This window comes from Mesocricetus auratus, unplaced genomic scaffold (genome assembly GCF_017639785.1).
Source record: "Mesocricetus auratus isolate SY011 unplaced genomic scaffold, BCM_Maur_2.0 Super-Scaffold_100031, whole genome shotgun sequence".
In the NCBI taxonomy this organism is placed as follows: domain Eukaryota; kingdom Metazoa; phylum Chordata; class Mammalia; order Rodentia; family Cricetidae; genus Mesocricetus; species Mesocricetus auratus.
The window spans coordinates 15821666-15965844 of NW_024429212.1; the positions used below are offsets into that span (position 1 = coordinate 15821666).

The 144179-nt window shown below is 44.9% G+C and overlaps 1 protein-coding gene across 9 annotated transcripts; it reads right to left on the bottom strand.

The window, feature by feature from the left end:
• Positions 1-11149: 11149 nt before the first annotated feature.
• Positions 11150-71904, bottom strand: Znf644 (zinc finger protein 644). Of its 9 annotated transcripts, none has more exons than XM_040733631.1 (8): positions 71789-71904; positions 58783-58879; positions 50913-50973; positions 28142-30342; positions 27338-28042; positions 26577-27182; positions 14131-14233; positions 11150-12822 (listed from the first exon to the last, which is right to left on the bottom strand). In XM_040733631.1, exons 3-8 carry the CDS (start codon positions 50954-50956, stop codon positions 12630-12632), a joined length of 3852 nt encoding a protein of 1283 aa, XP_040589565.1. In that variant the 5' UTR covers positions 50957-50973; positions 58783-58879; positions 71789-71904; the 3' UTR covers positions 11150-12629. The 9 variants fall into 9 exon arrangements, with proteins under 9 accessions (XP_040589565.1, XP_040589562.1, XP_040589561.1 ...); XM_040733628.1 differs by adding an exon at positions 70356-70605 and having other exon boundaries at positions 27338-30342; XM_040733627.1 differs by lacking the exon at positions 71789-71904 and adding exons at positions 70356-70605; positions 70816-71201 and having other exon boundaries at positions 27338-30342.
• Between the last annotated feature and the right edge of the window lie 72275 nt (positions 71905-144179).

Genomic DNA, 144179 nt, shown 5'->3' on the forward strand with positions numbered 1-144179 from the left:
TTTTTCTGAAAAGCATAGTTTAGGGGAGACATCCAGTAAAGAAGAGTGAAATCTGCAGTTCTCACCCCTGGTAAAAGAGGCTGTTCTGTGCAGTAGGGGGAGACCATTACAGAAAGTCAGAAGTGACCACGGGGTGCCCCTCCCCCAGGGACACATCCACAACACAAACCCTACACTTAGGGCTCAGGGAACATTGTGGAGAAGGAGGTAGAAAGATGGTCAGGGAGTCTCCAGCAAGAGGGTGTGTCTTACATGTGACAGGAGAGCGGCACCCGTGAAACCTAACAACATGGCTGACCTAAAGGATGACACCACCAGTTGACATGCCAACGCGGATGGGAGAAATCTCACAAGGTGCTGCCTTTAAGGGAAGTGCTACAGGCAATTAGTGATCGCCCAGAGAGGGAGGAGAATCTGCTTTCTCAGGGACGAGTCCCCTACCTAGTTATCCAATACCAAGTGGTCATCCCTAAACAGACACACAGACGAGCAGTACCAGCAGACTCGGCGGGTCGTGTTTATAGTTACACGAGGGGGTCTGTGTAACAATTATCAAAATGAAGAGATCCTCCGTTTGGGAGGGGCTGGGGGAGGGCACAGGAGAAGTTGGAAGAGGAGGGGAAATGATAATTCTCAAAAACAAATTCTGTTGATGCCAAGTGTTTGTTTAGCAGTACTCTGCAGGAAGCAGTTGCTCGGAAACTGTGGACAGACGCCAATGAGAACTAGATGTAATTCAAAATCGTGCCAACCAAGAAAGCCAAAAATGAAGACTCAGCTCCTCTCTGAAGGCAGCTTCCTGAGAAGTTAGTCAGCTAAATGCTAGTCTTCGGCTGACGCTACATGCTTCCCCTTACTCCGCTCTAATGTGGTGTCTGTACTGACTATCCACGCTACAGATTTTCATTCCTGTGTAACTTACCTATGTGTTTTAAAGGGTAGATTTTAAAAGGTTCCACGGGAACTTAGTAGTTCAGTCACTAATAGTCTTCCCATCCTTGGTCCAAATCCTTGATAAAAACAGGACATCTAGTTCTTATTGTTTCAACTCGGTAGAGAACAGCTGGCCACCATCTTCTGCACAATGCCCTTCACATGAGTGGGGTTTGTACTCATGGCAGAAGCCTAGGGGCTAGTATTCAGCTGGCCAAGGATTTATTCAAAACTGCTATTACCCAGTCTGCTGCTCTTGAATTTCAAATGAATTGTGATTTTTGCTCCCTACACCGATGGCCGTGGTCCCCATGGCCAAGAAGTGACGTTGCATGAAGATATTCTTTTGCCATCTCCATTTACCTCATCGGTCTTGTTATCTTTGACCCCAGTTGTTTGGGTTAATTCTGTTCACACAGAAGATGAGGAAAGTTATCCACGCCTGTAGTGCCAAAGCTTATGGCTTATGGAGGCTTTCTTCAGGACACTGTCCTGTTACTTCATTGGCTATGAGCCCCATTGCTGCTGTTTCCTAATCAACAATTTATAGAAAGTAAATGGCAATAAAACTTTTTTGTTTTGTTTTGTCTTACTTCTTATAACTGAGTCTGCTGCAAAAATGTGATTTATATATTCCTTTGCTCCTATTAATTGCAGCTCAGCTCCCAAATAAGACCCTATCATAAAGGGTCAGTTTCATACAACCTCATACAATAAAATTAATTGGTTAATCTCTTCCCCCACAGTGTGCACATACTACTTCTGAGGCTCCTGTCTTGTCAGGAAGAGTTCCACAGACCTTCAAAAGACTTCTTTAGGACTAACTAGGGATCTGCAGACGAGGGGTGCTTCCTAAATAATAGATAGATAGTACGGTTTCCTTCCTTCCAGCAGTCAGTGAGTTATTTAGCAGTCTGACAAAGGGCAAGATCAGAGCTGAGGGAAGAGTACTTTCCGTGCAGCCGATGGCACCACTGCCTCTGAAGAGCAGTGCGTCAGGGTAACTGAAGGAAGCCCCTGCAGACTCCACCTCAGGGACCGAGAGACCGGGTACTACGGCTGTCACTGTTGAGGCGTTTGGCAACAGTCTTGGCACTGTTCTCAGGGAGTTGTCGCAGTGAACCAAAGACTGAAATAAACCTTTCTTCTATATTTTACCTCATAAAGGACAATTTTTAAAGCACATGTAAGACCAGTGAATGCTCACAGGTCTATCAGAAGTCTCTCTCTCTCTCTCTCTTTTTTTTTTTTTTTTTGCCAGCTGTCTTAATAGTTCCTGAAACAAAGTCTTCACAACACTGGGGTGATACTCACACTTTGTAGTGAGAGGAAGATGTGCTTATGTTTAAACGTATTTGCTGCATCCCACTGGGGGACGGGCCAGTCGGCGAGATGTGGGAACAGATGGTGGCCGTAGTAGTCTTTTGCTAGAATATATTTCCATACAGGATGATGTCACATTCAACTCGGTCCAGGCTGACGCTGACTGCAACTCAGTCACGGTATTTAAATCACATTAAGGCTCTCTTTTGTTTAGGGCTTGCCCTGTGATTATGTCTGGCTTTAAAAAAATTTTTTTTAGTATCTGCCAGCCTCCATGTGGAGATTATGACATGCTACCAGCGAGGCTTTTTATTTTTGCCAAAATGAACTCTGTACCTCTTTCAGAAGTACTGTCTCCAAAAAAATGTTATTACTTAAACCAATTATAATGAAACGTAATTACAAGTAGACTGACTTAATGAAAAGATGCCTTTTCGTTAGTCATTTTAAATACTTCTGATGCTGTCCCAATGGCTGACTCTGGAGGAGGAAGGACAAGAGGACGTGCTGTGCACTCTGCAGAGGGAGGGAAGCTAACAGCAGTGTGAACTTGGGGCTCTGTGTTGGGCTATCACAGCCCAAGCAGACACCTGCTTTCGCAGTTTCCCCTCCTGGAAGCTTTCTCCCAGCAACTCGCATCTACAGACTCCGGATACGCCACTGTCACCAGCAGAACCGTAGTCACTGCCATGCCATCTTTTTACCTCAGCAGACCACAGAGATGCTACAGCTCCCCACTGTGATGCCCCTGACTCCACACAGGAGACAGGACCAGCCTTGATGCCAAGTATCAACGAACTTATGCAAAGGGAGAGAGAGAGGGGGGGGAGAGAGAGAGAGAGAGAGAGAGAGAGAGAGAGAGAGAGAGAGAGAGAGAGAGAGAGAGAGAGAGAGAGAGAGAGACCAGGGTCCCAAAGCTGGCCTTGAACTTGTAATCATCCTTCAGCCTCTGGAATGCTGGGATCACATGTGTATAAGACCACACTCTGGTTAGGTACTTCAATTTTCAGGGTTAGAGGACAATTACTAAAACGTAGGATAGTCCAGTAAACTACAAAGAAAAAAATAAATAACCTATTTGAAGCAGCCTAGAACCGGAAAAAGGAAATTAGAAAATGTCCTCAGGGGCTAAAGAGAAAGTTTAGCAGTAAAGAGCATACCCTGCTCTGATGGAGGGCCTGGGTTCGATTCCCAGGACCCACAAAGTGGCTCACAAACTGCCTATAACTCCGGTTCTGGGAATCTCTCTTCCCACCATCCAAGGGCACCTACATGCTCTCACATACATACCACGGTATACGACATACACAGAAAACTTTAACATGCTAGAAAGGAAAAACACAAGCAGGAGGATATTTCAGAAGTTTAAAAACACAAACAGGAAAACATTTCAGAAGTTTAAAACCCTGCATACATGTGCACATGTATGCACGCACGTGACTGTGCACACGCACCCATAAGTCCACCCAACCACACACACAATTTCTAGAAGCTTTGTGTTATTTCTAATAGGATTTTATTTTGTTACAAAAATCCCTCTCCTGTTACGTGTGTCTGTGTGTGTGCATGTGACTTTATATGCACCGTGCATGTGTAGGGGCATTGGAGACAAGAGGACATCAGAGCCCTAGAAGTGGAGTTACAGGCTACTGTGGGCCACCACAGGGGTGCTGGGAATCTTGTCTGGGTCCTCTGCAAGAGCAGCAAGTGCTGCTACGTGCTGAGCCCCCTTTCCAGCCCCTGGCTTTAAAAGCAGAGGGTTCCTGTGAGTACGGAACCATCTCAAGTACCAGCCGAATCAAGAAGGGGCCGCCTCCGTAGATCCAGCTGCGGGGCATTTTCTTAAGTCATGGTTGAGAGGGGAGGACCCAGCCCACTCTGGGGTCACCCCTGCGCTGCTGGTGGTCCTGTGTTCTTAGAGAAAGCAGGCTGAGCAAACCATGAGGAGGAAGACAGTAAGGGGCTCCCCCCTCCACAGCCTCTGCATCTGCCTCCAGGTTCCTGCCCTGCTTGATTTTCCTGTCCTGACCCCCTTCAGGGATGGAGCACAGTGTGGAAGTGTAATAGCTGGATAAAGCCCTTTCCTCCACAACTTGCTTTTGGTCATGGTGTTTCATGAAAGCAGTAGAGACCCTGCCTAGGGCAGCCCTCGTGTAGAAACTGGTCAAAAGGGAAATCGGTGCTTGAGTGCCATGTAACAAGTAAACAAAAGACACCGCAAATACACCTACCTAAACCTGGGGTGTCGAATAAAGCACACAGGAATCAACCGCCCCCGAATTTACTAGGAATCAAAAGGCCGGGAAGGATGAGCTGATGGGTTAAGTACCCACAGCGGTTTTCCTTGGGAAATCAACAAAAGTAGATTTTAAAGGAAAAAGTCTAAGGACCCACGACTCTACAGTAAGAAGCTTCTTTCTGGTGTGCAGCAAATCCTGAGGGAGGCAGCATGCTTCATGCCAGCTGGGAAGACTTTCAAAGCGTGCATGGTGTTTTCCGAGGCTAGCCCAACTCAGCCTGACACAGAATCCACACAAGGGGAGCCGAAGTACAGACCAGAATGACCAGTAACATAAGTGACACGTTTCAGACAGACATAAACCAAGTCCACAGAACTAAAAATGTAGGGAGACGTTTAAAGACAGTGAATGGCCATTTTACAGACATCAGCAAGCTAAATAAAACCCAGATGGCCATCTAAAGAAGGTGGAGAAGCACTCGCCGAAGTTGGTGCAGCTTTCTTTGCCATAAAGAGCAAACGTCTTAGCGAGCGAGTAAGGACTGTGTGCTACCTCCAGTTACTCTCCACTTCTGGAGATGACGTGTGTCACTGGGTAACCTGAGGAACTCCCAGGAAACTCTGAACGTGCAGCTGCTGTTACTTCAGACATTTCTTCTAGTAAAATGTAATAATCATACTTATCTTAAACCAGAAAGCAAGCACCTTTAACGTCCAAAGTGCACATATTGTATTTCATCCATCACTCAAAACTGAACAAAACATAGCAAAAACTAGAGCTGTTAAATTAGCGGATGGCAAGGACAGAGTGAGGTGACCCATTCTCCAACCTGCAGAGATGAGGCGAGGCGGGCTTTCCGAGCAGCGGGATCTCCGTCTAAAGACTCGGCTGTGTGAACACACCCAGCTCTAGGATGTGCCCATTATAGTGCTAGAAACTTCCCCCAAGAAAGCAACCCTGGCTGCTCACAGCTTATTAAAAAAAGAAAAAGGGGGAAAAAATGAAGACATGGATTTGGTAAGGAAACGTGTTGGGGGATCTGGATCTGGGAGGAGTTTGGGGGGCAGTTGGAGGGATATGTTCAGCATACGTCATACAAATGCATGAAGCTCTCATTTATAAAGCTAAAACCTGAGACAATATAAAAGGCCAACGTATAACCGGCCAAGCATATAATGGAACACTGTAGCGATTAAAGTCTGCACACACGCCAGCACCATTGTGCGAAGTGACTGCCTCTGCTGGCAACCGAGACAACACTCCTTCCTTGTTGCTAATGTGGCCAGCTTCATGGTAGCAGTCAGCAAACGCATGCTTGCCAATCAGAACAGGAGGACAGGGCTTCCCCTAAGAGGTACATGCCTGTGTAAGAAGACTCAGAATAAGAACATAAATTCTAAAAAGAGGAGGAGGAGGAGCATCGGAGACTCACAAGAACACAGACACAAGCCCTGAGAAGTGCTGAGAAGGGCAGGGACTCAGCTGTGAAGCTGTGCAGGGGAGAGGGAGTTCAAGGCTCACACCAAGTCAGAGCCTCACTGAGCAGCCTGGTGGGGGGGGTGCACAGTCAGACCCATGGAGGGGAGAGGGAGTTCAAGACTCACACCAAGTCAGAGCCTCACTGCGCAGCCTGGGGGCCGGGGGGGGGGGGGGGGAGTGCACAGTCCTCACAAGCCTCCAAACCAGCTGCAGTCCTGGTTCTCTTACTTTGTATGACTCAAAGGGCAAGCAGGGCTTGCTGCCATCTTGAGAGAAAGGGCCTACCGGTTAAAACTGAACCACCCTGGTCGTCTTACAAGAGGAACAGCAGGAACATAGAAGTGTGAATTCAGTCGGCCACATGCTGTTAATCCCAGCACAGGCAGAGGCAGGTAGCTTCTCATTCGAGGCCGGCCTGGCCTACAGAACAAGTTCCAGAACAGCCAGGGCTACACGGAGAAACCCTGTCTCAAGAGAGTGAGTGCAGAGGTCTATCTGTGCAGAGCTCAGGCAAATCCAGGTGGAGTGAGGACCTGCCCCGCTCACAGGCTGTCAAGCGCACTGTGGCAGAGGGGAACCCCACAAAACTACAAGGCAAAGACAGATCTGGCAAATACTTGTCTCTTACTGGCTCCAATCAGCATCTAGGAAGGCCAATGGAAACCAGCAGGCTACAGTTTCCCAGGACCCAGACCAGTAAGTTACAGCAAAGAAAAAAGGGAAAGGCCACAAAGAATAAATAAATCTTAGTAAAATTCAAGGGACAGAAAAAAATCTATTCAATGAAACTACAGCAGGAAATACACACACACACACACACACACACACACACCCCTATATAGAGAAATAGACACTCTGATGCAGGAGGCAATCAGAATGTTAGGCACGGCAGACAAGAGCCCCCGCACTACGTACTAGTCGAGATGCTACCCTCAGGCAACACCACATGTAAACGCCAGGGAAACTTGGAATGGTGTATTCCCATTCCTAAAGGCAGTAACGACCTACCAAGACTGCCATACCCAGCAAAGCTATCTTTGAAAACTGACAGGGAAAAAAGTCACCACGAGACAAGTACAGCGAAAGGCAGGCGGTAGCCTCGGAGCCAGCATGGCAGGTGAGACACCTACTGGCCTACCGTGTACACTGAAGATAGCTGCAGACACAAAGAGCAAGTCCCAAGGGCGGAATGTCTGATCAAAGGAGAGCCAGAAGAAACCTACCATTTCCAGGACAGCAAACCGGAGAGGAAAAATAAAATAAAATCCAACCACCCAGAAAAAACAACCAGTAAAGTCATAAAAATCTGCAAGCATCTCTCAGCAATTCTTTAAAATGTAAAAATCCCAATTTATAGAGAGACACAGACAAGTTGAGTGGATTAAAAAGTGAGAATCGGTGGCCAACGAGATAGCTCCCTGGGTGGGGCCATTGGCAGCCAAGCGGGCTGAGCAGTTAGGGTCCCAGCTTATACAGGCTTTCCCCTCACTATATTTGCCCCGGTGCACATTGCCGTAACAATGAGGGAAATACATCCAGGAAAACACAACTGACTGACAGATACCCAGCCTGATAATCAAAGGGTGGAAGTCAGTGAGGGAAACCGAGGAAAGGTTAATACATATGAAGGGAGGTCAATAGATACGAATACAAACACACACACACACTCTGAATGCTGGGGCTTATGTTAATAGACACTGAAACAATAGTAGTGGGTATGGCGGTTTGAATGAAAATGCCCCCCCCCCCAGAAGGATTAAGAGTTGTGGTCTTGGAGGAGGTGTGACACTGGGAGTGGGTTTTGAGGTTTAAAAAGTCATGCAAAGCCTACCCCCCCCCCCCCCACTTCACCCAGTATGCACGGCTGGCTTACTGCAAGACTCTACTGGGCACCTTTGTGATGCCAAAGTCCATCTCCAGCTAAGGAGGCAAGAGGCATAAACTCAGGAAGGTGTGGCCCTGATTAGATGCTTTCTTTCAAGGTCGCCTTGGTCCTGGTGTTCTCTTCACAGCAGTATGGTGACTAGATAGGGTCCTTCTCTATGCTTCCATATGTGTTGCAGAATAGAGCCAGGTGGGAAATCCAAACAAAGATACAGAGAGAAACAAGGTGGAGTCAGGGAGATACCATGTGACCGCCAGAAAAGCAAGATGTGAGGTAACAAGCCACGAGAGACTTTGTGGCAAAAATATAAACTATTAAAAACTGAGAGAGAGAGAACTTGCCAGTAATAAGCCTGAGCCATTGGCCAAACAATTCTACTTAAATATTAGCCTCTGAGTGATTATTTCATAAGTGGCTATGGGAATCCACGAGCAAGAGAAACCGGCCCAGGGAAACCAGCAGGATAGAGAAAAACATTCAACTATAACAGTGTGTGACCGTGTTCATCATTAGGCAGATCATCCAAACTAAAAGTCAACAAAGAACCCTCAGGGTCAAAGCTCACAATGGATCAGATGGTCCTTACAGATCTACAGACAGGGAGCGTCTACAGGACCACATTATAGGTCACAGAACAGCAACTTAAGAAATATACAAGCCAGATACTTCTATTTTCCTAGCAGATCACAGTGGTATAGAGAAGAAATTAATAGCAAGTGAAACCACACAAATGCCTGAGAAATTCAGTATACTCCTTTTAAAAAGATTTGATTTACTAAATTATGTCTATATACGTATGTCTTTGTGCGTGGATATGCACACGACACCTGCAGGTGCCTCTGGAGGCCAGAGGCATGGGATCCCACCCTCTGTGGGTGCTGGGAACCCATCCAGATCCTTCTATGCCCAACCGATCGTTGGGTCAACGAAGCCATCAGGAAGGTTGTTTAAAAATCCCAAGAACGGAATGAAAATGAAAAAGCACACTCCACTAGAACTTTTCGGCCACAGCTAGGTAAGCTCTAGGAAAAAATTAGAACTTAGTGCATACATTAAAAAAAGGGACCTAAAGAGGAAGTTCAGTCAAGGTCCCAGAAAATTAGAACAAGCCAGACCCCAAAGAAGCAGGTGGTCAGAAACAAGAAAGATCAGGTCAGAAATTAATAGAGTAAACGAGAATACACAGTGTTAATCAAACAAAAGTTCATTTATTAAAAAGAAAAACAGATCTCTAACAAAACTAAGAAGAGAATAGACCTGAAATATTAAATTAAGAGATAAGAAAGGGCTTTTATAGCAAATACCAATGAGATCCACAGGGGAGATTATGAAAAGACTCTGAAAACCTAAAACTCCCCACCGAGGAAAGCCCCACACCAGACTGATGGTGCACGGCAACTCTAGAAGGAGAGTTAGCACTACTCCACCTCCTTCTCAGACTAGCCCACAAAAGGAAGGGGAAAACACACCGAAAATCACTTATGAAGCTAACAGCACCGACACCAAAGCCAGATAAAGACCCAACAAGAGAGAGAAATGGGAATCAATTCCCCCGACAAGCATGAGTGGAAATCAACTTCCCCGACGAGCGCAGGTAGACATTAGTTTCCTTCCTGTTCCTGTGATTATGTTGATACCATGACCAAAAGCAGCCTGGGGAGGAGGGGGCTCATTTCATCTTCCAACTCTTCAGGTCACAGCCGTATCACTAAGGGGAACCACGGAGGGAACACGGCTTCCTGGCTTGCTCCCCCGGACTTTCCTATACAGGATGATAACCCCCATAGTGGGCAGGCCCTTGGACATTAACCAGCAAAAAGATGTTTCCCAGTCAAACCCACAGGCCAATCGGATGGAGGCAGTTCCTCATCTGACCTTCCTGTTTCACCGGTGTGTCATGCTGACCACAAAGAATGCCACCACAATATGGACGTTCTCAATAAGTTGTGCAAACCATTATGTTACCAAAGAGCACATCAAGGACAACGAATACCCTTGCCAGTTTGATTTCATCCCTGATATGCATCAAAATTGGCACAACATATGCAGACCAACAAATGTTAAATACAACATAGACACTTCTGGGCAGAGACCACACAACTGGAGGAGCAGCCTTTGACAAAGTTCAAGACTCTTTTCTGACAAACAAATCAGGACAGATTCAAGACTCTTTTCTGACAAATCAGGACAAAAGGAACAGAACAAAGGATGTTTATACATAAACCCACACATAAATTATAAACAAACATTGAAAAGCTGAAAGTATTTCCTTTTGAGTCAGGAATGAGGCAAATGTGCCCATTCTCATCACTTTTGCTTAACACAATGTTCAAAATCGTAGCTAGAGCAATAAAACACGGTCACAGGAGGGGGGGGAGGGCAGGAATGAGACAGCACAGCAGGGGATGCTTGCCCTGGTACAAGGCAGGCCGCCTGAGTCTGAACCCTGAACCCACGGTACAAGGGAGAACTCTCACTCTCCACAAGTGTGTTGTGCTCTCCTCACAAAAACATAAGTGAATAATGTTTTTGGTAAATAATGAAAAATGAGTTAACTAAAGGGAAAGCACATCCCCGCAGCCTTATTTGCAAATGACATGATTCTAAGCTTATGAGGTGCCAAAGTTGCTCCTGGGAAGGTCTTTGGTTTAACTCTGAACTACGTGGTTACACTAATTCTACTACACTCCTACATTTTGATAGCTGCCATGATAAAAAATAATCAAAATTAAATCTAAGAACTCCCTAAAAACCACAAGTCTTCTCATTTTCCCTGTCATTTCCCCCTAGACTTGTGGATTCTACTTGCTTTGTTAGCATTATGGCTCAGTTCTAAAAGTTATACTGAGCCAGGCACAGTGCCACACTGGTGTAGTCCCAGTTAGGCCAGAGGCTGAGAAGGGAGGGTTCTGAGTTCAGAGCCAGCCCAGGGAAACCCGTGAGATTTTTCTCCATCAAGTAAGCAGACAACAGGACATATACACAGATTGAAATCTACTTTAGGATTTTCAATAAAACATCTGTAGTAAGAGGTTATCAATATCAACACAGGCTTGGTATATTTTCAGTCAAAAGAAATGTGATGTGATTCATCACATTAAACGACCCAAGTTAAAAGGTTAATAACCACAGCAGGCAAATTTATTTTTTCACACATAACATACTGACCAATGTAGTGTTTCTAGAAAACCAAAGTAACTTGATATTTATAAACAAGCCAAATAAATGAAACAATTTTATGGACTAGTTCCCATGATAAAAATAAGAAATGCTTCATGTTAGAGGCATCTTAATTCTTGAAATCTTTTTATTTAGTAATTTCTGGTAAGGAGATATACCATAGGAAAAGTAATTTCACTGGCAGTGAGGTATGTATATACGCTACCAAAATACTCCTTCGCTTTAACTGATTTTTAACTTTATTTACAGATGAAGAAAAGGATCAATGCACATGTCCTTGGTTCACCTCTATTAGCAACTACATGAAATGGCGTGGAATGAGTGCTTGCACACAAACTGTTGTTTGTAAAGGAGACTGGTCTGGGGTTAAAGGAACTAAGTTGCTTTTGGGAAGAGTTGAAGGGAGTCATCACAACTGATCATGATCAAGACGCCTGCACCATTACTTTCCATTCCTCACAGCACATTTATTTCGGTAATTCCATTATGTGGGTTCTTAGCATGAGCATAGTGTTACACAGTTTTCATACATTTAATCACATCCAAAACAAGGTCTAGCATTGAAATTGTAAACATTCTCATCATATGTAGAAATAGTTTGTGTATTAATAGTCTTGCTAACTGATCAAATTTGGAAGATAATATAAATGAGAAAGCCTATTCTAAATTGTGTAGTGAGCCTTGTTTATTAATTACATTTCTACAATGTTAAATAAAGAGACAACCCTGTCCTGTAAGCATGTCAAACTGTACGTAAAACATTACAAAGAAACAAATCTGTTAACAAAAGTATGTCTTGCAGTACAGAACATTAGATTTTTAAAATCTATTATGGTACAAAACTGGAAAGGGTAAATAGCATCTTTGTGGACAAAGTAGGAGGTAGCATGGTGCACCACTTCATTGTCTGAGAAATGCAACTGCAGTAAAGAATACTCCTTACCACAAATAGCTTCCAGGACTATGGACACATTTCTTTTAGAAATACTTGTTTAAACAAATCTCCCTCCAACTTTTTAGTATTAAAAAAAAACCATCATGTGATTAAAAAAAACACTTAACACATCTACATAGATAGTACTCTGCCCTATTTGGGTGAACAGTCTCAAACTATGAAGTACATGATATTTAATGCCCTAAAGTTGAGTAAATTTAGTTAGCAGTTCCTGGAATTATACAAAACACTAAATACATACCAACAAAATATAACGTCTTAGTTTTCTATGTAAGTGTGGGGAAGAAACAGAGCCTTGATTCTGGTAACACTGCAGAGAACACAATCTGATTTTCATCGAGTCTGTCTGTAAACCTGTGTGCAACACTTACAGATGGCTCTGTCAGATATAAGACCTTTGAGTAAACTCAGTCAACCAAATTCAGCAAACCTTGAAAACACGTCTCCACCCTATATAAAATATATAGACCACTTACTGTCCTAAGTGTACAGCTTGCTCTGATGCCACTTAATTCACGCTCCCCCATTTTCCTACTTTAGTATTTATAAATGGATGTGGCTTACAAAAAAAAAAAAAGACGAGAATTTTAAATTTACATCCAATTAAATTTGCTATTTAAAAGGGTTCCTGGTTCTATGAAGCTGCTTCTGCCATTAGTAAAGAAAATGAAGTTTCTGTAATAGAGGCAGGCTTTTTAAGTAGTGATGTGACTTCCACCATGCCAGCTCCAGTCCGTGGAAGATTAGCGTTTACAATGTGTCGCTGCAAGTGCTTAATCCAGTCTTCCTGAACAGACAATGGTCCCCGAAAGACTAGGCCACAAAACCTACAAGAAAAGAAGTAGATAATGGTAGTTCTCTTAAGGTAATTCTATTTCTCCATCTAAAGCCCATAATGTAAGAAGCAAATCTCACCATACACTACAGAGATAGAGTGCTTGTCTAACAAATCAGTGGTTCTCAACCTGTGGGCCACAACCCCTTGAAGCCGGACAACCCTTTCACAGGGGTCACCCAAGTCTACCCCGCACAGCAGATATTTTACATGGCAATTCTTTTTTTTTTTTTTTTTTTTAGATTTTATTTATTATGTATACAGCACTTCATGTATGTCTGCAGGCCAGAAGAGGGCACCAGATCTCATTACAGATGGTTGTGAGCCACCATGTGGTTGCTGGGAATTGAACTCAGGACCTCTGGAAGAGCAGCCAGTGCTCTTAACCACTGAGCCATCTCTCCAGCCCTTACATGACAATTCTTAACAGTAGCAAAGTTATGCATTGCTATGAAGTAGCAATGAAAATAACTGTATGGTTTTTTGGGGGGGGGGGGGTGTTTGAAAACCACTGTTTTAAATTAAGTTGAATCAATGTACTCCTTTATTAACAGATTTAGTAAATGCCCTTAATTTTTATAATGACATTTGGGTTAAAATTAACTAAGCAGGATTCTTTAGAAAAAAATCAATGTGCATGGACATTTTGCCTGCCTCTGTGTCCGTGCACCACCTGCATATGCCCATTGTCTTTGGAGCCGTAAAAGGGCACAGGACCCTGAGACTGCAAACTGCAAGCCATCACATGGGCAAAGGGAAAACCAAGGGTGGGTCCTCTGGAAGAGTAGGCAGTATTCTTAGCTTCTGAGCCATTTCCCCTGCCCCACTACATACTTTTATAACATCTAAATTCATTCACATGAATTATTCCAAAGGGTGTATCTCTCAAAAGAGCCTTCTCCAATTCAGAAGTACACTGTGCCTACGCATGTATCTGTTGAGGGTGCACCGAGGGAGGTGAGTTATGCAGGGAAAGAAAATGTGTTCTCAATAAGCAGGAACTTAAAGACAGCAGAAACAAACTAAATCCATCAAGTATATAAAGCACAACAATCAATTTACCACTTCTATAAATTACAGTGTAACACAGGCATATATTTGACTGATACACAAACCCAATCTTACTAGTTGTTGAAGCAAACTTAAGTATATGATGAATTAAGATTCTAAGCTGTCTCTGCAATATCATTTATAACTTTATTGTTGAGCATGCCACAAAATAAAAATGGCAACTAAAACAGCTCCCGTGTCTCAAAGGAAAACGAAGAAAGGGACGACGTTTGACAACAGAGGCATATACCTGCATCGGAGAATGTAAACCTCGTCAGCACCATGAGGTAATGTTAGCATTTTCTTCTTGCTTCCAGATCTTGACCTTGATTTCTTTTGCTTACAATCTAAGGCTAAAAAAGGAAGAGAAAGACTTAACATTCCTCATATACTTAAAGCACAGCTACACAAGAGAGGGCACGCCATCTGCATCTCAAAGGAGAAGGGTGTGTCCGGCTCCCACCCGGTTTACAGGGCATGCACCAACTTCCAGTGACTCACTCCTACAGCAGCTCTGACGCGCACATGCTCTGTGCTGCCTTTTTCAAATAATGGCCTCCTCCGCTCATGCAGATGAAGAAAACGTGGCTAAAGAACCAGGAGCTTGGCTGGTCAATAATTACAATAATGGGTATCTTTATTTATAATCACACGTAATTTCAACATTTTATTTCCAGGGAAATCACAACTTTTTAATGTTACTCAATTAAATTTGCATTTCATTACTACACTATTAAGTAAGTCTAGCAATCGAGCAATGGAATATCAACAATGAATGCAAGACAAAGCTCAACGAAAAGCCAACTTCCCCTGAAATTCAATAGCAAACAAAGCTCAGTTTTCATTTTTAAACTCAACCTATATTACAGGTACAATCATGCAGACATGTGAGTTTTACTAGGAAACAACTATAAATCTGGGTCATTTAAGTTCACAACTGGATCCAGTGTTTGATGCCAACGATTTTTTAGTTTTTCATTCTACATTTTCTCCAGTAGTTTATTTTAAAAATGTGATTTAAAAAGAAATACTTTTTAAAAGGGTAGACCAAATATTTTAGTATTGGTTTTGACACTTTTCCATTACTTAACCTTTCCCTTTAATAATTTACTCCTAATGCATGAATCAATGACAGAGAAGATTTCCACCAGTTGAACCGGGGGGAACACAAAGCTCTCCAGTCGGTGGACAGAGCTTCAGCACTCCTCTGCACAAAGCTCTCCAGTCGGTGGACAGAGCTTCAGCACTCCTCTGCACAAAGCTCTCCAGCCCGTGGACAGAGCTTCAGCACTCCTCTGCACAAAGCTCTCCAGCCCGTGGACAGAGCTTCAGCACTCCTCTGCACAAAGGGATAGCTGTAGGTGCTGGTGCTGCTGGCCAGACAACAGGAGGAGGAAGAGCTGCTCTCTAGGAACCTAGGCTGCAGGATCCAAACCTCACAGACAGAACTATTCATTCAAATGGCCTTCTCTCTTCTATCACCCACAAAATTCCAAGTAAGAGCACAGGGCAGGCTGCCCAATAGCCTGTGAAGTGGGCTGTTCCATGAGAACAGGCGTTGCTGTCACAGAACCAGAGACCGCAGCTCCTCATGGCAGTCTAGTGGAGAGGCCACAGAAATGCACACAGCAAACTAAAAACCGTGGGAACCTCAAAGCTCAGTCACTATTTCCAGCTTTTGTCACTTTTCTATTTGGCTCATAGCGCTTTCTTCTATTTATTATTAAATAAGAGGCCAATAAGCAAAGAACTGTTAGAGGCCAGGCGTTGAAGAATGGCTAATTCAAAGCTAAATAACCCAGCTCCAGAAAATACTTTTAGGGTCTCATTAGTTATTTCAGTCAAGAGCCTGGTACACAGCAGGGACTCAACAAATGCTTCTGCTGCAAAAATAAAGCAAAACCTAGTATTGAACCATTTGGCATTCAGATGATGTGTGAATGGAAATCTGTCCTACAACAAGGCAGTATGGGTGACACTCCTTTCTAACACCACTGCACCATTTGCTTACATTCTTTGGGATGTGTTACAGAGCAGTCTAACTTAAATGGAGAAACTAGATGCCTCATCACAATTAGTTTGAGTGAGCCAAACACCATATACTTCTTTTCCACAGCTGCTGCAGTGAGCAATCTAGAACTAAATGACTTTTAGGTGATCTGCTCTCTGGAAACTCCCTTCACCTATGAGACATGTCATGTCTACCTCTGTGATGCAGGACACAGCAAGAGCTTGCTAGTTGTCAAACTTGCCACACTATATTAAAAAAAACTTCTGTAGAATACAAATAGATTACCACAGGATTCAGACAGAATGCAACATAATGACCGGTAGAAGCCATCTTCAGAGTGCTACTGTTAGCAAATGGTCAGGAGGTCAAGGGATGTGTCATAAGCTACCAACTCAGCCACACAGACGTGCATGGTATTTTACTTGAGAGAAGAACAGCATTTTTTGAATTTTGATGCTGTACAGACTCTCGAAGTTGTTTTATGAATAGTAGTATCTAAAATTGTAAATGAAGCCATCAAAAGTTCAGCATTAACATTTGGAATTGGCATGACATCAGAGCCGTGTGGCCATCATTGTGCAGCTGGGGGTTTTTGGTAACTGGGTTTCCAAGCCAGGTTATACAAATTCTTCATTGAGAATCCTTACAAGTTTTTTCCTAAGATTAAGATATTTCCAAATCTCACACCTCTGGTAATAAAACCTGAAAGTCTAAATGTCTTACCATCTCCATTATTTTAAAATTCCTTGGTTCCCAGAACACTGTTTAATAATTCAAATGAATATAATGAGTAACAAGTTTTTTTTAATACTAGCATCCAACCTACCCATGTAATGCAGCCCACACATTTAGAAAAAAACTGTAAAAAAAAAACAAAACAAAACCCTAAGTAAGAGAGCCATGTACAAGGAAGACATTCATATGGCAACTGAATGTTCCATGGAATTTTGCAAAGGACAATGTACAAACATGTCTGTCTCAGAGGTATTCCAGATCAGCAATGTTCACTATTTTGGGCCTGGCACTGCATCTTAGTTCGTGCCCTTGTTTCCGTGTCTGCAACTGCATACAACGCTGGAGGAGGACAGAAGCGGCCGGGTGACTCAGGCCCTCACGTGCCCGCTGAGAACAGAAATGTGGGGGCGACCAGAATCACCCTATTTAGTAAGACAGCTGTGTTTTAGTAAATATGGAAAAACTCAAAAGACCCCACAGTGTTGTGCTATGAAACAGTCCAAAGCACTAATCAGGTGACAACAAGCAAGCCATTAGATGACATGCACATCCAAAGACAAGCCTGTTTTCTGAACAATTATTTCACTTTATACACAGCGATGTCATTATATAAAATCTCACTCTTGCCATCGCTCTGCTCAGTGTATAGTATACAATTATTGTTTCTAAGAATTTCTTCTTCATTACACAAATGACTTCAGAGGAATGAGGGTTTATTTGGTGTCAGCTGAAGCTTCTTCTGTGGCCAAGAAGAAGTACACCATGACTATATTAACATTCACCACTAACATTTTTAATTGCTCTCAATCACGCCTGCCCAGTTATTTAAGAGCTCTACTTCTTTAGCTGACTACTGGTTTACATCTATGTTTCTTAGTGTGTGGTCTGCTGCTATAACTGAATACCACAGACTGGGCAAATGGAAATAATGAAGTGCATCGCTTACAGTCCTGGAGTGCCCACGTGTGCTGAGGGCCTCCTTGCTCAGCACTAACATGGCAGGAGCTGGCTATGCATGGAAACCAAGAGGGCATTGGGCAAACCCATTATTATTTTTTTAATCACTGCTGTGCTAACTCATCCATTTCTAAAATAAAAGCATCAATCCATTCGTGAGGAGATAACCCTGTAGCTTCTAATCATCTCTTAAGACTCTAGTCTTTAACAATAAGATAGACATCTCATTTCAAAAGACAAGAACAAAAGAAACTTGTCCCATGTAAGTCAAAAAGCTAGTAAGAAAAATATTAAACCTTATAGCTCCAGAATGACCTTTCTCCATGTGCCTCCTGGACACAGTGAAGAGTCTGGGAGCCCCATCCCTAAGGTTTGTCTGACTCTGGGCAGACTTCCACTGGTAGGTGCGAGGCCAATGCCTGTAGCTGTCCCAGGCTCCTGTCACATGCTGGTGCTCCCACAGACTCAGGATCTTAGAGGATTCTGACTGTAACAGACGCACGCAGAGAACGCAGGTTCTCTGCAGCAGTTTGGTTCTGACTCCCATTTCGACTGGGCGCTGCTCTGGTTAACGCTCCCGCAGTTAACATGTTCTTGGGGGCTTGAAGATTCAATACCACTTGGAAACAGCAAAGGCTTCCCCACCTGTATCTTCCAGAGTGGGGGTCTACTAGATCACACATGACATTCCAGTGAAAGCTGCCACAGACCCACAAGCGCTGTCTTTACCTTCCTGCCAGGAGCAGCATGGGCCTCTTCACAGCTACAACTCTTTAGCTAAGGGTCTCCTGACACACTGAGGACTCACTCTCTCCCCAGCACATTCCCTCACCCTGTACATGCCCCAGGGTGATTCACTAGTGGCTACCCTGCCTCACTGTGATTACAAGAAGCTGCAGCATTAGACGGTGGCTGTTCTCTCACAGCTGCTGACAGCTAAGGTGGACACTCAGCTGTCTAACTCTGTTGTCAGGAAATGCCAGGCACCAGATAGTCTACTCCTTCCTTCCATGTTCCACACGATTCTGCCCGACTCTTCACAAGAACCTAACAAGGGCGACCCTTACACTTCGTTTCCAGTACTGTCTCAAGAGTTCAACGGCATGGCCTTTCTGTCCCCATTTCTGCCAATATTCCAATCACAGCACCTAAGGAATCCACAGCTGTCTTCTGACCCCGCACCTGGATCACTCAAGGCTCCGTACACAGCAATGCAAGCGGTTTTTTGTAGTATGCTCACCTAAAGCTTCCATCATGTAGTTCCAAAGGTGTCTGCACCCTCAGGTATTTGTAACAACAGTCCTACTTCTTAGCAACAACTTAACTCTCCAAATACACACACTCAGGATTCCGGAGGGTGGAGGCCACTGGCTGCACCAGACTGGACAAGCCGTTCTTCCTGGAGAACCCCAGACCTTCAGGAGTTAATAAAGGCCTGCATGAGGATACAGCCTTGATGGCCTCCACCTCTTAGTATGGTCATAACAGAAATTCAATTTCAGCCCAAACTTTAGAGGAGGGGAATCTTCAAACGACTCAGCCCTGGGTTGTGGTGAAGCATAATGGCATTTCACAGCCACTAAACAGAAGCGTGTTATAGCCCCACTAGAAGAAATACCTTTTCTACAAGGCTAGCACGCTCAACTTGAAAAGCAAAAGCAACTACAGGCTTATTTGTAAAAACAGCAGGGATTAAATGATCACAAGCAGGTAAGCCGCCATTCTGGATCATTAAATGATCACAAGCAGGTAAGCCGCCATTCTGGACCTTAAATGATCACAAGCAGGTAAGCCGCCATTCTAGATCATTAAATGATCACAAGCAGGTAAGCCGCCATTCTGGACCTTAAATGATCACAAGCAGGTAAGCCGCCATTCTAGATCATTAAATGATCACAAGCAGGTAAGCCGCCATTCTGGATCATTAAATGATCACAAGCAGGTAAGCCGCCATTCTGGATCATTAAATGATCACAAGCAGGTAAGCCGCCATTCTGGACCACTAAAAAGCAGGCGAGGAAGGTGGTAGTGGCAGCTGTGAGGTGGGAAAAGGATAAATGTCCCAAGGTGTATTCAAGTGTGAGTCTGACAAACTCAATTCTAACTGCCGCCAGTGTTTGTTAAGACTCAAGCATATAAAAGACTGTGCAAATAAGCATTTTATCTTTCTCAGTTTCAACCGAAAAAGAACTAGATTTGGGGGGTATTTTAAAGAAAGTATAAGCTGGCACAAGGCAGGAATTAAGGGAAGCAGGGGATCTTTTTTATTTTAAAGACTAACCTGTTTTTTTTACTTAAGCTTCCATCTGCATAGAGTTCAAAAGACAAGTTTCAGAGATGTGCAGCCATATAGAGCTCTACACTTAGGTTCACACTCTGCTACTACAGCCCTGAAATTGTTAAGTGTTTTCAAACAAAGGCTACGTACACCTATTCATTTTGCATGAGACCATACAAATGCATTCAGGGTCATGTCCTGAGTACCTAGTACCATAATAGCACAGTGACTGTGACCCCAAATGAAAATAAACAATCAGGGAGGGGCCAACGTCCACAGAAATATCTTAATATTTAACCTGGAAGGGGATGACATGCAAACAATTTGGAAGGCAACCTTTTGTTTACACTTGAAGTCTATATGGGAAAAGAAAGAAAAAGCACAATTTGTAGTTGCCCCCACTGTTTCAATACACAAATATATCCAGATACAGGAGGAATGATTAGATATAAATGGTAATGAGACAGCAAATGCTACTTCTTTATGTTGACAAGTTAAAACTCTTTCCCAGGTGAGTTGGGGCTCCATGCTGTTTTTATTTAACAAAGCAAGTGTTTGCCAGGAAGAGCAATCACTGCTCTTAGAGTAAGACACACATAATAAAACACAGAACAAACATTAAACTCCACAATCATGAATCTGTGCATCACCTTTAAAAATAATTTACTTATGTATTTTAATCAAACTCCTTCCCTCCTAATATATAGCAAGAAAGTCAAATTACCTTCCATATCTATTCACATTCAACTTCAATAAGACAGATAAATCTAAATGTCACACTTTATGGTCTCAATGAATTTGATTATAATCATTTTTTAAAGATTTTACATACTCCAACAAAGTTCAAACTGAAAAGCAGACATGGTGCTCATCAGGTTATTTTCTTTTGAGGGCATCTCCTAGCTAAGGCTGTGTGTGTGTGTGTGTGTGTGTGTGTGTGTGTGTGTGTGTGTGTGTGTGTGTTTCCTCAACCCCTATATAAAACAAGGAAATAGTAAATTCTACTTTTGCACCTCTGAATAAGTGAGGAATTAAATCCCCAACAAGCCATCTTCTTGGCCTAACCTCACAAGAGGTAGTTAGAGTACATTTGTATTATACCTGTCTTAGGGTGTCTGTGGTGATAAAACACCACAACCAAAAGCAACTTGGGGAGGAAAGGGTTTACTTAATCTTCCAATACTGAAGTAATCTAGGGCAGGAACTCAAGGCAGGAACCTACTTACAGGCTTGCTCCTCATAGCTTCTTCAGCCTGCTTTCTTATGCTATCCAGGATCATGGGCCCAAGCGCAGCATGGCTCACAAAGGGCTGAGCCCCTTCCCTACATTCATCAAAAAATAAAATAAAATAAGATAAAAATGCCCCATAGGCCAATGTAGTGAGGACATTTTCTCAACCAAGGATTTCCCTCTTCTCGAATGGTCAAAACTTGTCTCAGACTGACAAAAAAACTAACTAGGATAATATCCATAAAAGTCAACTACAGCAAAACACTTACATTTAGTTCTGGCTAACAACGTCTTTTGTAACCGTACCACAGTCCAGACCATAACAACACTCAAGAACCCAAATGAGAAGTCACAGCTGCCTGGTCTACACAATGTGTCTTAGGAGAGCGAGAACTACACAGAAGGGGTCTCTGCTTCATTGCAATGCTAGTACAGCATTAATTACCTTCCTATGTATTCTTCTTGGCTTACCACGGCAATCTAACTCCCAGTCTCCTGCCTCCTGGCATTTTTAACAAACATTTCACACTTCCCCACATCACTCCTTCATTTTCTAAGTTATGGTTCCTTTCCTCTCCAGACCCTGACTTTCCATTTCAACCAGTTATCTTTGAGGCTCAAATCAAAACACATGCTGGGATGGGTTATAGCTCCTCTTTGGTACAACTTGTTTTTATCATAAAAAACAACACTGGATTCACATTTCAGCATCTACTGACTGAGACAACAACAACGACAGTGAACCCAACCACACACACTCGGGAGAGCCACACTGGTCCTAGGCTTCAGGGTGCTCTCTTTCCTCTACACTCACCCAGTAGTTCACGCAGCTCATCCATGGCACTCATCCATCTGTCTTAATATTGTAGTTATGCTTATTTGTGTTTTTACTATAAGTAAAATCCAATCTGCCAATGCTGGAGTTGAAGAATGCTGGCCAAATCAGCCAACCCTCTTAGGGTTAGTGGGCCAAAAGCATACACACCTTTCCCTGCACAATAAAAATAGTTATCAGTCCCTTTATAGGTTATTCTAAATGGGTATAGGGTTACATTTACCCATCTGTTTCACAAGGCAAAAATAACATCCAAATGGTTAGGGGAAAAAAGTCAAGTCTGGCACTAAGAACTAATCTTAGAAAATGTATTTAACCAGAACAACTCCCTTTCTTTCCAAATTTGAATAAATGATGCATTACTCAACATAAGCACAGATACATGTCCTTATAACTTATAGCTGAAACAAGCTACAGCTAAGGAAATATGGACACTGTCTCATGGTCAGCTTTTAAAGTACAAGTTAGAAATCACCATGTTCTCCTTATTTTGTGTGAATGTTGAGTACTTACACATGTCCATTTGTGTTCAGGAATCTAACAATCAAACGAGCTGGAAGGGAAAACCAGTGCTCTCCACTCCTAGTCTGCTCTAAAGGTGCCTAAGCTAAGCGACCACCAGAGCGCTGGACCCCTGCAGCCCCCACGGTACCCAGCAGAGCACTAATCTAATTTTGAGGGTTACTTTTGCCAATAACCCTTCCTTAGACCCCTGATAGCAGGTATTTCTTCTTCATTTCAAAGCCAGTCCAGTCCAGACAATTATCAAGGTATCTGGCTTTGAATTAAAGTTGCTTTCAATAGTTGTAAGAGCAACATTCAGCTTACACCCTATGGGACTGAATATCACACTGTAGTAACAGAAGACACTGTGCGCACACAAATGCTTCACCTGACACACAGTGGAAGTTTGTATGATGTCAGAGCAGAAAGGACCCCTCTAGCATTTTTGCAGTGCAGGGGCGACATTCCTAATAGTTTACAAACCCACTGAGCACCTGGCTGAGTTCATTAGCACTTACAGGAGTACTATAGCATTAAAGCTGAAAACAGGTAAAATGCCCATTAATAAGATCCAACCTACAATTACTTTAAAAATTGATTTGAGAACTAAAACTTATTTTTTGAAAAACAGGCCTAATGTACTAGTGGTTCTGTGAAAAGACCAACATTTGAAACCTTACCTGAAATCCCAAAGGTCATTATCTAACTTCAAATAATAGCGGGCAGACAAAAACGAGTAGATTGAGAAAAATAATTCTGTTGCTGCCTCAGAAGTTTTAGGCTTTCTAAGACAGTTTACTGTCATTGGTTCTAGTCCGTACCACTGCCTAAACAGAAACAAAGACAGGGTATTCAAATGTGGGTAGCAGCTTTTCAATGGGGAGTCAGCCAACTTACCGAGTCATATAAAGCATTCACTTTTAATGACAAAGAATAAAACAACAACACTAGAGTGTGTCAGATGAATAAATGGACAGGGAGGGAGAGTGTGCAGGTATAAATATGAATTTACGTGGGAGTCGAAATGCTAACGTGAAAATCCTTCTCGTTACAAGTATTTGAACAGTCAGCACACTGACATTTTAGGAAGCAGAGTGTCAGTCAGAGGCTAGTTAGAAGGAACATTTCTATCTCTGCAATTCACTGGATTGACGCTTCTAAACAGGCAATGTCCATCTTACCACAGCTTATCACACTCAGTCTTGACAACGTGCAAGGTTGTGTGTTTGTGTTGTGTGTACGTGTGCAACTGCCTGTTCATGCACAGTGGAGGCCAGTGGCTGATATGGAGATGTTTTTCTTAAAGTGCTTCTTCATTTTATTTACTTGTTTATTTTGAGACAGTCTCACTGAATGTGAAGATCAAAGCCCACAGTGTCAACTGGACAGAATGGCCAGTGTTTCTCCACACCCTGCTGATTTGCATGGACGCCTAGAATCCAATCTCTGGTCCTTGCATATTTCAGAAAGCACTTTAACCACTGAGTCACCTTCACAACCCCCACTTAAGCTTTTTATTCAAAACTGGATCATACAAATAAACATCCACATGAACAAAAACTGAACAAAGAGCACACATTCTTGAGTTTTCTAGAAGCTTCACTCCTACTATTTTCTCTTTTTCATTGTTCCATTTGTATGAAGGTATGGTTTTAACGTATGTTTACAATGCATCCCCCCTATATATAAAATCTTTTACAAAGCTAAGCTTGTTAATGATGGGAACTAAGGAACCCCTTACAATAATCTAGAACCTGCTAGATCTGTGATACAAGCATTGGGAAAGGAATAGGCGTGTGGCACTTATAGATATTAACCAGATTCTCTGTCTGGGAAACAAAAACATTAATGAAGCCCAATAAAAACTTAGTTGGCATGAAAAAGCAGGAAAGGTATGTGTACATGTGTGTCTGTGCGCAGCTTTAGGGAGCAAAGAAAGTTTAGACTGAGACAAACTGGTTATTAGGTACGGAAAGCGCCACCTTGGATTTTCTTCACACTTGTGCTCTTCCTTCTTTAACCCTAGAAATGCCAAGTAAACACTTGATTGTCTAGCTCTTCTGACATGGGGTTTGTATTTAACTGCAATATTCTCTTTTCTCTTGATGGCCTAGACTATCCAATTCATTTTATATTCCTTTTCTCTCTAATAATAAAGGGTTCTGGGTTTGGTTTGCTTTTGTTGTTTTAATGAAAGGTAAAATCAATTACCAGTGCCTTAAACTATTGTGTTTTGAAAAGTTTTCAGATGAGATTAAGTATTTAATGGACCAACAGTCAAGTGGAGAAACACCTCACCCATTAAATATCAGAATAAGTTGCTAAGAACGCAATGAAACATCTTCATAAGCACTCCAAATAATCCAAAGTAGGCCTCACCAACATCTTGGGTCCTTGTTTCTAATTAGACTCAGTTATTTAGCTTTCACCAAAATGTACCCACTTTCATTTAAGGATTATCAAACAGAAATACACAAAAAGTCTTCTTCCACATAGTAGAGAATAGGTGACTAAGGGTAAAAAGCCAAGGTAAGACAGTCTTGGTCTGCACTCCTGCTTTGCTATGCAGTAACCCTCCAAGTGTAGACAAATGACAAAGTTCCGAGCACAACTTGCCTCTACAACAGAAGAGAAGCCTAGACCTACACGTCACAAGGCAATCCCTGAGCATCAGGCTCGTGAGTCGCATAGCACGGGGATAATGACAATGACCTGTCAGATCAGCAGTTTCTCACTTTTACTGCCTCCATCTTAAATGTCTACAATCGCATGCTGATCAAAGTACAGGCCTACGAAAATTAAAACCTCACAGTCAGAGCTTTTAATCAGGGAGCCAAACTGTTTCCGCCTCTTCAATACCAACAGTTGTCCTGTCATCTGTGTACAAAGCCAAGAAACCAAGTGGAGAAGCAGAAGAAAGACACCAGCACAAGTCAAGTGTTTCTTGAGGAGAAGGGCATAGTCGACGTACACTGTAGAACACGAGGAAGAAGAAAAAGGCAGGGCAGCCAACTACTCAAGAAAGCACAAGGCAACGACTTCAAAGGCGCAGGAGAAATAAAACAGACTTGAAAGAAGACTTAACAGAAAAAGATGTACTCAGAAAAAAAGGTGTATTTTAAGACTTGAGAGAGATGAAACTTGCTAAAGCAAGCAGTTTGAAAGAGTACAAAGTCAAGAGCAAAGCATTTTCCAAGTCATAAGAAGCGCATTATGAGTACGCTGACAGGCAAACAAGCAGTCTGAAGAGATTATCTGCAAAGCTGGACTAGCCAACCAAAAATAACAGAAAAATGTGCATACTAATACGTGTGTATCTAAGTTTACTAATCCTATACACAGGTGAGACACATTAAAAGAAAAATCTATATAATTATCAATGAGGTCCATTATTAAGACTTTTCCCGTTGAGGTTTTAATCTATAGACCAATGAGTTAGTCTATATATTTGAAATTTCACTCATTTCCTTTTCTAATAAAGCACCCTTTTCCAAAGTAGCACTACCATAATCTTTTTCATGTTTTTTAACCAAAAATTTAACCAAAATATTCCTTCAACGGAAAGAAACTTGGTCTACCAGCACTAAGGGAAGCACCCACTATGCTGCAGTACAACACAATTGTAAAATCCAAAGGCCAAGCAAACGTGTTCATATTCATTAGTCTTCTAACAGTCACACCATTCCATAATATGGGCTTCAGAGAGCAGAGGCTTGTCTGGGTTAATGACCTCACACAACAGGTATGTACTGCCCCTTTGGTCTAAAGGAGCTGTTCTGTACTGTCTTCCCTAGGCAACAGACCCCCAGAAACTGTTCTGTACACATCACTGCAGCGCTGGCAGGGGCTGCCACAGGTCTTCCCTCTCGATGGTGCTGTCAAACATCAGCCTCCCATACTATAGCAGCCGGTTTCCACAGGTCATTTAGCACACACGTGTGCGTGCATGCATGCGCCGCACCTGTGCATTTTGCTTTGGTTCTCAACTTACATTCAGACCAAAAAATGAGGCGACTCTGTGCTGCTGGGCACCCGCCGCAAATGCAGCAGCTCAAACAGAAAAAGGCTCACAAGGCCCCTGCACAGAACCCACCTCACAAAGTACGACTCAGCTGTGTTTAAGTAAGTCACAAGTGTCCTCTTACCTGAGTGCATAGTCAAGTCCATTTTTTGTGGTTGATAAATCAACGGACTGTCTTCGTTTAATGGAAGAACACATTTCTGAACAAATCTCTTTCTTGCTGTCTGGTTATGGATCTTCTGAGGAGAAAGAGCAGAATTCCTTTCTTCCCCCATCCTTTTGTTTTTAAGAAGTTCTATCAGTGTAAGAGACTGGCTCTTTTTTCCACTGGGCAGTTCAGGTTTTGTTTCGTCACATTCATTCAGGAAACTCAGGCCTTCTTCCTCTGATGCAGACACTGACAGGGCCTCTGTCTTTAGACCATTATGGTATTCATCAAGAGGTAAAACATTCTGAGACAGGAAGTCATCACCTGGTGCGAGTTTCTGAGCTACAAATGGTCTGGGAATAATGCGACGACTGTTGAGTGCCTTTAAAATCTTTTCATACTTCTCTTCGTTCTGCATCATCTCATTGAGAACACAGATCGGAGACTTGTGAGCATCCCACTTGGTTTTCCCAAGTCTTTTCAGATGGCCTCTGACATGATTTGATAACCCAATCTTTGTGTCAAACCAACCACCACAGAGCTGACAAGCATGCTCAGAAGTAGTCTCGGCCTTCTCCACAGCTAAAAAAAGATTGTTAAGAGTGGTGTCAGACTGTTTCACAAATCCCCATCAATGAGTTAACTCTGAAACATGAAGGACCAAATTCAAACACAATTTTCAACTCCTCTGAATCTGAGCAGACTTATTAGGCCCCAACTACCTCCACGAGACTTACCTTTTCTAACTCGTTTCACAGGCGTCCCTGTGCCAGCTCTTTTGAAATGCTGCATTTTGTCGCTTGTGGCTATTTGTTCTGGTGACACAACGTGACGGGCTTCATAGCTTAATCCTGCTCTATGAAGATGTCCTCGGACGTGATTTGACAGCCCAACACCTGTTTCAAACGTTGCTGGGCAGTAAGGACATGACTTCTTCTCAAGGGACAGGTCAGTCCAGTGAAAAACAGAGCTGTGCTTTGACAGAGGCGTTTCTGCATTTTCCAAATTCTGAGGATCATGTATCTCCTGTAAAAAACTGTTAGTGCCACCATCTTCGTAATACTCAAAGTAGAAGCCATCATTCTGATTGTAACTAAGGGCAGCACTGTCTCCAGGACCCTGGCTTTCCATCTTGCTTTTAAATAGGGGCAGTAAGTTTACATGGTCTTGACTAAGGCCACTGTAGGCTTCTTCGTCCATGGTCTGTGTAGTGTAGTCACCTAACTCATCGTTATCCCAGGAGTTGTCATCTTCTGTCTCATAACTATCTTTCTTTTCAGAAGAGTTAAGCTTCTGCAAAACAACAACAGTCATTTTATGCAGAAAATCAGGATAGCCATCCAAGTCTTCTCCACCAGAACTTTCCTTCTTGGAAGCCTTAACTACTCTTTTTACAGCTACACGCTTGTGATCTGGCCTTTTGGTGTCTGGATTATGAAGGTCTGAAATAAGATTATTATGAGAATTATTTGATGATGAAAACAGATGTAAAGAGTTTAATGAATTAACTTCTTTTTTGAAAGGAAGTGGGTGTGATTCACCTGATTTTTTGATCATCCTGTAGTTTTCATACTTGTGTCTATATAAATAACTGCTATTTGCCTTGGCATTAGATTTTTCTTTTGCTGCTTGATGGAAATACTTTGGCTTTTGGTCAGTGCTGCTTTTAACCGTAATGTTTTTTTGAGGAGAGCTGTTTTGATTGCACGCATTTACACCAGACTGGGCAATACTTTTCCGGGCTTTTTGTATTCTATGTGGCCTCTTATGAAACTTTGAAAAATGACTTGATTGTGAGCTTGGTACAAATGTTCGTTTAACATCCTGTTTTAAAGCAGAGTTCTTTGGAAATGTGGCTGACTGTTGTTTAACTGTATCTACAGATTCCTCCAGGATGTCACCTTTTCTTTTGTCAAGTCCAAGAGGGTTACCAAACGAATCAACACATGATGGGGAATGTAAATACTCCATGTGCTTTTTCAAAACACTTCTGGCTGAAGTAGTAAAGGGACACATTTTACATAAGTACGTAGCTGATTTTTTGGATGACCCTGTAACAGAGTCTTTCGTCAAAGTCTTTTTTTGTGTTTTCCTCTGAGCTGCATCTGAACTGACGACAGGACATTTCACGGCTGCTCCATGGGCAATGCCTCGGTGGCATTCCAACTCATTTTCTGTCACTGCCATGAAGTTACACTCTTCACAGCAATAGTACCTTTTGTCTTTCTCATGGGTTTTAGCGTGTTGGACAAATGTCTTAGGGCAGTTGGTACCAAAAACACACTGAGGGCACTGCAACCGCGCACTCCTTCCTTCATCCTGGAGCTCTTTCAACTCGCGGATCTCTTCCATCAGTTTCTGCCTTCTTTCCTGGTGGATGATCATGTGTTTCAGCAGTGAGTTGCGATCTCGAAACGTCCGTCCACACTCTCTGCAAGCATACGGTCTTGGGACGTTAAGGTGACGAAAGTGACTGTTCCCATCTAAATGATACATCATGTGTCTGTGGAGGTGTTTTTTCTCCCTAAAATTCACATTGCACTTCGTACAGGGGTAGAAGGATGGCTCTTCAGTACTGAAAGTAGCGGGTGACTCAGAATCACTCTCTTCACATTTCTTTTTTAAGGTATTTGAAATAAAAGTGCGCGTATGAACAGGTGAATTGTCGTCTCCACATTTATCTGCGTTACACACTAGATGCTGAGAAGTGTCCACAGACCCCACGTCTCCATCAGTAGACTCGGGTTTCAGCTCTGATAATGTGTACTTCTGTGTGTCTACTGTCTGCACCTCCTCGTTCTGCCCTAGAAAGTCAACTTCTAGCACTTTTGATTTATTGGGTACACGATTAGAATCACTAAAACAATCCTCTGTGTAACGCGTTATTTTGCTTACATCCATTTTTCGCTTTCTCTTTTTTTCTAGACCCACTACTTTAGAATGAACAGGTTTATCCACTGTTTCTTCGTTAGTCATAAGAAACTGAATGAACTCTTTTTGAGGATCCCAGTTTGTATCATTTTCTGACCTAAATTCATCGGTACCTGAGGAGACGCCTGCTAACGTACTGGCGGCACAGTTATCTTTCGCCAATACACCCTCACTACCCTCGCCCACCTCTACTTGGTTTAGTAAAGTGCTCTCTGACTTCACACTACTCCCTACTGAATTCGGAACATCACAACCAACTAAAGCAGAGGTAGGTAGTTTTTTAATGGAATGGGCTGTATTCTTAGTATGTGCTACATCTGATAACAAAAACAGAACTTGGTGTTGGCTTGCTTTTTGTGGTGCAGACAGCTGAACATCAGCTGCTGCCTTCAAAGTTGAACACGATTCTGTTGCTGGCTGAGCCACAGGCTGTCCAGTGGTTAATGAAACACTACCTTCATTCATATTCGAAGTCTTTGTTAAGGCGCGTGAAACTGGCCCATTAACAACAGCTCCTGCAGGCAACGTAAAGTTTTCACTAGGAACAGCAGGCGTGCCGGCAGGTACAAACAAAGCAGACTGGCCTCCACTTAAGGCTTTTTCTGATTTACCCTCTGACAATTCTTCAGACAGAGTCAATGAACTGTTTTTCTGAAATGGTGTCTGACAGTCTTTTGGTTCATGAACTCCATCGTCTTTTTCCAAGATAAAACTTCTGTCATCTTGGATCTCTTCTGTAGCACCAGAGGCATCGGTGTCTGTCTTCAAATCACCCATGTTGTTGGCAAGATCATCTAACACATTCCAGAGTCTAGAAAACGGAAAACAAAAACTTAGATTTGCATGAATGCATGCTACTGGGATGTATGGAGAGTTGGAAGTACTCATTTTCATTGACTTATCTTTATATTGAAGACACTAATAATTTTCTAGGAGTCAGAAAACATTTCAAACAAAACTGAACCACATTAAAAAATGAAAGCAAAACTGCTGTCTGAGTTTTCTGGAAACTCTGTATGCCACACACACACACACACACACACACACACACACACACACACACACACACACACACACACACACACACACACACACACACACACACACACTTCCTAGGGAAAGGCAGCACACAAACCATAAATGAATACATTGCACACTGAAAGTTTAAAACATCATGCATAAAGTTATAATAAAAAGAATTCTCTGGCTTGAACAGACTTACTTTATACAATACAACTGGAATTATCAACTATTATAAAGAACTGTTTGTCACCTGAAAGTTCATTCCTGGAGGAAAGTAACAAATATTACATAGGAAATAACTTTATTTGCATCAAATATATTATTTGCATTCAACATAAATGGCTTACCTATGTATAAAATAGTAATTTTTGCTTCTAAAATATTTAAAACTGAAGCCGGGCGTTGGTGGCGCACGCCTTTAATCCCAGCACTCGGGAGGCAGAGGCAGGCGGATCTCTGTGAGTTCGAGGCCAGCCTGGTCTACAGAGTGAGTTCCAGGACAGTCTCCAAAACAATACAGAGAAACCCTGTCTCGAAAAACCAAAAAAAAAAAAAATTAAAACTGTTTTGCTCTCAAGACAGTATTCTATCAAAATTCTACCAACTATAGAACTGCTTATTCATATGGTTCTAGTCATTCTTTACTCAACTTATCACTAATTCTAAGTTACTAATGTTAAAATTAATCAAGCTTTATGATGAAATTTTATACAGTGAGATCTCAAATTCTAGGCATTCCCTAAAAGCAATTATACCATTTATAATCTGACAGAAGTGCAAAGGCTTAAAACTTTTTTACAATGAGATATCATGTCATAAATACTTAGTTTATTTCATATGTAATGTAGGTTAACATGGCAAAGTGCTTTGATCATATATTGAATCATGTAAGAGGCAGAACAGACTTTTCAGAGAAAGGAGCGTGGCTGTGAGGCAGTTAACATGGCTGTGATTGCCCCCACCTCACAGGGCACTCTTCCACAGGGCTCTGAGAAGCAGACACACTGTGTCGGAACTGCTTGTCCTTAACTCTTAAAGGCAGGGACACAACCTGGTCACCATCATGTTTCATAGAACCACATGGCAAAGACGCTAGGCAGTGTTTGTTGAATAAAGGACTAAGTGTTGAATAAGTAAAAATTTTATTGCAAAATCAAAACCGAAAGAAAAATGGCTGTTTTTCTACGAAACCTAGACATACAATTCAAATACAAGTCCTACCATGGTTCTGGACTCGAGTGGGCAACTACAGAAGAGCCTGTTGTGACCGCAGCAGGCGGAAGGAAGCGAGCTCACTCAGGCCCCCACACGAGCTAAGCACTTGCCGCATGCCAGGCACAGCTGCACAGTCGCGACACAGCAAAGAGACAGACTTGGTTTCTGATTTGCAGACAGGAACAAATCCTTCCCATTACCTCTGCAATATTTTAAAACTCGACAGTGAACAATATAGCAGGGCTCTAAAATTCAACTCAGAAATTAGGATATTTTAAGTAACTTGCAGTTGGAGTATTTTATGCTTTATAAAACATTAACTCTAGCACAAGAATAAAAGATTTGTAATAACTGCCTCATTTCATAGCTTACAAAACACATTATTCTTTCAACGAAGTGCTTAATAAATGCATCAAAGATTACTAACAAATATAAAAGATCTTTCTTTGGCATTATTTATACCAACAGTCATTATTCCTTCTCTCACACATTTCAGAATTCTGCTTTGAAACTGGCAAACTTCCACCGTAATAAAAATAGACTTCCAATAAGATCGTATTCAATGACATCACCCCAAAACGGTGTTAATGCAGCACCCAGCAGGGGTCTACACCACACACACAGAAGTTAAGAGTGGGCAGCCATAAACATGTGTGCGGAGAGAGCACAAATGTCAGAAGAAAAGAGGGGCTGACTGGGTCCAGGAAAAAGTGAAATGCCCAGTATTAACAACAGCCTCATAAATCTGTGGTGAATAGCAGTTTAACTAGCCTGAAAGACACTTTCTGTTTCTATATATTATAATCACACAAGTAGACAAATATATGCTCAGTCGATTTGAAGCCTGTATTAGCTTTTCTCAACAGGAAGCCACGTCGCTAACGAAGTGGTAAATTCAGTGTTAATGAGTGGCTTCACTGTTACCACCTCAGAGGTAAAGCCTTCCATGTTCTGTGTTCCACCCATCTGTTCTGGTGTTAGAGGTTCAAGGATGGAACAGACGCTCCCCATTTAAAGCACCTTCACTGGTAACCCCTGAACAGCAGGTGACACACTATGAGAATATCGTGTCGTTTTGGAGGCTGCGTCCTTGTTACCAGGATTGCTTAAGAAGATCTTCTAACTTCACATTTGGAAGATACATATGAAGAATATATGTGCACAACATAACTGATCCACAACATATCTACTAAAACAAGAAAATCTGAATTATACTGCTAGAACATAAAATCAAGTTCTTGGTTCATGACATCTACATAATGAAATGTGGCTTAGCTAGCCACAAACAGTTGTATTTAAGATCAACTAACATTTTTCTGGGTTTAATCTTCATAATATATTCTGACTATAAAATGCTTTTATATTTTATACAATTTTATTTTATAAAAAAGTATTTTACACAATTTTCAGGACACCATGAAAAACAACACATCATTATATTCTATTGCACTGAAGCTTTGACATCTCTTTCCTTGGATTCAGAGAGGACTGTGTTCAGTCAGGTAACAAAGCATTTGACCTATAAACTAACTTTCCAAACAGTTGTTCACTGCCCTTTTATGGACAAATACATACAGTACCAGTTTGTTACTGTAACAAAGAAACATATTTGGAGATAAGCATTGTTTATTACATTTAAGGAAACGAATCAGTGATAGAGATGGCTCAGTGGATAAGAGCATGGACTGTTCTTCCAGAGGACCTGGGTTCAAGTCCCAGCATCCACATGGTAGCTCACTGGAGTCACTCCAGTTCCAGGGGATCTGACATCTTCACACAGAAAAACATGCAAGCAAAAATCAACACACATAAAATAAAAACAAATGAATCGTTAAAAATAGAAATAAAGGAAGCTAATGTTTAAAGCATATTATAATGGTATCATGTTTAAAAGATTTCATTATTTAAGAGAACTTGAATTTGATGAATTCAAAGTACTCCTTAGGATTCTTTAAGATAACGTTTTGATAGCACTACTAGAATCCTTCTGTAATCACAGGATCTTCCTCTTAACTGAATTTAAACAATTCATAAACTTTTTTAAAAGCTGCAAATGGGGTTTAAAATCTCCATGAAGCATAATGAGCTCTCCAGCTGTAACTGCCTGGAGTTATCCTGTGAGCGTTCCAAGTACAGGGGTCAGATCTGTCTTCACGATGACAGGTCATCACTGATGCGCCTCCAGCTAGTCTTACTGTCTCAGAAATCTCAAACATCACTATTTTTGCAAACTATCAGCACTTGCTATAACACCCTCAGTACACTACATCTTGAGGTTACTACAGAAGAAATGAGGTGATAATTGCATATTAACATAATTATTCTGTAACCCCTCCGAGCAAGCTTCCTAGGTCACTCAGTAATTCAGATTAGATACAACCTTCCTGTCATCAAATCTATGCTGTCCACTTTCTGTTCATGAATAATTCTTTTTTGATAAAAATTAGCTTAATTTCATTCTTTTATGTACATTATTAATTGTATTTATTGCAAGTAGGTTAACATTTTGTGGGTACTTATTACATAATGCCAACCTTTGTCATACAGTATTATTTCACATAAAATGTAGTGTAATTTTGTCCTCATTCTAAGTTACTTCATTAGTGATTACATTACATGGCTATAAATAAATTATAATGTTGCCCACTAGCTGAGTTCTAGCCAGGTTTTCAAAAACCCTATATTCATTTACATTAGCCTTAGAATACATGACAACTTCAACTAGTAATATATGAGCCTGGGTCAACAAGAGAAAACCATTCACAAACTGTCATCTCAACTGCAAAATAAATCCCAATTAACTACATTTACATCACTATAGTATTTAAGTCTGTAAGTGCTCTACAAAATGCAACAACATACAAACCCAATCAATTCTCACCCAGAGCCTACTAGAAGAAAAGTATAACACATATGTTACACACATATTTTACAAAGTATATTACACATCATCCAGGTAGTACATTAACATGGGTGGGTGCTACACTGAATGGAAATACTATCAAAAAATAAATGACACTTATACAAAAACAGAAGCTAACACAAACAACCATGTCAAGTATGTTCCACCGTAGTCTCTGGTTTATAATCTACAATCTACTGAAAGCTTGTCAGAGAGAGCAGAACACATAGCATGTTCAAACTATATGGATGGAAAAAGCCAGCAACAGGAACTTCTTGACACAGAAGATGGTTGTCTCACACAGAGGCCAACTAAGATGGCCCCACAGGGAACTACTTGTCAGGAACCCTGAAGAACAGAGCCTGAGGTTGAAGGTCAAGGAAGACAGCTTCCAAGGTCCTTTTTTACATGCATGATACATGTTAATTTAATTACATCACCAACCTACAACACTATTTGAAACTAGGATTGAAATTTAACTACTGGACTCTAAACACTCCCTAAGTTCACCATTACTGGGAATGATCTTTTAATAACTTGTTGACACAATGACCCTGGGCAATGAGTGACTAGCCCACAGAACTACACAGCTGCCCCTTACCAAATGACAGAGAGAGAGAGAGAGAGAGAGAGACAGACAGACACAGAGAGAGAGAGAGAGAGAGAGAGAGAGAGAGAGAGAGAGAGAGAGAGAGAGAGAGAGAGAGAGAGAGAGAGAGAGAGAGCGCACTGCAAATGGTGAGGTGTGTGGGCACAGGCCTGAAACAGAGCAAGCAATGCAGAGAGGTAACCGATCAGTGCGTGTCTGTCCATGCGCTGCACCTCGCACAGCACACATGTGCAGGTCTCCAGGTGACTCACAGGCCATTTCTCTCCCCTCCGTGTGGGCCTGGGGGATGGACCTCAGCTCTCTTAGCTGATAGCAAACGAGCCATCTCACCAGCTCTCCTCTCTACCTTTGACATCTTCTAACCCTACTATGTCCTGGTCTTAGAATTAAAACTCAGAAATGAGAAATTCATCAGCGCTACATGTTAATATTTGAGGAAATGCTTATCTGGGTAAGCAAATCTGACCAAGAACAAGTTAGGGTGCTCATAGGTCCCAGGAGTGAATCTACTTTTATTATTTTGCTAAACAGACATAGTATCGAACTGTCCTCTAAAACATATCTCTATAACCATGCATTGCAGCAGCTCTCTGAGTGGATGGCGTAACAGAGAAACTCAACTGTCTGTGAATACTTGGCCACAGACAGACCACCTGTGTCATCACCACCACCCCATCCTGCCAGGAGTCAGGGAGAGAGTGCCGCACTCATGACCTCTCAGCAGCTGCCTACAAAGGACCTGTCCACGATAAGCTAGTCAGCATCTAAGCTGACGGTGTTGACCGACGATGGCTTCTGTGAGGAGGAGGAGGAGGTCAGTTTCCTTTAAGCAGGTGGCCCCTGGTAGGCCCATCATTGTAAAGGAATGGCCTCACACTCTTGGAAATATGGGCAGCACAAACCTGACTCATGGAATACATTCCAGAGTCCAGAAATCACTCAATCGCCAGACTATCTGGCACTCAGAAGGTAGAGGCAGGTGGATCTCTGTGAGTCCAAGACCAACCTAATCTACATAGTGAGTTTCAGGCCAATGGGATATATGGTGAGATCCTGTCTCTAAAAACAAGAACAAACAAACAAACAAACAAAAAAAAAAACAAGGAAAAATAAGACCAATTTGTAAAGCTCCCAGAAGATGGTATTAAATGGGTTCTTAACTTTGTCATCAAAAACACTTGGTGGGGGCATGGGGAGAAACAACATGGACTTTATCAAAACAAAGACCTATGCAGGGCATGGTTGCACCCACCTTTAACCCCAGCACTTGGGAGGCAGAAGCAGGCAGATTCCTGAGAGTCTGAGGTCAGCCTGGTCTACAGAGCAAGTTCCAAAATAACCAGGGAGGCCTACAGAAAGGAAACCCTGTCTTGAAAAATGAAAGATTGGGCCGGGCGTTGGTGGCGCACGCCTTTAATCCCAGCACTTGGGAGGCAGAGGCAGGCGGATCTCTGTGAGTTCGAGGCCAGCCTGGTCTACAAGAGCTAGTTCCAGGACAGTCTCCAAAGCCACAGAGAAACCCTGTCTCGAAAAACCAAAAAAAAGAAAAAAGAAAAATGAAAGATTGGATGATTGGATGGATGGATGGATGGATGGATGGATGGATGGATGGATGGATGGATGGATGGATGGACAAATGAATGCCTGTGTATCAAGGGGCATTATTCAAATGTATTAGATAAATGCTAAATATTCAAGATATATGAATAGGTCACCAAGAAACACAACTAACAGACTTGGTTAAATTGTCCCTTTAAAAAGATCTACAAATAGCTACCAACGCAATGAAAAATGTTTCCCTTTATGGTTACTAAGGAAATAAAATCAAAGCCTCAAACAAACAAGATCCTTAGCTTTAACAGGTCAAAGGTGGCATCAGAGACTCTCGAACACTGATGATAAGAAAGCAACGTGCCCATCTGCAAGTCTGGCAACTCTGAAAGGCCTAAATGGAACCATATTCAACACCTAAATAATACACTCAGTAAAAATGAAAACTTATATTCAGAGGAGATATGGTGCCTGCACCTGGAGCATAACATATTAGGCAAATGCTACACCGCTGAACCGCACACTGCCCCAGTCTCTCGTCTTTACACAAAGTTACCCAGGGTGGCCCTCAGCTCAACTGGCAGTCCAGGCACGCCTTTAATCCCAGCACTGGGGAGGCAGAGGCAGGCAGATCTCTGTGAGTTCGAGACCAGTCTGGCCTACAGAGCAAGTTCCAGGACAGCCTCCAAAGCCACAGAGAAACCCTGCCTTGAAAAAAAAAACAAAAACAAAAACAAACAAACAAAAAAGACACAATCCTCCTGCTTTAGCTTCCAACAACAACAAAAGACACAATCCTCCTGCTTTAGCTTCCAACAACAACAAAAGACACAATCCTCCTGCTTTAGCTTCCAAAGTAGCCGAGTACTGCAGGCCTGTACCTGGCTCACAGAGAAACTGACATTGAAACATTTAAACAACCCAACTGGCCTGCAAGGGATGAGTCGATGATGTGCCACAGTCACACAACGGACGCTATTCGACCTCAGAGAGACAAACGCAAGCTGCAATGGATCAACATGCCAAAGTAACCAATCACAACAGGACAGTGACTCTGACTTTATAAAACATTCAGAATGGGTTAAGTTTACCCAGAGACAGAAGTAGACAAGTCAAGTAATGGCGGAAGGCAAGAGTAACAAATGTTCATATAATAGGTGTACGTTTTGCAGGGTGATCAAACAATTACACACAAGCTGATAATTTCCCAACAATGTGAGTAAACCGCACATCAAAGAACCATACACTAAAATGGTTAATTATACATTATGTAAATTTCATTTCATTTCATTTTTTTTTTTTTTTTTTTTTTTTTTTGGTTTTTCGAGACAGGGTTTCTCTGTGGCTTTGGAGGCTGGCCTGAAACTCACTTGGTAGTCCAGGCTGGTCTCGAACTCACAGAGATCCGTCTGCCTCTGCCTCCCGAGTGCTGGGATTAAAAGCGTGCGCCACCAATGCCCGGCTTTTCATTTCAATTTTTAAAGAAAGGAGCAGTCATAAAATGTGATGCATTCTGTCAATAGCCAATGCGGAAGAAACTTTTACTTCCTAGATCTCTCCAAAACCACCCAGCCAAACTGGGTTCTCTGTAATGTCAAATAATGTCTGCCTGTCTGTCTGACTCCTCCCAACCCCCTCTCTCAACAGAAACAGATGCCGGCCGGACAAAGGACTAATATCCTAGTTAAAATAAATGCCAGAACTGACTGAGGGTAGAGCTCAGTGGCCTGGTGTTCAGGAGACCCGGGGGTGCAATCGCCAGCACAGAGAAAAGATAAAGAAACGTGGAGTTGGGGTAAAGGAGAAAAGAAATATAGCCAGAAAAGAAAATGTAATTATTTCTCAGTTCTACACTAAAGGGTGTTCTTCAAAATAGGAAATGACTACACAGAGAATTGAAGATACAGGACAAAAATTTAGAAAGTAATTTGAAATTGCTAAATATAAGGGTGGCTTGAGTGTGTTTGCCCTCAGCGCAGGAGTCAGAAACTTGATCCCTCAGACAGCAGCAGTGGAAGGCAGGTGTGAAGAGGACGACTGGATGAGCGGCACCATCTCCAAGTTACCTTGGGGGCAGAGAAGTCTGAGGACGGTCAGGCTGGTGTGATACCGAATTACACTCTAAGAAAGGCCCAACAGAAGGAAGCAACCTGAGTTTTGGCATTCCTAATCTCTGTTGCAAAACAGATCACTATTCATTATAAATGAACCAACCTTCGATATTCTGTTACATCAGCACAAAACTGACTACAACAACGGGTTACTAAAGAGAAAAAGACACAAATAGTCATGTTTCATTGGTGACTAATATATTGAGTTAAAACAGGACTGTAACAGATAAACTGAGCAGAGGGAGAGGGGACACATGGGATTTAAACTACCTTAGATCTCTTGCATTCTCTAAGAAGATTCAAATAATTAAATTAAAACCTTACAGACAAGAATGCAGTTGTAACCCTCAAGCTAAGTTTCAAAAGTGTGCTCTAAGGAGCACTGGGGATCCCCGAGCTCTGCAGAGTCCTCGAAATTAAAGCAATTTTCATACTAACACCTTCCTTGCCTTTCCCACTCATTCTCTCCTAAGTGTACAGGGGAATTTTCCAAAGGCTGTATGACTCGTGATTCCCCCCCCCAAAAAAGAGGGGGGACAGGTATAAGGATATATAGGTCTTCAGTTAAAACTGCACCATTTATGCTAGCATGTTTTGAAATACTATCTTTAAAGAAAGAAGTATTTATATAGCTTCTGTTCACATCCAAATACAACAGCCATGATTTCAACTGCCTGGGGACATCCTGGCTGTCACACGTGATGAGCATGGTAGGGGCAGCTATGCCACTAAGTATTTTTCCAGGCACAGATTCCTTATGATACCTGGCCTAAAATGGCAACTGCACCAAGATGGAGAAACACTAATAAGCAAATCCAAGGTTGAAGGTTCTAAGAACAAGCCATCTGAGACTTATGACTTAATACTTATGAAGATACTGACTCTACCTCACAGCAATGAACACATTTCAAGTTCTATAAAACTGACAATGTAGCAAACATTTATGGAAGGACACAGAACAAAGAGGGTTACACTTCCTGTCTATAAAGACACAAGTGATGAGTCACAGGAATTACAGTGCTGTGGCACCAGGAAAAGAAGAAAGAGAAACAGGTCCACGTGTGTATGCATGATTACCTTATTTACGACAAAGTAACACATTATCAGTGGCAGTCTTTCCACACATATAAAATGTGTGTGTTTCAAATTTACATACATAGTGTGTAAAAATCAGTTCCAGCCAAATAACAAATCTGCTAGGACATTTCTCAACTGACTGTTGACAGCATCCTCGATGACTGCTCCATGTGCTGCAGGGGCTTGGCATTTCACCTCTTCTGGCTTCCCTGGGTATTTGTGCAGTGCACACACGCACGCACGCGCATCCACACACACTTATTTAAATGCACACAAAAAGAAGGTTTCATAAAGAGGCTAGCTAACTGGGCCAGTGACACACTCAGGCTCCCCAGGAGAACCAGAATGCACCGCGCTGTGAGGAAATGGGAACCACTATAGACAGCTGGTGCGAGCACGCACACACTTGGAAACAATTCTGGTGTCAGCTTCTAATTCCAGCCTATACACACCAACATGAACACTACGTGTGGAGCATGTTCACAACAGTATTACTTAGCCCCAAAGTCCTGCTGTAAAAGACAAACCATTCTAATAAGAACTACAAGTTAACCACGACTGCACCTGACACAATTCAGACCTCTCACACTTACTGTTGATTAAAGGAATCCAGAGGTAAAATACTACGCACAGGAAAGCTGTTAAGACAGGTCTAAAGAGGTACATTCTTTGAAGTCAGGGAGGCACTCTGAAGAGAAATGCGGGTGCTGCAGGCTGTGGAGTTCCCTTCCATCATACTTGGTCCCCTATGTATACATGCTGGTTGTGCAGCCTAGAAAACAGTACATTACAGACGCTTCACGGCAGCTGTTGGAAGTGCAAGCATCTCTGGAAACACAATCCATGTCTCACATTCCAACCACACCTTGTCTAAATACATACAAGATTTCAGAGACCATTGCTAGAGCCTTCAATATGCTGTAGGAAGACTTAAGAATAGTTAATTCTCTGTTTTCCAAATATGTTTACATTGATCACCTAAAAATAAGTGCTTCTTAGCTTTGTAAGAAAAAATAAAATGCTCACTTTGAAAAATGCTAATAAAAGACTTGAAAGCATTTTCTAATACAAAAATTACTTTTCCACATTTAGAGTAAGGAGAGGATTTAAGGCTGAATGACAAATAGTATCTACACTAATGGAGGTTTCTTACAAAAAAGAAAAAAATTGCATAACTTCCCTACCCACTAAACTAATTAAGTCTTGGGTCAGATTTTCTATTTTATGGAATTTTAGTAAAACCCTATTCTAGAATAATTATCTTGTTTATAAACAAGAACCAAAAACAGCATCAAGCTTCTTATCTTTAGTTTCTCCCCTGAATGTAATCATGGATAACAGTGTACAGTTAACATAACAATCTAATTCATTTTAAGCCATGTAGTGCCACCAAGTGGCAACAATTATTTTTTCCTAAAATACCTTAAGTAATTGAAAGTTAGACAACAAAATTTTATCAGAATGGGGGAAGAGAATCAACCTTACTGATTCTCAATCAATCAATCAATCAATCAATCACTCCATCAATCAATTCTAGGCAAATATACCTACCTAGTATATGTACCTTTAATGGAAAAGAAAGAAATCTGGACAGCCACTCAGATTTGAATGGAACCCGCTAGTCCTTTGCTTTGATTCTTTGAGAGACAAGATCTCATACAGAGTGCTGAGATGGCAGACGTGAACCACCAAGGCAGCTCTCTTCCAACTGTTCTCTCCTTTCTCATTTTTCATCCTCTCTCTAGGCATCATCTCAACTGAATTAGCTGTGTGGGTCCCTTTCATCGCTCAGTTAGGCTCCAACAGTGCTCCGTGATCCAAGTCACTGGTCCCCTCACATTCCCAACGTTTCTCCTGCACACAGTTTACTTGCTCTGGTGTCCTCTACTCTCTTTGGCTCTTACACAAATCTAGTTATCTTTAACTCATAATGTCCCTTAGATCAGCTCAAGGCTGGCTACCACAAACACCTTCTTAAATCTACTGTTGAGCTCCTCTGTAACATGCTCATGCACAGCAGTGTCTCTTACTGCTGTCCTTCAAAGGTCTAACTGATGATGGCTACCGAGTACTCTCTAACTTACCTATGAAATCTGAGAAAAATCTCTCCAAAGGACACACGCCAGTCTGCTGTGTTAAACAGCATAAATGAACATACAAAATAAAGTAAGCTAAGGACAAATAAACAGTAAGGGCCTATAATCTGTCAGGAATTAAAGTTGTTTATTAATGTCAGATATGTTGAATGTTTCTAAGAAGCCTCTAGCTAAGTGTGCCCAAGCTCAAGCTCAATTGTATGCATACATCCATACAATGTACAAAGTCAGGGCTTTACTCGTGTCATAATCGGCCTCTAGCTTACAAATATATGACTTACTAAATTCATATAAATATGTATAAAATGAACCTGATATGCACTATAAACTTTGAAGGCTGTGTAATGTAAATACAACAGTATAAAATAAAGACAAAAGATTGTGATGAGGGGGAAAAAGTAATTTACTTTAAGCTCCCAAATTAAAAATATATTAACTGTCTAATTTCTCTTTAGATAAGAATATTCTCTAATATATTTCCATTTGGGGGATGAGTCTCTCATTTTAATATAACTTATGAGAAACAAGTAAACTTTAGACAGTGGTTCTATTATTAACCATTACTATACTTCTTGAAAAATTATTTAAATCTTTATAGTAATCATATTCTATCAGTTGTCTTATAAAATAACCCATCAATAGCCTTATGACTGCCTCTAGTTCAAATTCTACTTCTGAAGAATAGTGTAAGTTTTATCTTTTCTGTGTGTCAGTATCATAAGAAAGAAACTCAGGATGCACCGTGGAGCTAAGTGTATGCTAGGTCAAGGCCATGCTTACCATACTCAAGGCCCTGAGTCCAATCCCCACAGTGAATCCTCCAAAGCATTATCATGGACAGTATAAAGTAAGGTTGTACTACAGCTCTGCCTCAAATGGATGATTCTTCTAAACTCTATAAGTATACCTCCCAGATACTGACAAGTAGGTACATGTTTTATTGAACATAGTAAACCAAAAGTTACAAATCTGGTCACTGCATTACGTTTGTCATTACATTCTAAAGGTATAGTTAAACACATATTCATACAAAAATAAATGCTTTTTTTAAATCAATCTTTGACTGATAAGCATTCCCAAACAGTTAGGTCAGCACCACAATCATTCAGTTATACAGCAGAGTATCCTGTACATACTCATTCTTACCTGTGCCCGCCCCAAATTTACATGTTGAAACAATGATCTCTAATACCTCAATGAGACAGTATCTAGGAAACGCTGTGAACAACTGAAGCTAAAATAAATTGAAGGGCGGGCTCTAACCCAGCCTGATACATCTTTTTAAGAGCAGACTATCACACATATAAGGATCAAACACAGGAAAAGTCCAAAGGCAGAGTTAGACAGTGACTATCTTCAGTTGAGGCAACAGAACTCAGGAGGAAGTATACATACAAATATCTTGATCTCAGATTGCCTGTCTCCAGAAATGTGAGAACACAGATTTCTATTGCTGAGGCCATCATGTCTTATAAACAAGCAAACTTAAATATATCTTCAATCAAAGTTTGTATGTATGTATGTTCAGCTGTAATGTAAATACACTAGTGATTTCTCTTCCTTCCTTCCTTCCTTCCCTTTCTTTTTTCCCCTGAGGCAGGGTTTCTCAGTGTAGCCCTGGCTGTCCCAGAGCCGGGCTGCCTTGAACTCATAGATCCCCTGACTCTACCTCCTCGGTGCTGGGATTAAAGACAAGGAACGCCATCATGTCAGGCCCAATATATTAGTGATTTCTACTCTGAAAACACCAGACTGAAGTCACCTCTACTATCTTCATGCATTCCTACAAACCCAAACAGCAATGAAATAGATCCATGTCAACTTCCTTATTTGTAAGACTAGCTTAACTTTTAAATATCTGATTTTAAAAAAAAGCACAAACATTATTCTCCACATTAAGGTCTCAGGTAGCCCACACTGGCCTCAAGCTCCCAAGTGCTGAGATTATAGGTATATACACCATGCCCAACTCTTTCTATTTTTATAAATACACAGCCAGGATCATCGAGGTCAGCATCTCAGGCAAGGATGTTTGTACTTGAAGACCTTTTTAAAAGGTCCTGATACTTAGTCCTTCTCTGAAAAAATTTCAATCTAAATCACTCTCAAAATGGTGTGCGTATGCACAAGTGTTTGTGTGTAACTCCTATGACATCTGAAATCTAGTATCGTGTAGCTGGGATACACGTGAAGCACAACCAGTAATGGTCTATATGTAAGTATTTATCAGAGAATGCTCTTTTTTTTTTGAAACAGGGTTTCTCTGTGTAGCCCTTGCTGTCCTGGAACTCTCTGTAGACCAGGCTGGCCTAGAACTCACAGAGATCCTCCTGCCTCTGTCTCAAGTGCTGTCAAATGTATTTCCCTTAACAGTAAAGACAGACAGCACACCTGGCCTGGCTTCATTCTAAGGCCGTCTGTGAGCCTTCACTTCCCTAGGAGACTAGACCTGAAACAAGTTACCAGCAAAGGGATTTAGCGGCAGATTAAAATTATTATGTATCTTGACCAACTGAAATTAACTGTTGAAATTCAAGAGTGGTTTAACACAACAATTAATGTAACGCATCACACCAACTTACAAAGAGTATATGGCAATATTCAACATTTTTTTTGTTTTGTTTTGTTTTTTGAGACAGGTTTTCTCCTTATTGTTTTGGAGGCTGTCCTGGAACTCGCTCTGTAGACCAGGCTGGCCTCAAACTCACAGAGATCTGCCTGCCTCTGCCTCTCCAGTGCTGGGATTAAAGGCATGAGCCACCACCGCCCGTTCGTGAGAAACACACTCAACCACCAGAAATGAAAGTAATTTATGAAAACATCATAGCTAACTTCATACTCAACAATGACTAAGATTTTCCACAAAGACCAGGAACAGAGCAAACATGCCATTTGCCGCTTGGATTTTAGCTAGAGAGCAAAGAGTAGACCAGGAGAGCAGATGGGACAGGGACACTGAAAGGAAAAGCCAAGTCTGAAGTAAACTTATGTTTATTCATGATATAATCTTCCATGCAGAAAACCCGAAAACATACATACCTACAACTTGTTAAAATAAAAGAATTTAGCAAAACTCTACTACACACACACACACAAATCAATACACAACAACAAGCTGTTTCTATTAGAAACTAACCATGAGCAAACCAAAAAGGAAATTAACAAAACAGTTCTACTTCCTGTAGTATCCCAGAGACAAAACACTCAGGGAATAAACTTAACTAGCTTGCAGACTAGAAACTGCAAAAGAGTACTAAAAGAAATTAAAGACAAATAAATGATAACAGAAGTTATAAGACATATTATTAAGAAGCTGTATTAGTCAGGGTTCTCTAGAGGAACAGAACTGATAAATTAATATGTATGTGAGATTTTATTACAATGGCTTACAGGCTGCATGTGGTCCAACTAATCTAATAATGGCTGTCTACCAATGGAAAGTCTAAGAGCCATTGTTCAATCCATGAGGTTGGAATCCCAAAGAAGTAGACTGCAATGTCAGTGAATAAATGGACTTGCCAGAGAGCAAGAGGTTCACACAGGCTGCCAGGAGAGGGTGTGGTCCACACTAAAGGTGGGTTTTCCCACTTCAAATTATCTGGTTAAGAAAAATCCCTCACAGATTTACCTACCTGCTTGGGATTTAGTTAATTCTAGACGTAGTCAAGGTGACAACAATAATAACCATCACAGAAGTCAACATTATAAAAAAAAATCTACAGAGTTAATGCAATTCCCCCATCAGAATCCCAATGACCTTTTTTTTTTTTTGGTCAGAAGAGAAAAAAAATCCATCCTAAGATATATATAAAAAAATCTCAGTGGACACCAAACAACTGAAACAACATTAAAATGAACACGGTCAAATATACAAAAAACTAAAAATGGGGCTGAGGACACAGATCAGGTGCTGGATCAAAGCCCTGGTTGAATTATGAATATTGCATAAACCAAGCAGGATAAAACCAGGCTTTGAGAAGCAGGGTTGACCACAAGTTAAGGTGAACTTCAAGCCTGGCTCAATGAAGACTGTGACTCCAAATGTGAAAATGGGAAGATCACCCACGGCATCTGAGTAGTGTGAGAGGCAACACCACATGGTGCAGCCGTTACAGAACAATATGGTGGGTCTTCAGAGTACTGAAACCAGATTAAACACATAGCCCAAAAATATCTAGAATGATATTCCCAAAGACTAGAAAGCTGGGTCTCAAGAGAAATTTTAAACCCACATTCACTGGAACATCACTCACAAGTTACAGGCTGAGGAAGACGTGCACATACACACAACAGCCTTCAAAAAGTTTGTTAAACATCACAATATGATAATCCTTAAGTACAAAGTGAAATAAATCAGTTATAAACAGGCAAATATTTAATGATTTTATTTAAACAGTGTGGAAAACAATAACGGATCTGTGCTTTCTAAGTAACCCGGGGCGTGCAGAAGCCTTTGAGAGGGATGAGGATGACTGCATTGGTGTGACGTTTCTGTGTTGTTTTGCTTTCTGTTGACACAGAGCACCATGTAGCCCTGGCTGTCCTGTAACTCACAGATCCATCTGCGTCTGTCTCTCCATTTTAAAAACTTTATTTCACATCTATTTTACTGCTATGAAAGTGGTATAACAATCTCCATCCATTAGCTACAAAACAAAGACTAAAACAATGCCTGGTACTGAAAAATAAATGTTAAATGACATAGGCCTGGGTATCAGGAGGGTTTGTGAGTTAAGAGCCTATCTATCTGATCTATGTACCCAGTTTCAAGCCATCCAGGGTTACTTAGTGAGATGGTCTCAAAAATATAAAATTTTAAAAAAATCTAAGGGCTGAAGATACAATACAGCAGTTAAAAAAAATCTAAGGGCTGAAGATACAACACAGCAGTTAAGAGTCCTGGATGTTCTTGCAGAGGACAAAGATTTGTTTTTTAGCACCCACATGGTGGCTCACAACCATCCAGAACTCTTGCTCCCCTTAAGGGATCCCATGCCCTCTTCTGTGGGCACCAGGGATACACATGGTGTGCAGACACACAAACACACACACACACACACGTATAGGAAAAATACCCATACACATAAAATAAAATCTTTTAAAAATTAGCAAATCTAAGCTTACCATAGTCTTAATTTTAAATCAGAGAATCCAAACTATAAAAACCTTTGAAGCTGCAGAGGATGGTCTATAGGGTGTCAATATTTTGCATCTTTTCTCTTGCCATGTGTCTTGGTCACTGTTCTACTGCTGTGAAGAGACACCACAACCATGGCAACTCTGATAAAAGAAAGCATTTAACTGGGGCTTACTTACCAAGGATGGACTAAAGACAATCTAGCTACAATAACAAATTCCTATAACATTAAATTAACCAACTGATAATTAAAAACATTTTACAGACCAATAGTCAAGTGGTAGGGAGGCCCACTGTACTCAAGACTAGCTAGAAGCCCTACTGGATGTCAAACATCCACTCTATCGGTCTTCTCAAAAATACCTTGGTTCTAGCTTTGCAATCCAATCATCCACCTGGCCATATTCTGAACCTCATGACATTATCTATAAAAATGAAATAATTACAGATCAGAATGAAGACTTTCACCACATTATTCTTTGGGGAGTTCAAAATAAGTTTAAGCAATTAAAAAAAAACAGGAAACAATTCAAATAATAAATTCCTATGCTTTAGTACAATATAAACACACTGAGGAATGTTGAGTAAGTCAGGCATGATGGTGCATGCCTGTAACTCCAGCACACAGTCAGACGAGGCAGGAAGACAACACCAAGTCTGAGGCCACCTAGGCCACACAGTGAGACCTTATCTCAAAACCAAAGAAATAAAATGCCAATAAATTTGGCAACGTGAATACCCAGTTAAACGAAACCTTTACAAAATAACTTGTAAAATTCAAATTTTGGTGCAAGCCTCCCTCTGCCCAACCTTTTCCACCTCCAACCAATGAAAACAGTTCTTTTCTTCAGGGCCACGCTCGAGGAAGAATCTGAAAATGAGGGGTACCTAAAGAACCCCAAGAGAAAATCCAAGTCTAAAATCCAAAGATGTGCAAATCAAGGAGTTAGAGGTGTGCAAATCAGTGTCAACAAGAAGACCACACGCTTTGCATCCATAAAGAAACACAAGTTAATAGAGGTTACATGTTCAACAGCAAAACCAAAAAACCTTTTAGAAGAACAAACACTGGGGTGGCGTGCGTGTGTGTGTGTGTGTGTGTGTGTGTGTGTGTGTGTGTGTGTGTGTGTGTGTGTGTCTTACTCTGCAGTCAGCCTTTATTGCAGAAGCTGCAATGAGAGAAGAAACAAATTGATCCCAGTGAGGAAAACCTCTTCTTTGCTTTGGACTTGCTAGAAGGCAATCTAGTTTCAGGCATAAAACCCCCAGGTGACCATAACAGCCAACCTCAACTAGCCAAATTTCAGACATTAAGGGAAAAAAAACTTAAAATGCTTTATATTTTAAATCATTGAGGGTATGTGTGTGTATGTATTTCAGACATTAAGAAAATTTAAAATGTTTTATATTTTATAAATAAGTCGTGCGCGTGCGTGTGTGTGTGATATAAATGTTTACAATGATAAAACAAAAGGGACGATGGCAAGCTGCCTAAGCTACAGCAGTCAGAAGCATCCAGCTCTAGATTACACAGCTTCTGTCTCTTTCTCCATTGACACCCTCATGATGACCATGGACCAACCCTCTGAAACTGTGTGCCCCAAATTAAATGCTTTCTTTTATAAGTTGCCTTAATCAAGATGTCACTTCACAGCAATAGAATCAATGACTCAGACAACAACCTACTACATAAGGCCAGGCCTGTCTCCAAGTTTATGAAACAACCCAAGACACGATGACTGTTTCAGAAGGCTGAAACTAGTGTAAACATCACTGGTAATGCATGTGGGCACGGTTAAGTAATTATGTATCCTAATACAGAAAGCTTATATGTTCTTCTGCTACTGGTAGGGAACAGAAAAGGGACAAGAGTAGAGGGGACGTACTGGCAACTGAGAACAAAAGTTTACGAACAGAACATACAAACAATATGGTACATTCATACAAGAAAATATGACTCAATAAAAAATGGTATTCTCACAATATAAATAAAAAACACCAACATAAGACTTAAAAAATGGTACAAACCATATAATTCTATGTACAGCAAGTTCAAAAATTAAAACCAGACTAATGAAATTTAGCAAAGCTTACCTTAGCAGAACTTTTCTAGATAACAAAATGTTCTGTATCTTTATCTAGATGAGTGGTTCAATGTAAATTGCAATATAGTCATCAATTCAGTGCTTTAAAGTTCATGTACCACTCAAAGTTAATTATTGTATGACAAAAAAGAAAAGTACATATCCAAGTCCCAAGGAATTTCAAATAAGCCAGACCTGTATTCAAATAGGCACTGCATATTTAACTAGCAACTGGAATACTCTCAGGACCTTAGAGTCCAGTGCAAGTTTCTTCTCTACTTCAAGACACCCACAACTGACCAAGGTGTTGGTCTTTTTCACTCTGTATTTTAAAGCCATGTTTACTTACTGATACTGTGTTTTTATCAATTTAAAAAGCTTACAATTTGAAAAGCATTCTTTCACATATCAGACACAAAATAAAATTAACCTGGTTAAAAATCACCAATCTCTAGAAGACCAGTCAGAATGAGACATCAGAAAAGTCATTTATGGGACTGAGGAGACGTAGCAGTGAATCAGAGTGCTTCTGTGCAAGCATGAGGAATGAGTCCCTTTGGCAAGCTGGCCAGCAGACAAGGCCCATGGAGAGTCTCTCCTCAGTAAATAAATGAGGGACACCTGATGTCAACCCCTGGCCTCCACACACATGCAAACGTGTGACTAAATACACAGGCTCTGAACATCACGGTAACACACAGAAGACTTGGCTTACACTCTTTGTTAAAGGAAATAACGTTAAATCCACAGAAGAGAGCTATATTCTCTTTACTACAGAGAAAATAAAGCAGCCAACTCATCTTGCACTAGCCAGTGAGAGATCAGTAACAGAGGCTAAGCCAACACCAATCAGACTTTTAAACATGTTACGGTAACACTAGGAGCCTGTAAGCTTCAGCCTCAATACTAAAGAAAGAAAACCAACATTGCTTCCTGTTGTGGGATATTAGTTTAAGATGTACTACAGTTGTTTATGCTGTGGAACGTTTGTTGAACTCTGTGAAGCTGTGTTACGCTGCCTGCCTAAAACACCTGGTCTAATAAAGAGCTGAAAGGCCAATCCCTAGGAAGGAGAAAGGACAGGCAGGACTGGGGGAGGGGATAAATAGGAGAAGAAATGGAGAGAGAGAAGAGGAGGATGACACGGGCCAGCCACCCATAGAGCAAGAAGGAAAGAAAGATATATAGAACCAAGAAAGGTAAGAGGCCCAGGGGCAAAAAGTAGTTAAAGAAAAACAGGATAATTTAAGTTGGAAAAACTGGCTTTAGAAACAAGCCAACCTAAGGCCAGGCATTCATAAGTTAGAATAAGTCTCCAAGTGTTTATTTGGGAGCTGGGTGGTGGGCCCCCAAAGAGTAAAAAATAAAAAATACCAACTACAGTTTCACCATTTTATGGTTGCTTATTTACTCCTACTAAATAAATCAACTGAAACAAGTCAGTCAAAAAGTTAATACAGCATATTGCAAAATTCTAAAACTCCTTAATTCTAGATTCATAGGCATGCTTTCAAAATATAAATTATTTATTATTCCTAGTTTGACATTTGACATTTAATAAAGTGGTCTACTTACCTAAATTTTGGCTTATTAACATCTCGATGCAAGAATAATCTCATCCAAAATTAAATCAAGCCTAAAAGAATACATGTAAAAACCATCATTTAGTTTTTTGTTTCAAGTATGAAAAACTGTATAATATACTGTTTTAAGTTAAAACTATAAACTTATTTTCTTCACAAAACATCTAAAACTTTTCAACAACTAATTTAGTGCTCAATAAAATACTCATTCAAGCGGAGCAATAATCTATCCCAGCAAGAAACTTAAAAATGCAGGTGCTGGAGGAACCAATGGCTCAGTGGTTCTAGGCACTTGCTGTTCTTGCAGAGGAGCAAGGTTTGGCTTCCAGAACCCACGGGGCACCATCTGCTTTTTGTAACTCCAGAACTTCTGATGCCCTCTTGTGATATCTGTGGACGCTGTACACACGGTACACACACACACACTCATACATCCTATACATATATGCATATATACACACACTCATACATCCTATATATATACATATATATACACACACACATATATATTTAAGGAAACAGAATTTGTAGTTCTTAAAACATTTTATGTAACTTATTTTCATTGATTTTAATAACAGAGCAATGATAATTCAGACTATGGGCAGTTAGTTCTGACACCCTTCAAGATATTAAAATCTTGCAGCCAGTCAGATCCCTTATATAAAATGACATAATCTTTGTGTGCAACCTATGTAACTTCTTCCATGTATCTAAATCACTGTTATAGTACATCTAAAAATGAATACCATGTAAATCCAATGGACACAGGTGTTACATTACTGAGAGTGACAGTAAGACAAAGACAAATTTGGACAAGCTTAAACAAACACAATTTCCCCCAAATACCTTTAATATAGGGTTTGTTAAATTCATCAGGCAGAACCCAGTTATTAGGAGGGTTGAGTATTTATTAATGAAACATACTTCTAGGACAAGTCAGTGTTTGTCTAATATTGTGTCCACACCAAAATAAAGGTTATGGTAATAGAATGACATAGAATACACCTATGATAAATGTGGTTAACAGCTAGCAGGAACTAAGTATAAAGAGTATGTTAAACACCACTAGAGACTCTTAGGAATCAACATTCTGCCTCAATGTAATATAACACTTTTACTACTAATTATCCACTAAAAATGGACTCACCAAAAATCCATTTCTACCAGTTCTTAAACTTAGTATTGTCTTTCCCAAAATCAATAATCTCCTCCCTACCAAAGGCAATTTATTACTTTTAATTTAACATTCTCAAGGTGGAGGCCACACTTTTTCCAATTCTCAACCTAGATTCCTCCAACTGTAAACTGCATTTTCAGACTTACTAGTGTCTGATTCTGTCCCTCCAAGAACGCAGTGGTCACGTTATAGTGGATATCCTAAACACACACATCACTTTCTTGACTGTTCCACACATACACCATTCTAAACCTCCTCAGTTCCCAGGGTACCCACCCATGCGCGCAGCTTTCCAGCTTTCCCATATGTTGACCTAAAACTGTCCCCTTCACTGACCTACCACATTTAACTTTGCAAAGGCCTTACATGGAGCTCATGCATATCCTGGCAGTCTGGTTTTTAGTCCCACCAGCTGTGTCAAATGGGTTCTATCAATTAGGTCACTCAATTGTGAACCCTAGATAATTCTAAAGCAGGGAATGCTTTGCTTGTATATTTTCTTACCTACAATGTGAACAAATTAGGGACCTAAACTTCCGTATTTCAGTTTAGTACTGCAACTGGCTGGCACAGTTTTTGGTTTTTCTTTTTTGTTTAGGTTTGTTTTTTGAGACAGGGTTTCTCTCTGCAGCCCTGGTTGTCCTGAAACTTGCTTCGTAGAACAGGCTGGCCTCGAACTAAGAGAGATATATATATGCCTGCTTCTGCCTCCCAAGTACTGGGATTAAAGGTGTGTGCCACCACTGCGTGGTTGGCACAGTTTTTTAAAATCAAGGCAATACAGACTGAGCAAGAGATTCAAATTCTGGAATCCCAACTGTTGTGGGATATTTGTACACTAGGTAAGAATGTATGGCTGTGATGAGTGTGATAAAAAGCTGCACGGCCAACAGCTAGGCAGGAGAGCTAGGTGGAACTTCATGGTCGAGAGAATGCCGTGAGGAAGGTGGAGTTGCCAGCCAAATGCAGAGGGAACACACAGAGGAGGAGCGGTAAGGCCAGCAGTCACATGGAACACCAAGATGAACAGAACTGGGTCAACTGAAGTTATAAGAGCCAGTGGGACAAGTCTAAGCTATAGGCTGAGTGTCCGTAATTTAATAAGTCTCTGGTTTTGTATTTTTTTATTTTTGGTGAGCTGGTGGCCCAAAGAAAAGCCTGACTACACCCAACATGTATTGAAATAAAATCAAGTAAAACTCAGAATCTAGTTCACATTTTCAAGAACTAAAAAAATAAACATTAACACTAGGAAATAAAGAAATCTACTCAACAACAGATAGCATCACCGGCTTCACTGAGTCAGTCAGTTCACCAGGACAGGGCTCTGATGTTGGGGGTTCTATCCCTACGGAGAGGCTGAGACCAGAAATCCTAAACTACTATTAGTATGAAGCAAGAAAGACTGGAGACCAACTGTGGTGACCTGAGTGCTGATCTGAAGCTGTGGGGCAGAAACAGTGACAAGTCCATAGTTCCAGATTTACAAAGTATGAAACAATTTCTGTACATTTTTATAACCACTCAACTTTGGAGGGGGCGGTTGGTGGACAGACTGTCCTGGGCTCTCTGAGGAGGTCCTGAGTGAAGCACACATATAGAAGAGTTACAGACAGACCATTGGTGGACAGACTGTCCTGGGCTCTCTGAGGAGGTCCTGAGTGACACACACATATAGAAGAGTTACAGACGGGCACCAGGGAAGGGACACAGGAAAGAGGAAACGAGCAGGAAGCACTGCTCACGCAGGTTAGGGAGAAGACTCAACTGTCAAATAATCTTCCTGAGGCCCCGCTACATCCTAACCCTGAGAAAACGCATCCCAACAGAGATGTCCTAATGCAGCCAACCAATACTCCTCAAAAATGTTAAAGCCATTAAAAACATGTCATGAGGTACCTACAGAAAATGGCAAGCACATGTCATTGAACTGAAAAGGAAAACCCCATAACTAATGAAGATTAGATGTTACTATGGTTTGAATCTAAAATGACTCCCCCATGCTTGAAGACTTGGTCCCCTGCTATGAAACCTTTATTATGTGGAGGGAGCCTACCTGGCAGGAGAAGCGGGCCACATGCAGTGGGCCTTTGAAAACATACAGGCCCCTAGTTCCTGCCACAAACCACTGTCGTGAACTTGGTGGGCTGGCAGACTGAAAACCTCTAAAGTCATAGACCAAAATATTCCCGCCAAACAGTTTGGTCCACAGAGACATGAATGACACAGATGTAGTAATTAAAAATGTCCAACCAAGGGGCTAGAGATGTGACCCAAAGCACTTGGTCCTGCAGAGGACCCAGGGACAACTCCCAGCACACACAGTGGCTCACAACCACCTGCCTCCAGTTCAGGGGGTCTGGCACCCTTTGGCCTTATGGTTCACAAACATACATGTGGCAAAATACCTAAATATATGAAAATTTTTGTAAGTCTTTAATTTTTTCCAACTAAGAAAAGTCCAAGACTAGACATCTCCTCTAGAGAATTCTACCAAACACTTAAGAGTCAAATTCTTCCAAAGAACTGAAGAATACCTCAAACTCATTCTATGAGGTCAAGATTATCTTGAAACCTTATCAAGACAAAGGCTAATCTAGTATCTCTAATAAAGGGTGTGAATAGCTCAAGTCAAGTATTAACAAAACAAATCCCATAGCATATTAAAGAACTGCATACTTCCACCAAGTGAGTCATATTCCTGAGAGCAATTAAGAAATCAACAGCAGGGGCAGTCGTCACAGCTTTATCTCAGTTGATGTACAAAAGCCACCCAATCAAACTCAGCATCACTTTATTATAAAACTAAATATGGAAACCACTTCAACCTAACTAGAACTATACAATTGAGGGGTATTCAACCTTTTGACGCTGTAGCGTGCTGCTGTCACCTACAAACATTTATGGCAACATTCACATTTATTCTGGACACTTGCTGCCCACAGACCACAGGCTTGAATGATTACACGGGTGAAAAGCCCACAGAAAACACACGAGTCAAAGACTGAAAGTGTTCTCTTTAAGACCAGGAACAAAACAGAACTCCCGAGTCTTACTCCCACCCAAAGCAGCCCCAGAAATCTGCGTGTAAAACAATTTGGCAAGTAATAAAATGCATCCAATTCAGAAAGAAAAGGGAAAATTGTATTTGCCTATGGATGATATGATGATTCCAAAAGAACACCACCCTACAGAGTCCAAAATAAAATCCTGTTGCTAATTAACAAATTGAGCAATATAACATGATACAAAGTCAACACATTAAAAACACTGGTTATGTATATACACAACTTCGATGATCCAAAAATATTAAAAACTGAGAAAACAACTTCACCGTAATAGCACTAAAAAATATTTAGGAATTAACCAAGAAAAGAAAAGTGTACTATGAAAATAAGAAAGGATTACTGACACTGAAGACACAAACACATGAAGTTAAAATGGCAAGATCACCTAACCCAATCTACAATGGAAGCAATCCCTGTCTAACCCATGACAGTTTTGTAGAAAAAGAAATAGCTACTTGAATGTAATCTGGGACCCCAAAGAGCCAAGACAATCTTCAACAACACGTGAAACTTCCTGGTTTTAGAACAGTTAAAATGACAAATCCATGAAAACCAATGGAGCAAAACAACCCAGAAAGAAATGCTAATATAAGGTCAAATGGTTTTTCATAAAGGTACCAAGAATACACAATGGGGAAAACATCTCTCCAAGAAATGATTTTGGCAAAGTCTAACATTCACATGCAAATCAAAGACAAACAGTTCACACCACACACAAAAATTAACTCAAAATGGATAAAAGTCAAACATACAATTTAAAAACACAAACTCCTAAACACAGACAGACAAGACGTCATCCCTCAAGACTCCTGCATCTCATTGGAAACAATGATTTAATAATAGGGAGTTACTATCAAACTACATAGAAGATATATAACAACAAATAACCAAGGACCTAATTTTTTTTAAGGATAAAGGACTTGAAAACCTAATTCTCAAAAGACAAATAGAACATGAACCAACAATAAGATGTTCAATATCATATATTACAGATAATTACAGATCAAAACCATTGATACAGGAAGTCCTTCTGTATGCTCCAAATATGCATTGCTTTTATTGGTTGATGAATAAAGCTGTTTCAGCCAATAGCCAGACAAAATATAACCAGGAAGGAAATTTAAACAGAGTTACGGAGAGAAAGAAGGCAGAGTCAGGAGACACCATGTAGTCACCAAAGGAGTAACATGCAGGAGCATTACCAGTAAGCCACAGCCTCATGTCAATACATAGATTAATAGAAATGGGTTAATTTATAAGAGAGAGCTAGCCAATAATATGCCTAAGCCATTGGCCAAACCATACTTAGTATTAGCCTCTGAGTGCTATTTCATAAGCAGCTACAGTACCTAGCAGGTGGGAGAGAAACCAGTCCGGTGGGACCCAACAAGACAGAGAAAAACTTCCAACTACAAACCATACTGAGATATAACCCCACACCCCCTCTCCATCCCCCAATCAATAGGATAACTATAAAAAGAAACAGAACGCAAAAGCAGCACTGGTGAGGACACAGAGAAACTGGGACTCTTGGTACACTGTCAGCCATAGAAAAAGGTGTGACCGTTCTGGTCAACCTTGAGAAGTTTAATAAAATTAGCATTTGATTAGCAAATGTATAGGTAAAAGAATTCAAAGCAGAGCTTCATGTACCTGCACACCCATATCTATAACATTATCCACAATACTCACACCATGGAAGCAACTCAACTGTCCATTAATGGACAAATGGATAAAGATTATACATAAGTATATGTAATAAAATACTGTTAGTCTCCAAAAAGTTAATTACATACATGTCATACAGAACACGGATGAAACTTGAGAGCATTATTCTAACTGACATAAGACAAGTACAACAGCTAATATGATATGACTCTCCTCCTATGAAACATCTGGTCAAACACCCCTCATTCAAAATTCTGAAATCTAGAGCTTCTAAACTCAAAACTTTTAAGGCACCTAATGCTCTATTAGTAAATTCCACTTAAATATTCAAAACAAACAAAAAAAAACCCTCTGAAATCTGCAAAAGTTCTGCTTCCAGGAGCTGGACAGAGGCTCAGCAGAAAACACTTCTTTTAGAAAACCCAAGTTCAGTGCCCAACACCTACATTGAGTGGCTCAAAAGTGTCTCTAATTCCAACTCTAAGAGTATGTAAGCCTCGGCTTCTGAAGGTATGGTCTCTCTCTCTCTCTCTCTGTCTGTCTCTGTCTCTCTCTCTCTCTCTGTCTGTCTCTCTCTCTCACACACACACACTCTCTCTCTGTCACGCTCTCGGTCTTTCTGTCTCTTGAAAGTAAGTCTTGAAATAACTGGAGCTCTAGTTTGCCCGATGACATACCAATTTAAACTGGTTACTCTTCAAACCCTTGCATCCTGGGTTCTCCCTCTACCCCCATTCCAGGAATTCTAAATTCAGCCATTTCTAATATGGGGGTCATTCCTCCTCTAGTTTATTCATCACTTCCTAAGCAGCACGTGCCTTTCAGTAACTTCCTAAAGTACACTGCATCTGAACTGAAGACTCTCAACAGTGTTGGGATTTTAAAGCTCCTCTCATGTGTGCTAAGTTAGCAACATGCAAATGAGTGACGTACAATAATAGCTTTCTTCAGAACTTTGAAAGCATCATCCCATTATCAATAATTTCCCAGTGCTGATTCATAACCCTTTCTATCACCACTATGACCTTCCCTTGTTTCTGTGTCTAAAACTTCAACATGGACATGTTTTCAAACACTATGCTCACCATTCTGTAAGGTGTGTGTGTTTTCCTGAGATTGAACCCAGAGGCTTGGGCATGCTAGGCATGTGCTCCATCATCGAGCTACAGCCCAGCCCAATCCCTCCATCCTCCAAGCCTCCCCCTTTTCTTTCAATTTTTGAGACATTGTGTTGCTACACCACCCAGGTTGAACTTGAGCTAGTTCCACAGCCCAGGCTAGCCAAATTCACAATCCTGCTTCGGCCACCCTATACCACAGTGTGTGCCTCCATCAGGATTCCCTTGCCATGTAAAACTCAGCTCCTGCTCAACCACCAACCAGTTTTCTGGTCTGTAATTGTTTTTTCCAGGCTCAACCTCCAAGTGTGTTCTGATTTTATTTCCTCCACTTTACATCCACTTTGATCCTTTATGGAAGATTTAACTTTATCATCCAACCTCCTATTAAGATTCTGAACTCCGTTAGCCGGGCGGTGGTGGCGCACGCCTTTAATCCCAGCACTCAGGAGGCAGAGGTAGGTGGATCTCTGTGAGTTCAAGACCAGCCTGGTCTACAGAGTGAGTTCCAGGACAGCATCCAAAGCAATACAGAGAAACCCTGTCTTGAAAAAACAAAACAAAACAAAAAGATCCTCACTACCAAACCTTCCACTAAATGTCCAGTGCCCCTTTCACCCTATAGTCTCCTACTCTCAACTTGTAAGAGCCTCCCTCCTTGCTTTCTAAGCACTGCCCGCCCTTTCACACGGCTGAAAGTACAGCTAACACTCGCGTCTGCTCGCACTGCTTCTCCCCCGCGATCATCGTTTCTGGCTTATTCTCAAGTATTTGGTGGTCCTCAGTCTAGGAGCAGGGCTCCAGTCACTTAGGAATTGTCTGAGCGGTTACCTGGGTCGTCTTCTGTTATCAGCTGAGGCGTTGCTTTTCCTCTCTCACACCAGTTTTCTGTAAAGGGATGGAGTCTCCAGTCTTGCTCCTGACAGGACTGAGAGGAGAAAACAGGCTGGTGTTGAGTTCTAATCCAACGCATAGTCATCCTCCCCGAGTTTAGGAGCACACCCTTAACCTGAGCTCTGCCTAGTTCTCATCATTCACACAGGCTTCCAGTTCAGTCTAAGAAAGGAACTGGGGGAGGAGGGGAGGAAGGAGGGGATGGGAGCATGAGGGATTAAGAAAACCAACTGGGGAAGGGACGGAGCAATAAAAGATACCTTGATAGAGGGAGCCATTATGGGGTTAGGGAGAAATCTGGTACTAGAGAAATCCTCGGGAATCCACAAGGATGACCCCAGCTAAGACTCCAAGCAACAGGGGAGAGGTAACTGAACGGGCCTTCCCCTGTAATCAGATCAGAGACTACCCTAATTGTCTTCATAGAACCTACATCCAGTAATTGATTTCCAAGCACCAGGCTGATCTCCTGGAGTTCAGCGAAGAAAGGGAGTAGGGATCATATGAACAAGGAGTCAAGAGCATGATAGGGGCCGGGCAGTGGTGGAGCACGCCTGTAATCCCAGCACTCGGGAGGCAGAAACAGGAGGATCTCAGGGAGTTCGAGGCCAGCCTGGTCTACAAAATGAGTTCCAGGACTGTTGGGGCTGTTACAGAGAAACCCTAACTCGAAAAACTAAAACTAACCCTCAGGGAGTATGGACTGACAGCTGGGGAACCTGCATGGGACTGAACTAGGCCCTCTGAATGTGGGTGACAGCTATGTGGCTTCATCTGTTGGGGCAGGGACCTGGCAGTGGCACCAGGGCCCATCCTGAGCACATAAACTAACTTCCTGGAGACCATTCCCTATGGCTGGATACCTTGTTCAACTTTGATTGGGGGAGGGGAGTCAGCGTGGTGTCCTGACTCTACTTACTATGCCAGACTTTGTTGACTCCCCAAGGGAGGTCTTACCCCCTCTGAGGAGAGGATGGAGAGTGGGAAGGGGGAGAGGTAGGACATGGGGGAAGAGGGGGAACTGGCACATGTAAAATGAAAAATAAAATTTTTTAAATGGGAAAAAAAAAGAAATTTGAAGACAAAGATTCCCCAAGTGTTGCTTGCTCTACAGGCTTTTAGAAAGTTCTTTCCATGGTACCTTCAGGCAACTCATGACCAGGCACAGGCCCCTACCACCGAGTGTTAGTCACTACTTGTTGCTAGGCTTTACTTCAGGGTCACTCTCTTAGTTTTCTATCACCATTCTCATGGGAGGCTGAGGCAGAGGCAGACAGGTCTCTGTGAGTTTGAGGCCAGCCTAGTCTACAGAGCGGAGTTCCAGGATAGCCTCCACAACAATACAGAAAAACCCTGTCTCAAAAAACAAAACCAAAAATACAACAAGCAACACAAGCCTTTAATTCCAGTTTAGGAGGCAAGTGGAGCTCTGATTTGCAGCCAGAGTGAGATCCTGTCTTAAACAAGCCAAAAAAACCCACCAAACCCAGCAAATTTTCAATGATGAGGAGCAGTACTCAATACCGGTTAGGTCTTCGGTAACTATGTGTGGAAGGAAAACTGGTAAGCCAGGCTTGGAAAGCAAGGCAACCAGAAGGCAGGCAGACAGGGGTGTGTCTACTAGAGTGCTGGCTGTACAGTTTCTACAGCACTGCTAACCTATGCGAGGACTCCTGTAGACGGGGAGTGTTTACAACATCTGTGTAAGTCCCGGTCTCCTTTCCGCTGCTGCCTGCTCCTGCACGGAGCCATTTTTCATTACAGTCCAATTTACAGATACCCATGGCCAGAGGACACACACCACAGTGGCCCTACTCCCGAAGCTCAGGAGCCAGAGGCATAAACTCTGGACCATCTGCTTTAGAGGAGTGAGTGGGGTTTCCAGAAAGCAGCCCTCACTTCCTGCACCCACACCATGACAGCTGTTTTCCGCTGTCTCCTCTCCTCATCCATCCTATCTACACAAACTCCCAATCTGAGAAATACAGATGAAAAGTCCAGTTCCCACTTGCCAGCAAGGGAAACATCTTTTGCTTTAAGGGATGATTGATACCAAGACAGTCAAATGTGGCTATTCTCCCAAGTTTCCACAAACTGTAAGCTAATATTAACTGTTAAAATGGCTAAAATGTCAATTTATTTCAAAACTAACACATTACTACCTTAAAACTGTAAAATTTCATTTACTCCAAATTTTCTGAACTGTTTAATTCTTTAATAATTCTTTTAAAAGCAGAAAGATATTTAAATTTTATTACTGTTGCAATGTTCATGTTTTTCCTAATTCCATTTCAAGAATGATCTTCTATACATTATAAACTTCTAGATGTTATAAAACATAACATATTCATTACGGAGCCCTTAAATTCTAGTAAAGATAAATCACATAAACTATAAAAACATGTACCAGCTAGGGCGCTAAATCTTCAAGCACTTCCCCCTAATGTTGAGCATAAGGTATAGCTCATAGACAGAGCACTTGCCTGCCAAGCATGAGGGCCTCTCCAAATGTTCCAAGTTTTTAAAACATGTACCTACTTAATAACAGAAACTGATAGTCCAGGTAATTAACCCTAATTATTGACTGTTTTTATATCTATTATCTCTTACACTATGACTAGTTATACAATCAAAATCCATCCATTACATTACAACATAACTTTCTTGGATTTTGAGAAAGGTCTCTCTGTGGCCCTGACTGTCCCAGAACGCACTATGTAGACCTGGCCTCCAATGTTCTTACAACAAACCTAACAAAAGCTCAAATCACTGAGTAGATATATGTATCGTAAGACCTGTAACTCATACATGAACTTTATCATCAAGTAAATTGCTGAACTGCAGAAAACAGTAACGATGTTCCACTGTGTGTGGTGTATGAGTGCTTGAGCTCAGTGTTTATTCACAGGTGTGCGTGCCCCTGGAGGCTGCAGATGTGCAGCTGGCTAGTGCAGCCAGACTTACGCTGGCCTGTGAAGGAGCTCCCAGGATCAACCTCCCACCCCACCCCCACTGCCACACATGGAGGAGCAAAGGTTATAAATATAAACTCAGCTTTCAACAAGCCCAAATCCTCACACCTGCATACCCACTACACCATTTCTTCAGCACCAAGTGGTTTCGTTTTTATTTAGCTCTTTACTACACAATTAGGAGCCTCAATATTTCATGTTACTTTTTTAAAAATCCATCTTCTGCACACCTTGGGAAGCAGAGACAGGCAGATCTCTGTGAAGGTGAGGTCAGCGAGGTCTACAGAGGGATGGGAGGGCAACACTTTGAAGACAAAAGTCATGGCCCACCCTTCCTCCTCAAGCCCCCACCAAGCAGATAGCTCTGCCAGGCCCTTTCACTCCCCAAGCAGTCTAGCTACATGCTTTCCTACTTTTTCTCATGGAATTCTGGCCAATCAACTATCAGTGAAACGTTTACTTCAAATTTCCAAGGCAAACTTCAGACTCCTCCAGTTCATACTGCAATCTTACCAAGCTTATTTTAAAATTCACTTGTCAAGGAAAATGTGTGCACCCTGTAATTCCCACCACTGTGATTTTAACATCCGTGTCTCCCTGATCAGTCTCGTTATCCACAGCACTCTTCAATACTTAGGTAGAACGTTATCTCTACAAAGCGGCTTCACTGATTAATCCACCACAACACTCAACTTACTTTACGTCAGCCGCGTGTACACTGAAGTGGCCTCCAAGTCATCTGACGAATCATCAGCTCTTTGGAGCATTCCTACTGATCCTGAGACGCTAAGTCAACTGTATAACTGTATAATGAGGACCAACTGTGGTACGGGTGCATCTTCTGGTTTTGTTAATTACTCCAGGTTTTTAACAATTAGTTCATAAGAGAAACTGTTGGATTTACTCTAGAGAAAATTAATTTTTTAGTCTGCATTTCCATCCTGCTTAAATTTTTTTAAATTCCACTTGATGTAAAAAAACATTTTGTATACATAACAGATATGTAAACTTATCGTATCACTCCAGGTTTAAAAACATGTGATTGGCAGATTTCATCTATGAACTATCACTTTTAATGATGTTATCATATTCAACTCTCGTGTTTACAGATATGCTCTGTATTTATTCTGCTTGGCTATTGTGGTTTTTCTGTTGGGTCTCCTGCCTGCTGGTCAAGGTAGGGGGCTCAGGCTCGCGTACAATTCAAAGTGTGACGTACTCAGCTTTAAAGCAGTGGCCACACTGGAAAATATAGCATACCACATACTGTAGTGAGAAACATGTTTGTGATTTTGTTTTAAATATAAAGTTTCAAGAGGCTTAAAAAAGATAAAAAAGACATGAAAAGCGGGGGCATGTACTCAAACAGAATGTTCCTGAAAACAAAAACAAATTCACAAATGGTCATCGCACACAGTGCCATAAAACATACCCAAGTTTACACACAAATCAATTCCTAAGACTTCAATAACATCCTACTGTTTTGTGAATTCCTAAATCCAGTTTTTTTTAATAAAATCTCAACATTTTGAGATCGTAATAGTTTTTTCAATGTCTAATCTACCCAATTGTATGTTAGTCCTACTAACCTAAGAAAATCCTGCAGATACAGTTGCCATATCTACAAGACAACAATGCAAATTCTCACATTAGACACACTTATTAAAAAAAACAAAATTCATCACATGGAATACAAATTTTTATTCATTAGCTCAAACACATTCATAATCTAAATGTTAATAATAAAATCTTTTCATGGCAATTTCTACAGACTATACAAAACACATCCAGTCTTCAAAACTAGGTATAATAAAATGTAAACTACTTATTTTTACTATATATCTTTACAACTCTAAGTCCTTCAGATTTCAGGGGAAAAGAAGTTTTTTCTCTCCAAACCACCAATTTAATCTTTTACAATAAGGATTCCACTGCTTAGCATTATGAGTAACAGTGATGTAACTACTGGTTCCAACAGAAGGGCGAAAATTCAAACACTAAGTCAAAATCACAATGAACAATTACACTTCTCTTTTTCTTCTTTCTGTGGAGGTGAGGGGTAGAGAGGCAGGTTGAGGCAGGCTGTCACATAGCCCAGGCTGGCCTCATTAACACTGTAGCCAGACCTTCAATGGCAATTGTTATGGTCCCACCTCCCAAGTGCTAGGAGCACAGGCCAGTGTCACTGCTGGCCAGCATCCCCATCTCACTTCTCAGCTGTAAAGCCTCCTCTGCAGGCTTTAGCCATGCAGACAGGTGTGCACAGCCTATAAGGTAACACTCTACTTATTTACAGGTTAACAAACCCTTTTACTTAAGAAGTGGGTATTTAACTGTAAAAACAAGCACAATTTATTACTACTTCCATAATTACAGTAAGAAATCCTCAAATACATTACTAAGCAGCCTGAAAAACCTCAAAGTTAATCTACAGGCTATTATTAAAGTTTCTAAAAGGCATCTATGTAAGGAGGCAATCCACACACTTTTGGCTATACTTACTATACTGAAAAGCAAGCAGACAGCTGTTATCTGTGAAGGCAATTCAAATCTCTATACTCTAAACAAACTTCTAGGTGCTAACCCTACCCACTACAGCGCTCCCTGTCAGGAAGTCTGAGGGACTACGCTCCAGTCAGGCACAAATCACACCAGAGGGAAATGAAAAGCATCACACCAACTACCGTCTTCCTCCTTCCAGCTCACAGGGCAGACAAGGACACAAGACTCACTCTTCCCATCCCTGCAAAGGAAAACACGTATGCCATCACCAAGGTCACAAACAGCGAACCTAGTGTGATACATCTGACAGGGACTCACAACGAAACACCTTTCTCAGTGCAGAAAATGTCCTTTCTCATTTTTTGAAATATGGGCTTTCGTTGTATAGCCCAGGCTAGCCTGGAACCCACAGAGATCTTCCTGGCCACAGAAAAGTGCTGAAATTGGGGATGGGGAGGACTTAAAAACTGTCTGTGTGTGTGAACCTCAGTGTATGTACAAGCACCATGTGCGTGCAGTACCCACAGTCCAGGAGGGCACATGATTCCCGGGCACCTGAGTTCCAGGCAGTTGTGAACCTCATAATGTGGTGCTGAAGGTCTCTAAGTCTGCTGCACTTCCTCATATGTAGAAGGAAACATATTCCCATTACAAAAACACATGCAGACAATTTAATTTCATGTTAATGCCATCACTGTATGATAATGCTAGGATCAGGGGTAGCTTTTCAAGTGAGGAATGATGCAAGTCTGTATTTCCAGCACTTGGGAGGTGGCAGCAAGATCAAGATCACCTCAACTAGACAAAGAACTGAGGGCCGCATGAACTATACAAGACCCTGTCCCAAAGAGAGATGGGGGACTTTCCCTAAATTTTTACATTGCTGAAAACAACTTTTAAACATAAATGAAGCAATATTTCATGTTTACACATCTCCTTGTGTTTGTGATAGGGAAAGACCAGAATATTAATGAGGGGGAAAATAACATTATATCAAACACATGCAGGGAAAAAGGAAACAAAGGAAATGATCTATTCCCAGATATTTAAAAAACCCAATGAAAAGATCACATTTCCTGCCTCTTGCTTGTTTTGTCTAGGGGGTGATGGTATTACACTGGGTATGCATGCACATGTACACGGAGGCCAGAGGCCAGCATGTCTCACTAAACCAGAACTCAAGACCCACGAGCTACAAGGATTATGTCTGGACCAGCCTAGGGGTTTCACTCACATGCCTCGGCTGGCTCTCACAAGCACACTGAGAATCCACCCTGGGGTCCCCATGCTTGCACAGCAGGCACCCATGAGCCATCTCTCTGGCTGCCTCCTTACTATTGCCTAGGACTGCATGCAAACGCACAGAACCAATTCCCCTTCTTCTCTCCTCTCCCGGTCACTGCCACGTGAGCAAAACTTTAAAGGACAGCAATGAAGTTCAGACTGCTGTAAACAAAGGCGTCAACACTAAAATGCACTTGCTCATCCTCTTCCAGCTGTGAGTGGAGCACACTGAACTGTAACCAGAGTAAGTACATACTCTTTTATGCCTGGTCTAACAGTCCTTTGAACATTCTCAGCTATAGCCTTAAAAAGGTGACATTTACAGAAGCAAACAATTCTAAAACGGCCTCAGGTGAAAAGTTTGAGTCTTTGTAGGAAGAGTAAACAATGACAATAGCTACCATTTACTATAAGGCAACATTTACTAGGAATTATGGGCCAGGAAGCTAACTTGATAGAATTCTAAGATGGTACTGCAGTCATATCCACTTCCGTGGTGCCCACACTGCTAAATTTGAACATTGCCACTTTCACCTGAAGGCTCCTATTTCTAAACTTTATCCTTTCCTGCCTCAACTATGGATATGTATGCACGCTTACACGCACACTTTGTATCTGTCAGCATTAGCAAATGAAATCAGGCCCAACTCCAGCATTTGCAAACAAATTGAGATCACCCTTCCTCTCCAATTAAAGGTGGTCTGAAAGTACCAATTATATCTAACACTTTTAGGAAATTGATAAAAATGCATGTATATGTGTGTTTGCAAATAAACACTTTGGAAGAAGATTAAAATAGTAACCTTTAAAAAATCACAAAGTGGCTGGGCATTGGTGGCGCACGCCTTTAATCCCAGAACTCGGGAGACAGAGGCAAGCGGATCTCTGTGAGTTTGAGGCCAGCCTGGTCTACAGAGCGAGTTCCAGGACAGCCTCCAAAACAATACAGAGAAACCCTGTCTCGAAAAACCAAAAAGAAAAATCACAAAGTAACTGAAACAGAAGTGGTTAGTTAAACACCTTTAATCCCAGCACTTGGAAGGAAGATGGATCCCTGTGATTCTGGGCCAGCCTGGTCTATATAGTGAGTTCCAAAACATCCAAAGCTATTTAGAGAAACAAGAAACACAAACAAAAAAGCCACAGAATTTTAAAAATTCAGTAAATGACACAATACAGGTAAGCATGTTTGGTCAACAGTACTTTACTCTCAAGACTCACCCACCTTGGTTTTCTAACACTGTACATAAATGAATGACATATGCTGAGAGGTGTAATACATAAATCTTATGTATCACTCTAATCAACTTCAATTCTCCCACAATCTAAACTATGAATTGAGTTTCCTGGAATAAATCGCTTATCTGCACTTTTACTCACAAAACAGCCCAAGAATCCTGACTGATTCCCTGCAGATAGAAAAGTCAAAGATTAGCACAGAGGCAATTCCTTAAGAAAAAGTAGCCCTACCCCAGCCTCCCTCCCCCCAACCTAAGAAAGTCATTCTTTTCCTCTTGGAACCCCAGCCTTTGCTCTCCTGGAGAGCTACAGTTACCTCACAGGACTTTTGGGGTTTTTTGTTTGTTTGTTGTTAATATCAATCAACTGGGAGAGGGTTTCTAGGAAGGTAGAGTGGCCAAAGGTCTCGCTGTATCTATACCCAGGTCAGCCTCAAATTCACAATCCTTCCTTAGCTACAGCAATGAGAGGGTTACAAGTGTGGCAAGTCTCTAATCTTGGAGATCTTCAATTTAAAAACACAGAAGCAGGCAACCCATCATCACCCAAGAGTCAGGTTAAGTTCAAACAAGAAGCAACCCTACAGGTCAGCCTTGAGAGCTGAGAAAAACTGAGGCCTCGAGACACAAGAAAACACCCTTTCACAAGGACTCCACTCCCCATTAGAAGATTCAACCCAAAGGTGATGTTCTGCCCTCTGGATCTCATGAGGCACTTGTTTGTGAGAGAGGGGGAGAGATACTTCAGCCAGCCAGCAGGGTAAGCCAGCTTAAAAACCCCCAATTCGATGGCCTAACTGGCACTATTAAAAGCAGCTAGCTGTCTCCTCCTACTTAGCTCCAATAACAAACAGCACCTCATAAACTGCTCAACGTCTACACAGATTTTCCAGGTACAAAATACATCTCTATACCAGATAAATGCAGAGAAACATTAAGACCTATGAATATCCAAATTATAACATCCACCATTCACTTCAATACTTGATTTTACAAAGCCACCAATTTAAATTTTTTCCTTTTAATTTTCTATAAAGACTGCTAAAATTTTTTTCTACAAATTCAGATGGGACAATCCAACAGGCCATGTCTACACTTACTACACGCCAAACCCTTTCCCATGTGTCTGCCCGGAAAGCAGCCCTGAGATAGTTCTCTAGGACAAGCAACACTTGAGTTCTCCCAGAGCCACACTGTAAGAGGAGTGCAAACTACTAACCCTGCAGAACTAACTGTAAGGAGTGCAAACTACTAACTACAGAACTAACTGTAAGAGGAGTGCAAACTACTAACCCTGCAGAACTAACTGTAAGGAGTGCAAACTACTAACTACAGAACTGTAACAGGAGTGCAAACTACTAACCCTGCAGAACTAACTGTAAGAGTGCAAACTACTGCCAGGCGGTGGTGGCGCACGCCTTTAATCCCAGAACTCCGGGAGGCAAAGGCAGGCGGATCTCTGTGAGTTCCAGGACAGCCTGGTCTACAAGAGCTAGTTCCAGGACAGCCTCCAAAACAATACAGAGAAACCCTGTCTCGAAAAACCAAAAAGAAAAAAAAAAAGTGCAAACTACTAATCCTACAGAACCGTGTCTTTGGCATGACAGGCACACCACCATTTTCTCTAGTTAGTTGTTCTTTAGTACTTCTGATACCCATCAGTCTCACTTTAACTCAAACTCACCTGGGACTTAAACTAAAACACCTGGGAAGCCCTGAAGGCGTGCAAGGGACAGTCACTTTACAATCACAAATACCCAGGAAGCAACCCTGGCCACCACAAGACTACACTAGGGGTTAGAAATCTGAACCAGCCTTTCAACCCTCTTGGGGCGGAGGGGGGAGAAAACGTCACTTAAAAGGCACGCCTTTAATCCCAGCACTCGGGAGGCAGAGGCAGGCGGATCACTGTGAGTTCGAGACCAGCCTGGTCTGCCGAGCGAATTCTAGGACAGCCTCCAAAGCCACAGAGAAACCCTGTCTTGAAAAACCAAAAAAAAAAAAAAAAAAAAAAAACGTACTTGAAACAACCCTTACAAGCCTAAACAACAATTCCAACTGTTTTTGTAAAGTTGGCAAACACACACACAAAAAAAAATCACCGTGAGCTCCCACCAGAGATGATTTTACCACTTGTTGCATTTCCAAAAACTTGTACTAGCAGTAGTCATTTAAAAGGTCATTTTAAATAGTAGTCTAAGAAGCATATTTATTTATCCAACCAAACAGTACAAACTGAAAGGTTTTCAGCACCTATTTCATTTCTTAGCAATTTCTAGCAATAATGGCAGTTATCTCAAACTTTCCAAGAATTGTCAAACACATGTTTTTTTGGGTTTTGTTTGTAATTTTTACATTTCTGAGTCAAAGTCTGCTTTGGGAAAAACCTCAACATTCATATACAAGCAACACTGCTCCAACATTACATTTATTGTCACAGGCAGTCTCACTAATGACACTACGTAATTAATGGGAACCCTCACTAATTCCTTTGTTTTTAAAAGCATTACCAGTTGCTAGCAAAACCAGGAATAGGATAGGAGTGGAAGGACCATCTTCCTTTACCCCGCTTACTCATCATGCTCGACCTATTGCTAAGAGAACGGTCAGAACAGTAGCTTAGAGCTCTGCCTCTGGTAAAACTGCGGGCCAGCAGTGCACCTGTTAGCTGTTACGTATGAGAAAGAATGCTAAGGGAAAACACACAACTGGAAAGAAACAGGGAAAACCAAAGTTTTAAGTAAGTTCAAATCCACGTTAATGATCTAAATGTGTTCAAATATCCCTTCAGCTAATGACATTAATGGCAGATACAAGGCGCCAGCTCTTTTGAAATACACGCTTCAATATCCAATACAATCAATGCATGACGTAAAACTTACAGTCACCGTTTTGTCTTGTTTTTTAACAACAATATACAAATCACTGCAGTGGTACCAGCCAGGCATCCATGGTCCGCAAACCTCCATATCAGCGCTGAGCCTTAACTTCGCTAAAGAACCTCAGTGTCTCACCAAGCCTAACCCTAAACACAGCAGGGCTGACATCACATTCCCCAGATGCTAACCTGGGGCACCGAAGCAGGTTTCCTTGCTTTGGGCGTACTTTAATAGTTTAGGCTCTGAAATGCTTCCCTTCGTGGGGCACAATTAAGGCAAATCTAACACACACACACACACACACACACACACACACACACACACACACCACCCCATCCCACCCCCACCCCCCACCGACCCCAGATTGAGTTAAATTTGGCATCAGGGCTGGCCAGAACAGACACATGATGGGTGTTTGGCTACTTCTGTGGAAAACTGAACTTGTAACAATACAGAACAAGACCATCGTTGGGGGGGGCGCTTCCCCAGCCCACCCCAACCCCCAGAGCTGTGAGCATCCCCCCTCCCCTCGTTGAGTTTATCACGTAGAAACTGAAAGCGACTATATATATATATATATGTATATATATATTTAAAAAAAGTTTTGCAACCACGACATTTCAAGTCAGCATTACTTAAAGGCGGTCGAAGGGAACTCTTCCACTAAGGTCGCTAAACCGCGGACGACGGATCCCGACACGAGAGAGTCGTCTGTGGAAGTCTCGGGACCAGAGACAGCACCTAAGTTTCCGACCTCGGGGAAGGGAGGGCCCGGGGCAACTCATCTTCTCCTTCACGGGAGAGGTGGACGGAGCAACACCTGCTTTTTTTTCCGCGGGCAGAGAGGTTAAGCTCCCAGGGACACAAAGGCCAAGGGATCAAGACCTGGAGAGGCAAAGAGCTTTAAGCTGGATACCCACCAGTCTCCTGGCGACCCACACACTTCCAGTGAATTCTCTCTCTCTCTCTGTCTCTCTCTCTCTGTCTGTCTGTCTGTCTGTCTCTCTCTCTCTCTCTCTCTCTCTCTCTCTCTCTCTCTCTCTCTCTCTCTCTCTCTCTCTCTTTCTTTTTCCTCTTGTTTTGTTCTGTTTTTACCTCTTGGAGTTACTTCCCAGGCACTGAGCGGCACGAGACGTTGCAGGCCAGTGGGGAGAAGGGTTGGGGCGGGGTGTGTGGGGGTGAGGGCTGCGTGATCTCGTCCCAAAGTCAGGGGCGGGCAGGGGTGTGGACACTTTCAACGCCGGAGCTCCGGGAGCCCCGCATCCAGCACTCCGCTCGCCCTCGGGCCGCCCCCGTTAACTCGGGGCGTTACAATGGCGACCGCCAGGCTCGCCCGGGGCCTCCGGGTCTCGGCGCCCACCCCTCCTCCTCCTTTTTCCCGCTACCGCTCACTGGCTGCTCCGCTGCATGTGACTAAACAAAACCCACACACACACACCCGCCCGCCCCGGGTCTACAGCCCGGCTCGGCCCCTTTGTGTCCGACACCGGATCCGCCGCCGCCGCCGCCGCCGGAGCGGAAAACCAACCTTTCCTTCCCCCCCCCCCGCCCGCTCGCCCAGCCCGTCCGCCGCCGAATCCCGCCCCGCGGCGGCCGGCGCCGCTCACCTAAGGTTCCGCCGCTCCCTGCGGCCCCCCTCGGCCGCCGCCGCCGCCGCCGCCACCGCCTCCGGGACAACACGGCCCGGGCTCCTTGTGCCGCTGGAGCAGCGACAGCGACAGCAGCAGCAGCGACAGCAGCAACTCCGCCTCCTCGGCCCCGGCCGCCGCCGCCATCTTAGCGTGTGCGGCGGAGCGAGCGCGTCCTTCCCGAGGGTCGGGAGCCAGGCTCGGGCGGAGCGGCCCCGGGCGCGCGCGAGCGCCCGGCGGGCCCGGGTGTGTGTGTGTGTGTGTGTGCGCGTGTGTCCCTCCACCCCGCAACTCCTCCCGCCAACCCCCTCCGCCCTCCTCCCCGCCACCGCCTCGGCCCGGGCCGCCCCGAGACCCAGCCTGGGGAGGGGGGGAGCGCGGGAGGTGGGAGGCGGCCTCGGCGGACCCCCGACCGAAAACCGAGACCCCCCGAAACTCACAGTTTGGTGCCGTGTGCGTCAAAACCGGGGCGACGCTGGGAGCGCGCGGCGGCGGCGGCGTCCCCGCGTCACACGCCGCCCGCTCGCCCGCCCGCCCTGCACGCCGCCCGGCTCCTACGGCCCCCTCCGCCCCGCTCCCCGCTTTCTCGCCTCCGGCCTCGGCTCCCACGGCGCAGGCGCGCGGCTTTCCCGCCTCTGCCTGCCTGCCGGCCGGCCGGCCTGCCTGGAGAGCGGCTGGGCGAGCCGATGGGCGAGCCGATGGGCGAGCGGGCGGGCGGGCGGGCGGCTCGCTGGGACCGGTGAGACCTGCCTGCACCGGGGCTGGGGAGGGGGAGGTTGGGGAGGGGGTGCGGCAGAGACAGGGCCCCCGCTGTTGTCGGGTGCCAAGAGCCATACAAGGTCACCTCCCACCCCCAAGCGGTGACCTAATCGCTCCCGAGGAGGTTCCCGCCCCAAAGTAGGCACGCTCCAAATATGGTGGCGGCCGAACTCTGCGAGACCCGAGCGCTAGGCATGCCTGGCTAGGCCCTTTAAGGTGGTACAGGCCCCCCACCCCTCCCTCTCCCTCCCTCCATCTCTCTCTGTCTCTCTCTGTGTCTCTCCTCTCTCTCTCTCTCCCTCTCTCCCTCTTCCCTCTCTCTCCTCTCTCTGTGTGTCTGTGTTTGTCTATCTGTGTCTGTGTGCCTGCCCTCTGTGTCTCTCCTCTCTCTCTCCCCCTCTTTCTTCCCTCTCTCTCCTCTCTCTGTCTCCCCTCTGTCTCTCTCCTCTCTGTGTGTTGTCTATCTCCCCTCTCTCCTCCGCCCGTCACTGGTTGGCCAGAAAACTCCATGTCCTCCTTCCTAACTGTCGAAGGCACCCGCTAAGAAAGAGCGCCCCCGCGGATGCCCAGTCCTCACCGGAGGGGAGAGGGGACGCCGGCAGCCGGGTTCAGGATGCTAAACGGGCCCGCAGCTGGGGGGAGGGGGTGCCTGGTGGTCACCCGGAGAGAGCCTCAGGTGTAGCCACCCCGTTGGGCCGGGTCAATGGTTTCTTAAAGGAGCCCCCCAGGATTTGGACTACTTTGGACCCTTCTGCCTTGTGGAACAGGCCTGGCTTGTCCAGATTGCAGTCGCACAAGAGAAACATCCTGTGAGACGCCGGCCGACTCTTCAGACGGTCGATAAGATACCCCACCCCCACCCCCCAGAGGGGTCTTCTAAATCTCCCTTTTAAGGAGCATCAGCATTCTGAGGGAGGCAGAGCACTAATTAGAGGTATTCCCTTCGCTTTTGCAACCCAGCCAACAAGTCCCTAACCTGTTGGAAGGTGAACTAAGCGTTCTAGGACAATCTGTTAGGCCCGCCTCACTGAATTCTTTTGGGTTCTCTGAAGTTTTGGCTTGGCTGGTTGTTTGTTTTTGGTTTTCTTTTTTTTTTTTTCAAGAAAAACTTTAAAAGTTTTCACTAGCTAAGCAATAGTCATGAACTGTGCACCTCCAAGCCTTCAAGATACCGACGTTCAGAAGAATATACCGTTTATTTGGCAAGTGTGAGAGAATCTTTGCAGAAAAAATGGCGCCTCTGCCTTTGCAGCAGCAGCAGCAGACGTATTCCAAATAGCAAGACGTTTTCACTGCCCACACTGGTTATTTCACTAGCTTGTAACTGCTGGCACCTGGGCGCGCGCTGTTGTAACCTGCTGAAGGTGACTACAACCTGAAGTGGCAAGGAGAGATGAGACTTGTTTTCCTCAAGGTCGCATGACCCTTTGGGCTGTTTCAAAAGGCAAGCCCCCCTTCCTGTGCACAAACGGATACACAAAACATAAATGTGCGCACATCTTCAGCCAACTGGTTGAGAGTGAAGCACTTTATAAAGAATTTGGGAAGTGGCTCTGTGTGAAGGTGTGGCTGTGTACCATCAGCTTCATGCCTGGTGCCAAGGAGGTCTGAGTGAGGGCCCAGGGACGCCACAGAACTGGGGCTGTAGGTGTTTATAGGTGGCCATGTGGGAGGTGGAGCCTGAGCCTGGGTCCCTCTACAGGAACACCAAGGGCTTTAACCTCTCTCTAGCCCCAAGTGATGCCCTATTCTGCAAAACTCAAAGGCCCTCAACTGGAACTCGGCCTTTTACACATGGGTCTTCAGAGCACACTTCTAATATATCATCTATTTATCCATATATTCATATCTATACATATCTACATATCTCTATATATCTATTTCTATAGGTATAGAAAGATATGTAGATATATGGAGAGCTCCTATAAACACATGTATATCTTAAAATCTATCTTAAGTCTATAAATAGTCTTGAGTAAATGAGTTTCTATAGTCCAACAAAGGAACTCTCAATTTAGTAGGTAGTGGGGGGGGGTGAAAAAAATAAAGGTTTTTAAAATTACAAACAAAACCTCATGAGAGCCAAGCATGATGGTGAACACCATTAATCCCAGCATCCAGGAGGCCGAGGCAGGTGGCTCTTAATTCGAGGCCAGCCTGGTCTATAAAGAAAGTCCCAGGACAGCCAGGACTACACAGAAGCCCTGTTGATGAAAAAACAAAAAGAATGAAAGAATGACTAGCCTCAAGAAGCTCAGTTTAAAACAAAAAATAGGTTCAGCATACAGATAGTAAAAACTATCTAAACCTTAACATACAGACAGTAAAAACTATCTAAACCTTAACATACAGACAGTAAAAACTGTATCTAAACCATAACATGTGTACGGGAGATGACCCAGGTGGCAAAGCACATGCTGTGTGACATGATCGCATGTAAAAGCAGGGTGGACACGGCATCGGGTCCATCCGTGACAGGCAGAGGCAGGGGCTCTCTAGAACAAGCTGGCTGCCAGGAACTGACGAATCTTCAGGCTCCAGGTGCAGCAAGAGACACTGCTGACTACAGGCGGTGGAAAGCAATGGAGGAGACAGCAGAAACGATGTCAGGACTCCACAGGCATGCATGTGTGCAGGTGCAACCTCACATACATGCAATCAGCACCATGGAAAAAAGACATGCGTCTACTGTTGCACTCTTACCATATCAAAAACCAGATAAGATAGGAGTCTGCTGAGAAAGGAAAGGGTGGCCTATGGGAACTTATGTGAAATATTTAAGGAATGAGTAAAGGTGCTCATGTTAGTTTTGCGTCACTCAAAATACCTTAGGGAAACAATTGAAAGTCACAATTTTAGTCTACGGTTATCTGACTCCACTGCTGGCTCAGAAAAAGGCAGAAACACGGTGGAATGTCACTGTGAGGGGAAACTACCTCCTCACCACCAGAAAGCAGACAGAAGGAGAAAACGGCATCAGGACCAAGATGCACTCTCCCAAGCCACACCTCAGAGGCCCACTTTGTCCTGCTGGACCCCACCACCTATCCATCAATAACACCTCCGAGCTGTGACTCCATCAATGGCTCGGTCCACCAGTGAGGTTAATCTTCATAATCCACTCGTGTCCTAAGGCCTACCTGCTGGAGAGCAAGCCTCTAATACATGAGCAGTCAGGGCAAAGTTCAAAGAATAGCAGAGCACAGGAAAACAAAGGTAGGACACGGGAATGAGACCGAGATGGGGCAAAAGAGCACCACCAAAGGAGGCAAGGAGTACCGGGCACCGCTTTCCGTTGTGACCAACAGCACGCCCAAACATCCGTGTAGAGCACCAGCAAGCTTCATTTCTTATTCATGTCATACTCCACTGCAGTCAGCTGGGAGGGGAGGGGAGGCCCTGGAGTAGTTACTCAGGGGACTGAAGTCTTCCCATCACACACTAGCAGAAAACACGCCTCAGCTTCCAGCAGTCAACACTCTAGGCAAGCAGCCCCACTTACTCCAGAGAGAGACTAGAGAGTGTAGTTTATTATATTCCGTGGAGATAAATGGAACTTCTGGAGGAAAGTAGAGTCCCTAAGTAAATGTAGCAGAGAGGTCACGAGAGACAGCAGTGTCCGTTGTGCGCGTAAGATCATTGGTGGCTCCGGTCGGTGCCTTGTGAGTGGCTCCTTCCAGTGAAGTGGTTTTGGTGATGAGTAGATGCTTGGTCACCAGGAAGCGGCACTAACTGAGAAGGAGTTAGGAGGTGCAGCCTTTTTGAAGCAGGTGTGGTTTGAAGTAGGTGTGGACTTATTAGAGGGAGTGTGTCCCCAGGGCTGGGCTTTAGGGTTTCAAACGCCAAAGCCAGCCCCAGTGTCTCTCTCCCTGCTGCCTGTGAATCTGGATATAGAACTCTCAGCTCCTTCTCCAGCACCATGCCTGCACGCTGCCACACCCCACCAAAAGGATAAAGGACTAAACCTCTGAAACTGTGAGCCAGCCCCAATTAAATGTTGTCCTTTAGAAGAGTTGCCATGACCGTGGTGTCCCTGCACAGCCATAGAACGCCGACTTAGACAGTTGATAAGATCAAGCATTTGACTCACAACTGAGAGACAAACACAAAGTCACAGGTAAATACCTCTACCCAGAGGTTCTCTGCAACTAACCAACCCCGCTGCAGTTCCATCAAATTTCCACACACATGAAACTCGACAATGCTCCTTTGTTGCTCATTTTTTTTCCAGTAAAAGTATCCAAGTATTCTGTAATATTTTCTTTAAATCCATCAGAGGAAAGAGATCAAAGAGATCCGCCTTCCTCTACTTCCCAAGTGCTGGGATTAAAGGCGTAGGCCACCAACACCCAGCCTTATCATCTTTACATTTACTTACTTACTTATGGACACAGGGTCCAGACTGGCCTCAAAATCCCCTTGTAGTCAAGGATGACCTCGAACTTCAGAACCTCCTGCCTCAACCTGCTAAGGGAGAGGGTCATATCATCTAACGCCACATCTTGTTCACACAGCACTGGGAACTGTACTCAGGGGTTTGTGCATACTAGACTAGAACTCAAGCAGCTGAGCTACATTTCCAGCCCCGTACCAAATACTGTTCTATAACCATGTTGAAAGAAAGGAAAGAACGGTAGCTGTAACATCTTATCCTAGTTGGGGTTACTACTGCTGTAGTAATGCACCTTGATTAAAAGCCAGGAGGGGAGGAAGGGGTTTATTCAGCTTACACTCCCAGTCCATCACTGAGGGGATCAGGACATCAACTCAAGCTGGCCAGGAACCTAGAGGCAGGAGCTGATGTAGAGGGACACTGTTTAGGGGCTTACTCACCCAAGCTTGCTCAGCCCGCTTTCTATAGAACAACAACAAAAAAAAAAAACCCACCAGCCCTGGTGTGGCACCACCCACAAAAGGCTGGGCCCTCCCCCAATCAATCACCAATTAAGAAAATGCTCCACAGGTTTGCTCACAACCTAAACTTACTGAGGCATTTTCTTAATTAAGGTTCCCTCCTCTCGGACGACTTTAGCTTGTGTCAAGTTGACATAAAACTAGCCAGCACAACCGACCCCTTGTCAACTTGAAACACAAACACATCACCATCAAGTCACAACCTTTTCTTTCTTGTTCATCCACAATATGAAACATTTTACAAACTTAAACAGTTTCATGGCCTTTAAAAATTCAAACACTTAAAAACTCAGTCTCTTTTTAAACCCAAAGTCTTTTAAAGTATAATGTCTCTCAGCTGTGGGTTCCTATAAAAGAAAAAATAAGTTAAATATTTTCTTACTTCAAGACAGAAGAACCAGGGCATAACCATAATCAAATCAAAGCAAACCCAAACTCACTCATGATTTTGGGGGGCTCTCCAAAGGGCTTGGGTCGCTTCTCTGGCTTTGCACTATGCAGTAGACAAAGCTTGTCTTCTAGGCTCAGGCAGACTCCACTCCACAGCTGCTGCTATCTTGGTGGGACCTACAAAATGCTAGAGTCCCTTGCTGCAACTGGGCTGCGATTTCACCAAAAGCGTCTTCCTGTGTTTCTTCAGGGACTCCAGCCCTGCTACACAACAGCAAGCCTCAGCCGCTCTCCATGACCCCTTCATGCCTTCAAAACCAGTACCTGGTGGTGCACACCTTTAGTCCCAGCACTCGGGAGGCAGAGGCAGGCGGATCTCTGTGAGTTTGAGGCCAGCCTGGTCTACAATGCAAGTTCCAGGACAGCCTCCAAAGCTACAGAGAAACCCTGTCTCAAAAAAACAAAGCAAAACAAAAAAAGACCACCTGGGCGACTATTACAGTACCAAACATCTAGAGCACAGCGTCTGTGTGTGAACTCAGAGGAAACACTTCCCAGGAGATTTCACCTTAGTAATGCTGGTGTCTTCATCACCATCAGTTTCTTGTCCCCAGCTTGACCAGCAGCAACTGCACCAGCAACTCAAACGTTTTACTTCAGTGGCTCTGGTCTCGTTAATCACAGTTGATTCTTCAGCCTGAGCTAACCGTAACCACACATTTTTAACTCAAAAATAGCAAAGGATCCTGATAGCTTAAAGTTTCCTGTGAAATTTCACAAGCCAGGCCTCCATCATCTGCAATTCTGTTGACATTCTGATCTTTCAAGGTCGTACAGAATAGCCAGAAAAGCCCCCAATACTCAATGGCTCTCCTAGCCCAAAGTTTCAAAGCCCTTCCACAACCCTCCCCAAAACATAGTCAGGTCTGTCAGTCAATACCCCACTTCTGGTACCAAAATCTGTATTAGTCAGGGTTCTCTAGAATAACAGAACTTATAGGATGAATCTCACTATATATTTTTAAACTGAATATATAATTTAATTTTATGTATTTATTCATCATATATTTGTTATTTATCATATATTATGTATTAATTATATATATGCTTATTAAAATGACTTACAAGCTGGGGTCCAGCTACTCCAACAATGGCTGCCTGTGAGTGGTAGGTCCAAGAATCCAATAGCTGTCAGGTCCTTAAGGTTGGACACCTCAGCTGGTCTTCAGTACATGTTGGAATCCCAAAGAAGTAACCGCCAAAGCCAATGAAGGAATAGACTTGTCACCAAGAGAAATAACGAGCAGGCAAACAGCAAAATCTCCCTGCTTCCATGGCCTTCACGGTAGGCTTCCAGCAGAAGGCGTGGCCAACGTTAGAGGCCGGGTATTAGTAACTCTGAAGATCTGGGTTAAAGGTTATGTCTTCCCACCTCAAAGATCCAAATTAGAAGTAGATCTTCCCATTTCAAATGATTTAATTAAGCAACAGTCCCTCATGTGTGCTCGACCATTTTGGGGGTTTAAGTTGACAACCAAAATAGCCATCAAAGCTTTGAAAAATAGATTCAGAAAATGTAGTCAGAAATAGAAAAGTAAGTCTAACGTGCTGTTGTAATATTAATTTTTTCACGTGCATTTCTCCTAATTGCCTAATTCATCTTCCATGGAATATTGTTTATGGCGTGGTCTCCATGCAGCTGATGAATGGGTTCTATTTCACCCCATTTTCTCTTCTAATATTCAGTGCCCATGAAGATGCACACATCTCTGCACGCCAACACCATAGGGAAGAATAGATCAAAAACCATAAAACACCATCTGCATCTTAGAAGTAGCAGGGTACTCTATATAACTAGTGTCTCACCCAACGCTACAGTCTGGATCTGGAATGTTTTCCCAAGTGTCACACGTTGGAGGCTTAGTCCAACTTAGCAATGTCAAGAGCTGGTCAGGGCAGCATGAACCACACCTAGGGAGACTTCCCAGTCACTAGGGTTGTGCCCTTGAAAGTGACAGAGGGGTAATAGACTCTCCTCTTCCTCTCTGGGTTTCCCAACCATAGAGTGAGATCTTCATCACATGATATACTCCACAGGCCCCACAGCAACAGAACCAACCCCTGTAACTATGAGCATAAAAAAATCAATCAAACGAACAAACAAATAAATTTCCCCCTTTTAAGTTGACTGACACATGTGTTACATTACAACATCAGCAAGCTAACACATCTGGTGAGGATGCCTACAAGCCAGTTCCCTCCAGGACCTGACTCTTTGCAGCTGAGAATCAGTTCAATCAGAATTTACCAAGTTTGGGTACATAAAATCCCTAAGAGAGTAATGCATAAATCACGTACTAAATAGTATGAATTTATGGAAGAATTTTTCTTTTGCTGCCAAGCTCAATGAAATATTCAGTCAGATTGATCAAAAATATTTCCTGCCTGTAGAGAAGGGTATTATACCAGGAATACCCCGGGTACTAGTCAGGGTTGTAGAGGGACAGAACAGACAGAATTAACATGCTGACATGATACAGTCTGGGTTTTCCAGGAGGCCATCTCCACAAGGCTGGCTGATCTGGTACTGCAGGCTGGGAGGAGCCCCTGGTCTTCAATGCTCGCTGGAAGCCTGAAGCTGACACTTCGGGGGAATGCAGCACTTGCCATGGAGAGTGACAGCAAGCAGACCAAAAGCAAAAAGCTTTCTCTGTCTACCTCCTTTATCTGGGCTGCCACCAGAAGGTACCGTTTAAAGTGGGTCTTATCACATCAAATAACGGGATGGAGAAAATCCCTCACAGGGATGTCTAGTTGATCCCAAATCCAGTTGAGCAGACATCCAAGATGAATCTGCATATCCAGTAACTTGCTTTATACACACAGAACTAGATGAATATGATTTTAGCAGCCGTTTCAAAAACTTTAAGAGAAATTTTAAAATGCCTTTACTTTATTTGTATGTGTATGAATGTGTTTGCCTGCCTGTATGAATGTGTACCACAGGTGTGCCCAGTGCCCGTGGAAGACGGAAGAGTGAAGTTGGAAGAGCGTGTCTGATCTGGAACTGGAGTTATGGGTGATTGTGAGCTATCACGTGGGTGCAGGGAACCAAACCTAGATCCGCTGAAAGAGCAGCCAGTGCTCTAAGCTGATGAGTCGTCTCTCCAGCCCCTCCCCCATTTTTGATATAGGCTCTCAGGAATTCCCCACTGTGTAGCAAGCAGAGGGTGGCCTTGAATTTATTCTCCTGCCTCCGTCTCTGGAGCTCTGAGGTTAGAGGCATGCACCATCACACGCCCGTACAGTGCCGAAGGTCCTGTCCAGGGTTTCATGCTTGCCAAGGCAGTATCCTTGTGATAGATATACCCTCAGTCCCAGGGCATGTTCTTCTTTGCCCTAAGAAATAAGTCTTCCACCTGACAAATTAATAAACCAAGAATAAGAACCTTTCCTAGAATCTCACGATGTAGGCTCAAGCTGGGGGATTCTGACATAACAGGTCATTTCTCCTAAGGCGGTTTTATCTTCAAGACTCCTCATAAATACCCGGAAAGACAACTTTATGGATACCCAGGCAGTGTGAGATAGAATCTCTCCTTTCCCACATCAAGATGAAGGCAAGACTGGAGGAATGAGAAATGATGGGGCCAAGTGTGATTGATCAGACTAGGAAGTTCAGGCAGGTGTGTCAGGTGACCTCGTCAGGGGACTCTTGAGGCTTGGGAGGATCAGAAACAGTGCCTGAGCACCACCCCAGAGAAGGGAGAAAGGAGATGCTATCCAAAGGGTTGGAGAGAGAAAGAGGCAAACCACTGTCCTTTACGACCTGCCTAGGAAGAGATCTAATCACGAACCAACATCCCAACAACACACAAAGGTGATGTGGGCAATGCTGTCTCTGGGGAAGAAGAGGCTAACAGGGCCCAACCCCCGCCTTGTCCATTTTCTAAACATTCCTCACCTTCCCTCGTGTACCTTTCCGATGCTGCCTGCTGGAAGCGTAACCAGACTGAATGATTATACCAGCTAACTCCTCCATCTCAGGTATGATTGGTAAAATGTGCTGAGGGCAACCTGTCTGCTTCTCAAACCATGGGCTTTGAACCATCTGGAATGCAAGAGAAAGCAGCGCGATTACCAGCTGATGTAATGCTGTAAGTACCCACAAGAGGTGGGTGCTGGGAGCACTCTGTATTCTTGGTGTGCTCCATGCTCTCTCTCTCTCTCTCTCTCTCTCTCTCTCTCTCTCTCTCCCTATCTAATATCTATCTGTCATCTATCTCTATCATCCATCTATCATCTTATCTATTGATCTATCATCTACCTATCTATCATCTATTTATCTACCTACCATCTATCTATTTATCTATCATCTGTCTTCATCTATTTATATATCATTTATCTATCAAAAATCTATCATCATTTATCTCTCTCTCCTCTTTCTCAGTTTCTCATGCAAGTGTTTCATCGTTGAGTTACACCCCACCCTTAATTTTCCTTTTGAATGACAAGTGAAAAACTTAAGAACTATACATAGTATTAGAGTGTCATGTGATGTTTCAATATATGAATTCATCATGTAATTCATCTCAGGGCTGGTGAGATGGCTTAGCAGTTGAGAGTTTCGATGCCAGCACCCTCGTGACAAGCTGGGCATCTAATGCATGCCTGTAGTCGTAGCTCCTATGACTCCAGAGAAATCTCTGGGACTTGCTAGCCTTGCTGAGAAAAATGTAAATGCTAGGTTTAGGGGGGGAAAAACCGACTCAAAGGACTAGTGTGGTGATATTTTGTTTATAGGATCTAATAGATAAAGCTTGCCTGAAGATCAGAGTGCAGAGATAACACACTAGTTGGCCATAGAGGCAGATGGATCTCTGTGAGTTCAGTAAAAAGGACAGTTTATCACACAGCTTTTGAAACACATAGCACATCACCATATATAACCATCTTGCACATCAGAGCTTCTTGCTCCTAAATTAGGGTCATCAACCTTCCCCCACGGCTTCCTGCTTCACTTCCCGGTCTCATAAGCACCTTGACCACCGTTCTGTGGCATCAACTCATTTATATTCCCCGTATCAGTAAGAATGTGCAATATGTGTCTTTCTGAACCCCGCCAGCGGAGCAAGGGAGAGCGGACGTCTCTTCAAGGTTTTCTTTCTTTCTTTCTTTCTTTCTTTTTTTTTTTTTTTTTTGGTTTTTCGAGACAAGGTTTCTCTGTATTGTTTTGGAGACTGTCCTGGAACTCACTCTGTGGGCTGGCCTCGAACTCACAGGGATCCGCCTGCCTCTGCCTCCCGAGTGCTGGGATTAAAGACGTGCACCACCACCGCCCAGCTTCAGTCCTTTTCTTTTCAAAGATGATTTCTGTAGGTATTTTGTCACAATGATACAAACCCAACACAATTTCCTTGGGCTATGTAATGAATATACATTGGATATTTTCTGTGTTTCCACATAAATGCTAGGACATTTCCCTAGTTCTTGTGAGGGATTGGTGTTTTAGTGGGGAAATCGCATAGTCAGTGTTGGAATTGCTGGGTCATCACCGACTTCTCCCAAGAGCATGGTCTACCATGCCTTTTGTTGTTGTTTTGTTTTAAGATAGGGTCTCACAATGTAACCCTGGCTGGCCTTGAAATCACTGATTCCTCTGTCTCTACCTCCTGAGTCCTAGCATTAAAGGTGTGTGTTGCATGCCCAGCTTCTATTGCTTCGTTATTTTTGTTTGTTTGTTTGTTTGTTTGTTTGTTTGGAGAGAGGGTTTCTCTGGGTAGCTCTGGCTGTCCTTGAACTCACTCTGTAGATCAGGCTGGCCTTGGAACTCAGAGATCCACCTGCCTCTGCCTCCCCAGTGCTGGAATTAAAAGCGTGCACTGTCATGCCTGCCTGCCTTCCTTATTCTCCTTCTTTTTTTTTTTTTTTTTTAACTTCAGGCACTTAAAACCCCTTTGAGTCCCTTGAAATGCAACAGGTCCTGTTAGTTACCTCATCCTCACCCCCAGTTTGGCAGGCTCTCTGCACCCGCCACTGTGAGCTGTCGGCTAGCTCTGCTACTCCCCTACAAGGCACCATCATACGCCAGGAACCTGCACAGGCCCTGCTCATGACCTAAAGTATACATGTTCACAAGCAGTGCTGAGACCCCTGTCTGAGCATTGATTTCCATACACTATATTCTATAAATATTTGCCTACAATGCATTAGGGCCCACCGATTCAACTAAATATCCCTCCACCAGGGAAACTGTCCCTCTGTCTCACACTCACACAGCAGTCTATGCTTCTGTTACCCTTACTTACCTCGTATGACATTAAACCCCACTCCCACCATACTTAAAAAAAAGGCGGGGGGGGGGCTCCACGGGGCGGCACAATAGCGCCAATCCCGTCGACAGAACTGTGGGTGACCCAGCCCCAAAGTTGTGAGCATGGGAGAGCCGTCCCCATGTGGCAGCATAGGGAGGGTATGTCAGCACCCCACCCCACCCCACCCCACCCATCAACAGGAGAGCAGGCCCTGCCCCCATCCGCGGCAGCACTCAGGAGAGTGGCCCCCAGGCCACGCCTGGACAGCCCAGGAGAGCCGGCCCTGAAGATACAGGTGTGGAAGATCCCACCCTGAGGACGGGAAAGCAGAACTGCGCCCCGACCCCTGCTCTCAGCCGCAAGGGGAGAACTCACCAAGGCCGACGCTGGAGGGCTCACCCTTGTGGTGAGGACAAGGGAGAGAGGTGGCGGGCTGATGAGCCCTGCAACTACCGGGGCCCAGAACCAGACTTATGGGTTGGCCCCGCCCCAACATCCACCCCATCTGAGATCTGCCGGAGCCCGTGAAGGGAGCCGTCCTGCTGGGTCTCCAAACCGCAGGGCCACTGCAGGATATCCAAGAAGAGTCCCAGTGAGGGCCCAGCATGGATAGTGTAGCGGAAGCCAGAGGCCTCGAAGCAGACCAATGGACTCCTTGCAAGGAACACTTGCCAGTGAAGACACAGGACAAAGGGTTTACTGCGTAACTCACCGTGCCACAGTGCAGCTTCCGTGAGATCCGGGCATCTTTTCTTTCTTCTCTTAAGCTCTGTCTGCGTGGGGGGGAGGGTGGGGGGGAGTGGGAAATGAATGGGATTGAGGTGCGTGGTGGAAAGACGCAAAGAAAGTTTAAAAACGAAATGGGCTGGCTGGGGAGATGGCTCAGAGGTTAAGAGCACTGGCTGCTTTTCCTGAGGTCCTGAGTTCAATCCCCAGCAACCACACGGTGGCTCGCAACCATCGTAATGAGATCCGGCGCCCTCTTCTGACCTGCCGGTGTACATGCAGACTGAACACTATACACAGTAAATAAATTTAAAAAAAGAAAAAGAAAAAAAAAAAAAAAAAGAAATGGGCTCCAGGAATTCAGTTTCAGAAAGTACGAGGTCATTTTATTGTGAGATTAAGGAAGTGTTTCCAGTCACCCTGCATAGCGGCAAACGGTCTTCTAAATACTATGCTTGCAGCCCCAATCAGAGAAGCCCCTTCCAACAGTAACAGGGGTGAGTATAATCGTGGCTGCCTAAGATGCAGGAAATAAGTGATTGATCACTTACACCAGCTCTCTGAGGCTCCGGAACGCGGCGGAAGAGAGGGTGGGGAGTATGTACGGGCCAGAAGACTGGCCGAAGGATTTGGAATACTGTTGTCTAAATTCCACTCGAGTGCTGAAACCACTAACTCACCAGCCGTCGTTATCTGCCCTGCACCCACGCAAGACAGCCAAGGAAGGAGGAGGGGTACACAGAGCGGAAACTCTCAGCAATCAATGGACCAGGAGAGGGGGGATCAATATCTTTAGCTGTGTGCCCTCTGATGAGCCCACCAGGCTCCAACAGAGAGCTTCGGGGAGGGGGAGGGCCGACGTGATTGGCGGGGAGGAGGGAAGTGAGAATGGTCAATATGCAATCGTAAAAAAATGAAAGTGGGATTCACAAATTGGAGTGTAGGGTTTGTTTGTTTGTTTGTTTGTTTGTGTTATAGGGGAAAAAAGTTTGTTTCATGTTGCCTCAGGCTGGCCTTGAACTCCCAAGCCAGCACGCCCGTTTTGGGTGTGCCGAGTGGAATCCAGGGCTCTGTGCATGTTAGACGAGCATCTGGTTAAATGCTCAGTGGTCAGGAGCTCACACTGCTCTGGCAGAGGACCAGAGTTCAATTCCCAGCACCCATGTCAGGTGACTGTAGCTCCAGTACCAGGGGTCCAACCAACCCCATCTTCTGGCTTCTGTAGGCACTGCACCTACACGTACAAACTCACGCTCAGATAAACATAACGCAAGTAATTTCTAAGTGCTAAATCTTTATCTCGAGCACAGTTTGGATAACAGATTGTTGGGAAGCCCTTCCACGTTGCATAACTCATTATTATGTATCAGATGGGAGTGTCAGATTAAATTTCCCCTCTATCCTCTCAAAGAGGATGTCAGTGGCTGAAAGGGTTGCTTTATGGTACCCAGCCTGCTAAACTTTCTGGGTTCAGTCCCAGTGGCAGAGACAGAGACAGAACAAACACAGATCTGTCTGGGACGCAGTAGGAAAGTCCATATGAGATGGCGATTCTGGGTGGGAATCTAGCGTGTGTGGCTGTCGATTTAGTGTCTACCAAGGTTTACCAGAAGTGAATTAGAAGCAATCATCAAAAAAAAAAAGTGTGTGTTCATTTCCGTTAGATGGGCCTGTCCTCCAAGCGGGGCAACCTGCATCTCCAAGAGTTCAACTGTGCCTGCTGGCCAATGGTCACCGTAGTCAGGCTTGTTGACTGTGCGTTCACAGAAATAGGGCCAGGGACAGTCATGGGACCCTCACCTGAGTAGCCAGCAGTTGTAAGTAATTCTGCCCTAATTGCAGGGTGGCAGGGGTCTGAGGGAAGGCACAGGCTAGGGAGGAGAAACTAAAGGTCCCTGTTGGGGAAGCCATCCTCCCCGGTGATGACTTCCCAGCACAACTGCTTGGATATCCCCGCCCTCCCCGTTAAAACCCCTCACCCCTGCTCTCTGTAAGCAAGCCCAAGAAACTCACCAGTTCCCTAAAGGGACCTGTGGTGGAATCAATCATCGGTTTGTTGTTAGGATCTTACAAAAGGGAGATAGTCATTGCTTAGTCTCCTCCTACCCCACCCCATACTGAGAGAAAATTCTAGAAACAATATTCTTTCCTCTTCAGTTGTTAGCCAAATTTTTTAAAAATATGCACAAACACATAAGGGATAATTCTTCTAGTAGGGAGGAAAAATAAAGCACATCCCTCAGGGTTGGGAACAGAAATTGATGAGTTTGGCAGTAGGCTTTGGAAATGAGCAGCCATAGCCAGTCTGACTAATAAAAGAAGAATGTTGCAAGGGACCAAGAAAAGCAACATAGTTTTGAATTGCTTAAAAGTGAGGCAGTCCTGGGCCAGCTTCTGCAGCAAGTTCTCTGGGGACAGCTTCTTAAGAGGAGGAGCAAAGCTGTAAGAGGTAGCTGCAGGTCTGAGAGGAGATGAAGCTGTGGGCTCAACCTTCCTAACACCGCGACCCTGTAACACAGTCCCCTCCCGTTGTGCTGACCCCCCCCCGTTGCTACGTCATAGTCATAGCGGCAATTTTGCTGCTGTTACATAAACCATAGTGTAAATGTCGGTGTTTTCCAATGGTGTTAGGCGACCCCTGTGAAAGTGTCATTCCATCCCCCAAAGAGGTCTCAACCCACAGGTTGAGAGTAGCTGAGATAAAGCTATCAGTCTCTCTAAGGAGTAATACTGATTATTTGACAGTGAAAGTAACCATATATCAGACAGATCAGACAGCTGTCCGAAGCTGGCCGGTGCACAGATTCTCCATTTTGTCATGAAAAGTCACCTGGCCAGGCTGCCTACCATCCAGAACTAAGTTTAAGTGTGAGATCTAACCCAAACAGCACTGCCCAGCTGGCAGGTAGACGGTGCCAGGAGGAAAACAGCGACAGAAAATGAGCACGGACCTATGCGCTAATCCGCCCTTTGAAAGCGAAGAAAGGGTGTGCCGGGATTCATACTATCCTGCAGCTATTTGGAACGTCAACTTATTTTTCTTAGAGATGAGATCTGTCTAGGACTGGGGCTCTCTAGCTCAGCGTAGGAGAGCTTGCTTGCATCAAATGCTTGAGGCCCTGGGTTCAACCCTAGCACAGAAGGAAGGGAGGAGGGGGAGGGGAAGTGAGGGGGAGAGCCTCACCTTGTAGACCAGGCTCTTCCTCCGCCTCCCCAGGATTACAGGCTTATGCTACACCCAGCTGGGGCCGCAACCACTGAGATAGGAAATGTTAGCCAAACTCAAAGCGTGCTCTCAGTGGTTTTCTGTTTAGATCACAGGACACGTACTCACAGAAACGACTAAATTCCTTGAGACGTTTTGTTTTGTGACTTATCCGTGCTGACCGTTGAAGAGTGCCTCCCCACTCCCGAGGCACCCTGGCTCCCTCTCTTCACCCCAGGGTGGATCAACGTCTTGAAGGACTGGCCTACCAGGTATTTCAGGCTAACCCTTCGTGGAAACCGAGTTCCTCGGCTCAGAGCTTTTGCTGTGGATCTGGTTACTTAACTCAGCGTCCTGGGGTCCGTGCGGTTCCTGCACCCTGAGCCGAGCTCTAAAGTGGATCCACACGGTCCAGACTGCGGATGGCGTCCACCGCGCTAGGGCCTGGTAAACCACTATGGCGACTTCCGAGGAAGGAGCCCCGGAATCTGCTGGCGCAGGCGGCAGGCTGAGGCCAGGGGCTGGAGGGGAAGGCGGGGCGCGCAGAGGCAGCCCAGGAGGGGCCTCACCAGGCTTAGAACAAAGCTCTCTTGGAATGAGAGCAGGCTGCAGCTACGAGTGCTATAATTTGAGATAAATTGGGAAAGCTGCCAGTTCAAAAAAGTCTCCGCAGATGTCTGGAGAAGTGTGAGCATTTGCTTCTTTGGGGAGAGGTGGTGGGTGAAAGCCTGGGCTTCGGGGCCAGGCAGGCCCAACTGCCAATCACTTCCCCGCGGTTTGCTCTTCCTTCGGGGAGAGGGACTTTGCCCTATCAGCTTCAGTGCCATCGTCGTCCATGGAAATGATTATGGCCCTGGGGGGGGGGGTGTTTAAAGATTTGTATCACAGGCTGGATGGCTCAGCGGGCTTTCAGAGGGCAAGGGTTCAATTCCCAGCACCCATATGGTGGCTCACAACCGACCCTACCTCCAGATCCAGCGCCCTCTTCCGGCCTCCTCAAAAAGTGCACACTCGTGGTATGTGGATATACACATGTGGGCAGAACATCCATACACAAAAAGTAAAAATAAGGAGGAGGGGGAGGAAGACTGGGAGGAGGAAGAGGGGAAGGAGGAGGGAGGAGAGGAGGAGGGGGAGGAGGAAGAGGAAGAGGATTATTATCAGAGACTAGGGAAATGGCTCAGTGGATACTGTGTTTGCCACTTGAGCACGAGGACACCGGTTCCATCCTCCGCCCTCACAGGAAAGCCCGTGGCGGCGGCAGCACAGTAACTCCAGTGCCGGGAGGCGGAGACAAGCAGTCTCCAGGGCTCATGGTCCAGTCCAGTCAAAGCCATCAACAATACGTTCAGCGAGATTTTGCCTTAAAAAAACAGTCTCCAAGCCGGGCATTGGTGGCGCACGCCTCAAATCCCAGCACTCAGGAGGCAGAGGCAGGCGGATCTCTGTGAGTTCAAGGCCAGCCTGGTCTACAGAGTGAGTTCTAGGGCAGCCTCCAAAACAATACAGAGAAAAACAAAAACAAACAAACAAACAAACTAAAAAGTGTCCAGACTCAGCAGCTAAATGCACTTGACACCAAGCCTGATGTCTAAGTTCAAACCCAGTACCTACACAGTAGGAGGAGTAACACTTGAAAGTTGACCTCTGGCCTCCACATATATACAGTGTGTGCATATTAAAATGTATACGGTGTATGCATACGTGCATATTAAAAAAGAAATAAGGTGTAATGGCTGAAGCATAGGCCGCTCTTCAAGGGACCCAGGTTCAGTTCCCAGCACCCACACGGCAGCTCACAACCATCTACAACTCCAGTTCCAGGGGATCTGATGCCCGCCACAGGAGGATGCAGCCTCCTGAATGTGTGAGGTGCCTCCTGAACTTGTAGGGCACTGCCCTGCCCACCCTGTTTTCCTTGCATTCTGCAGGAAGTCCCTCTTAGTATCCCACTTAGGGTCATCATCCATTAGTGTATGTATGTATGTGGGATTCCTCAGGATCACACCCCCCATTGTTCTCCTTTAGGCTCTCAGCCAATGCCTGTTGTTTCCTGGGAGTGGCGAGGGCCATTTACATAATTCCAAATTTTTTTAATCTACTTGGCAGATTTCCTGTATGAATTATCTCTATTTTTCAGTTGACTCATATTTCCAGTTGTTTAGGAGGCAGACTTCTCCCTGTTTATCTTCATAAATACCTCAAAATTAGGACTTTCTTTTTCACAATTAGGATTTTTTTTTATTTTTATTTTTTTGGCTTTTCAAGACAGGGTTTCTCTGTGATGTTTTGGAACCTGTCCTGGAACCCGCTCTGTAGACCAGGCTGGCCTCGAACTCACAGAGATCCTCCTGCGTCTGCCTCCCGAGTGCTGGGATTAAAGACATGTGCCACCAACTCCCGGCCAATTAGGATTTTTTAAAACCCCACATTTCCCCTTGACAAGCCCCTTCCAGCACCCACAGCCTCAATAAAGTCACCATTATCCACCCAAGTGCCTGATTCCATTCCCTCCTCCAACAATTTCATTTAACCAGCCAACTGAAACTGTCCCTTTGGTTGTGGATAACCAAAGTCCACTCTTTTCTCTATCCGTGCCGCCAACGACAGGCTCTACCTAGACCACCGCGGTGTCCTCCCACATTTAAACCTCCTCCCCCAGCAGCCAGGAAGCATCAATCTGACCGTGCTGATAGCCTTTCTAAACAGCCCTCCAAGAGTGCTGCGAGTGTATTAATGGTAGAGGGTCTGTCTAACAGGGGTGAAGCCCTCCGAGTGATTCCCGATACCACGTCGAAAAGACAAAGAAAACAAGCAAAAACCCCAAAAGGCTTTTCCATCATTGCCCTTAGGATAAATTCCAAACTCTGAACCGAGCCCGTTACTCTCCCGGCTCCGGCCATGCTGCCACTCCGAGGCTTACCGTGTGACTAAGGCTCTCATTGTGTTGAGCACCCCCGCATTGCGCCCCACGCGCTTGTTGTTCCCTCTGTGGGAAAACGCTTTCCTCACCTCTCAGCCTAACTGCTTCTAGTCTAGACTCTCCTGTAAAGGTCATGTGGTCTCTGTGTGAAATCTTCGGCACACCTCAGCCTAGTGACAACTCCTCCACCTCTCCCCGGGCACTTCAACATCACCAGGACCCTGCAACCTGTGTCTGGGAACAGAGATCTGCCTTTGTTAGGGGCAGAGAACAAACAGTTCCACTCATGCAGCTCAGAGCCGTCAGAGACAGAAGCAGTCAAATGATCATATATAAGAATGACCCTGAGGGTCCGTATGACGGTAGGTAAAGGTACCAGCCGCCAATCCTGATGGCCTAAGACCTAGTCCTGGGGTTCAGGGGAAAGAGAAAACAGATGCTCACAAGTTGGCCTCTGACCTCTACACTCGTGTGTGCATGCACACACACACACACACTTGCATAAATAAGGACTTTTTTTTTTCAAGACAGGGTTTCTCTGTGGCTTTGGAGGTTGTCCTGGAATTTGCTCTGTAGACCAGACTGGCCTTGAACTCACAGAGATCCACCTGCCTCTGCCTCTCGAGTGCTGGGATTAAGAGTGTGCGCCACCACCGCCCGGCAAGGACATTTTTTAAATTTTAAGATGTGAACTTCACTTATGGGAACTACCATGAAGTGGAGGCACCCAGTGCTTTGAAGAACTTGAGTGGTACAGGAAAAGCCATCCCCAAGGAGTGTGACCATTAGCCTCTGCCAGGAGATTGAGTGGGAATTAACATTAAGACCTATAAATGAGGGACTGGAGAGATGGATGCTTTTCCAGAGGACCAGGGTTCAATTCCCAGCACCCGCATGGCAGCTCGTAACTGCCTGTAAACTCCAGTTTCAGAGGATCTGACATCTTTGCCCAGACATACATGGAGGCAAAACATGAATGCACAGGAAATCAAAATAAATAAATTACTTTTAAAAAAGAATTGTAAACCGGGCGTGGTGGGACACACCTTTAATCCCAACCCTGGGGAAGCAGAGGCAGGCGGATCTCTGAGATTTGGGGTCCAGCCTGGTCTTTATACTGTGAGTTTCAGGAATGCTAGAGCTACACAGTGAGAACTTGTCTAGAAAAGTCGAAACAGAACAACACTAACAAGAGTTAGGGATGTGACCCAGTGCTTGGCTAGACCCTGGTTTGATCCCCAGCACGAATAAACTGAGTGTGGGGTTATATACCTGCGGTTCTAGGAGGAGAAGGAGGAATGGGAGCCTAAGGTCTTCTTCAGTGGCTACACGAGACCCTGTGTGAAGAGTTGGAAGTAGGAAATGAGTTCCCGGGAAGACACGTGCCATAGCCCTTTGACAGGAGGGATTTCAATGTGATCAAGAACTGGCAGAGCCAGTGTGACTGGAGCTCGAGAGCAAGGGACAGACACAAAAAAGGCTATGCAGAAGCAGATGTGACCAGACTTCACAAGGAATCTGGATCTTTATGCCAAAAGCCATGCTAACCAGGAAAGAGAGTTATAGCAGCCATGTTTACCAGGAAAGGAAAAGGTATAGAAGCCATGCTAACCAGGAGAGAGAAAGGTGTGGAAGCCATGCTAACCAGGAGAGAGAAAGACAGAAGAAAACCCGCCATCAGTTTTGCCCTGTGCAAACACCCCTCGGATGGTATGTGGATGGGTGACATATGGGAGGTGAGATCAGTTGTTTCCAGTAGCTGAAATAGTGAGAAGGTGAGTGAGAGATGATGTTATTAGCATGTGTCCGGGAGGTAGGATAGAAACAAGTCAAAGGCAATGTTGTCCCAGAGATTTGGGGCTTAAAATTAAGAGAAAATTAAGAGTCTTTGACATGGCGCTGTATCTAGAGGGGGAAATTCTGCTCTCTTATCCCCTCAAAGGAACGTTTCTTTACATTTCCCTGGGGGCTAGCCTGAGTTACAAACTGAGTCCCAGGCTAGGAAGGATGTAGAGTGAGACGATGTCTCAGAAAACAAACAAGAGTTCCTGGCTTCATTCCTCCCCCCTCCCTCCTTCATGTGACAATGGCTTGGGAGAGATCTGGAGCTGGAAGGCTTAACCCCCATGCCTTCTCTACAGAATGGCTGGTCTGCAAGGAGGGCATATTCTTGGGCTGCAAAGGGCCAAGTTGTTTGTTTGTTGCTTTCTCTTGATTTATTCATTGTATCTTTCACATCATGCATTTTGATCCCATTCACTTCCTGTTGGGCCCCAGCCCCCACGGGGTCTCTGTGAGGTGCTTGTCAGCCGATAACCACGGGTGCATCCTGTTTTCTAGTCCTGGCTCACAGCCCCGGCCTTGCCCCACTGGCATCAACCTCTAATTATAAAAACACAAAGTCTCACACCTGGGGTTTCTCCACTGTGCTGTAAGTCTGCATATGAGGCTGCTCCCTCCTTGCAATAACACTAACACAACACACACACACACACACACACACACACACACACACACACACACACACACACATGCGCGCATGCTGCATGCTGCGCACTTAGCACAAATGGCCGGCTTTTGCCTGATACTTTAGACTTGCTCGTGGCGCAGGCGCCACAATTTCCCCTTTTATAAAGGAAAGCATTTAATGGAGGCTCAGTTACAGTTTCAGAGGTGTGAAATATGGTGTTGTGTAGGCAGACACAGGGCTGGAGAGCAACCTGAGAGTTCTATATCTTCTTCTTCTTCTTCTTTTTTTTTTTTTTGGTTTTTCGAGACAGGGTTTCTCTGTGTAGCTTTGGAACCTATCTGTAGACCAGGCTGTCCTCGAACTCACAGAAATCCACCTGCCTCTGCCTCCCGAGTGTTGGGATTAAAGGAGTGCGCCACCGATGCCCGCCTGCAGGCAGCAGAAACAGTTGCGGGCTGCACTGGGTGTAGCTTGAGCATATGAGACCTCAAAGCCCGCCCCCATAGTGACACACTTCCTCCAAAAAGGCCACACCCACTCCAACAAGGCCACACCTCTTATAATGCTACTCCCTATGGGTGCAGTATTCAAACACAGGAGTCTATCGGAGAGGGGACGTTCCTATTCAAACCACCACACCTGGTTTCCTGATGATTCATCTCCTCAGTTTATTTAGGTATCCAGTGGGGGCAAGGGGAAAGATCAATAATGAAAACTCCTGTGTCACTGGTTTTACTTCCGAGTGGACTATGTAGGCCTTATTTTCTCCTCTTCTTTCTTTCCTTTCCTCTTTTTTCTTTTTTCTTTTTTCTTTTTTTAGATGGGCCAACTGGAAGTCACACCTTCACTCTGGGGCTAGTCGAATTTGAGATAATGTTAAGATCGGATATGGAAATGTCAGATTGTACAGGTCTGGGGCTCTAGGGATGGAGACAGAAATTTGGGGGCTGTCAGCATGTAGACCACACCCACAGGCATGGCTGATGCTCCCAGGAGGGGCTATAGGGAGAGGGTGGGTCTGTGCATGAAGGCCAATTTGCTGTCAGAGAAGCAGTTCTGGAGTCCAAAGAGTCAGGGTTTGGAGATGAGTGGCAGAAGAAGGGGTGAACTGAGGAGGTAGGGGAGGAGTGTGGTGAGGAGGGCGGGCAGGCCCATGGAAAGAGTGGTCTAGACTGACATGAGAATGCCCTCAGATGAGGTCCCAGAACTTTTAACTAGTCAATAAGTCGTCATAAGGAACACCCTTTCCCCCTCCAGAAAAGACTGTGACTGTGCAAGGTGCTGTTTCTTTCTTTCTTTCTTTTTTTGTTTTTGTTTTTGTTTTTGTTTTTCGAGACAGGGTTCCTCTGTATTGTTCTGGAGGCTGTCCTGGAACTCGCTCTGTAGACCAGGCTTGGTCTTGAACTCACAGAGATCCACCTGCCTCTGCCTCCCCAGTGCTGGGATTAAAGGTGTGCATCACCACCGCCCAACAAGGTGCTGTTTCTTGATCTCACTAAACCCCCCAGCATACCAGAAAAATCTCGTGTGTGTGTGTGTGTGTGTGTGTGTGTGTGTGTGTGTGTGTGTGTGTGTTCCAAGACAGGGTTTCTCTGTGTAGTCCTGGCTGTCCTGGAACTCAACTCTATAGACCAGGCTGGTCTCAGACTCAAAGCGATCCGCCCGCCTCCGCTTCCGGAGTGCTGGGGCTACAGGCCTGTACCACCACCCCCGCCACCCAGCAGCACAGTTTCTTGCAGTAGAGCCTCAGCTTTGTTTGAGGATAGCTTAGACACGGTCCCCGTATCTCAGGCTGGCTTCCAGTTCATTCAGCAGCTCAGGATAGCTTAGACACGGTCCCCGTATCTCAGGCTGGCTTCCAGTTCATTCAGCAGCTGAGGATAGCTTAGACACGGTCCCCGTATCTCAGGCTGGCTTCCAGTTCATTCAGCAGCTGAGGATAGCCTTGAATTCCTGACCCTCTTGCCTCCAGCTCCTGAGTGCTAGGGCTACAGGCGCATGTGGCTATGCCCGCTACACACAGGGTGCTGGGCATCACAGCCAAGCCTTGAGCACGCTACCGAGCTGCGTCCCAGCCAAGATGCATCTTCTGAGATTCCAGCTCTAACTGAACTGTAAAGAGACCTGAGAAAAAGAAGCTTGGCAGCATTTTTGTTGTTGTTGTTGTTTTGTTTTTAGGTTAGTACTAATTATAGACTCAAAGGGAAGAAAGTGAGAAGCATGCCGTTTACCCAAGGAGCAGCGTCATCCGTTCTCGCTCAGTGTTGTAGTTAAAAGTCTGACTTCACAGACCTCCTTACCAAATAATTCAAAATGTTCTCCAGCCCCCTAAAACATAACTGGCTTTAAAAAGAATCGTCTTAGGTTCATCTCTGTTAAAATATTCATTAAAGCAGGCAGATCTCTGTGAGTTCGAGGCCAGCCTGGTCTACAAAGTGAGTTCCAGGACAGCCTCCAAAGCCACAGAGAAACCCTGTCTCGAAAAACAAACAAACAAAAAAACCAAAACAAAAAAAATTCATTAAAGCAAGTCTTTGCGGAATTGGGAGAGCAATTCAGTTATTCTATTGTGTTAAAGGAGTTTGTGTGTTTGAGGGATCTTAATCTTTTGTCGATTGTACATTGTAGGCATTTTCTCACATTTTAAAACAGCTACAATGTTACTGACAGTTCAGCTGCAGTATTATTAACTAGCCATATTAGGATTGAAGCATTTCCATATAAACAGAAAAAGAAACCCAAGGGAAAATATCCCATATATTTAATAATTTTCATGGAATGGTAATTAATAATTGTAGCTGCAAAGGAAATTCTGTAAGAGGAAAACAGGTAGACTGGTAGACAGCTATGTGGTTAGGAATAGCGCAGCATAAATACAGGCACAACAACGTCTCATAGTTCTACACCTTTCCCTGTGGTCGGCCACATGTTGCTGTCTAAAGGGAACTATATATAGGTCATGCATTAGTAACATAGACATTTATCGGTGAATCACAGCCGGAAGCACAGAAGGAGAGAGTGAGAGGCCAGAAGTAACAAGGGGACACGATGTGTCCATTAATTGCAGCGCCCTGCTTATCTGTGTTTTGCGTGGCCCAAACCCCCTGGGAAACGCCTGGAAGCCTTTGTGGGGGCTCGTCTTCATTGCCAACTTGACTTGGTGTATGTGTGAAGGAGAGAGGGTTGCGGGGGGGGGAGGCACTCTGTAGTGGCTTGAACGAGAACAGCCCCCACAGGCTCTTACAGAGGGGCGTGGTCGTGTCGGCGTAGGCCTGGCCTCATTGAAAGAAAGGCGTCCCTAGGGGTAAGCTTTGACGCTTCCCGATGCTCAAGCCAGGCTCTCCAGCACCACATCTGCTTGCACACCGCTGTGCTCCCAACCGCGGCAGCAGTGGACTGAGCCTCTGAACCGCAAGCTATACCCAACTAGATGCTTCCCTTTATTAGAGTTGCTATGGTTATGGTGTCTCTTCCCAGCAATAAAGCCCTAACCAAGACACCTGTCCTGGATGTAGGTGGCACTACCCCCATGCTCCAGGGGTTGAGAGGGAGTAAAAGGAAAATGAGAAAGCCAGAGGCACGCCAACGTTCCTCTTTTCTCTGCCTCTGGACCGCCACAACACGAGGAGGCCTTCCTTGGCCTTCCTTCGTGCCTTCCCAAGCATGACGTCCCGAGCCCTCTGAAACTGGGAGCCAACACATCTTTCCTATCTTGTTGCAGATGCAAAAGCAACACACACACACACACACACACACACACACACACACACAGACAGACTCTCTCTCTCTCTGTTTTTTTCCTGTGAACACGTAGGCACACACACACACACACACACAGACAGACTCTCTCTCTCTGTTTTTTTTCCTGTGAACACGTAGGCACACACACACAGACTCTCTCTCTCTCTCTCTCTCTCTCTCTCTCTCTCTCTCTCTCTCTCTCTCTCCTCTCCTCTCCTCTCCTCTCCTCTCCTCTCCTCTCCTCTCCTCTCTCTCTCTCTCTCTCTCTCTCTCTCTCTCTCTCTCTCTCTCTCTCTCTCTCTCTCTCTCTCTCTGTTTTTTTTCCTGTGAACACATAGGCACGATGAACTTCCCCCTTTCACTAAAGGAGACACTTCATACTACTGCTTCCTTACATCTGATTTCCCGTGTGCTTTGGGGGTCATTATTAAGTAAAACAAAGGTGACTTGCAGCACCAGATCAGTGAACCAAACAACCAAGAAAACCATCAAGCAAGTGACAGGCCAGGGTGGGTACAACCTTTTAGTTCTTTGCTCCTGTTTTTACCCTGTGGTTAACCACGGGCAACAGAAACTACAGCGAGGGGCACCAAGTCCGCCCTCCGGACAGCTTTAATCTTCATCCCTTCACCTTGCCGATGGCAGACTGGAGGTTCTTGGGAGGTAAGTGACACTTTTTTCATGGGCGCGCACATACTTCTAGACAAGCAGTTCTGAGCGCTTGCTATACGGAAGCCCTGTGGGGACTCGTCAGTGTGTGGGATTTCAGCCTGGCAGGGGAATAGATGTGACTTTACACAATTATGTCCTAGCATCACTACCGTGGGGAAGGGCCCCCATGGGCTCCACAGGTCAAACAAAATGACGTACTCAGGTGGTCAAGGATGAGTCCCCAGGGTAGAGTCACACAATGGGCTCCCCTTCTCCTGGCATTGGAGCCTCGTGTGAAGAGCACAGGGTTTGGATCCATCTCTACCACTTGCTAATCACAGAATTTAGACAGGCCATGTAACCTTGCTTAGACTGAGCCTCCTTTCCTGGAATATAGGGATAGTGGGTCTCTGATTTATTGTAAGAATAAGGTTAAAGAACAAAGCAAGATGCTCAGCCAGGACCGCTCTCCTTAAACCAACAAAGAAGCTTGCTGTAAACCATGTGTCTCTTTTTGGTTTTTTGAGACAGGGTTTCTAAACCTTGTAGCTCTGGCCATCCTGGAACTTGCTCTGTAGATCAGGCTGGCCTCAAACTCCCTCCCTCTCTCTCTCTGTCTGTCTGTCTCCATTTCTGTCCATGTCTCTCTGTCTCTGTCTATCTGTCTGCCTCTCTCTCCTTCTCTCTCTGTGTCTCTCTCTGTTTCTTTCTTTGTCTCTCTGTCTCTCTCCTCCCTGTGTATCTGTCTTTCCCTCTCTCTCTTTCTCTCTCTGTCTGTCTGTCTTTGTCTCTGTCTCTCTCTGTCTTTCCTCCCTGTGTGTCTGTCTCTGTCTCTTCTCCCTGTGTTTCTGTCTCCTTCTCCTTTTCTCTCTCTGTATCTGTCTCTGTGTCTGTCTCCATCTCTGTCTCTGTCTCTGTCTTTCTCTGTGTCTGTCTATCTGTCTGCCTCTCTCTCCTTCTCTCTCTGTGTCTGTCTCTCTCTGTCTCTCTTTGTCTGTCTCTCTCCTCCCTGTGTATCTGTCTTTCCCTCTCTCTCTCTCTCTGTCTGTCTTTGTCTCTGTCTCTGTCTCTCTGTGTCTGTCTCTCTCTGTCTTTCCTCCCTGTGTCTCTGTCTCTCTGTCTGTCTCTTCTCCCTGTGTCTCTGTTTCCCTCTCCTTTTCTCTGTCTGTATCTGTCTCTGTGTATGTCTCTCTCTGTGTCTGTCTCCATCTCTGTCTATGTCTCTCTCTCTGTCTGTCTGTCTGTCTCTTCTCCCTGTGTCTCTGTCTCCCTCTCCTTTTTTCTCTGTCTGTATCTGTCTCTGTCTATGTCTCTCTCTGTGTCTGTCTCCATCTCTGTCTATGTGTCTCTGTCTCTGTCTGTCTGTCTCTCTGTCTCTGTGTGTCTGTCTCTCTGTCTGTCTGTCTGTCTGTCTCATGACTGTGGATCAGGATGTAAAGTTGGCAGCAACAGGTGTCATCATGAGTTCCACCATGCTCCTCCCCTGGTGATGATGGACTAACCCTGGAAAAACAAGCCTCCAGTTAAACACCTTCCTTTGTAAGAGTCACCTTGGTCGTGGTGTCTCTTCATAGCAACAGAACAGTGACTAAGGCAATTATATCTGCTCAGTGGCTTGTGTGTGTGTGTGTGTGTGTGTGTGTGGTGTGTGTGTGAGTGTGTGTGTGTGTGTGTGTGGTGTGTGTGAGTGTGTGTGTGTGTGGTGTGTGTGAGTGTGTGTGTGAGAGAGAGAGAGAGAGAGACAGTTTTGTGTGGCCCAGGCTGGCTTTGAACTCACTACATGTTGAAGGATGACCTTTGATCGCCCTCCTTTGCCTCCTGAGTGAAGGGATTACAGGCACGCAGCCCCATGCTCTGTTCAGGTCAAAGCCCTGGCCTTGCGCGGGGTAAGTTAACACTCTAATAACCGAGCGACATCCCGAACCACCCTCGTGTGCAACATTTGTAATCTTCTAAACCAGCTGAAATAAATTAAAAGGGAATTAAAAAAAAAAACAACAACTGAACCCCTCCTCCTTGTCAGAGGAGAACTTCCAGAGTCTGCTTCTAGTACAGCAGCACTGAAAACAAAAACAGACGTCCTTCATCCAAGTGGAGAGCACAAATAGAACAGCTTACCCGGTCTTTTAGAACTGAATGTAGGTAAGCAATATGTCTTCCCTGGATTTTTAAAAATCCTTGAGCGATGTAAAGAAGAAACAGAAATATATTTTTTCCACCTCTGAGAGCCATGAGGATTTTGCCAAATAGAAATTGTTCAAGAGCCAGGCGTTGGCGGCACATGCCTTTAATCCCAGCACTCAGGAGGCAGAGGCAGGTGGATCTCTGTGAGTTCGAGGCCAGCCTGGTCTACAGAGCAAGTCCAGGACAGACTCCAAAGCAATACAGAGAAACTCTGTCTCAAAAAAGAAAAAGGAAAAGAGGTACCAAGCACAAAGTACTGACTAGGAGATGGAATATTAATTGCCCATGATTCAATAAATTCATTTATATAAAAATGTTAATGTATCACAGTATACCTCATAAAATTAAAATTTTGAAAAATAAACTTAAGATATGGTATTAGACAATGAAAGAAACCACAGGGAAGACAATTTTTCTTTAACTAGGACCTTTCATTTATTAGTAAAAGTATACTGTTCTACTTAGATAGTCATTTGTCATTATAAATAGTTTTTGTTTGTTTGTTTGTTTGTTTTATCCAAGAGAGCATTTCTCTGGAATTAGCTGTCCTGGAACTCGCTTTGTAGACCAGGCTGGCCTCAAACTCACAGAGATCCACCTGCCTCTGCCTTCTGAGTGCTGGATTAAAGGTGAGCACCACCACTGCCTGGCTAAATAGTCTTATCCTAAAAAAAGAAAGGAAAAAAAAGAAAAGAAAAGAAAAGCAAGCTGTTCATGGTGGTATATGCCTTTAATCTAAGCTAAGGCAGGTGGATCTCTGTGAGTTTGAGGCTACCTGGTTTACATGATGAGTTCCAGGCTACAAGGGCCACGAAATGAGAAGAAAGGGAAGAAGGGAAGGAAGGAAGGAAGGGAGGGAGGAAGAGGATATAAAATAAAAGTGGTGTAGCTCAGTGGCGGAGAAGGAGGAGCATATGGAGGAGGAGGGGGAGAGATCAAATAACATTGTTTTGTTTCATTACGCCTAAGAAATGTATGGAAAGAAGTCTACATCTCTAAGCATAAGTTCACAGCCATTGTCCTTATTCTAGTATCAGAATGCATTATTTTTTAAACCAAAGGTTCTATCCTGTGTTAGAGGATTTTCTTTTCATTATTGAAACATATATACTTAAATTGGTTGAGGGAAGAAGGAGGACACAGTTAAAAGAAAGAAGAAAGTAAGGGAGAGAAGAAGGGAAGGAGAGTGTGGCAGAGGGAGTTATCCAGACCCTGTAAGGACAGCTCAAACTGCTAACTAGACCACCGGACATCAAGGACAGTTAGAACCTGCCAACGGCTTCCAACCATTTGCTCCCCACTTTTTTTCTCTGTGAAATGACAGACATGTTTCCCCATCCCTTCTCTACACATGTCTTTTGTTCTCCCAGCAGACAATTTTTCTCCAAAGCCTGAGCTCAGGTTTTAGCCAAGAGTTAGAACTTACTATTCAAGCATTTATGTCTCTGAATATAAAGTTCCAAATCCCCAGGAAGAATCTGATTAGTTTAGCTTGATGTATCTAGTTTTCATCCAATCTACTGTGCATAAAACCCATAGAATAAATATGGCCTTAAGAGTTTTAAACTGGGCAGTGGTGGCGCACGCCTTTAATCCCAGCACTCGGGAGGCAGAGGCAGGCAGATCTCTGTGAGTTCGAGGCCAGCCTGGTCTACAGAGCGAGTTCCAGGACAGCTTCCAAAACAATACAGAGAAACCCTGTCTTGAAAAGAGAGAAAAAAAAAAACAGTTTTATGTCAATTTGGCAGATTGTGCCAAGATCTGCCTGCAGGCAAGCCCGTAGAGCATTTTAACATGTGATTGATGGGGGAGGACCCAGCCCATTGTAGGTGGGGACATCCCTCTGTAGCAGTCCTAGATTCTATAGGAAAGAGGGTTGAGCAAACCAGTAAGCAGCACCCTCCATGGCCTCTGCACCAGTTCCTGCCTCCGGGATCTTGTCCCGACTTCCTTCAGTGAGACCACAGTGTGTAAGCCTAAGTCAAATAAGCCCTTTCCTTCACAACTTGCTTTGGCTGTGGTGTTGCATCACAGCAATAGTGACCCCAGATAAGACAAGCTAGTGCCTGTGAGGACTTGTGAGATAGCTCACTGGGGAAAGACACTGACAGTCTCTACAGCTTGGCTGAGCTCCCCAGGGCCCGCATGGCAGAGGAGAAGCTACGCCAGCAAGTTGTCCCCTGAGCTTCACACTGTGCAATGCAATATGCACACATCCCAGCAAATAAAGCAATAGATACCCTTTAAGAAGATGAGTTTGCCTTTGTTTGTGAAAGGACAGTAGTGTGCGTGTGTGTGTGTGTGTGTGTGTGTGTGTGTTTGTGTGTGTGTGTGTGTGTGTGGTGTGGTGTGTGTGGTATGTCTATGCTGTGTGTGTGTGTGTGTGTGTGTGTGTGTGTGCTTTTGGGGGGCATATTCATTGACTCTATAAGCAGTGCCTAAAACATCTAATACATATCGTCATCCTGTCTGTTCTTAGGCTGTCATTAGTCCCATCTACAAAACATCCTGAAACCTGCTGCTCTAGTCCAGGTTTGAAATGATTGTGCCACTATGCATTGTAAACACGTATTTTACATGCACAAAGAGAAACGAGTTAAGAGAAAAATACTGAAAACTAATAATGTTATGAAATTTGGGAATATATGAACAATGTCTAATTTTTTTTTGTTTTTACAAAATATCTGTGTGGTAAGCTTAAAAATGGCTTAAAGTGTTAGGCTCACCCTGACAACATCATCCTGGGGAAGTCTACCTCAGCTGACATGCTGTGGACATTATCTAATAATCTTGGCTAGGAGATTATCCCAAGACCTTTGATGTCATAATCCTAAGTGCTCCTATGTGGGAGAAGCAGAGATCGTGCTGCACGGACAGGAAGGCCACGGCATGGTGGAAGCCGTGACGACCCAGACAGACATGGGGAATTTCAGAACCCGTGTGACGCTGGAGCCCCCAAGGCTGAAGAAGGAAACAGATTCCCGCTGGAACCTCCAGGCGGAACCAGCCATGCCAAGGCGCTGATGAGACTGAGGACTGATTTGGACCTCTGACCTTCCGGAACAGAACTGTACAAGGAGACACGTGTTTTGCTTTAGGCCACTGTGGGTGTGGTGATTATCTGCAGCAGACACGGAGCTCTAACATCATAGCACTCGGAAAACCTGGCTTTGGGCCTTGAGCTTCTGATGTAGGGCTTGCACCAAAGTCAGCACGGAGATTTCCCTTGCTAGGCACGCTCATGAAGGTGGCCTTCCACTTGGTGACAGTCTTTGACCCGTCGCCCTGGAGAAGGAAGGCAGCGTGCCAAATTACTTCCTTCGGATCATCCAGCCTCGGGATGATTTCGAAAGCGCTCTATTGCGTGAGAAGATAACGCTGACTCCAAGTAGGCACAGCAGATCTGCACAGTCCTCCAAGAGAAGGGCGTGGTGCTGACTGACGCGTTGGACCCTGATGCCCAAAGGCATCTGGGAATCAACCCAGATCTGAAGAAACTGTGACTTCGTACCCAGAGGAATGTGGGCTTTGCCTTCCACCAAGGAAGGACCCCCAAGTATATATTAGGAGACATTAGGAAACAGAACTCAAAGGAAGCCCCCGGTAAGTCTGTATTGGGATGGCGTTAACAGAAATGACCCGACCTTTAAATAGACTCTTAGAGGTCAAAGACGGGATGAGTGTCCCAGGCTGAGGAGACAGTGGCCCTCAGGGTGTCCTGTAGAGTTCTGCAGTCTGATATGCAGCGGTTAGTCGTAGGTAGTTATTTAGGTCTTTCGTTGCAATTTTGTCTGCAAAAACTTTGAAGCCTAAAACTGTGTTGAAAGAATATCACAGTGACATGCACGTACAGATTCCAGGTCCCGTCAGCTATGGTGTCACACGCCCGTGTTTCCAAATACTCACTCAAACAAGGAAGCAGCAAGCGCCACACACTATTGAGGACCCTGGAGGTGCTTGCAAATTACCTTCATGTGGTTACTTTCAAAATTGGACTTCCAACAAAATCAAGTTATATGAATATACATGTACATTCATACACAATGCACATGCGTGCGCGTATGTGTATGTGTGTGTGTGTGTGTGTGTGTGTGTGTGATGTTGGAAATTGAACCTAGGCTTCAGGCACGCTCCACCACTGAGGCACACCCCCCAGCCCCTCGTCACCGCACTTGCAGATTGTCGGGTGCCTCCCCCTGTTTTTTGTTTTTTTTGGTTTTTACGAGACAGGGTTTCTCTGTATTGTTTCGGAGGCTATCGGTCCAGCCCGGCCTCGAACTCACAGAGATCCGCCTGCCTCTGCCTCCCGAGTGCTGGGATTAAAGGCGTGCGCCACCACCGCCCGGCTACCTCACCCTGCTTTATGAAGGCAATTGCTTACTTCTGGGTTTGCTTTGTTCTAGAAACTGCGGACGCATTTTTGCTGACTAAGGGATATTGGGCTTGCGGTTTGAATTATACTTGGCGGTTGAAATTCCCCTACTCACCTGACAATTGGATTTCCAGACTCTAGTTTTGTTTTGTTTGTTTGTTTGTTTTATGAAGGTTAGGTTGTCAAGCATTCTTAGGGTTTTTAAAAAGTTTTACAGACCCTTTACGGTAATTTAAGTATGCACGTAAGAATGTCGTGAATATGTATGATAAATATGAAGCAAACGAATAGATGCACCGGGAAAAGATGACTGACTGAGCGCTGTGGTGAGCGTCCAAGGTGAGAGGACAGTAGAAAGGAGGCATTGCTGGGAACATATAAAATCTAATTGAGAGCCACACCTTAGTTTGTTTTTTGGTCAAACTTCTCTCCTAAGAATTACCTGAAGAGGCAGATCTCTGGAGTCTGAGACCAGCCTGCTAATCTTAGGGTGGAGTTCCAAAATCTGTATTTCTGGCAGAAGATAAGGACAGACTGAGCAAATCCTCTTTCTGGGTACCCAGACTTGACTGAGTGTATTTAAATCTATCTCCCTAGTTCATTTGTGCAAGATCTTAGTAAGCTTCTATTAATGAGTTATATGTTTCATTTCTATGGTCAAGAATGACAGGGCATTTCTTTTCAAACTAATATATGTTAAGAGCCAATGAGAGGGCTTAGGAGTAAGCTTGGAGAATTTAATCCGCAGAGCCCACGTTTAAAATTGATAGATGGATAGATGATAAATATATTGATACACACACACACACATATATATATATATATACATAGATAGTAGATACAGAGATAATAGATAGATACATACATACACAGATACATAGATATAGATAGGTACAGATACATAGATTAGATAGATACATAAATAATAGATACACAGATAATAGATAGATACATAGATAAGTACATAAATATATAGACAGATCTGAGTGTGGTGGTTCAGAGAGGCTGAAACAGGGCGTTGGGGCTCAATGGCCAGTCAGTCTAGTCTACACGGCAAGCCCCAAGCCAGTAAAAGATACTGTCTCAAGCAAAATGGAGACAAAGGAAACAAGAAACACGTGAAGCTGATCTCTGGTCTCCACAAACATGCAAACACATGAATGTGTATGTGCACCCAAACCCCAAACACACATTCTCTCTCTCTCTCTCTCTCTCTCTCTCTCTCTCTCTCTCTCTCTCTCTCTCTCTCTCTCTCTCTGTGTCTGTCTCCCTCTCTCCCTCCCCCCTCTCTCCCTCCCTCCCCCCCTCCCTCCCCTCCCTCCCTCTCCCTCTGTCTCTCTCTTTCCCTCCCTCCCTACTTCTCTCTCTCTCTCTCTCTCTCTCTGTGTCTGTCTCCCTCTCTCCCTCCCCCCTCTCTCCCTCCCTCCCCCTCCCTCCCTCCCCTCCCTCCCTCTCCCTCTGTCTCTCTCTTTCCCTCCCTCCCTCTCCCTACTTCTCTCTCTCTCTCTCTCTCTCTCTCTCTCTCTCTCTCTCTCTCTCTCTCTCTCTCTCTCTCTCTCTCTCTCTCCAGCACTGCGCCTGGGTGCTTCTAGACCGGGTAGCAAGCCTCCTTCTGTGAGTTGATGTAGTCACAGTGGCGTCTCTTCACAGCAACAGGACAGCCACTAAGACAACTGGACGCCAGGCAGGCAGATGTCAGCAGGCACCCGGACCCACGCCAGCATACACACGGCACATGCAAGCGGGCACGGCACACATAGGTGTGAAGATGAGCCTCTGGTCTCGAGGCTTTACGAATACGAGGTCTCCACAAAGCGACATTCTGCCAGGAGTCTGGAATACAACCTCACATCGGCCTTTATTTTTAGGATTCCCCAGACATCTGGTGTCAGCCACGTTTTAGCTGACATACATCCATATCAGCACCATGCCCTCCGAACATACATAGGCCCATTTGGACTTCCCGACCCTTCACAAGCTCTCAGGCACTGCGGGGGGTGGGGGGTGGGCTACTATTAGGAAGCTTTGAGTAGTGTTGTGAGAGTTCCTTCCCTGGGGAGACATAACCCGTGCACTCCCTTCTTACAGACCCCAGCCACAAACCAAAACACAATTCCATCGAAGATCACCCTGGGGGACCCGATGGGTTTATCGTGCTAACTTACAGAGCATGGGTGAGGGGCTGTTTACAGGACCATGGGGAGCACCAAGCAAGAAATTCTTCCCTGTAGCCACACATGGGTGGAGTCCCCCCCCCACATTAACCTTCTCCAGCTTGCATCCTTCACCTCCCAAGGCTCCGAGGTCACATGCATTCAGGCCAGAAGTGCATGCAAGGGCAGGGTAGTATAGAAGGGAGCAGTTGGAATCTCAGAGCAGGGTTCAGTGATCCCCTCCTCACTGCCTCCTCCCCTTAAGGGATGACACCAGTCAACAGGCCAGCTAGCTGGTGACCTTCCCTAGCAAGCAGACCTAGCTGATCTGATGCAAACGTCAGCTGTTTCCCTGGGAGGGCTCTGAGTAGCAAGGTCTTCGGGACGGTGTGTGATCAAGGCAGAAGGAAACTGAGTCCCGGGAGTACTTGGAGACAGGGCTTCAACACAGTCCACCATTATTTTCTGACTCACAGTGTTGGTGCTGTTTTTGATACAGCAGTTTGACACATGCCCCAATCCATACGGCGTGGAAGAAGGCAGAATGAGGGGGTCAGTCCAGAAGCTTCCGAAGTGAGCATCTGCCTGACCCACGATTAAGAGCGTGCAACAAATTTCCTTTTCATTATTGAAGATGATCAGGCCATTGCTCCGGCAAGAGGGATGATCAGGGCCACTCTCTGCTTCTGATTCCTTAGCTTGACTTTTTGCCCAGGATCCTGCTGGTTAGAAATGTAGTTCTCATGAAGAAATCTCCCCAGGCTTGGGGTAGAGCCTACTTGAGTTTTGCAATCTGGATTCTGCTTTACATGGTCGTCCTCAGGGTTCAGACGGTGTGAGGATCGTCTGCTTCTGGGCACACTGCAGGAACAGAGCTGGGTCTGCAGAGCCAAGGCCTTACCCTGGCATCTGGTCTTCTCTGACATACTGTTACACAGGAAAGTCTCTCGCCCAGAGGTCACCAGCAAGGCTACAAATTCCCTGTGAGGGAACTGGAGGAAGCCCCAAGTCAATGTATGTTGTTGACATGGGCACGGGCATGTCAAGGATCCCAGTGCCTCAGAACCAAGGGAATGGCAAGGCCTTCTGCCGGTCCCAGTATGAATGTTGGATGAGTCTACAGACGCTGTCAACTACAGTTTCCTCCTCTTGGATTTCAGCATCCTGAGACTGCTCCCCCAAAGAGACCCCCTGAGAGTAGCTAAACCAGCCTCCTGATCAGCTGTATATAACACTCCTGCCTTCTGGATTTAGATATACGAAATAAACAAGCTGAGTTTCCAGGCTGCTGGTGTGTCTCTGTCAGAGCGCACGGCCCACCCAGTCCCAGATTTCCTGCACATGCCCCTGTCACCTCTTCATTCTTTCATGACCCTAGTCAGATCAAGTCCAGCACTGTGCACATGACTGTGGGATATCCCCCCCCTCCCCAGTCATCACTCTTAAGGGACTGTCTTCATTTCCTGCTGCCATACTAAGGTAGCCCAACAGAAGCAACTTAGGAAAGAAAGGGTTTGTTTTACTCTCAATTCCCCGTCACAGCCCGTTATTACAGGGAAGCCACAGCCAATGAGCGGCTGGTTGTTATCGCACTCACAGGTAGGAGCAGAGAGAGCAGATGCTCTTAGCTCTGATGTAGATACCCTTCTGTGTGCTGCAGACAGGCCCTGATTTCAATGGTTGACAAGCAGAGCTGACTTGACCAATGGCCAGGCAGAATCTAGCTAGGTGGGAAATCCAAACAGGGTTATGTAGCCGCCAAAGGGGTAAGATGCTGGAGCTTTAATGGCAAGCCACAGCCTCGTGGCAATACACAGATTAGTAGAAATGGGTTACTTTATAAGAGAGAGCTAGCTGGTAATATGACTGAGCCATTGGCCAAACAATTATAATTTCGTATTAGCCACTGAGTGATTATTTCATAAGCAGCTTTGGGGACCAGCAGGCAGGAGAGAAACCAGTCCAGTGGGACTGGGCAAGACAGAGAAAAACGTTCAGCTACACAGCTCACATTTCCTTGTTAACATCAGCTCCGAAGCCCAATCCAGGGAATGTGCCAGCCACTGTTAGGTTATTGTCTCCTGCATCAATTACATAAGACAATCCTCACAGACACGTCCACCAGCCAGCGTACTCTAGCTGACTCCTCATTGAGTCAGTCTTCCCAGGTGATAAATAACCATCTCAGATCCCTTCGTATATCCCACTGAATCCCAACACGCCAGCTGCTACCTCAGAGAAGAGTCTTGTCCTAGGACCCAGATAGATGGGTTTACATTCTACCTCTTCTACTTATTAGCTTGCTGGTAGTGGATGGTCAAATAATCTCATCCTCTTTAAAGTGATGTGGATAATATTTACCTCGGTACAATCATAAACACTGGATGGAGTAATATGCTTAAAATGTGTCTAGAGAATGTCTGGTATCATCTTATAACAAATGTCAATAAGTGTTGATGGGAGATGCCATTCTGTAAATCTGTCTCTTATTGGTTGTTGAATAAAGCACTGTTGGCCAATAGGGAAGCAAGATAGGTGGGACTAGGAATCAAGGAGGATTCTGGGAAAGAGAGGCAGAGACAGACACGATGTAGCCGCCAGAGGAGTAAGAGATCTGGGCCCTTTTCTCCTGTAAGAGAAATACCTACATTAACAATTATGGGTTAAATACTTAAGTTGGAGCTAGCCAGTAAGAAACCAAGAAAGTGGCAAACAGCTCATAATTAATATAGCGTCTTGTGTGTTATTTGGGGACTGCAACTGTGGCAGAGCCCTGGCGTTAGCACTATGCCTGGCAGCTGAAGCCTGAGTTCACTGAGGAAGGAAACCGGACATGATTGAAGGCAGCCTACACTTGTGGCAGAGAGGAGTGTTTAAGCGTCAAAGGATCAATATTGGTGTAGTACCAAGTTGGAGTCCTTGAGGCCTGAGTTTTCTGTTGTTGCACTGAATACAGTCCATGCAGGTCTTTCATGATAGCTTTTACCCTGCGCATAATGTCATAGCGCAGAGCTAAAATACAGACTCTAACAAAAAAACAAAAAACAAAAAAAAAAAAAAAAAAAAAAACGCCTCAGAGTGAGACCCGCCCTGCCAATACCTTGACTGTGACTCTGCTACCTTCCAGAACCTTAAATCCATCTCTGCTGTCTGTTGCTTAAGCTCCCCCCCCCAGTCTGTGGTCTCTATTTTTGGCACCCCGACCTGAATAACATTATCTCGAATTCTGCGTGTCTGCCCCCACGCTCCCGCCTTCCTTTGGCTCCCAGAGAGGCTTCTGTTTCCTTCTCTCCACCTCCCTGTCTACCGCTCTTCTCTCCATCTAGCGGTTAGAGAAAACCCTGGAAGTAAATAACTAATGACTTGAGTTCCTTAACACTCTCAGCGGCTTCCCATGGCCCCTGTAACGAGGTAACCCCCTGCAGCGTCCCCATCCACGCTCTTCCTCCTATTACTTACCCCAGCAGCCCTGGACTTCCCATGAGAACCCTGGCTCTGTCTTAACCCGTTAGGTCTCTGTCTTCCCTGGGTGTTTTACTCTCAAGCTCACACCGACAGAGATAGAAATTACGAACCACTTGGCACCGTGATTGTAGGCGTAGGCGATTGCAGCTTGAGCTGGGTAGGAGGGAACTAGTTTGTTGAGTGGCTAGATCTGGGGCTTGGAGGTGTAACTCAGTTTACTACGGCACGGCGGTCCTGGGTTCCATCCTCAGCACCGCATAAACCCGGCGTTGGGTACACACCTGCATTCCTAGAAATAGGCAGGCAGATAGAGAATCAGGAACAGTAAAACCGCCTTTTGTTACATAGTGAGTTGGAGGCCATCCCCCCCCCAAAAAAAGACAAAAGGAAGGGTAAATCTTAACTTTTTTATTTAAAAGTCACTGGCATGGGTATGTGCTTTTGTCCTGATTTCTGGCACGTGTCCAGGACACCTCTGACCGGGTAGAGTAACTGGTCCTGCCACACTACTTTCTGTCTAATTTGGAGGCCCATGGTAAATCCTTACTCTAGGGTGTAGGTATTTTTAACATCTATAGAGACTATGGGTGTTCTGTTTGTTTTAGAGAAATATAAATATATATATATCTTACCTCCCAGAGGTAAGATAAATTGGTGTGGTGAGACGTGACCCTAAAAATAAATATCATATGATATGTGTTTTTTTTAAAGTGGGGTCTGCCATTTGGGTCTACGCTCCCTCATAATAATTTTCCCAGGAAACTAATTAAACCTAGGTGTCAACTTACTGGGCAATGCTAAGTTTCACCAACAATTGAGCTGGAGTCCTAGAAGGCCATTAGAGTGAAATGAATAACGTAATCTCCTCTGCAAAATCAGCCGGGGACTCCTATTCACACTTATCAAGGAAGGAAAGAGGGAGGGAGGACTTTCACTTCGTCCAAGTTAGCCAATCAGTAAGTGTAATGTTAAAGCAATTACCGGAGAAAATCTACCCAAGAGATTGAATTACATCAAGTTAATCCCTTGTTGACTTCCCTCCCAGGCGTTTCCAGGGGCCGTGTGCCACACTGGTACCACAACTTCTGGGTTTCTGCAGCCCAAAAGCCTCCTCATAAACCTGGCAGCTGTTACACACGGGTTCACGTGAGCTTATACTGTAATGAACAATAACAAAATAAACGAGGTAGGAAAACCTTGAGAAAAGAGAAAGGAAAAAAAATATTCGCTTGCGTAGTATTTTACAACATCCAATTCCACCTTCCTTCCAAGCTCCCGACATAGAGCTCCAAAAATGTTTGGAGCCTCTGAAGTGCTATATGTCCTCTGTGTCCTAATGAGATGACGGGCGGCTGGGGTCCGGAGTACGCCTCAAGAATGCCTTGGTTAGCCGGGTGTTGGTGGCCCATGCCTTTAATCCCAGCGCTCGGGAGGCAGAGGCAGGCGGATCTCTGTGAGTTCGAGGCCAGCCTGATCTACAGAGTGAGTTCCAGGACAGCCTCCAAAACAATACAGAGAAACCCTGTCTTGGAAAAAAAAAAAAAGAATGCCTTGGTTGCCATGGGAACCACACAAGTGATCAGAGGGGTTGGCACTTTTAGTCTTATCTCACTGCCGTATCTCTGGGGAGGGTAAAGAGGCTGAAGGTTACGCTGATAAGGCAGTGGCCAATGATTTAATCATTAATGCCCACGTAATAAAGGTCCTATAAGCAATCGAAGGACAGGGCTATGGGACCTTCCGGAGAGTTGGGGTACACATGGGCCCCTGGAAAGTGTGATGTCCCGTGCAGCATCCTCACCCCTGCCTGCGGATCTCACTGGTCTTTGCTACATCCTCCCCAGTAGAACCGGTAAATTGAAGGAGCTTCTCTGGGTTCTGTGAGCCTGCTTTAGCAAATAAATCAGACATGAAAAGGGGTCAATGGGACCCAACTTTGCAGCTGCCAACCAGAGGGGCAGGCCAGTCATAACCTGTCCTCGCGCCTGGAACGCAAGGTCAGAGGCAGTGTTGTGGGGTGAAGCCCCCAAGTTGAGGAATCTGACGCTGTCTCCTGGTTGATAAGGGTCAGAGCTGAATGGAGCCGAACATTGGCTGGCTCCTATGCCCCGACCTCATGCTTCTTACAATTATTATACTGATATGCCTTAAGGTAATAGGTGGTTGATGGGGGTGGCAGTAGGGGAGTACACCTGTGGGTGATGAGAGTTCTTACGGCATCTGCTCTCTACTCCCCACCGAACAAGCTTGTTCCGCCCAGGCATCAGCCTGGAGATGTATCCTTTCCTTCTGCGAAGCTTTATTTATTTATTTTTTTCAGTCCTCTGGGTACTTGCGACTAAACAATGTCACAACCCACTTTTCAAAAAAAAGAAAAAAAGTTTCAGCATCCATCTGCCTTTGGAACCTCGTACTAACTTCAGACGCCACCGTTTGGTTGACTGGGGTGACAGTGTTGACTTGGGAGTTCCCCTGCAGATGTCATCCACTTTTCTGGGACTCTACTCCTCTCTTCTGCGTTCTAGATACCCGTAGGCAGAATGGCTTGGCCATCCTGTTTCTGTCTCTGGGGCCGCGATGTTTGCTTAAGAGACGGAGGAACGGAACCCCTGCCTGGGACTTTTCAAAGTGGAGCTGTTTGTGTGGCTCCAATAGGGAAAGCCTTGAGCCGTTTGGGCCTCCCTCACAGAGTCAGAGAGGCATCCTCGTGGTACTTGAGGCCCTGGATCCAGTCTTTCTCGGGACAAGCATCATCCTTCCTCCCTCACGATTTATCTGTGTACCTCGGCTGAGCTGCGTGTTTTGAGATGGGGGTGTGATTCAGTGGGTAGAGGCTTGCTAACATTTGTGAAGCCTCAGGGTTAGTCCCGGAACCACATAAAACCAAGGTCGGTGGCATGAACCTTTAATCCTAAGCACTCCGAATGAAGGAGGGTCGGAAGTTCAAAGTCAGCCTCTTTCACACAGAGGTTTTGAGGCCAGCATAGGCTATGTGAGACCCAATACAGAAATAAAAATAAAGATGAGGTTTTTAATATTAGACAACTGAAAACTTCCAGCTAATATTCCAGGGCAATATTTCTGATTTTGTATTTACTTAAAGGAAAGCATCTTATAATAGAAGTTTTGCTGCATTGATAAGAGATCAGAATAATATTGAATGTGGTACCAAATACCTGTTACCAAGGCATAGTTTTCCAGACAGCAAGTCCAGGACTAAGTGGTTTCTTCTCTAAGAGTAGGGATTGGCCCATCGGCTGCTGAGATCCACCTGCAGTAGAAACATTTTGGCCATCAAACGGAGACGACTTGCCCACTGCTGTCTTTTGCTCTCTGGCTTTTCCCACGGGTTCTGAGGAGTGAACTCAGGTCCAGTTCTGTGTGACAACTTCTTTCACCCAGTTAGCAATCTCGACCACTCGAATTGTTTTGTTTGTTTTAAAGCGTGTGTGTCTGTGTATATATGTGCATGTGTGTGTATATGTATGGGTATATATTTGTGTGTGTATGTGTGTGTCAATGTATGTGTATATGTGTGTATATATGTGTGTCTATATATGTTTATGTGTGTGTTCATATGTATGTGTGTATATGTTTATGTGTATATATATATGTGTGTGTATATGTGTGTATATTTGTGTGTATGTGTGTGTATATATTTGTATGTATGTGTATATGTGTATATGTGTGTGTGTGTGTGTGTGTGTGTGTGTATCAGTTCTAGTGGAGCCAGATACACTGGGCCCCTGGATCTGGAGCTACACTTGGTTGTGAGCCCCTGACGTGGAATCTGGGAATGGAACCCAGGTCCTCTACAGATGCACCATAGGCTGTGAACTGTTGCACCATCTCTGCAGCCTAAATTCCCTGTTCTTGTGTGCTCCGATGATAGACATGTAGAAAGGAGAGTCTCTATCTTAACTTTTGATTTCCTTCTACCTTTCGGTTTTCAGCTGAAACTTTAGCCAAAGCATACATCAAAACTGTCTGGCTGTGTGCTGGTGGCGCAAGTCTTGAATCCCAGCACTCGGGAGGCAGAGGCAGGTGGATCTCTGTGAGTTCGAGGCCAGCCTGGTCTACAGAGCGAGTTCCAGGACAGCCTCCAAAGCCACAGAGAAACCCTGTCTCAAATAATAATGATAATAATAATAAAACTATCTGGCCTCTCAGTCCCAGTCATTTTCCTGTCTCTTAGTTCATACCTGAAGGATAATTCTGAACTCTGAACTTAAAGATTTATCTTTTTCAAAGGTGCGTCATTTTATTATCTTAAAAAAAGAAAATGAAACTCGATTGTGCTTTCCCGTGGGGACAGCTGGAGGATCGAGCAAACCCTGGAGAGGGCAGCATTAGCTGCTTGCTTTGTGTAATTGGGCCTCTTCTCAGACGTTTCTCCTGCTTAATCTTGGCTCTCACCAGCGACCCTTCCTTGTCTTGATCAAGTGTTTAATTTCCTTGGAAGATTTTCTCAGAGTCAGCTATCACCGAGAGGATTTCCATTTTACCCCAACCCTTTAATGACTAAATCTTACATATCCAGTACTTCAAAAAGAGTTATTTCTGTTCATCTAAGTAACCGGAGCAAACGTTTGATCTTTTTTTCCTATTATTGCTAAAATGAGAATTAATTCAGAAATTTCTTCTGCTAAAGTATTGTCACACAAGAATCCAGTAGAATCAAACATTTGCAAAGAACCTCAGTTCTTAGTTGTCTATACTGATTTAGTCCAAAGCACAGACTACTAAAAACTTAAATGTCCCAAACAGATTTTGTTGTTATTTTCTTTTTTTTTACTTTCCACTTTGAAAAATAAATGTGTTGAACCTTCAGTTCTTACAACCCTTTGAAACATTCTAATTGGGAAGAGGGAGAAGGGGAAAGAAAAGAGTACAAATTTTTTGGAAAGCATTGTGTGTTTGTAACAAGGCAACAAGAAAAAAAAACTAGAAAAGACATCAGGATAAAGGGAGCCAGGTACAAGGATTGTGGTCATGGGGATGGGAGGCTCCTCAGAGGGTAAGTGTGCACCACTCTCACGGAGGGCGGAGCTCAGCTCCCAGAACTCACACCAGGCAGCTCACAACCGCCTGTGACCCCAGATCCAGGGGCTCTGAAGCCGCCTTCTGCCTCCCCATGTATAGTTCAACAAAACAAATCTTTAAAAGACTCCAGTCTGTGGTATTCAAATATGCAGGAATTCGCTTACTTATTTTTGTAGACTTCCGCTGGTCTCAATTCTGACCGTGAACTTCCACAGGCTCCCAAATCTGCAGTTGACTGCTCATACAGTAGCGAATTTGGCTTGACCCAAAGGGAAAGCCTGGCGTTCTTCCCTGGCTTCTGGGAGGAGGTGTTCTCTGTGATACTCGACAGAAGGTACGTTGTTCAGGGGGAGGGGTGTGGTCACCCCAGAAAACCCAGCCGTACAACTTAGGGTCCTGCGGTGTCACTGGAACAGGAGGCTGACTTCCGTGACGTGGTCATCAATCTGTTGGTTAATCGTGTCAATTCTTTCAGAAGCCCCTGAAAGAATACTGGGCATGGAAGCCCAAATGAGCATCCCTGGTTGTGCATATTCCATACATGGTGACACATACATGCTGACACATACATCCTGGCACATACACGTTGACACATACATGTTGGCACATGTTGGCACATACATGTAGACACATACATATTGGCACATGCATGTTGGCACATACATGGTGACACATACATGTTGACACATACACGTTGGCACATACATATTGACACATACATGTTGGCACATACATATTAACACATGCATGGTGACACAGGCTGACACTGGGAGGGTGTTATGTCCTGTCTCCAAGGGAAGTGGCAGTGTAAGCTGGCACTCCTGAAACCCTCTCAATTCCGCCTCCGGCATCTCTTTCCTTCATGGGTGTTTCTTCTTCCGGTAATTTAGCTGTACCACAAGCCTGACAGAGTCCCGTGAGTTCCGAGATTTATAATGAATTACAGAATCTGAGAGTGGTTTGTGAAAAGGAAACACAACCATGCACTGGATGAGGGTATTGCTGGCTATTTATTGTGGGAAATTACTTACAAGAGAAAATGGTAACCCAGGTTAGTCTCTGCAGCTTTCAGAGACCCAGCCGCAACTCCGAAAAGAGAGTGAGTGCCTTTCTCCTCAACCCTTTATTCCCCACAGGCCTGTACACACCTGGAGCCACGCCCAAAACGGGCGTGGTCAGCGGCACAGGTGCCTAGGTCTCTCCTTACAATTCCCCTTTTAGTCTAAAGAAAAGATTTAGACTTGAAACAAAACTAAATTGTGTCAATATACAAAATGTCTTAAACACATATAAAGCATATGTATAGAAGATGATAAGGATATTTATGCATCAATCATCGTGAATAGAAAGAAGACCTTACACAGTATGACAAATTGTGATATACAAATTATAAATCACCAGAAGATATAATAATCTACTTTTATCCATCCTAAGCATATCTATCCTATCTAAACCCTAAACTTACCTGAAAGAGATCCCCAAGTCTGATTAACTCCTTCCAATCCCAACCCTAAACAATTGAAAACTAACCCTAAACAGGTGTAAATTATCCATTAATGTCAATGGTAGGGAAAGGGGGCGTAGTATTCTTAGAATTACTTCCTGCTGAAATGGGACAATGATAACCTCATGGGATCCCGTAGGAAGAAAATGTTAGTGTAATGAAAGTCTCTAGTGGACTGGATACAACATTGTACTCAGTCTCTGTTCGGCCGACAGATGGTTGATTGAAGTTCTATCTGAAGTTCAGGCCAGAGTGTAACAAGAAGGGGCACCATATCAGCTAGCTAGTGTGGAGTTGTCTAGAGTGATGTAGTCCCAAACTGGTTTTAGGGTGGTAATTGTCATTTCAAAAGCATCATGTTGGATCCACTAGAATCGATTAAGTCCCATTTTCTTTCTGGAGAGTTCAAAGATTGCTGTTAGGAAATTCTTAACAAAGAATTACAGAATCCAAGTATTTCCACTGGAGAGGAGTAAGAGCTCTGGACTCTTTCTCCAGTAAGAGGAGACCACGTGGAAATATTCAGATTAGCAGTTATGGGTTAATAATTAAGTCAGAGCTAGCCAATAAGAAACCAAGCAAACAGCCAACAGCTTCATAATTAATCTAGCGTCCTGTGTGTGCATTTGGGACTCATGCGGCTCTGGGACCACGCTGGCGGGAAGAATGCTCGTTACAGGTTTGAGAAAGCTAAAGTTGAAGCTGGTTTGAGGCATCTTAAGGACCATGGCCTCAGACTTCGAGGTTGGGCTGAATGGGTGGGGCTCCTCTTCAATGCTCCCCTAATACCTCCTATTATAGCATCAACATGGGATGTTTCTGTTTAAATAATTGTGTAACGGGGTGTGGTGACACAGTCCTATGCCAGCACTCAGGGGGCTGATCACTGTGAGTTCAAAGTCAGTGCAAGTTATTTAGCAAGACGCTGTCTCCAAAAACCAAATAGGGTTGGCAAGATGGCTCAGTGGGTAAAATTGCTTGGTATAGGAGCCTGATGACTAGGGCTTGATCTTCGGATCCCATGATAGAAGGAGAGAACTCACTCTCAAAAGTTGTCCTCTGACTGCAAACATGAAGCAGGCACACACACACACACACACACACACACACACATACCCATATATGTACACATACATAAAATACACAAAATACATGTACACATACATATACACACATACACAAACACACACACTCTCTCTGACTGCACACCATGAGGCATGCATACACACACATACATACACATACATATAAATACACATACATATACACACAGAGACATATATACACACTCTCTTTTTTTTTTTTTTTTTTGTTTTTTCGAGACAGGGTTTCTCTGTGGCTTTGGAGGCTGTCCTGGAACTAGCTCTTGTAGACCAGGCTGGCCTCGAACTCACAGAAATCCGCCTGCCTCTGCCTCCCAAGTGCTGGGATTAAAGGCGTGCGCCACCAACGCCCGGCCATACTCTCATGCATACACACCAAGGAATTCATTGTTGTAAGCCTCCCCCCCCCCCGACTCCACATTCTACCTCTACTCTCCTCTGGGCCAGGCTGCTTTAACCAATAGGCTGTAATCCAGAGGAGAGAGGAGGTGTCTAATGGAGAGATTTCCAAGGGAAAAGCCATAGGACCCGCACATAACTGGGTGTGGGAGATGAAGGAGAGGATAAAATTAACAAAATCTTTTGATAACTTGCTGGCTGTTACTGTCCCATGATAGAGATGATTTGGAAGAAAGTAAGTTAATTAAAAAATTCTACTTTATGGGTGTAGAATTTATATTAAGAGAAATGTGTACATGTTGAACATAGGTCAATGTCTTTCGATAAATGTAAAAACTGGGTATTTGACATCTCAATTAAGATAAAACACTTGGCGGGGGGCTCCCCAGAAAGTTCCCTGTGCTCCTTCTTTTCCTTATCATACCTCTATAGCCATTAATTAGATGCTGATTATCTTGGGAACCAATTTTTATCTATTTTTGAACTTCATAAAACAGCATACATGTACTCTTTTGTATCAGGTAGCTAGATAAAAACAAAACAAAAACCTTCTCTTTTATGGGGGTGCGTATATTCCACGACAAAAGGATGACCTTGGTGTCAGAGCTCACCCTCCTCTTTGTTTGAGGCAGAGTCTTGTTTGCTGCTCCGTGCACCAGGCTAGCTGGCCTACAAGCTCCCGGGAATTCTGTCCTCTGCCTCCTGTCCCGGCATAGAAGCTTCGGGTGGCTTCGGGGACTGGAACTCAGGCCCTGATGCTTGCACAGAAAGCTCTTTAACTTACTGAGCACCCGCTCAGCGCACCTCTGGTGTCTTTTGTCTAGTGGGATGTCTGTGAGATTCTTCTATGTCCCTACCTATATGTCCTCTCAACACACAAAGCCTGCCACTGGGTTGACCGACTGCTACCCTTTAGCGATGTCTTTTCCTTTTGAGGAATACCTGGGTGATTGGCCACTCTGAAGGAAACTGCCACAAGCATCCAAGCACTCTCTGTCACAGACAGATACCCTCATAGCCCTTCTTGTGGGTGACATCCAGGAATTAAAATGCCTGGCACATGGGCTCAGCACGTGTTCATGTTTCAAGAAATTGTCAAATGTTTTCTTCATATGCCCACCAGCAACGCATAAATGACTCTTCACCTTTGCCCACTGACATTACTGCCCGTCTTGATCAGGGCTAGTACTGCCCTGATAAAACACCATGCCCAAAGCATGTGGTGGGGGAGGGGGGTATATTTGGCTTACTGCATCACTGTTCATCAGTGAAGGAAGTCAGGGCAGGAACTCAAACAGGGGATCCTGGAGGCAGGAGCTGATGCAGAGGCCCTGATGGCTGTTGCTAACTAGTCTGCTCTCCATGGTTTGCTCAGCTGGCTTCCGTGTAGAACCCAGGACAATCAGCCCAGGGGTGGCACCTCCCACAATGGGTTGGTTGGGCCCTTTCCCATCAACCATTAGTTAAGAAAATGCCTCACAGGCTTGCCTACAGCCTGATGTCATGGAGGCGTTTTCTTAATCCAGGTTCTCTTCTCTCAGATGACATTAGCTTGTGTCAAGTTGGCATGAAACTAGCCGGTACACGGCTTTAGAGAGGTCTGGTTTGCCTACAATGAAAACTCATCATTCCAGTGTACAGTATAGTGATTTTTTTTTTTTTTTTACAAAATATAGTCGTGTGAACCTCACTGCAAGCTAGATCTGGAGTATCACTGTCACTCCGGAAGCTTTGCTGCGCCCCCCTCTGCAGCCTCTGCTCCGCTCCATGCCTAAGGGACTGCGGACTGCCTTGCCTCCCATTCCTTCCAGAGGTTTAGTCCATGGCCATCACGACGGGAAGCATGGCGGCGCACAGACAGACACCAAGCTGGAGAGGAGGCTGAGTTCTCCAGCTGGGTCTGCAGGCAGCAGGGAGACAGCAGGTTCTGAGCTCAGCGTGGGCTTTTGAAGCCATGCTTGCCCTAGTGACACGCCTCCGCCAACAGGAGAACACCTGCTCCAACAAAGGCATACCTCCTGATCCTTGTCATCTTCAATAATGCCATTCCCTGAAGACTAATTCAAATATGAGCTCTTGGCGGAGGTGGGGGTTCTTATTCAAACCACGGCAATAGGGAAAGAAAAACTATATATGTATATATATATATATATATATAGTTTTTACTATGCCACATTAGTAATATTAGTAAATATTTTTATTGGTTGGTTTTCCTGAGGCAGCGTTTCACTATATAGCCCTGGCTATACATCCAGTTTGAGTCCAGCCTGAGACAAGTGGGATTCTGTCTCTGAATAAACAAACTAATAGATGAGCTAATGTTTTAAAAAGCGGCTTTCCTGGGTCCTTTGGATTTCCATGTAGATTTTAAGAATAACTCATCAGCTTGCTGGAAAGGAAGAGAGCTGCTGCGATTTGGTAGGGATACGCTGGCTTTCCATGCCAACTCGAGGGCGGTTTTTATCTTAAGATAGCCAGCATTCGCTTCTAGTTCACGAACGTGCAATGCCTTTCCATTTAGATCTTCCTTAAAGTTCCCTGTCAGTGTTCTGTAGGCTTTACATTTTCACCCTTGCCTTTAGCTCTCTTGCTGCTGCTGTTCTGTTGAGCTTTGTCTCTGGATTCATTTTTCTGCTTCTCTCTCCCCACCCTTTCTAGTGCCAAGGATTGGGTGTACATGGTCCTTTTCCCTGAGGCCTGGCAGCTGATTTGCTAATCTGAGTAGTCTTCCATGTTCTTTGAGATTTCCTCCATGCGACAGAGTTTTACCCATGCCTTTCCAACATGGCTGAGTTTGTGTCTTTATTTGCCCTATGGAAAGGCAAGAGTAATGTTCTTGTCTTGCTCCTGGTCTTAGGAGGGCGAAACATGTTCAGCACTGAAGTCTTGTATGGCATCAGTTGAATAAAAATTGTGCCTCAAGAATTTTTTAGATACCCAGCGAATGAGACGATAAATTCACCTGATGGTAAGGCCTTCTGTGTTTCTAATTGGCTCGAGTAAGCCCCAGGAGCGACATTGAATCCAAATATGTTTTTGCCAATTGAGAAACATCAGAGGCCAGAATAAAGATGTATGTGCGCATGCTGTATGTTATACGCCATGTAAATGTGTATGACGGAATGGTGAGGCCGCAGACAGCTACTTCGAGCGGCATCCGCAGAGAGGATCCCATCAATGAGTTGTGATGAAGAGGGTGTGGAAGGCTGGGCAGGAGATGATGACGTCAAGGCGATACCCAGTGGCACTCCATCAACATGAAGGGTCTGCCGTCAAAGTAACCAAGGGCGCTTCTTTACTCTGTGGGTGGGGAGATAGGGGCTCCCCTAACCGGCATTGTCTGTGCAGAAAATGCTGTTGGAAGGACTTAGACAGGATGCAGACATGCATTAAGGGAGGGCAAATCCCTTTAGCACGAAGCTAGAGGCTGAAACATTACATTAGTCAAGGGTTCCAGCGGCCTGCCTCATTAAATAATCATGCTAAATCCCTGTCAATCAACAGGGACAACCATGTCTCACTCAGATGGAGAGAGAAAAGCGGGGGGGGTCTCTCGATGGAGAGAGAAAAGCGGGGGGTCTCTCGATGGAGAGAGAAAAGCGGGGGTCTCTCGATGGAGAGAGAAAAGCGGGGGGGTGTCTCGATGGAAAGAGAAAAGCGGGGGGGGGTGTCTCGATGGAGAGAGAAAAGCGGGGGGGTCTCTCGATGGAGAGAGGAAAGCGGGGGGGGGGTCTCTCGATGGACTGTGAGGCAGAAGGGGTTTGGCTTTTCTGTGTACAATGACCGTGATGTGGTCAGGGCTGACACTCAAGCGGCCCCTTCCTTTGCTCAGCTTTTGACAAAGCAGTACCACGGGGGTCGGTGGGTGGCTCTGGTGTGCAAACATGGATGCCCATGAGAATTAGCCGTGGGCCTTGTTAAAGTCTACATGTGAGGACTGGAGAGCTCTTAGTGGGTGAGGGCCCTCGCTATCCCAGCAAGGACCAGAGTTCAGTTCCTAGTGCGCATGTCAGGTGGCTCGCAACTGCCTGCCACTCCAGCTACAGGGGATCTTACGCCATCTAGCTTCACAGATACACACACACACACACACACACACACACACACACACACACACACAGATACACACACACACAGACACATACACACTCCACACACAGAGATACAGACACACACACCACACACACAGACACATACACACCACACACACAGACACACACACACCACACACAGATACACACACACCACACACACAGACACACACACATACACACACACCACACACAGAGATACACACACACAGACACACACACCGCACACACACCACACACACACACACACACACACACACACACACACACACCCTGGGTCTCCTTTCCAAAACACTGGCCTCAGGGGTTGGTGTGTCCTGTCTTTCTGTCACGTGCCTCTGTGGCAGAGAGCCTGCGGGGATGTGGGCAGGTCAAGAAGCAGGACTGTGTGGAAGAAGGAGAAATGACCCAGTTTCCCCGTCCTGGTCCCCGCCTGGTAAGCCGAGAGGTTTTGCACATGTCAGGTCATTTCTGCCAAAATTTCCATTTTCTTATATCTGAAATAAGGGCTAATCAAATATTTGTATACGGGCATCGTGGTTCGGCACAGAGCCTCCCCTTGGGTTCCCACTGGAGTGGGGGTTCCACAAAACAAGAATTCTACCCTGGACCAGGCAGAGAGAGGTTAGCATGGTTAAACAGACTCGTTCAAAGAGATGGGGCTGGCATGGGCATGAGGTTGGAGGGTGCAGACGAAGCCTGGGCCACCCTTCAGGGTGGCGGAGGGTGAACTGGAAGGCGCTCCTGTTACAGTAACAGACTGAGGGACACTCAGTGAGGCCTGTCTGCTTCAAGTTGCTCTCGGGGTCCCTGGGTAGCGTTCCCTCTCCCCAGAAACAGGGCAGGACCCCTCATATGATAGGGCCTTATGACTTGATGAGCAGTAGAATTTCTTATGGCTGCCCTCACGAAGAAAGTCTGAGAAAAGCTAAAATAATGTTTCTGGACTTTATGGTTGAGTTTGGGAAGGGGGAATAGGGGAGGGCTCTGGCTTCTGTATCATGTCCTGCCTTAGAAGTGGGGTGGGGGCGTGGAGGGCAGGGGTTAGGATACAGACTGTCCTTATGAGCTCTTCCAATGCCCTTCAGTTCAAAGTGTATTTGGCTTCCAACTTGGGATGGTTTGGCTTGATTTCTTGACTTTACCACAGTGAAAATCAACATTCATTCAACAGATACCATGCTTCGGATTCTACTTGATCCGGTCCCAGGACTAGCTGTTGTGTGGTACTCTCTCATGGGTATGTTTAAAGTAGGGTAAGTTAAGCTGCAATGTTCAGAACATTAGGTATATTCAATGAATTTTGATGTGATGTTTTCAATGTCTAATATGTTTATCAAAATATGACACGATCAAAACTTGAGAAACATCTATAGCTAGCACACGAAAATGCTATTCTTTAGGGAATTATTTTTCTTTTTTCAATTTTTTTTAATTTTAGAAGCATTCTTATTTACATATCATTCCCTTGCCTTCCCATCCTCCCATGCTCCCCCCAACCCACCCTCCACCCATTCCCCAGGGATAGTGAGACCCTCCATGGGGGACTATCAAGTCCATCATATCATTTGGGGGAGGGCTTAGGCACTCTTTTTTGTATCTGGGCTGCAATAGTATCCTTCCATAGGGAATGGTCTCCCAAAGTCCATTTGTGCTCTATGGATAAACACTAACTCCACTGTTGGAGGTCCCCTAGACTGCCCTGGCCTCCTAGCTGGCTCCCACATTCTGAGGGCTTGGTTTGGTCCAATGCTGTTTCCTCAGCTTTACGACTAGGATCTCCGTGCTCTCACTAGCTCAGGTCAACTGTTTCTGTGGATTTCTCCAGCACCGTCTTGGCTCCTTTGCTTATCCTCCTCTCTCTCTGCAACTGGATTCCAGGAGTATGACTCAGTGTTTAGCCGCAGGCGCCTATTTCTGCTTCACTCAGCTACTGAATGCTCTAGGAATGGCAACCAAGGTAGTCAGGGAATTATTTTTCTGATGGCTTGTTTTGAGACAGGATCTCCCTAAGTTGCCTAGGATGGCCTCAAACTCAAAATCCTCCTGCCTCAGACTCCTGAGTGCTATGCTTAAAGGTATGCACCATCACACTCAGTATATTTTATCAGACTAAACAATGGGCAGCTTTTTAGTTATAAAATATCTTTATAAGCCAGGCGCTGGTGTCACGCACACCTTTAATCCCAGCACTCAGGAGGCAGATTTAGGCAGATCTCTGTGAGTTCCAGGACAGCCAGGACCATTACACAGAGAAACCCTGTCTCAAAAAACAAAACAAACAAACAAAAAACTGTATAAGTCTTTGGGTATTGTGCCCATAATGCCTAACTGATGCTTCCCTTCCCCAGGAAAGGTCAGCATTAACATGGGCTTCATGTAACAAGGAGGACAAGACCGTAGCCAGGGCAGAAATTTGTGCAGTTTACTGCCATGTCCGACGTGGCATTCCCAAACTTGAGAGGCGTTTCTGAAGCCTTTAAGAAATAAAAAAGATTCTTACCATTAAGTTTTGGAGGATCCTGGCAGCCCCCTTGACCAACTTCCTAACTTCACAGAAGAAGGGACAGAGAGCACTGGATCCCATCATGGAAGCAGGAAGAGAGCATGAGGCCCCGCCCGCTCACTGAGGAACTGATGACAGTTAATTATGGCTTGGGTAGGGGGTGGGTGGTCACTGTCTTCAACGGTACAGCCACTGAGTAAATAACCTCCCATCGTGCTCACGCAGCACCATATTTAAACTCAGTGGGTCGTACACACAGGACGTGAAAGAGGAACTTAGGGAAAGAAGGGTTTCTGAGGGAGAAGAGGGGGTGAGGCGGGTCATGGGGGTGATGGGGCTGAAATTCGTCAAAGAGAAAAAAAATAACTACATTCATAACAACAGCAAGGCCAGATCCTGGGGTTCACTTGTCCGTGTGCTCAAGGCCCCAACTCTGCCCTGCCTGAGCTCATTTTCCTGTCACCGGCAGCCACTGAACCGTGCCCCTCCTTTCTGCGGGAGGATTAGGGAGCCTGTAGAGACTGGAGGGCTCCTCACCCATTCTCGATAAACTCCACCATCCCTCCTCTTTGTGGCCTTGTTAGGTCTTGTGGACTTGGCTTTTCTGCGTTTACATGGCGCTACATGACTATGACCTCGAACGCCCTTATCACAAGAGTGTTGCCCCTGAGCTCTGCTACAGGAACTCCCAGAACACACTTCCAGAGTCCTATGCCTGTACTTCACTGTACCCCAGGTCACTCCAGTCAACACACTCCCCCTGTCGCTCACCACTGGCCTAGGTTTCACTTTGCTTCCTCCCTCCCTCCCTCCCTCCCTTCGACAGGGTCTCCTGTACCCCAGGGTGACCTCAGGTTCACTTTGTAGCACCACCTTGAGTTTCTGATCTTTCCTCCACCTCCCGAGTGCTAGGATTACAGGTGTGCACCATCATGTCTGGTTTATACGCCAGTGAGAATCAAATGCGGGAGGTTCCGGATGCTGGACAGGCACCACATGAGTCACACTCTCCAGCCCACGTTTCTTCTTAACTCTCCTGTTTCCCACTTCTGTCTGCAGTCTGCATGGGGAACCACTTTCCCTCACCTCTGGCCAGGACACAGACCAACGTGGTGAAGTAGTTTATCTGATAGCGACACACTTCAAGCCAGGTGCAAATTACGGTAATTTCCTGGAATAGACGCCCTCCCTCAGCCCTTTCAGATGTCCTCAAATGTTAGTTAGGAGATTCTGTGGAGTTAGCAAATGTCACCAAATCATCATTCTCTTGCGTTCTCAAAGAATTTCCTGAGGCATCAGGCGCAGCACCGAGAAGCCTTGCTTGCACTAAGGACTTTGGGGATAAGCAGGAGGAAGACAGAAGAATAGAGAAATGATAGCAATCATATACATTACACATGCACATATATATGCCTTTAACTATGTGCAACACTTACAGCATTTCTACCTAGAAGGAATGATGTCCTTGTGTTATAACAGCTCACTCAACAGCCCTGTGAGGCAGAGGCAAGGGGATCTCTGAGTTCAAGTCCAGCCTGGTCTACAGAGAAAGTTCCAGGACAGCCAGGGCTACCCAGAGATATCCTATCTTGAAACACAAACAAACAAAAGCAACAACAAGAAGATTCTGAAGTTTAGAAAACCTTACTACTTTGTTCCAGATCAAGACAGATTTAAGAGCAGAATTAAATCTTACACTGGCCCCCAAAGCTCTGCTCTTTCCGTAACATCTGGTGTTACCTATGGCCTTATATGACCTTCTCAGGTTATCCCATATATCCAGAAGATCCCACGTCTTGAATACCCAAATTGAATTTTTAGGGACTATATCCTTCTTCCTACTTTGTTAGAATTGCTCTTCCTGTACCAGGAGTGGGAGCTAAGTGGGTAGAGTGTTCATGTTCTACACTCAAAGCTCTGGTTTTTAACTTCAGTGCCACATAAAACAGGTGTGGTGCTTTAGGTCGAAATCCCAGCACTCTGGGAAGTAGATACAGTTTCAGGGCATCCTTGGGTAATACGGGCAGCTGACGGCCAGGCTAGAAACCTAAGTTAGCTGTCTCCAAAAGGGAAAAAAACCAAATCACTTTCCTTCCAGCTTCACAAAAGCCCTGGGGCAGATGTCTGCTTTTGATACACAGGCGACTTACATCTTTTGAGATAAAGCCCAAGCATTTGCCTCGCTCATAGGCGTGCCTGGCTTGAAACCGCAGAGACCATGGGTAGACCGATTGCTCCACATGCTGCAGAGGCCTGGGTTCACGCCTGCATGTGTCTACAAGCACGCACGCTCGCACGCACGCACGCACGCTCGCACGCTCGCTCGCTCGCTCGCACGCACGGGCTCAAAGCAGCGCCAGGAGCTCGGAGCTTTAAGCCTCTGCAATTGGTTGCAAAAACCTTTTATGGGTCTAGTGTTTAAAGCGTCTCATTGTTAAAGGTTTTTGATGGCCGAGTCCATTCCTATTCTTCAGTGGTTGACCACTGGGAAGAGTTTCTCTGTGGAGTGCGAACTGGGGATGCAATGCAGTGGTGGGACGCATGCTCCATGGTTCAACTCCTCTCTCCCCTACCCCCAAATAAGGCCCTCGGTTCTTGCTTTCCAGGGTTACCCATCAATAGCCGAATGAAAATCATGGGGATTCTCAATGAGAGCAGAGGAGGGCGAATCAAACAGAAACATTAGACCGGCTTTTGCTTTTAGCAGATAATCCTCAATAATCCACGTAGAGCAAGAAAAAAATGCCTCCGTTATTAAATGCCCTAAGGTTCTTGCTTTTAATCCCCCTTTCCTTAAATAAAAAAAGAAAGTTGCCTGCTTCATATTCAAGAAGCACTCTAACTCTCCCCCAGCTCCCTCTTTGACCACCCCTCCCCAAGCTGGAGAAACTCGTTTATTTAAATGGACCAACGGCCTATTACACACACACACACACACACACACACACACACACTCACAAACTCATAACACTCACACACACACCACATACACATACCAAACACTCACACACTCACACAAACTCATACACACACTCACGCACACACTCACACACACCACACACTCACACACACACACTCATACACACACCAAACACTCACACCACACACACACACACACACACTAAAAAGGGAAATATGACCCCTTCCTGTTCTTTTAATAAAATAAATGTCACCCCTGCCCCATCTCCCTCGGCCTTTGATTATTTTGTATGAAAAGCAATCCCTTGCTCTGTCTAAGCTTCCAAATCTAGGCTTTGCTCCTAGCTAGCCCCTAATGCTCACACCTCCAGAAATCCAGTCTTCTAAAGTGTGGCTGACCAGGATGGAGCTTCTCCTACTGGAGAAGTCTTTTCTAAAATCTTCAGGACTGTGGCTCAGTCCAGGACACAAACTACCAGAAGGGACCCCAGGACTGTCACTGTGTCTCCCTCTTTTAAGTTACTTGCTGAGCAGGCTTTCAGAAAAGTAGTGAAAGTCCCAAGTAACACCAAGAGGTGATTAAAACGAGAAAACCGGTGAAGGGTATGAACACAGAAGCTGAAAGGGAGGCCGGTATAATTCGATGATCTTAACAAAAAAAGCCGGTCCAGCATATTTCCCAGTGTGTTCTGGGGAGGAGGGGCTGCTAACTATGGTTTCTCTCCTGCGGACTCTGGACACCCGGCCCCTGAACTTAGCTGATCAAAACAAACAGGCACTGTGTTCTAAGAAGCATGTTGCTACCGCTTTCCCGGAGAATTTAGAGTAAAGGAAGATTGGGTGTAGCAAGGTGGGACCCAGAAATGATGGGGGATGCTTTGCCTCAAGACTCAAAAGATGCGTGCCCTGCTTGCTGCTTTTAAACAATCTGCCACAAAGGAACAAAAGGCACCGCTTCATTCAGGAGGAGTTAGTCATCAAGGACTAACACGGCCATGTCATTACCAAGGTTCCAAGAAAAAAAAAAGAACATGTTGGACCTCATGAAGCTTGCACATCGGTGACAACAAATGCAGCCTTAGGCAAAGGCTTGAGGAGGAATTCCAAGGGTGCATAAGCTCCAGATTCCGACGAGAGCTGAGGGGTGGCGTTTGTCATCCAGGACAGTGTTTTCTTGGCTGGCTGTTGTGACTTAGATTTCCACATCACGGTTCATCAATGAAAGTCAGGACAGGAACTCAAGCAGGACAGGAACCTGGAGGCAGGAGCTGATGCAGAGGCCATGGTGGGGAGCTGCTCTCTGACTTGCTCCCCGTGGTTTGCTCATTCTTCTTTCTTATAGAACCAGGATCACCAGCCCAGGGATGGTACCACCCACAATGAGCTGGACTCTCTCATCAATCACTTATTAAGAAAATGCCCTATGGGTTTGGTTGCTGCACATAAATGTCCAAGAGAAACAACTTAAAAGGAACATGCTGGCCAGCTTAATGTCAACTCGACACAAACTAGTGTCATTGTCATCTGAGAGGGAGGGAAACTCAGTTAAGAAAATGTCCCCATTAGATCAGGCTGCATCCGGCCATAGGGAGCAAGCAGCACCCTCCATGGCCTCTGCATCAGCTCCTGCCTCCGGGTTCCTCCCTGTTTGAGTTCCTCTCCTGACTCCCTTCAGTGATGAACAGTGGTATGGGCGTGTGAGCCGAATAATCCCTTTTGGTCCCACATTGCTTTGAGTCATGGCGTTTTATCACAATAGAAACGTCACTAAGAAAAAAAATTAGTCCCAGGACTGTGGGGTACTCCTGTGACAGAGCTGACCATGCTGTTTTGGGGAGGGCCATGGAAGGATTTTGGAACTTTGAGATAACTAGAAAAGCTTTTGAGTATTGAGAGCTCAGTAGACTGTTCTGTAGGAACTTGGGAAGATAGAAACGTAGAGAGCAATGCAGACCATGGAGGGCCTGGCTTGTGAGGTCTCAGAGGGAAGCAAAGACACTGTCAGGCCATTCCTGTGAAGAATTTGTGGTAACACGAATAATAGAAAACCAGAGGCAGATTTTGGGGTTCAAGCTGAAGATCAGAAAAGCAAAGCAGAGAACTCACCAGAGAGTTCTCACCTCTACCAAGGTTGGGGCAAGCCTGCCCTCAACATGGCTGATGACATATCTGTCTCTGGGTTTTTATTATTTGTGTAACAGATTTGTGGTGTCTGGTCAGCTGGAGTTAAAGAATCAGCTGTGGTTAAGAAGAGACCAAGTAGCTGGGCTGTAACAGACCACTGCAATGCCCACACTTTTAATCCTAGCGCCAGGGAGGCAGCGGCAGGTGGGATCTCTGTGAGTTTGAGGCCAGCCCACTCTACAGAGTGAGTTCTAGGACAGCCAGGGCTCCACAGAGAGACCTTCCTTGAAAAACCTAAAGGAAAACGAGAGACTAACTGAAATCTTCTAGAAAATGTTTCCTGAGAGTCAGCACACGGAAGCTGTGTTCCAGAGCTGGCCAAGATCATCCCTTGTGCTGGTAGTGTTCGAGTCATCCTGACGGTACATACTGCTTTTAAAGGCATGGAGGGGTCATGGAGAGCAGCTGAGGCTTGACACTGTGGAACAGGGTTGGAGTCGTCTAAGAGATCCCAGGAGCCACGGTAAAAGTGCAGCCCAGTTGCAGCAGAAGACCCCTGCATTTTAGAGGTGCCAGTATCATGGAATAGCAGCAGTGGTGGAGAGGAGCCAGCTGGAGCCTAGAAGGCAGGCTGTGTGTGCTGTAGGGGGCGGAGCCGGAGAAGGGGCCTAAGCCCTTTGGAGGAGCCTGGAAGCATGTGAGTGGATCCCAGACACTGGGTATTGAATTGTTTACACGGTCGGAGTTTGGTTTTGCTTTGTTCAGATTGTGACTGCACGCTGGTTCTTTCCTCTTCAAATAATAAAGTGTTTGGTTTACTTTTTGTTTGTTTGTTTTCAAGATAGGGTTTCTCTGTGTAGTCCTGGCTGTCCTGTAACTGACTCTGTAGACCAGCCCAGCCTCGAACTCACAGAGATCCACCTGCCTCTGCCTCCCGAGTGCTGGGATTAAAGGCTTGCATCACCACCGCCCGGCTTGGTTTACTTTTGATTTTGCAGGATTCCTCAGCTGAGACACTTCCTGCCTTTAAAGAGGTTTCAGAGTCTTACAGATATTTGGATTTTTAAAAGAGACTGGATGTTTTGATGAGGCTGAATTTTTAAATGTTTAAAAATTTAAAGACTGTGGGACTTTTAAATTTTAGAATGATTATATTATATGCCAATGTGTGATCTTGGGGATGAACAAAACCAGGAAAGGTTAGGGCTTAGCAGTGAAATGTTTGTGGGTCAAGTTGACAGGGGGGTCTAAGGCAGGAAGGAAAGGTTTGCGCTGGTTCACGGTTTCAGCGAGTAAAAACATGATAGCAAGAGTGTGTGGCAGCCAAGAAATAGAAGAGAGAATGGGGGAGAAGGTAGGCCTTCCCAGGTAATCTGCTTCCTCTTGCTAGACCTCACCTCCAGAAATTTCCACAACCTCCTCAAATGGCACGTCGGAGGACCAGTGTGTGTGTGCATGCGTGCGTGTGTGTGTGTGTGTGTGTGTGTGAGTGCGTGCGTGTGTGTGTGTGAGAGTGTGTGTGTGTGAGAGTGCGTGCGTGCGTGTGTGTGAGAGTGCGTGCGTGCGTGTGTGTGTGAGTGCGTGCGTGCGTGTGAGTGCGTGCGTGCGTGCGTGCGTGCGTGCGTGCGTGTGTGTGTGTGTGTGTGTGTGTGTGTGTGTGTGTGTGTAGGAGGGAAGGGGGTAGTGCTGTGTGAGACTTTTCCCAGAGAGATGAGGACAACTGTCTACTCACCCCAGATAGGAGTTGAACAACCGGTCAAGGTAAATGATTCTACCTTAGCAATGTGGTGAGCCAATGAGTTTATCAGGGTCACTTACAGGAGGGTGGGTGAAGGGTTAATCACAGCGACATGGATGCCCCCCCCACCCCCACCCCCCCACCCCCCACCCCCCCCCGGGCAGCTGTGCTATCACAAAGCTCACTCCAGCATGGGTGACAACTCCTCAATGCTGCAACACTGGAGCTCTCTCCATGACTCCCAAGGCAGCCCTAACAGAACGAGAGTCTCCTCTGGTCAGCGGGTTACTGCTTCCATGGCCATGAGGAGGGGTTGTGTAAACATACTGTTCTGGCTCTCCAAGACTCCCGAGTCTCACAAGTCTCCCTTATCCTCAAGGAGGAGCATTTCAATTGGGAGGGGTATATCATGTTAACGCTCTATAGTCATTATGTCACCTTTGGTTTTCCTAATAATCCTACAGGGTGGAGGCCTGGAAGCGTGTGTAAGCTGAAGGTTACATTACTTGTCTAAAAATCGCAAATGCATACATTTGAACCAAAGTGTTTCCAGGTCAGATGCGGGAAAACCTATGTTCCTGCATTGCATCATCTTTCTCTTGACTGTGACACCCACACACAATAGTCTCTTACCACTTGGCAACCGGCCCTGCTGTGCTGCAGGAATGGCAAGAGGCACTTGCCAGCAGTCCGCTCATCAACCTTTCTTTCCTGGATGCAACGGGTTCTCCCCTTGGCCGGCGTGAAGCCAAGAAGCGCAACCAGAAAGAGAAAAGAAGGAAGATCTGCTCCTCCATCAAGACGGCCGCAGCAGTACTCTCCTCAAAATTCAGAGCAAGGGGGTTTTGTTGGGGAAAATACACACACACACACACACACACACACACACACACACACGTAGGGGACAGGCACATTTCTGAGCATGCTCAGCGCAAGATCACAAATCAGGTATCCAAAAAAAAGGAGGCAGCCACTTTCCTTCTAAGTGTCTCCAAAAACGTATTTGCCCGAGTTAAATGTGGAGCTTTGGGGGATTATTTATACATGGGCTCTTGGCTCTACCTCACGTCCCTAGTTTCCGAGGGCGCTGACTGTGGGGCATCCTACCCATGGGAACAGAGGCTCCCCACACACAGAAGAACTCTGCCTAGCCCAGCTTGTGGGGACCTTTCCTGGGCCTGTTCGCACAGCGTTCCCAGGTGTTTCCAGCTATCTCAAAAGGGGTGTCGTGAAGTTTGCAACAGAGAACGCAATTTAAATTCTTGGACAGATGAAAAGTGATCGTTGCATGTACCTCTCATAGTACGTGGGAAGGGCAGGTTGTGAAACCTCGAAAACAATGAACTGATGTCGAAATTCCTAAAAAGCTGCAAATCCAAACAGAAGCTAATCCGACAAGGGTGAGAAAGGCATTATGGGAAAATACTGGGTTAGAGGTTAGTGGGTCCAGTTTTTTTTTCTTGGCACGCTTCCCAAATGGCTTATCCGTTCAGACAGGCCCAATGGACAACACACCACACTTCCCTGTGTTAAAAATGCCACTTTGTCCCTTTTCGTTGCTACGAATGTTTTGTTGTTGTTGTTTTTTGTTTTTGTTTTTGTTTTTTTTTTTTTTGTTCGTTGGCTCTAAAAATAACCACACTAGTATTAGTTGTTTTTCCCGGGGCCTTCCTCGTTTTTTTTGTTTTTGTTTTTTTTCAAGCATTCCTGGAGTTCTACTACGTTGTTTGGGGACTGGTTGGAGAGGAGCCGAGAGCTTGCCACTGTGTAGTGGGTGAAGGGGAAGCCAACGTGCGCGCACGTGCACGGCGAAGGCGTGAGTGCCAACGTCAGGCTGTGAACCAAAGGTTAGAGATCCCAGCTAGAGACAAGGAGTCAGTGCTGGGGCTGGAGGCACGAAAACTGGTCTGGGCAGGAAGGGTCCCGTGGTCACATCTCCATCTCCATCGGGAGGCAGAGGGCACTGTGGCATCGCGGTGGCTGAGCCGGGAGAGCCACCGCCTCATCGTCTTGCCAACCAGGACCTCAGTTAGGACCTTAGCAGGGTGTGGTTGGACTGAGGTCGTGGATAGCATCAGAGGCACACCCTTTGGTGACTCTAACACATTTCCCTTTGGGGGCATGGGCAGGGGTGAGTGGGACAGGTGAGGGATGGAGGGGAAGGGGGAAACCAAAGCTCTCTCTTGGATGCTGGCCAGGTTTCCGAGGGCTTCTCACCTTCCAAGCTTCTGGTGTAAGTGATGTCTCCTGGTAATAAGTGTCCTTGTTTCCCCCGGCTGCGTTGACGCCTGATCAGCTGGTGCCAGGAGCCCACGCCTCCAACGAGGCAGGAGACCCTTCCTGAGCTGGCCTTTACCTCCCTGACAGCGCTGACACCCTTCATCATCCTTCATCTCGTCATAAAATGATGTTGCACCCCTACTAGCTCTTATGTGAAGATGGGATATTTGCACCCGGGGGCAGGGAAGAGGTTCCACTAACGGCACGGGTTCCACTTTCAGAGTCCCCAGGGGCAATGTAAACATGGGAGATGCAGGCGACTCCCTGGACTGTACCTTGGGGTTCAACACTTACAGGGCTGTGCTGTGTCAGCACGGGTCTCCCCGGGTCAGCAGAAGTGTTTGAGAAGGCTTTCTTAAGATGTTGGTGGTGCACGCCTTTAATCCCAGCACTCGGGAGGCAGAGGCAGGCCGATCTCTGTGAGTTCTACAGAGCAAGTTCCAGGACAGGCTCCAAAGCAATGCAGAGAAACTCTGTCTCAAAAAACAAACAAACAAACAAACAAAAAACCGAAAATCAAAACAAAAGAAAACAACAACAAAAAGTTGTTTAGATATTTTTTTTAAAAATTTATGCGTAGGAGTGCCTGGATGTATGTATGTACCTCTTGTGTATGTAGTGCCAGTGGAGACCAGAAGAGGGCGCTGGACTTCCGAGAACTGGGGCTATGGATGGTTGTGAGCCGCCCTGTGGCTGCCACGAATGAAACCTGAGGTCCTCTGAAGGAGTAACAAGTGCTCTTAACTACTGAGCCATCTCTAATAGACTTTCAGGAAGAAGGCTTTTGACAATGCAGGTTTTATCTGAGTTCCCTCCAAGAGGCTAGGAAGCCCCGCACACCCGTGTTTCCTGATCTTGAGTCAGCTCTCTTGGGACCCTCCTTCAATCATGGGACAGTCTGTGCTCTGGAGAAGTATAGAGATGGGATGGACCCTTGGGGTCTTTGATCCCTGTGCTCTTCTGACCAGTGCTCAACGGTCGGACAGCACCGCCCAGACACAAGCAAACACACCAGGGCCACTTTGACTGAATACAGGCAGGACAGACAACCCAACCCAGGGGATTGTCTACAGTCTCATTCCTTCCTGCCTGAGTCTCCCCTGCCTTGTCCAGGGCAGTAGTCAGCACCCCACAGGTACCGGAGGCTCCATCGCTATTGGCTGAGGGGATGAGACACCGCTGTAGCCGTACACAAGCCCACGCTGAAGCCAAGGACACGCTGGGCCCCTTGCCACTGCGAATGGCATCTCAAAGCCAGTTGTGGCAATAATGTCTGGCCTACATGGCCTTTGTTCTTTCCAAACCCCAGATCTGGGGAAAAGGAGTTGGTTTTCAGTGTGTGGAGTTAAATGAGTTGTAGTTGAAATACATCCAACCCAATTTTAAGAAGACTCGGGGAATGAAAACCAAGGGTTTGCACAAGAATATCTTGATCTAGGGAAACAGAAGTGTTCAACCCAAGCAGGGCTGGGCTCATGCTGTCCTTACAGAGACTCGTTCTTAAATATTTATTTTATATGTGTCTGGGTGTGTTGCCTACAATGATGTCTGTGCCTCACTTGCACACCTGATACCTATGGTAGTCAGAAGAGGACACACGTCCTCTGGAACTGGGGTTACACGGTTGAAAACTACTATGTGGGTACCGGGAATCAAACCCTTAATGGGGGATGTCCTTCTGTATACGTGTTTCTCTTATTGGCTGACTAATAAAACACCGATTGACCAATAGCCAGGAAGGAAATATAGGTGGGGCTACCAGATGAGGAGAATTCTGGGGAGAGGGAGGCAGAGAGGAGAAGTCAAGAGAGTCACCAAGTAGCCACCGGGAAGATAGGACGCCCGGGCATTCTCTGCTAAGTCAAGACCACACGTAAGTACTTAGATGAATAGAAATGGGTTAATAATTAAGAGCGAGCTAGCCAATAGGAAGCATGAGCCACAGGGCCAACAGTTGATAACTGATATGTCACGTCTGCTGCGCGGCCTGTGTCCGAGAACGTGCGGAGGGTGTCAGGTATTGAAAACACAGAGACTCGTTCAATGATATAAAGAGAACTTTAAACAGGCTCCAAAAAGGTTCAAGAAAACCTCCTAAGAAAGGCTCCCACCAGAGAAGCTTCTGCTCTCTCTTCTACCCTGGCTGGTTCTGCTCTGACACCAGAGGTGGATGTGTGTGGGTTTTTGAAGGTGCGGTTAGTCTTTGGACAAGGTCGAGGTCAGGGCGGTTTCCGTGGGAAGGCCTTTTCCAGGAACTTATTGTATCGTTTTTAGTAAACATGTTTTTACTAAACATTGTCTTATAGCTGCCTACTCCCAGGCAGAAGGGGAAGTGGGTCTCTGCTCAAGGTCTGGTGTTCCCACAATTCACCCCTTTTTATTTTCAAATGAGGCACTCCTGGCTTAGGTCAAGTAGGGTCACCCTCCCTTTTTTGTCTTTGGGGGACCTTGAACCCCTGTCTTAGGTGGGAGGGGTCTTCCCCACAGGTTGTCCGTCGTCGGAGACACCCCAATCTTAAATCATCTGTAACCAACCTTCATGGCTATCGGGATTGCCATGGGCTAAGCTAAGCAATACTTGGTTACGGATCTCTTGCCTCTGGAACAAGGCACGTTTGAGCTCGGCATAAAGCCAGAATGCCTACTGCCACTGCCACCATTTCCAGGACCCCCATTGACATAGCGCCTCTCCATCACCATACCCATCACCAGATCTGGGCCATAACATTTTACCAGCCTTTATCTGTTACAAGAGTAACATGTATGTGATTTTCATTCTGTTACAAGGGTAACCCGCATGTGATTTACATTTACAATTTGATAAAGTTTACAAGCGTTTTAAGATCTGCTCAGGAAAGCATTTAGAAAGTGCACTTGCACAGATACATTGGGCACAATCATTGATGTTACACATGTAGCATTATGAAAAATATGAACAGTAGTTGTCGCATTAGGACAAGTTGTATTTCTCTAGAAAAATACACTGGCCTAGTCGTGATTCCAGAAACAGGAACCATCAAGTCTGATATTTCAAGTGACCATGTCCTGCTCAAATACTGAAAAGAGGCTTTTGCCACTCATCATAGTCCATACCAATGTCCAAATGCTTTAAATGGGTCCTTTTTTCTCTGTTGGCTTTACGATGAAAACTCATGGGTCTGGAAGGTTGATGCAGCAGGTCTGTTGAGAAACTGGAAATCTCAAACCGACTGTTTTCTTTCTTTCTTGGGCTCTAGATTCCATGACATCAAGGGTCAGGAACACTGATTTAGGAGATCTCACTCAAACTGGCTTAGGTGGGCTCCCATGGTCTCAGGTCCAGTTTTTCTCTGCTCCATGCATCTCACTAAATGGTCTGACAGCTGCCGAAGCTTTATTCTTTTCCTGCAAGAAAACACAAACATGCCCTCGACCCCAAATTAGGGTCTTTTCCACTGTCTAGTGCATCGATGTCTCCATTTGACCTGAGCAATGGTTGCTCAAGTTCCATCATGCCAGAATCTGTCTGAATGAAGCTCACTGGCATTTACATTATAAAATTTTTAAATGAGGAGTGTATTATTGGATGAGTCATGTGGGGACTGGGGGCATTATTTTCCCTTTTTTTAAAAAAATTTTTTTTGAACTGTTGAAGCTGGACCATAACAGTAGAAGGATTTGTCTATCCTCCTTGGTTAACTATCTAGGTAAATTGATATTATTACTTAGATTATTTGTAGATTTCCATTAAAAAGGACATATCCATTAAATATTTCCCAAAACTTTTGAAAATCACTCAAAGATTGTAAACTATACTGTGTCCAAATAACTTTTGAAAATTATTTGAAGTCTGTGAGTAGTCTTTCCCAATCTAACCTGTAGAGCTCTCACTAGCTGACAAGGCCTCATTTGTATCTTAAATTTTTCTGTTAAAACATTAACAGACTGGCTGGATGTTCCTTTTGGCTATATATAAAGCAATCTAGGTAGCTTTTTAACTATTTTTTGAAGGGATTTAAGTATCCTTTTAATCATATAAGCAGTTTACACTCACGCATTCACAATCACATTTCATACATACCGGTGTGGCCACACCATACATTTAGAACATACATGCATCTTTTAGTCATCCTTTTTCCCTAGGTCATGATTAGTCTGTTGTAATGAAGCTTTCTTAATTGAAATCTATGTAAAAGAACAACTCCAGCCAATTCTTGAACTACAAGGGTTAAAAAGTCCTGTATGTTCTTTATCATTTCTCCATTTGAGCTACAGTCATGGGGTATAGCCGTACCTACTCCTTGTAATTCTGTAGATGCAAGGTGGAGAGGCCAGGCTTTTGGCCAAAAATTTTTAGAGGTGACTCACAAAATAGAACTTAAATGTAAACAAAATTTTTTATTCTATATACCTTTGTCTTTTTTTTTACTTAATACCAGTACCTCTTTACTGTTACAAAAAAATTTTTTTTTGAGTCAGGGTTTCTCTGTATTGTTTGAGGCTGTCAGTCCAGCCTGGCCTCGAAGAATAGTACTGGACTGTCCCAAGAGTAGTCTGACCGTGCCTGGGGGCAATGGCCCATGCACCCCAGTAGGGAGGGCCTGGATCCCCATTTCCGGTGTTAGGATTGCCCGGGCAGAGGGAGCGAGGTCCAATCCTGCACTCCCCGAGGTGGCTCTAAGGAGGTCTGAGATATGAAGGCGTTGCTCTGGGGGAGAAAATGAGTCCTGCCACTGCCCAGAGCAGGGGTCATTGCCCCGTACACATTGGTTTTGGGGCCCTGGGGCGGGGCCCTCCTCCCGTTTCCCTGATTATTATTAGCAGAAAGGAAATTTCCCTCCCTGTCAGTTTTAGAGTAGCAGTTATTGGCCCAATGATATCCCCTTCGACAACGGGGGCATAAACCAGGTCTCTTGAGACCCGTAGTACTATTTTGAGGGCGCTCTCTACGGAAGTGTCCCTCTCTACCACAGCTGAAACATGTTTTTCTCCCTCCCAGAGTAGGTCTTTCTTTCCCCACTTGGGGCCGAATGGCAGTAGCTAACACTTGGCCCTGGATGAAGTTCCCATCAATGTCCCTACAGATCCGGATATAGTCATTTAGACTTTTATTGCGATAGGGGCGAAGGGCTTCCTTACAATACTTATTTGCGTTTTCAAATGCCATCTGCTTGATGACTGGCATCGCAGGCCCAATGCCCCCAAATATTCTTTCTGCTACCTGACTGAGACGGTCTACGAAGTCTTGAAAAGGTTCGGAAGGTCCTTGAAGGACTTTGGACAGATGATCCCCTCCTTCCTTGGAAGGCAATGCTTTCCAAGCCCCTTGGGCTGCTGTTGCCACTTGGGCATAGACTGCGATGTCATATTGCATTTGTTGCTGAATGGTGGCGTATTGACCACTCCCGGTAAGCATCTCCACATTTCTCTGGGGCTGTCCGGCCTGTGCATTCCTTTGGGCTGTCTGGCTGCATCTTTCCTGAAACTCACCTCTCCAAATCAAATAATCTCCCCCCGACAGAGCTGCTCTGCAAAGCTGCTGCCAATCGCCAGGTGTCAAATTAAGAGACGCAAAAGATTCCATTAAGGAAAGTGTAAAGGGAGCCTGTGCTCCATAATTTAAAGTTGCCTCTTTCAGTTGTTTTATATCTTTGAAACTTAAAGGGTCATGGCGCCGAATGACCTGTCGAGAATTGTTCGGGTCTGGAACTTCCATTACCGGGGCCACCACCGGGCAGCATTGGACCCCTCCTCTGGGTCTTCCCTCCAGGTCCAAGAAGGACTGGGTTATCTCATAGGAGGAGTCCCTTTTTTCAGAGTATGGGGAAGGGTTTCTCTCCCTGTCCTGTCTTTCCTTAATTAGAATCTTTTTTAGTTCTTTTTTAAGGGCCGCGATCTCAGCAAGTAACCGTTCCTTTTCAGACTGTGACAAGTCTGAGTCTGAGCTACTTCCATTTTCTAGGTCTGATAGAGAAGGATATAACCGATTCTGACCGGAGTCCTTCTTTTTGGGTCGCGCCCGGAGATGTCTACCCGTTTTTTTGTTGTTACTAAGAGACTCCTCCTCATCCTCACTAACAATGGAGCCTCTAGTTTCAATCACGGTCTCTTCATCATCACTCTCTGCCCCTGAACTCAAGGAGGCTTGAGTCTCAGTCTCTTGTAACTCTAAAAAAGCCTCTTTTGTGTCCTGAACTACCTGGTGGTGACGAACCTTATCTGTCAAAAGTGCTCCCCTCACTAATCTCCATAAGGAGAATGTCGTAGGGGGCAAGGACTCAGATCCCTCTTTTCGTAAAAGTCTATGAAGATCACGGCGAACCTCCTCCCAATCTGGAATATTTAAGCTTCCCCAGTAATGAACCATGGACTGGCTCGTTCGATGGATTTTAGAAAGCCTTCTAGGGTTTTAGACTTGACTGCAGTCCCATGTTCTTTAAGTAACTTTTTTAGTTGATACTGTAATGATTCTAGCTTCCCAGAACTATTCCCCATAGTTTCTTAACCCCGTCCACTTACCTCGCTTTCACGATCTCAGTGGGACCTCCAATTGTCACGTCTGCTGCGCGGCCTGTGTCCGAGAACGTGCGGAGGGTGTCGGGTATTGAAAACACAGAGACTCGTTCAATGATATAAAGAGAACTTTAAACAGGCTCCAAAAAGGTTCAAGAAAACCTCCTAAGAAAGGCTCCCACCAGAGAAGCTTCTGCTCTCTCCTCTACCCTGGCTGGTTCTGCTCTGACACCAGAGGTGGATGTGTGTGGGTTTTTGAAGGTGCGGTTAGTCTTTGGACAAGGTCGAGGTCAGGGTGGTTTCCATGGGAAGGCCTTTTCCAGGAACTTATTGTATCGTTTTTAGTAAACATGTTTTTACTAAACATTGTCTTATAGCTGCCTACTCCCAGGCAGAAGGGGAAGTGGGTCTCTGCTCAAGGTCTGGTGTTCCCACACTGATATAAGCCTCAGTGTGTTTATTTGGGGCTAAACATCTGTGGGACCACGTGGGACAGACCCTGACCCTCTGGAACGGCAGCCCCTGCGGCTAAGCACTAAGTAATCTCTCCAAATCTCTCCATCCCCTCCTTACTCTTGAGTGAAAAGTGCCACGTTTCTTCTGGTTAATTCTGTCACGTCAGGGCCGTTTGTATGTGTGGGTGTCCGGATAAAGTCGTCTCCAGCCCACACAGGCTTGCTCTCTGGGCCCGTAGAGCAGATGAAAGGGCGCATGCTGAGGCCGGCTGAGGGAGGGACCACAAATGTAAGCATGCTCGCTGGTTAACTACTCACGTCTGATCCCCAGAGCCCAAGGCAGAAGAATGGACTCCTGAAAGTTGCCTGCTGGCCTCGAAACTTCACATGCACTGTAGTACATGGATGGGTACACACACACACACACACACACACACACACACACACACACACACACACACACACAGCCTGGCCTACAAGAGCTAGTTCCAGGATCGCCTCCAACGTCACAGAGAAAAACAAGACAAAAATTAATAATAGTAAAAATTAAAAAAAAATTTTTATCCCAAGCCTTCCATCCATAGCTGAAGAAACCGCAGCTGTGCTGGGTGACATGGGGACACGCCCAGGGTCACAGTCAGACCCTCATCACCTGGTGGAAGTCCCTGCTGTGGGACCATCCGGCTGCCAGGTGGAGGCTCAGTTCCACGGAGCCACAGTCCTACATAGGTGCTTTGGACAGCTTTTGAATTATAAGACTGGGAAAACGGGTTTTTCAAGTCTTGACAACAAAAAATCCTACAACCTATTCTTCATTTCCTTAGGCGTGCCTCCGAGTCGTTGGGAATACATGCTTTGACAACCAAACCCCACTGACAGGTAAACAAGAAAACTCATAATTCACAACAGAGATGCAGGCTACTCTGAACCTCTGCCCAGAGTAGTCTTCCTGGGGAAGGCAGCCCAGAGGGAAGCTGTAGAGATAGCTGTTAGCAAAGTGCTTACTTGAGGTCCTCAGTTTAATCCCAAGAACCCGGGTAAAAAAGCTGGGCATGATGGTATATGTCAGCCCCGGGGAGGCAGAGATAGCCAGATCCCAACGGTAAACCAGTTTAGCCTAAACAACATGCCCCAGGTCCCAGTGAGAGACCCACCAAAAGACAAGGTCAGCATCACCTGTGGAGGAGGAACCTGAGACTGTCCTCTCGGCCGACCAACAGGCAACATTGATATCAGAGTATCTTTAGGGACTGAAGGTGTACATTCGGGGTAATTTGTATGCCTAGGGAGGCCATGAATTTGATCTCCGGCACCAAAAAATGAACAAAATCCCAGGGGGAAATATAATATATATATATTAAACCCCGTCCTCCTAGCCCATTCCCTGTACTTGTGGTGACACAGCCAGAGACTTGGACTCAGCCGTTCAGCAACAGAAGACGACTTTTCTTTTGTCTTCAGGTCTTCTGTTCTGTTAGCGGTTTCAGGGAATTTAAGAATGAAAGAGCAGCCGGGGGGTGGCTTTAATCCCAGCACTCGGGAGGCAGAGGCAGGCAGATCTCTGAGTTCGAGGCTGGGCTGGACCTATAGCCTCCAAAACAATACAGAGAAACCCTGTCTTGTAAAAACAAAAAAAACAAAAAAAAAAAAAAAAAGAATGAAAGAGCAGCATGTCTAAACACAGAAATGTTAAGTCCATGCTCCTCCGTCTCATGTTTCTGACCTGTTTCAAGGGAGACTCTCAGCAAATGATGCTATCCAGGACTTGTAGCCTTCTGCCACGCTGGCTGCCTCAGCCAGTGTTCCCTTGAATGCTTGGGTACCTGACACCACGGTTTGAATGGGGACAGAGACGCGAACCCTGTACCGACATGAGTGTCTGCCTTCTCTTTGGGAGGTCTTTCAACTTGTGTTCCAAAGATCTCCCACAGTCCCAAGTTTCAAATGTTCTGTTCCCGGCAGGTGGCACCATTTGGGAGGTTCCCGAATCCTTGGGGAGGCGAGGCTTGGATGGGAGAAGTAGGTCCCTGAAAGGGTGGGTTCTTGAGTTACCCCGGCCACTTCCGGACGAGCACGCTGCACCATCATTTTACAAAGCGGACTACGGGTCACAATTGAGTTAGGTGTTACCTCGACACACCCAGGAAGAAGGAACCTCAGCTGAGCCGGGTATTTCCTTAATTGCTACTGATGTAGGGGGCCACGCCCACAGGGGGCAGTGCCATTCCCGGGCAAAAGGACCCGGGCTGTGTAAGAAAGGGAGCTAAGTGGCCAGGAAGCTGCTCTGCTCCTTGTGTCTACTTCAGTTCCCAGCTCCAGGCTCCTGCCTCGGATGATTGTCCCGGCTTCCCTTGATGACATGAACGCCAAACACCTTCCCTCCACCAGGTGGCTGTAGGGCTGTGCCTTATCACAACAACAGAGGAGTAAACAATAACAGCTCAGCCTTCCCCACCAAGATGGCTGGCCCCTCTCTGACTATGAGAAGGAATTAAATCTTTTGGCCCCTAAGTCGTTTCTCTCGGTGCCTCTGTCACAGTGATTTGAGAGTGACTAACGGAGGTTTTGTTTGTCTGCTTGGCAGGTAGAGCCAGGAGAGTGGGATCCTTCCCCGCGGCAGCACCGTGGAATCCTACTCTGTTTATGAGGGACTTATACAGTCCCAGCAGGAGGAAGACAGCTGAGGAAAATGGTAGCCTGTAGCCTCATAGGAAGAGGATGGAGAAAGAGGGAGAGAGGAAGAAAGGGAAGAAAGAGTAAGAGAGGAAAGAAAGATATTGCTACTCTGAGCCAGCCAAGCTCTTTAAATAAAAAAATATATTTAATTAAATCCATACGGCCTGATTCAGGCTGGGGGTTGGTTGCCAGACCCTGAACTACGCCTGTTGTGTTAGAGCCGTTATTTAAATAGCAGCAACCAGGTGCCAGCTCAGGTATGGCAAGCTGTTCTTCTCTGTTCTGGAGGAAGAAAAACCTGGGTGAACTCGCTGACGGGTGGGTGAGGAGCTCGGTTCTCTGCTGCTGCTACAAGCCACAGGGCACAGGTCCACTTGAGCACCAGCCTCGGGGATGGGGAGATTCACACCAGCCTTGTCCCCATGAGACAGCCGTCTGGTTCCCTTTGGAGCAGGCCGGGGAAAAGCTGAGATTTCCCGTCCACTTCACAAGCCTGCAAACGTTTTTCACGATCTTAGTTTACATGATCTTTTTAACTGTTTTTCCCTCTTGTGACTTTGCGTAACTGGGAAGGGGCTAAAAACCCAGGCAAGGCCTTCCTAGCATTTTTTCTGGGACCTCCCTCATTGAAGCACCTGGTGGAAGGGGGCTTACGCTGGAATATTTACACACATGGCTCTGGAGAGATGAGCTCACAGTGGAGGAGGCATTTGGTGATCTGTAAGGGACAGAGGCTCAGGCTTTTGTCCTGGAGGGAAGACTAGGAAAACTAATAGAAAGATGGGTGGATGGATGGGTGTGTGATGGATGGGTGGATGGGTGGGTGGGTGATGGATGGATGGGTGGGTGGGTGGGAGGGTGGATGGATGGATGGGTGGATGGATGGGCAGATGGATGGGTGGATGGATGGATGGGTGGGTGGGTGATGGATGGATGGGTGGGTGAATGGATGGATGGGTGGATGGATGGGTGGATGGATGGGTGGATGGATGGGTGGATGGATGGGTGGATGGATGGGTGGGTGAATGGATGGATGGGTGGGTGAATGGATGAATGGGTGGGTGGGTGGGAGGGTGGATGGATGGATGGATGGGCGGATGGATGGATGGATAGATGGATGGGCGGATGGATGGGTGGATGGATGGATGGGTGGGTGAATGGATGGATGGGTGGGTGCGTGGATGGATGGGTGGATGGATGGGTGGATGGATGGATGGATGGATGGATGGATGGG

Excerpts from the sequence above, each read along its gene's own strand:
- Znf644 (XM_040733626.1), bottom strand. The coding sequence starts at position 50,956 with ATGAGATTATTCTTGCATCGAGATGTTAATAAGCCAAAATTTAG. Across the intron at positions 27,183-27,337 it reads TGTGAAACGAGTTAGAAAAG|CTGTGGAGAAGGCCGAGACT; the intron begins GTAAGTCTCGTG and ends ATCTTTTTTTAG. Across the intron at positions 14,234-26,576 it reads GGACTTGACTATGCACTCAG|CCTTAGATTGTAAGCAAAAG; the intron begins GTAAGAGGACAC and ends TTCCTTTTTTAG.